Source organism: Xiphophorus hellerii, chromosome 21, assembly GCF_003331165.1.
Source record: "Xiphophorus hellerii strain 12219 chromosome 21, Xiphophorus_hellerii-4.1, whole genome shotgun sequence".
Lineage (NCBI taxonomy): Eukaryota > Metazoa > Chordata > Actinopteri > Cyprinodontiformes > Poeciliidae > Xiphophorus > Xiphophorus hellerii.
Window position 1 is genome coordinate 17,219,340 of NC_045692.1, and position 119,837 is coordinate 17,339,176.

A 119,837-nucleotide genomic window follows, 5' to 3' on the forward strand; every position below is an offset into this window, starting at 1 on the left:
TGACCAGGTCACTCCAAAATGTTCATATACATTAAGGTCTTGTTCTGCTCTTCAACCTAAGGTTCCCTCTCCTGGGAAGGTTTACCTCAGTACAGTGTTTTCTCCATTTGTGGATAATGACTCACTTTGGTTCACAGCAGTCTTAAAGTAAGTATTCGATTTCTAAAACTTTGCTTCGAACCTGTTTTTTTAGATTGCGCCATGATGTGTTGCCTTTGAGAACTTTTAGCCTACCTCAAGTTGTCAGACGGGTTCTACTGAAAGAATTTCTTGATTTTGGTTTTGCAGTGATAAGGTCCATGTGGGGCTGCAGGGTGGTGCAGTTGGTAACACTGCTGTCTTGCAACAAGAAGTTCCAGGATTCAAACAAAAGTTCTTTTGAATTGTTCACTCGAAGACCGCTTTTTGTATTTACTCAGACTATTGTCTGATATATAAATGTTATTGATAATCCAAAACATGTAAGTTTAATATGAAAAAGGGGGGAAAAAAAGAGAAAATTTGTATCAGGTTATCCAAATTTCTGAAAAAACTAAGCCTTTTAGGGGAAAGAAACTATTTAATACATATTAGTAATTAACTAAAAGCCATTTTGACTACTAGTTTGAAACAGTGAGTAGTTTTAAAATAAAATAGAAAATAGATCAACTAAGATATCGCTGCTCCTTTTATAGTAAAAGTAGAATTAGATGAAAAATGAGACAGGCCTTTTATAGAAACCTGTGTTGAGTTTTAATTATAAAACTCCTCATTTGAAATGTAACAACATACTAAAGCTGCTGCCTTAAACATCAAGAGCTAGTGGTAATAAATGTATACCTTGGGAAATGTCTTCAGGTTTGCACGCTCCACTGCAGATTACACATTCCCTCTGAAGACGACTGATGAAACTACTAAGTGTGCTGCCCTTTCATGGCTATTTTAGCCAGACAAATAAAAGTATTTCTAGTAAACACAAGCATGTAGGACTGGCGTTTTTTATGACAGTAGCAGACGGGAAGAATAAGCACCTCTTAGGAAATAATTATCTCCACAATCCCCTCCTGCAGCCTCCTGTGGGAGATTTTGGCCCTGACGACGGCTGGTCTGCTATGCGGCTGTTTCTGTACCACAGGATTTGTTTTTCATCCTGTGAGCAAAGTTATTGACAAAGCTTCGTACTATTTGGAACATTATTTTCCTGGAACCCTTTAAACATAACATCTTTTGGAAAGTTTGAAAAGAATTGCCTCTGATGATGTGGAATATTCTCCTGGGGCAAAGTATTTTATCCATTCTAAAATCAGAATACTCATATATTGTTGGGTTTTTTTCCATCTCCTATTATTTTCTAATACTTCAGGGCACTATAATAGATCAGGGCTTCATAGCTTTTACTAAACATTGACTTGGCTGATTGTGTTGAAGTATCGTGTTGGCAGCTTCAGGCTGTGGGGGTATTTTTCTATCAGAGGAACATGCTCACTTCACAAAATTGATGGCCTCCCACAGGAAGAACTTCATGGGGAAATATTAAAGGAGCAGCATTATGTAAAACTGACTTTTTTTGTGCTTTACAAAATATTATAATGTTATTCACCCTTCAGAAACATACCTAGAGTTCCTTCCATCTTGGCTTAAGGACAATAAAAAATGTATAAAGTGTATCTCCAAATATTCTGCAATTTAGGAAATTTTACTTGGTAATCATAACAGACCTGAGACAGGAAACTTTTATCATAATTTCATTTCAGACAGTAAGAAAAAATACATTTACTTAAAGGTATTGCAAACTTCTGTTTTCAACTGTTTTTTAGAAAAAGAAAATGTTTGTATTTTCTGAAGTTTTAGCACAAAAAACCTCTCAGGCTAGTGTTAAAGTCAACATCAGCATGTTAGCAATCTAATTTCTGTGTATTAATCTCAATATTCACAGTAATACTAGCTATCCAAAGGGCAGCCAGAACACAATGAAAGAAAAGGACTACTGTGGATCTGGTAAAAGACACTGGGTTGCTGATTTTTCGCGGCTCCATCAGGGGAGCAGGGAAGCTGTGTGGTGAGGTCTTTGTGCTGGTGCTTCATCTTTAGTTTGACAGGAACCCCAGCTTTCACTGGCGCCTGCGAGAGAGATGATGACCTCATTCTTTGGTGCATTGTGATCTTTTAGAAACCGATGACGTAATCTCAGATGCTGGCCATCGTGTAAGAGCAAAAAAACAACTAAAAGGAAGATAAAGTAAAAGAAGAATTATTCTGAAGTTATGGCATCATGAAGACTAATAGATTATTTTTATAAACAGCTGACAAAAATAGCCAAAGAACAAAAACCTTTGTAGATGAAGTTCTGACAGAGCTTGAGAGTCTGACAGATAATAAAGCACGTAAACAAAAAAAAAAAATGGTATTGAAAAGCAAGTGATACCAACATGAGTCATGGAGGTGACTTTGAATGAATGTAATAATACATTCTGAATAGAATGAGAATATTAATTAAAAAAAATCAAGGCTCCTTTATGTGATTGCTTTTTGCTTTGAAGGGAAACAATCAGAAAAAAATTCCTTGGAGACCTGACTGAGGTTTTCAAGCACCTCTCCTCCACAACTTCTCAAAACACATTTTATTCAGACTTTTGACTGATGTCACTGAAGTCAAGTGAAATAAAAATGAATATTCGTGCAAAAATTGCACATTTTAAACAGGTTATCGTTAGTTAAATAATCAGATTACAATAGTTTCATCTGAGCTGCAGACTGATATGAATGTTTAAAAACATGAGACATCACCTACAGTCATTTACAGGTTCTGCTCATGTAAATTGAGATCCTTTGCCAGTATAAATGTAGAAACAACTTCAGTGGCATTACCATTACGTTTTTGTGATGCTTGTCACTTAGATATGCTAACCACAGAGCAAAAATAGCTGATCACTTCAAAAGATTACAACATAGTTTGGCTGCACAGCAGTAATGTAAAAGGCTCATGGTGGATATGGTGCAAAAGAGTGAGAAATTGGTTCAGAACCAAGTATGATCTTGCTTGTCGTCTTTCATATGCACAATATGTGTCTGTTTATGAGTCTATGTGTTGAAGATGGACAGCATGATGACAGTAACATGTAGGTGATTTTGCTGGAGTCACATTCTAGCTTCATTAGCTTTGATGTGTGGTGTGCTGTAGAGACAATAACTCATCCTCATCTTCCTCAGAGAGCAGAAGATGAGGCCATGCTCTTCCACCACATTTATTAGAAAGACTCCACCCAATGGGCAAAGGACCAGTTAAACATGTGAAAGCATTTTGTTTTTAGCTGAAACTGACAGTACAAGCGAATTGTGGACAAATTGTGGATGATGCTTTAGAAGCAGACCGTCTCTTGCAGCACAAGCCTCTGTTTCAGAAACGTTTTTCTCAACCGCATTTAGAAATTCAGCTTAAAACAGCATAGAAAGAGTAAAAATAGCAATACTTTGATCTTCCCTAAGACACATGCTGTGCCAAGGAGTACTCAAAAGGCTAAAAACCTGGAGAGTTGGGAGTCTGATTGCTGTGTGGGAAGTAGTTGGGTTCAAAACAGCTGCAGAGAAATGCTTTCATCTCTCAAACAACATCATCACTACCTTAAGATTCATCCAGACCAAAAAAGATAAATCAAAGGTCCCACATGCATGCAGATTATAGATCAAAAAGTGATGCAGGAGCAGCAAAATCTTTATTAAAAACAAAGTTAAAAGAAAAAAAAACAGCCGACAGGTGTTGAACTTCGGTCATTTGCTCAGTTACTAGTAAGGCTGGATGCAGTAAGACAGTCACTTTTCACAGGATATCTGCAGTCATGTTTCTGCAGGGTTGTCCGCAGTGTCTTCTGTGGCCACGGCTTTAGAGGTATCTGCAGGTTCCAGGTTGAAGTAGCTGATGTGCTGAAATTTCAGCACCTCGTTTCCCCAGCTGGTCCACCCGGGCTGAAGACTCCGTGCAAACAGCTCCAAACACTTGGCTTCAGCTCCAACATACAACTTCAGAACCTCTGTGAAAAATTAAGACAAAGAAACAATGATACCGTGATTGTTACACACAATGTGCGGCCAAGCACACAACAGCTCATCTTTCTTGCATTTCAATAACGTAGGATAATGCACTGCCTTGTGTTAGCTCCAGGAACACCTTCTACTGTATAGTGTAGAGTACAGTTGTGCTGAGAATAATAGTAGTGTATTAAAAGAAAAGCATCCGTAAAATAGGATTTTTATGCAAAACACACTGGGAATGCTGCACAGAATAATTCAATCTAGGTTTCCCATTGCTCCCCTGCATGGATCTTTTGTATAAAAGCTCTTCACTTGTTACTTTGTAATAGGCTGAAGACAGAAGAGGCAGCTGCAGAACTCCTTCACACATCTGAACAGTTTTTTCCTCCCTGTGAGGAGTCTGCCAGTGACCTTGGCTTTATAAGTGCTCGTATTCCAGGAGAGGAACACCTGACAGATACGTTTCACTTCCCCTGCTTTCTGCTACTCTGACACTGCCTCAGCCGACACTCAGGGAGTTAATGAGCTCAAAAGTCTGCTCCCAAAACCCATCTAACCTATATGTGCTGAATAACCTTACTTCTTTTCCCCTCTCTGTGTCCGTCAGGGAGACAAAGCCCCTGTGTGGAAAGGCCAAACATGCAGCTCAGTGACTAACTCGTCCTTAACTCATGACTCAGCTTTCAAATTGAAAAGAGAGAAAAAGTTTCACTATGATAAATCTTGAAATGGGACGGCACATCTGCACAAGTGAAAAGAAAAAAGAAAGAGGTCTTTTCTTTCTGAACAAGTTACAAAGTCTTAGTTAATCCAGTTTGTGGAGATTTTTTTCTCTCTCTTTTCAAGATTAAGTAAGTAAAATGTACTTATTTTTAAAGTTGTGGACCATGATTAAAATCTAAATATCTCTGAATAAATTATAAGAATTAACATTTCAGTGCACTCATCCAGAACAACATTGCTCTCCTCCTGTCCTGTTGTTTTCTTATATCTGAATTGAACTTTTTAACTTATAGGAATCATTCTTCTGTCATAACACTAAAAGATCTGAGACAGACCCACAACCAGCAGAGCCTTCTTGCAACAAAATGCATAAAAAATCGCCCCCCCTCCAAAAAAAACTGCTTTCAGTTTCCAGTGCTGCTTAATCACTCGATATCATCCAGTGAAGCTTAATGAAGGTGCATTTTTTCTTCATTGCCTAACGAAAAGCTTCCAGGTCAACAACAGCGGATCAACTGGAACAAACAAACCAGTTGTGAATGAAACCTGCTGAGACCCACTGACACAAACAAAGACTCACACATGGAAACCGAGCGCAATCTTTTTCCTAATCTGTTGAATCTCTATGCTGTCCCAGCTCCATGGAGGCATCATTATGATTTAAATCAATGTATTTTAATAATCTCAATCTAGCTCTACGGGAGGGGAGCTTTTCTGTGCTGCTGAAAGGGTACCAGCAAACAGCAGCCATGTTTCACCCTCCATACTGCACCATAAATTGCATTCCCCTGAGAGGGAATGAGCTGACGTCAAGCCTTCCTTATTCTAAGTTCCTGCATATGCTTTGCCAAGCTCTTACACTTGCATACTGGAGGTGGAGCAATCGAGACAAATCTAACGTGTGTGATGTAAAAGTTTACTTTTTGACAAGTCAGATCTGTCACGGTTTCCATTATATGTAAATATGGAAAATATAGACAACTAGTATATTGTCTTCTCTAGTCTACAACAATAACATTCAAAAAGAAGCTCATGTTTTGACTATGTTTAGTCAATATATGGTTCTATTTTGTGAGTTTTGTTTCCATAAAGAGGTGCTTCCCTGGTTCATAATTTCTCATGTAGGTACTGTCCTTATTAATAAAACACAAACAGCACCAGAATTGGAGCCAGTGGTGTGAAGGGAAGTCGTCCTGCATTTAGATTTTATCAATGCTGCAGCGTTGCCCTCTAGTGGTGCAGAAAAAACACCACACTTTAAGAACTTGCCTGACAGTGATGGCTTCTGGGAGTGCAAGGCCGAGGGGACGCTCACAATCAAACGTTTATCTTCAACTGGAGCGTTTGCGGTTTGTAAAGGGCTGAAACAAAAAAACATAAGTACGGTAAGTATCACCTGGATTTACCTCATCTAAAACTCTTAATTTGAAAACACAAAAGATGACTTGCAAAAGCCCAGCATTTATAGCCTCTTGAATCTCTGAATGCACAATTCTCATAGTGGCTTGTGTTAGCTACAAACATAACACCATAAACATGTGTTACGTTAACAGGTGTTATGCTTATCTGTGGAATAACTTTTTCTGCTTGCCGTGCCAAAGGTCAACTGCCAAAGCTGGTTTCTGCAGCAGCAAGACATAAAGATAAAGAAACGTCGGTTCTCATGGCAACTTGCCTGTCTGTCTTGTAAATATTTTGCACTTCTCTTGTTCTTGAATATCTGAAGACTTGTACTGACTTTGTGTGTCTCTAACACGCTGGCTTTGTTCTCATCTTGTATAAGCTTCACTAATGTACCTGTTTTTCACCTTAGCAACGCTTGGATAATTTTATTTTTCCACCATATCTTTGAGCAGGACAACAATTTTAAACACACAGCCATGCCTATGATGAAATGGTTGAAATTAAAGCATTTTCATATGTAAAAATCATTTAGTCAAAGTCCAGATGTAAATCTAATTGAGAATTTGTGGCAAGACTTGAAAATTGATGTTCTCAAATGTCTTTTGTTCAGTCTGAATGAGCTTTAAATGTTTCGCAAAGCTGGTGGAGATGCACCTAAAAACACATGCGCACTTGAATTACAATGAAAAGTGGTTCTAAAACCCAAGAGGGTGGAATATACGTAAATGCTGGACACACTTTTCAGATTTAGATTTGTGCCCAAAATGCAGGCTACTGTATGAAGGTCCGTCACACCTCGTGTGGTCGTTGGCAGGACGATACCGACCCAGCACCAGCACTTCATATGGCTTCTTGTGTGGTGAATCTAGAGGAAACACAAACTCCCCCGATGTGGTGACCTGAAGGACGAAAAGTTAGTTAGGATAACCTCCATCTGTGAAACTTACCATAAATCATTTAGCTCTAGATGTCCACTACCTTGACCCAGAACCATTCAGCAACAACTTCTACACCCCAGTGTGGGTACAGCTCGTCACGGACAAATCGGAGGTGGCTGGGCCTGTTCGTTACCCAGGTGACCACCAAGCATCCTGGAGATCCCAGGAGGGGGACTGGAAGGCGTTTCAGCTGGGATGAAGGCAAAGAGCTGTATCTTCATGGAAAAAATTTATGAGCTCAAACTCAATCAACATGATATATATATATATATATATATATATTGCAAATATATCTCTATATATCCCTGTACGCAGGATCAATATTGCAAATAACTGCTTAGACTGCAATCAAAATTAATTATATGCTTTATGCAAGTATTTGCTTGGTGAACATCTGAATGTGTATGTAAATGGATACTGCTTGTTTACAGACAGGGACAGTCAGGAGTAAGCATAAATATTTTTGCGCTGCCTCCTACTCCTCACTTTTGAACTTCTTCTCACTTGTCTAAGCATTTCTAATTGTCCACCACAATGCCTTGATGAAACATGTGGAAGCCAAATAACCTGCGACTTCTTTTCACAGACTTGTTTTCCCAAGGTGGATCAATGACGATGACATCAAATCTCCTCCCACCTATTTGGGAGAGAAGTGGCACAGAAACGTAATGAATTTATGATAGAATTAAACATTACGCTGGAAAAAATATATAGCTTTCCTAAAACCATTTAAGTGACCAACAGGTTTTCCAGATGGCTTTAATAAAATTGATAATTTTCCAGATTTCACTTTTTTTTCATTGCACTCACATTGTACCAGTGGTTGTATTCTTGTGAAATCAGAGAGGAGGAATGCAGTGTTAGGAGGTATTATATACTCCTCTCCTATCAGTGGAACCACTGCTGCCCAGGCCTGGCTGTTCTCCGTCACCTGGGAGAACAGGTCGACATGTGAAGCACCGCCTTCCTCCGTCAGAAGTGACTGTGTCCACTCCTGCTCTTCATCGGCCACCAGAGGAAGCTCTTTAGCTATCTCGCAGAGTGCTGCTAGTCTGCAGTCCTGTGAGGGAAGAGGATCTTGGGATGTTTCTGTCTCTCCACTCAGGTATCCAAGTGACTGGGCAGAGTCCACTAAGGCCTTGGTTCCTTCCAGAATAATGCTCCTGATCTGTTACCACAGATATATAGACATATCATGTTTTCTGAATAACACACTTTTTTATTGACTATTGACTCTATTAGCTGCTACATCCTATTAGATTCTTATAAAGGACTCTAAATCCAAAAACAATAATTATGTATAGAAACAATAATTACTGAAGAAACTCAGTGAAGAAACTTAATCACTAATGTCGTTAAAAACACAGAACCTTGCAAATAAACTTATCCTTCATGTTTTTTGTTATTTTAGTAGTAGTGCATAATATTTTAACAGTATGTAAAGGATAAATGATACATAAAAAATACCATCCTGTAAACCAAGGAAGGCATCAACAAGTTGAGAAGAAGCTTCGAGAAGTTTTGCAAAGCCCTGGACTTGATATTCAGTCAAAATTTATTCACCTTTTCATGGAAAGCCTTTGCATCAATTTCTCCTTGGTTGAGCTCACCATGTTTTCGTTTCCGCTTCTGAAATCCAAAACATTTTATTAAATACTGATAACAGAACTACTTATCATTTTTAAAACGTGCATATTAAATGGCATCAACCCAAGAACAAGCCTCAACACTTTTTGTTTACACTCAAAGAGGTCTAGCCTGCAGCTTAAACAGTCTACCTTTGCGGATTTCTCTGTTTTCTGCGCCATAACAGTGTGTCCTCCATCAACTCTCCCACTCATGTTGTAATGACTCTTTAATATGTGAAAGCATTGTCTTTTAAAATTGCACTTGACATGTGTTTTCTGATGCCCTGTCCATGTGATGCACCTCGTGTAGCCTCGGTCAATGAGCGACTGGGAGTCCAGAACCCAGCCTGAGTTGCTCTGAAGAACCACCGACATCACGAAGGTTCAAGGCTCGCCCCGGGGCGGATCGTTAAAGAACTGGTTATTTGCTTGTTTAGTCTTGTGGAGCCGCGCCTTGTCAATATCAGGGACGTGTGTGGAAAATTAGATTTCTCTGTAAACGATACTGAAAGGAAAGCGTAAGAACGTAATCCGCTCCTAGCAGGAAGTGAATCGTGTTGACGACATGTGTGTTGGTGGTAACCGAATCGACTCAACGTGCCGGCTCTTTTAAATGAACGAAGAAAGGTAACGCCAATTCCAATGAAAATGGGAGTTTGTGTAAAACATAAATAAAAACAGATTTTGACGATTTGCAAATACTTTTCAACCCATGTGCTCAATCGGATACATAACAAAGATGAGATATCCAATGTTCAAACGGTTTCTCAACGTGCAGTGGCAAGGAATAGTACCTTCCACAGTCCATAATATCATCAAAAGATTCAGAAAATCTGGAGAAATCTTTGCAGGGGCTAAAATCAACATTGAATACCCATGACCTTTGATCCCTCTGGTGGCACTGCATTAAAAACAGGAGATATTCTGTAACAGCTTCTACTGATTTGGACAAAATGCATGGTATTACATAAATACTACTGCATAAGGACCTGAATGACCAACACATTTCATACTGTATATGGAGGATCAAGGTCATTGAATGGTTTGTACACACATAGTTTTTTAATGTGATTCTCCTTTTAACAGTTCACCAATGGAGAGTTTGGAGAACAAGAGTCATATTTTTGTGATTTGTTTCTCAGTAGTTGTGAGACAAATATCATGCATTTTGTGCAGCTTATTGCCTTCTCCGTTTAGTGCAAAAAATATTTCCCACCAAAATCATCTATATTCATTTAAAATGTCTGCATTTAACAGGAAAACAGGAAAATGGGACCAAAGTCAAGTTGTATGAATTGACCAATAAAGTTGATTCTGATTCTAATGGCATTCTTAAGAAAGATTTTGAAAGACAAATAAAAAAAAAGCTGCTAAAATCGTTCAACTTACTTGTGAAGAGTCATTCTATGAGAAGAAACTTTAAACTTTTTCATATTCTTTAAATGAAAAAAAAGGTTCATTTGACTTGTTAGGAGGGCACAATTAGAAGCCGAAAGAGCCCAATCTTTTCCTGTGAGCGAAACTAAACGAACAGGATCCGGAAAAACAGCCGGAAGACCCACCGGGAGCTCGAGCACAGCAACGCTTTTTCTCTCCGTATACCCTCGTAGCAACACCACGCACGAGAAAAATTGATGCTTTTTATACTCTCTGGAAAAGAATATCCGAAGCAACTTAACATTACAAAGACAGGACACAGAAGACGGTTTATTTAACGTAGGAACATGTCGCAAGGTGCTTCGAAACGTTTTCTGCAGCAAAGTGGTCGATAATCTCGGAGAAAGTTTGACGGGGTGCACCGTTCCTCTGGGCTGCTGCAGGAAGCACTGAGCAATATGATTAATGTGTACAACTACCTACCCAAATACCAGCAGGGTTTGAAGAAAACTCTGAAACTCGGTTTGGACCTTGACGACTTTCTTCGACTTGTACACAGGGTAAGTTGTGATTCTCTGCTCTGTTTTGGGGTTGCATGAAGGGCCACTGACGCCTCCAAATATAAGGCAGTTTTGTTCTTGGTATCTATTTTTAAGATACGTTTTTATGTTTCTGTAGGTTTAAAGGAATGGCTACTTACCACCCTATAAGGTAGAATTGACTTAAAATAAAGTATAAAGGAAAATATTTAGTAAAAAATAAATAAAGAAGTGGTATTTGGAAAACTTCAAATACCTTTGACAAACTTAAAAGGAAAAGTGACGCAAATTACCCACCTTGTATGATATTTCGGACAATAATTAATTGGACTATCTGGTTTTGAAACATTTCTTAAATGTTTATTTCCATCTTGTTGCTGTTTGCTTATGAGTAAAAGAGCAGTTGTGGAATTTGGTCATGTGACAGTGATGGTGATGTATGGTTTTGAACCCCTCTCCAACATGGGAACTTTTCCTCCTGGTAGTGGTCAGAGGTGGAGACCTGGAAAGTAGAACTATAAACAAAAGCGGTTTTCAGGCACCTCATTGCAACAGTTAAAAACTGAAAATATATTTGCAAAGGATGTTGCCATAAAAGGGATCTTGCTTCTTGTTACCGGAAGCGTTTGGAGAAGTTTGGCGACTCTGGCACTGTGAGAGGAGCGTCACTCTTCTTCACGGCAACAGGTTTATAGGCAAACGAAATGTCCGTTTGCTCCAGGGCAGCTGTGGCTACAATGTTGGTTGCCACTATCAGCGTGTGAATGACTGAAAGTAGTGGAAAGTGCTTTGGAGTCCTGTGACTTGATAAAGTGCTATGCAAATGCTATTTTATATTGCAATAGAGTTATGTTTATTGGACTGATTTTGTCATTTGGTTAACAATTAAAAAAATATATATTTAAACATATTTTATTAAAATTGGGCTGCACAGTGGTAACTGTTGCCTTGCAGCGTGAAGGTCATGGGCCGGGGGTCTTGTTCTCCCTGTGCATGTGTAGGTTCTATCTCCTCCCACAGTCCAAAAACATGACTTTTAGTTCTGTCTCTGTATTGCCCCACCTCTTGCCCATTGACTTCTGGAGCTAGGCACCAGTCTCCCTCGTAAACCTGCAGAATGAGCGTGTTAGATAAGGATTTAGGAAAAGGAAACTTGGCCATATTATTGTCTCTGTAGATACAAAAAAGGAAATAAAAATCTCTGGTTAATCAAAATATAGTCAATAGATTAGCCCTGCACTGTGTTGATCTTATGTCAAGCAGAAAGGACTGAGCTTTTCATATGTTGATGTTAGAAGTATTTTTTTTTAGCTACAAATGATAAAGCATACACTAGAGGAATGCTATTTTGTTGAATTTTAGGCAATAAAAGGTTCCTTTTTGATTTTTTTTTGACAAATTATTTGCATCTTTTAATGTGTAGCATTGTATAAAAAAGCTTAAGTAGTTAAATGAAAAATCTGCTGAATGTGCAATATTTTAAATCTGATTAATCATCAGTATAACTGATTACTAAAATGATAGATAGTTGCAGCCCAAAATGGGATTATTGTGTATTTATTAAGTCTTTCCTTGTTTATAACCCACTTATTTTGCTTGTAAAATGTGATGAACAGATGTTTGTTCGTTGGAAATCACTGCATGTTTCATCTTAAATAAAGCTGAAATATATATTTTTTTTCTGCCCACAGGAATTTGGTCTTCCTCCATGGCAAAACTTTTGTTTGGTAACAACAGACAGAACAGTTGTTGACCATGTCAAATTTAGTGAGTAAATCCTTGCTGAAAAGTGAAGAGACTCATGAACATGATGCAAAAAAAAAATACTGATTGTAAAAACATAATTTGGATCTTTGTCTCCTTATAGAGGAGCTTCAGGATAACAGCACCCTCTACTTGTTGCAAAGCGAGGACCAAGACCTTCCAGTGGCAGCTGAGGAGGTCATCAACTTTGTTCCTCATTACAACACGCTAATCGAGAGCGGAACATTTGAATACTTTGCCGAGGGCCAGAAATCACTGCGTGAGTTTCTATGTTGTAAATGGGTAGCCAGAAATTAAGATAGCGTGATCATAACCTTCCTCATTTCTGTGTTTCTTGGCATTTTTTATATTGATGTCTTCTATTCCTCCAGCCTGCTCTCTTGCTGAGCTGGTGGACAACTCTCTTTCGGCTACAGCTAAGAACACAGGAGTCAGGACGATAGAGATCCGGCTGGTTGGTTCTTAATATGCAGACTTGATTTAACCTTGACTTTTGTGTTCAGTTTTGTTATAATGTTAGGACTGGAGTGAATTAATGTGTGTGTTTTTGCCAGCTTTTTGACAAAACATTTGGGAAGCCTGCTGTCGTGGTGTTGGACAATGGATGCGGGATGACCTCCAAGCAGCTCAATAACTGGGCTGTTTACAGACTCTCTAAGTTCACAAGGGAAAACAGCGCATTTGAAAGGTTCGTTGTAGACTTCCCAGTGAGTGTGTGCACTTTAATAGCTTTTTGTACAAAAACATAATTCTGTCATGTTACCTGTCTTGTTTCTTGGAAATCCTTTTGGGGATCTAGTGAAAGAGAAGATTACACTCGTCCCAATCCTGTACCTCGCAGTCTCAACAGTGATATATCCTACTTTGGAGTTGGGGGCAAACAAGCAGCGTTCCACATTGGAAACTCAGTCAGAGTGAGTGTGTTTATGAAAACCATTTAAAATGAGTTGTTTTTATTTAGATTACTGTGATGACTTTGCAGGACATGAATAAACATTATTCTTACACCTTTAAAAACAGTGTCAGACAGAATGGGAGAACAAAATTAAGCAGAAAGGTGCTCTGTGGGTGAAAATTACACACCATGATTCAATACCTCTTATCCCACTTTTAGCAGAAGTTTTCTGTGTAACTTCATCAGTCTCTCACGTCTCTGTGAAGGAATTCTGGCCAACTCGATGTTTACAGCATTGCTTTGTTGGTCGTGCATTCAGATGGTTAAATACATGATTTAATGTTCCTAAAGAATTGTAGCCTTAAAACAAGCTCAAGTCATTATACCTCCACCTCCATGCTCAACAGTTAGTAGAAGCTGTGTGTTTTGATAGGTTATTTAGTTTTACCAAACATGGCGTTATGAATTGTAGTCAAATATCTAATGGATTATTTTTCCAGAAGTACCAACTTTACCGCGATGCCTCTTAGCTAAGTCTTCCAGTAAAAGAGATTTCATAAAATAACATTTTAAAACCCTGGCAATGAATAATTACACAAGTTTCCACAAGTGGAGGTAAAAAGCAACAGACATTGCTTCTCATAGATATGCGCCCATTCAAACACACATCATACTTATAAAATTGTCTGTACATGAGATTTTACAGATCAGTATGAAAAAGGTAACAAAATCCCTTTTCGCATGTCTGGTCTGGTCACAGGTGGCCCGGACCTTTTGTAGTGTGCAGCCTCAATAGCAGGCAGGTATTGCTATACCAAAAACAAATTCCCCAGAGATCTGGCGGAACACTTCTTTTGATCCTCAATGTCCCGTCCAGTTCTTAATGTACCCGCTCGTTGGCAAGGAAGCTGAGAGGAAAAACGACTTAAGCTTCACCTTTAACTAAATGAATAAAAAAACAACATTCTAATCTGAGTATGATCTCAGACTTGGTTTTGCTTCTGGTGCTGCCAAACCACTACTGTGGGATTTCCTCCTGCTGATGCAAAGTGGGATGAGGAAACCCCTTGTCCAGAGAGCAGTGGACAAGGGATGATTTCAATTGGAGAAAATTGGAGAAATGTTCCCAGATTAGAAAAATGTGTCTGATCTGACACCTTTGATCCAGTCTCCATTGGGGCAGCAGAGTACTGGTTGAGCATATAAATCAATAGCAAAACTATGAGGCTTTTGATTAAGCACAAGCGGTTGAATATAATTTAAGTTCAATCACTTAATTTTATTGTTAATATGTAGTTATTGGAGACAACATAGTTTTTAGTATCTATTAAAGAGGGACAAGGTTGAAACCACCGCTGACCAAAAATAACACAATTCCCCCCCAAAATTTTTTGAACAAATATTTTTTTGAAATGTAAAAAAAAAAAAATCAAAAACAAAATCTATGTATCTGTATAATTAACCATAGCATTTTGTAACTATCAGATGATCAGCAAACCAAGAAACTCTCCAGATGTTCATGAGCTGGTTCTATCAAAGGACGAATTTGAGAAAAAAGAGAAGAACAAAGAGGATGTTTACCAAGGGACCATCTTAAACAGGAAGGTGAGAGATTTTAAAGAAAGTGTTTGATTAATTCACTGATAAAGGCAAGCTGCACATCTCATTTTACTCTCTTGCGGCAGCCTGGTGACTTCTCGCACATAACACACGAGGAGTGCTTCCTTCAGGACATCATCAAGGAGGAAACCAGGAAGGAAAGCTTCACTGCTGTTGTTATAACAGGAGTCTGTCACGATCACATCAACTATCTAAAAGATGATTTTCACGAGTGGACCAGACAGCTAGCGTGAGCTTGCTCACTCATATTAAATAGAGTATGAAACCCATGCATGTCAGAAGCATAGGACATAATATTGTTTTTTTTGTTTTGTTTTTGGTTTTTTCAGGCACATTTATCATTATTACATTCATGGAGTCAACGGAAACCACAAAATGGACCAGTCTCAAAAATCAGACGTCAGTCCAAATATTAATATTGTGGTGAGTTTGGTTGACTATTACTGTAATTGTTTTCTTTTTCTTGTATTGTGCATCCAAAGACTGTTTTTTTTTTTTTTACCACTGATCACATTTTTCACATTTCATTATTTCATAGTGCATCAAATTAAATCACAGGCTTTGTTCAATATTTTTTAATAAGCGGAGAGCTACAGGGCTCCATTTTGGTCCTCTTCTTTTCTTCTAACCTCAGGTTATCCTTGGAAAATCTGTCTTTTAAGTATTATTGTTTCATTCCTCCCTGCAGATCCTGTCAACCTCAGTAAGGTTGGATAAACAGCCATTTGTTTAATTGGATTTATGTTTATTTATGTTTATTTTTTGTGTGAAGACAGAGCTATGTATAATAGAAAGCTGTATGAAAAAAAAAAAAAAAACAGTGCTAGAGAGTTTTGGACTGGGATGAGAGAGATCACAGGACTGAAGAGGAAAGCTAACGACCCTGCTGGGATCTCAAATGAGCTAATGAGTTGAACCAGTTTTTTAACCGGTTTGACAGAAGTGTTACAGGTGGATGCAGCCCAAGATCCTCTCCACTTTGCATACCAGCCCCACTTAAGAGTGGATGATGCAATTAAATACCTGCTGCAGAGGGCCTATTCCTCCCTCGACAGACCTGACACCATTGTCCGCATCCTTTTCTTTGACTTTTCATCAGCCTGAAACACCATCCAGTCAGGATTACAACACGAGAAGTTAGCTAAAATGGATGTAGATGCATCACTCATCACCTGGATCATCGACTATCTGACAGCCAGACCTCAGTATGAGAGATTACAGAGCTGCAAATCAGACCGTCTAATATGTAACATTGGAGCTCCCCAGGGAACTGTGCTGTCTCCGTTTCTATTCACCACCTACACTGCAGACTTTAATCACTGCTCCAAACTGTGCCATCTGCAAAAGTACTCAGATGACACGGCTATCGCGGGGTGTGTGAAAGGGGGACAGAAGGTGGAGTAGAGGACATTGATGGATAATTTTGTGACTTGGTGCAGAGAGAACCAACTCCTGCTTAATGTAAACAAGTCCAAGGAAATGGTTCAGTTTCTGCAACAAGAAAACACATTTGCTCCCAGTCTCCATTTCAGAGGCAGATGTGGTTTTACATTATACTGGATGCTACAGTGGACTACAGACACTGATGTGCTCTACAAAAAGGCCATGAGCAGATTCTATTTCTTATGAAAGCTCAGGTCTTTTAACATCTCCAATAGGATGCTCTTCATGTTCTATCAGTCATCAGTGGCTAGTTCCATCTTCAATGCAGTGGTGTGCTGGGGGTAGTAAATGAAGGTGAAAGACTTAAACAGACTTAACAAATTAAGTCTGTTGATAATTGATAAGAAAGGCTGAGTCAGTTCAAGATGGCTCCACTGGAAGAGGTGACGAGAGACAAAATGCTAGAGAAGATCAAACTCTCCCCCCCTTTAGGGGATCAATAAAGTACTATTATTATTGTTATTAAACTCTGGCTGAGTCTCTCAAGGTTTAGATACCAAACAAAGTATAAATATTACGAACATTTTGTGAAATACATGTCTCACTCATGGTAAGGTGATCATTCCATCCAGAATTATAGATTTAAATTAGTCAAGATGAAAAAAAACAAACAGTTCAGTAGCCATTTACATTGCTTTATGAAAAAAATAAAAACACCTTCACTTTATCTCAGCTTGTGTCTTTATTTCAGATGCTTTTTTAAAAATTGTTTTTGGCAGGTAACCTTGCGGGAGAAACCGCCTAAAGGTTTGCGTCAGAAGAATCTCAAAGAAGTGCAGGATGACTTGCAGACCCTGTACATAAACTCAGCTGTAGACACATTTGAGTTCAAGGCCTCCACTCCCGACGGTGGCATCTTGGACGGAATCCTGAGATATCATCCATTTCTTTACGACAAGGAGACCTACCCCAAAGATCTGAATGCTCTTCAAGGTATTCAGATCTCATGCAGTTTATGAAAATATTTCTCAGAGCTTGATCTATTTTAAGGTTGTAGACCTGACAGAAATGTATAACATTAAATAATAAACAATACAATAAATGCTTCTGTTTTTTAGCACCTGTTGAGGAAGATGATGATGAGAATCAGTCTGGAACCATGAATCGGGCCAGAGGGAAGAGGGATATCTTTGAGTGTTTCTGGAATGGACGACTCATCCCTTACACCACAGTTTCTGAGTAAATACATTCGTATGAATGGGTTGAACATTTATTTTTTGTTTTGGTATACTTCAAATGTTTTTCAAAATTAACTGGGACGTATGCAGCTGTTTTTCTTGTGTATTTTATTATATTGTCTTATTCTGAATTTCTGTTTTTCTCTTTCTCATCCTTTCATTGGTAATCATTCTATCAGTTAGCATAGCTTATTTAACCTTTCTTTAGACACCAGAATCTCTTTTATTCACCTGCATACAAATGTTTATAACTCACATTAATTTGATAAATCAGTATCAAATTAATACAAAGGTGGGCATTTATTGTATTGTTTATCATTTAATGTTATACATTTCTGTCAGGTCTACAACCTTAAAATAGACAAAAGAAGAAGAAAGACAAATGAATCGGATTTTACTCGCGAGGAGAGCAGAGAGGAGGGTCTGATTTTCACAGTCTCTAAACTCGCTCTGAGAATCCTGTCCTGCTTCTCCTTTATTTGCATCATGATACCTAATTTACATTGGCCAGCAGCTGATAAAAGAGGTGAAAAAATAAAACCAGCTGCTAACACACAGTCAGAAATCTTTCTATACAATGAAATCTCCTGTCTTAGTACATGTGACAACTTCAAAACAGTTGCCGTGACTCTGGGTCACAATCTTTGATCCTTTAGCCTTTGGGTGTTTTACTAAGAACAGTTCTTAGTTTTGTTTCTAGAGTGGCTGGTATCTGCTTCCAATCTGGCACGCTGCCTGCAGTTTCCTGCAGACATCTCTCACAATAACATACAAAGGAGAATAATACAAACAATCTCACAGTCCTTAAAGTTAATTTTAACTATATATGGGATAAAAAATATTTACAGTTCTAACAATTTCTTAGTGTGATAAGAATTCAGATTTATCGTTGTCATAGTAAATTCCAATTAATGATGTTTGAAACTCCACAAAAATGTCTATATTGTTGAGATTATTTCTGCTATTTTCGCCACTGTTTGTTCAATGAAAGTATCAATAAATATTAATACTTTTAAAATGTGATTAAATGCAGTTACTGTGCACTGTTTAGTGATACAAATGACACTTTACGTGACACGTGTCCTAAAGAAGAGTTTTGACGAATGTTTTTCAAGAGCAACATTTGTATTTGTGGGGCTATGATTGCTGTGTAATGCAGCAGTATAGAAAAACAAAAATGATAAATAGTTTTTACCTTATAATAATAATATCACAAAATTTTGATAAAACTTGAAGTCTGTATCGCTCACCTCCTTGGGCGGAAATCCTGGGGGGGCCAGTGGAGATCCAGACCCCTCCAATCTTGGAAAAGTCTAGAATTCCCCCCCCCCCAAAAAATCATAAAAGAAACCTTTGTATTTAAACAAATAACAATATGAAAAGGCGGAAGAGAACAAAATAAATCCACCATTTTCAAAAATAAAAATAAGTTTTTAGGTCCACATTGTTAGAATGTTTAGTCCAACTTGTTACAGACGGCAAAGACTCAGTCAGAGCCGCTCAAGTGTGGAGCTAGCTGTGGCTCTGCAGCACAAACAGAAAACCCTCCAGTAAGTAAATACTTACAGCAAAAGACGCTGTAAGTTTTATTTACGTTCACTGCTCAATAGGAAGAAACATGTTAACAATAAAAATCAGACTGTAGTTAATTATTTTATTACTTTGGCTGAATCATGATAAACTGCCACAATATGCCTTAGATCAAAACTAGCAAAACTGGCTGCATTGCTTTGATAGACTTAAGCTTGTAGAAGGTAGCAAATATCTGAATGATATTTAGTTCTTTAACTCTTAGGTTAATGAGAAGAGTTTGAAATGGGAGGGGCTGATCGCTGCAACTAGCCAACAGCTCAGTATGTGGGAGCCGAGAGCAGAGATAGAGCAGATAGAAAAACAGAAATGTATGCCTTTATTTCTTCCCATCTTCAACATAGAGCTTCTAAAACCACACGCACATAAAAAAACCTGACTATTTTTCTATTAAAACCCTTGTGCTTGGAGCATTATGTTTAAGTTATGATACTTCCCAGATATTCATTTCTACCTACTCATAGAGTCTTAGCCATCCAGGACATGGCAAAACCAAAAAAGGTTTAAAAATAAAGCAAATTAGCAGTTATAATTTAAATAACACATAACTTCCATTAGTGTATTTTTCTTCTACCTTTCTTACTGCCGTCCCTCCATTTCTCTCTTGTGAACTTTTGGATTCTTATATTTTAAAATAAGCATGAAGAACGGTATATACAATAGAATGTGGAGCATTGAACTGGATTGAAAAACCTAAAAGCCCACTTGTTTTGTGATCCAGTCTTTGCCCATGGCAGCACATGTATAGTTTTAGCCTGAAGCACAGAGGTTTGCTTAGCAATCAAACAAAACAGCTTACACTGAAATGAGTAGCTCTATTTGTATTAGCCCAGAACACTTGCAAGTTATTGACTAGAACCACTTTAGACTATTGGTTAATGTTGCTTCTGCTAAAAACAATAAAATAAAAAAAATAAAATTCTGTCTGTGTTCCAGGTTCGATTGGTGCCGTCGGCCCAATAAAAGTACATTGCCCCTGGAGTGTTTCAGCCGCTTCTCTGGGGTGCTTTTCACCAACGACAAATTCCGGGTCAATGCCAGCAAACAGAAGTTTATGGACTTGGAGCTGAAACTGAGGCACAAGGATAATCTTTTTACCCCTGTTTTTAACATTCAGGTGATGATTCAGTGTTTTAAGTCAAGTTTGCATGTATAACACATTTTAGCAACAAGGAATTTCAAAGTGCTTTACATAATGAAAAACAATAAACATTGCACTAGTGTGGTAAAAAAAGAAAAAATAATAAAAACTTCCAATCTACACAAGAATTAATCTATGTTCACCTGCTACTAATCAAAGGTGACTAAACAAATGGATTTAAAACTTTGATTTAAAGTATTTGAACAGTTTTGCAGTTTTCTGGATGTTTACTTCAGATTATTGGAACACAAAAATTTTATTCTACTTGTTTGGTTCTGATTCTGAAGATCCAGAGTAGACGACAACTTTAATTTTTGTTCAGTATTTAAAAGTATTTTAAAGTAGGTTCTCTGAGCTACAGGAAAAAAACTACATTATCTACAGTATATGTAGTGTTTGTAGTGGAATAATATAGTGCATCTAATGCTTTTTTTTCTGGTTTTTACTGTGAATTTTACAGAAATCCTCAAAAAATCGAAACATCCAGAAAGAGTTCATCCAGTGGCTTGAAAAATGTCACAGTCAGTTTGATAAGCAGGTAAAGTTCCTTGGCTATGTGAAGACTGTGAAACGACCTGATGTGTCCATTAAGAAGTCGCAGTATCCCTGGGCGGTGTTCTCCACTATTGAATTAGATGGCAAAATATACAAAGCAGGGGATCTTGTAAGTGTTCCAATATTAATATTTAATTGTACATATTTCAGTGAAGATATTCAGATAGATATACACAATATACAAACATTTTTCTCACTGTCTGATGCTATATCAAATACTTGTTCTACTATAAGTGAGTTAGGATTGCCAAAATTGTTTTTTTTCCCCTAAATGCCAGAAATGGAAGAGATACAGTTTTACTTTCTCCAATTATTGAAATGTACATACACTAAGATCGAACACACTGCTTCTGTGCTACATCATAAGTAATCAAAAGCAAGTCTGCAGGTCTGGTTCCTCTATGGGTACAATTTCCAGATGCTTGAAGGTGCCTCTTTCATCATTTCAAAGAAATATATGGAAGTTTACACTCCACTGGAATTTCAAGCCATCATATTGTCAATTCTTTGTTCTAAAATCAGTAGAACAAAATGTGTATGTCAGCCCTAGAAATAAACAAACAAAAAAAAGCTTGTAAATATTCTGGTAAGAGTGACAGAGGAGATATCTGTCACTCTTACCAGCAACAGATAAGCCCTGTGAAAGAAGCTCTGTACAGACATGGTCTGAAATGCTCTAACACCCCATTATAATTTGATTAGAATTTGCAACGTCACACAAAACAAAGACCTTTTCTTCTACAAACATGGCTTGTGTTTGTACACAGGTGGCAACATCGTGTTGTGGGTGTGTTTTAGTAAAGGAAGGACTGGTGCACTTCATAAAATAAATAGCCGAATGGGGAGAGAACAAAATGTGATGCTACTGAATTAATGTTTTATGACTTGAGTCAGGAAGTTAAAGCTCAGACACACATACGTCTTCCAAATGCACAGTGACTCTAGCATACCATCAATATAGTTTCAACGTTAAGGACAGTAGGCTCAACGTCTTTAAGCGGCCATCAGAAATACTTGCTCTCAGTAGAGAAGTTTGTAGGCAGAGTACTGCAGCCTACAGGCTTATACACCAGTTTTGTCAGGACGAATTGGACAAAATTGCAAACTATTGTGAGAGAAAGATATCTTAACCCTGAATCATGTCATATATTTTAAAAAGTTGCTGTAAAAAATTTTAAATATAAGGAAAATTGAAAATAAAATCTTGAAATTATTCATCAATATATTTTCATTTAGCAGAGCAAGATAATTTTGATAACTTTAACTGACCTACAAAATGAAGTTTTGTCAGATTTATTGTCAGACAGTGAGAATAATTCTTTCTTAAATCTATATAAATTCCTGTTTTCCACTGTAGGCTTCTTCCTTTAATATTTTTATGTTTGAACACAGGTGAAATCTCAGAAAACTCAGCCGATTTATTACGGCAAAGTGAATAAATTTTTCCTGTATGGAGATCATGACGGAGATGTGTTTGCCACCGGTGGAGAAGTGGAAATCACTCGTGTAAGTAAAAGATTTATGCAGTTTGAAAAAGCTATCAACTATCTGTCAAACAAAAACAAAAAAAACATTTTGTTCAAGTGAAATATTTTCTTCTTAATTAAGTTGCACTTTTGCAGTCTGGATCTTTTATTGTCAAGATGTTCTTTATGATATTTTTATGCTGTTTTATTTTATTACCTTCCAAATTAGAACATTTTTAAATTACAATAAATGCTTTGTGCAGAAAAGTTTATGTATTCTTTAACCCCTCATATTTATTCACATAAATGAATAAATATTTATTTATTCACATAAATATGAGGTTTTATGTTTTAAATAAATTTTAAATAAATTTGAGTAAACTGGGCTATTAGTCAATACTGAGCTTTTTTGTGTGCTAAATATTTTATATTTTTAGCTTTCTTCAGTGTTGTGATTTTTCATGTTTCATGTTATATTGGGCTAAAATAAATAAATGTATATGGTAAAGGAAACCGATAGCTTTACATTATAATTAAATAAAATCGTTCTAACATGATCAGATTTATGTCACATTTGTTTAGGTGCCAGAGGCGCTTTATGACAATTACACCAGGATTATACCCATCTCCAAGATTGACCGGTCTGCTACAATCGAAAGCATTAAGAAATACATCGAGACCGACATTGACAAGTAAGTTAATTCTTGTGGAAAGTGTAAATGTTTTACAATTTCTCCTGATTAGTGTAAAAAAAAGTATGCAATAAATTAAGTATTATAATTATATAATATTAAGTATATAATAAATTAATGTTTGCAGAGAAACATGAAATATACAAATTCAACTTTTCATTTTAATTTTTTCTTGAATCTTGCATTGTACTCTTTTTTTCTAAATAAGTAGTCTTATTATGATCTTGACTGGGATCATCGCGTTGTTTCCAGGTTGCCAGCAAAGCTGGGCGTCACATGGCCTGAAGGGAATCCTTTGCCACAAAATGCTATTATTCCTGCTGGGACTCCTTTAGGTAATGTGTTGTTGCTTTCACTTTTTCCTATTTTACTGTAAATTCCTGTTGTGCCAACTCCTATCAAAATCTTGAACTCAAATATTGTTTTCTTTAAGAAATCAAGCTAACAATCATTCTGTGTTGCATCGTTTCAGGGCCCTTAGCTGTGGAAATTCTTAACAGAAATGAGAAATCGATCTCATCCAGGATTAATACAGGGGGTCAAGGCGGAGGGATAAGACTGAATGTTGGACTCAGAATATTCTTTCATGGTAAGATCAGATGTATCATAGTCATATGACTGGTGTTATATAAGATGTTATTTCAAGCTTATCATTACCTTACTGTAATTCATTTGCATTGCTTGTTTAAGTTCTTTATTGTTCTGTCTCTTAGTGTAGATTTCTCTTATTTTATACATAGGTCCCAAAGAAGTCAAACAACCCAAAGAGATTTGTTATTTCAGTGCCCAATATGTACCTACCCATGGACACTGGTTCAAAAAAAATGGTTTGTTTCACATCCTACCCTTCTGAATTTTTCACAACCCAAAAGAATAACAACAAAAAAATTTTTTCCTTCAATGCAGAATCCCTGGTCAATCTGGGGAAGTACACTCTGACTCTAAAAGCTGAGTTAAGTGACAACAACTCCAAGACGTCCTATGGCGGCAAAGAGCTTCCGAGCTACGAGCACAAGTTCACAGTCAAAGGTAAAGTGACTTTATGTGACCAATATGGAAGTGGTTTCATTTTCTTCCACACTCTATCAGGCAGACACATTTGGTGTTTTTGTCCTTTTAGAGGGAAATGCAGAGAACTTTACTATTGGTCAACTGAACCCCACTCTGCGCATTGGAGTGCCATTCAGTATTCCCATGCAGATGACCGATTCTTATGGCCACCCAACAAAACCTCCTCCAAATCTCAAGCCTGTTCTTGAATGCAGGTGAGTCACTCTTAAATGTATTCATATTTACATGATTTCATAATGTATATTTAGTCTTTGATTTTTTTTTTCTTGTTTTATTTGTGCTTGTTCAGTGATCTGGAAGTGAGTTTTGAGACAACGGGCACCAGTGGGAACAGCTTTACCATCAAAGGTGTCAAAATCATAGGGAAAGTCCAGAATTACCAACAGTCCAGGGTAACATAGAAATAATCTCCATTCTGGTTTGATATAAGAGCTAGTGGATATTTAAAATAAAGTAATACTCAAAAACTTTCTTTTTTTTAAAATTTTTTTTGCAGAACTTTGATCTGAAAGTGACACTTCCAGGGTTGAAAAAACAAACACAGACTATCAAGATCAATCCCTTTCCTGGTAAGACTGCTTTTATTTATGAATTTAAAGCTGTAGCATGTAACTTACAAAATATATTTGTTTACATATTTATTAAAAGTGTCGCCATATCATAACAGCATTATATGAGACAGATAACCTGTGAAAAACCGTACATTTAACTATGTACAGTATAGTAAAATGTATATTATCTACATAATACATAATAATAGATAATACATTTGACAATAAAAATGTCAATGTTTTATTGTCAATAAAACATTGACAATAAAGTCAATGTTTTATTGACTTTATTGAAAGTCAATTATTGACTTTATTGAAAGTCAATAAAACATAGTAATAAGCCACATCTGGAAACTGGCATCATGTAAATTCATTGAAAACTTCCAATTCTCCCTCTCTTTTTATTTTTGTTTCAGGCAATCCGCATTCCCTTCTTGTGAAACCGGAAGTAAAACCAGTGAAAGTGGAGAATGGAAACCCAGTTAGTTTTACTGTCGAAGTTCACGATGAGGCTGGAAACATCACAGCCAACTCTAAACAGATAGTTCGCTGCCAGGTACAAGACTTTGGTGTAAAAATAACAACAATTTGAGAATTACACTACACAAAAAAAGTTTTGGATACTTGATCTATTGATTAAATTGCATTTTAAATGCACTAATTAACTTAAACAGCTGATCCTAGGCACATTTAAGGTAGGTAACATCCAAGTGTTCCCATCATTATAAATTACTTTCATCAGCATAATTTGTGTGCTACATAACCTAAATAAAGGGACATAACCACAGTGGCCATGATCTCAAAAATGGCAGAGGCTGTTTGTGGGCTAGTTCGCCTCAATGCTGATCTCTGGCTGCCATTGCTGCTGGAGATATCAACGCTATGCATCGTCCCAGAGGAACTAGGGTTAAAGTTGGACAGAGATATCAAGTCAAAACACTGCTAACCTACACCTTTTTATACTAAGCCATACTACTTCAAAAATGTCATCATCCAGTGGCAACTTAGAGGCCCAAGTTTCTGTCAACATTTCACCATATAGTTGAATATCCTGAATGTTTTGTGACTAGTGAACATATATCTCTGCATAATTGTGCTGTTAGGTGTTTTTTATTTGGTTTTGTTTTGAGAAATAAACAATTACTACTGTGTCTTAATGAACTTTTCTTTTTAGATTTCAGAGCTTAAGTTGGCAGTGACAGACTGCAGCAACACAGGAACCGGCCAGATTGTGACAGAGCCTATAAACCTGAAAATTGTCAATGGAGAGCCACAAATGCTGCAAGCTAAATTTGACATGCCTGTAAGTTAAGAACAAATGGTCCACCATTAAACTCTTGGATTACAGTCTTTCAGTTTTCTGTGTTTCTTTTTATTTTGGTTTCTAGAGTCAGAAACATGTTGTAGCCATCACAACAGAGCTGAAGGTAATGCCAAGCTGTCGAGTGTCCCGGATGGAGCTTTTCTGTGAGGGAGAGGAAAGGCTGGAGCTGAAGTACAAGGAAAAGATACAGTGGCAAGCTGGAGGGATGCTGGAAAACCTCCTTTTTAAGCTCTATGATGAGTCTGGCCAGGAGGTGAAGGTCACACCTGAAATAGCCTTCAACATCAAGGTGTGTTTGGGACTCACTATGTTGTACATATTGTTGCATTTACTGTGTTACATTTTAGTACGTTTTTGCTAAAATGACTTATTTTCTGGTGCCTCTGAAGTTGATTTGATGCATCCTGGCTGTGTTTAAGGTTAACTGGACAGGAGACATTGATCAGAAGGCTTTGATGATGGGAAGGCTGCCAGACATTCAGGTTCCCACAAAAGTCCAGGAAGAGCGATTCCACCAGGTCTCCTACCGGGACCACAGTGTGTCTTTCAGCTTTACCATTGTGTAAGTCGCAAGGGGTTGGTAAACACATGAGGATATAGGAAATCATTCAAATAAATTTAGTTGATATCAGAATTTAAAGTTTCTTGTAAAAGTATTCACTGCCTTTGTAATTCTTTACATTTTGTCATTAAAAATGCAAACTTCATTGTATTTTATTTTAATCTGAGGCTATAAACTGTAAAAAAAAACATTGTCAATAATTGCAAAGTAAATATAAATTGACATGGTTTTCTGCATTTTTTGGTCAAAAAAGGAGATTGGTTTGCATTTCTGTTCATGCGTTGTTCAAAGGCCTTGTCCAGATGAACCAGCGCGACTGAAGGCAACTGTTCCTGAGAACCCGGTGAAACTCGGTGAAACTGTCACTGAACCCATAAGTGAGCTTGCCCCTGATCACTCAAAAGAATTTTAATATTTAGAGTTTTATGAAATGTGGTTCTTAATGTCTTTGACCATTCAGAGTTGCAGCTTGTGGACCGGTACGACAATGTCACCAATAGCCTGACCTCTGACTGTGTGAGGTCAATGGCTGTGGAAGCTGAGGGTCTCGATAAATCGAACATTGCATTCATATGGGAGGTAGGGACACAAATGCACAAATGAATAAGGTGATTGTGAATTTAAATACTGCTATCGAACCTATTTAAGTCCATGTTTTATTTGATTATTAAATTTTTTGTGGTGCAGGAGCTCCAAATAACTTGAAAAATAAATCCAACTGTTCCTACATCGGATGTCAACATTTTTCTTCCTAATTTTCTAGTTTACGCAAACGTATAAATGTTGAATGTTTTATGCCCAAAATATCAGTTTTCCAGTATTTATGTGACTATTAAGTTAGTTTGTTTCTGTAAATTTCTCAAAGGAGTAAGTGTGTGCGCATGGGTGTCTGTTCTGAGTGTCTCCACGTTGTCTTATTATGAACTATTTACCTGTGCTGCCCCTCCCCCAATGAACACTGGAGATAATTGTGGTGGCAAACAATTGCTAAGTAACCCGACTCATGTCAGCAAAACGTTTATGAGCAATGTTTAATCCTGTACACAGGGAGGACATATATACACATACAGAGGAGCAGGTAAGGTCTGGTTCTGCTAGCTTCTCACCCAAATATACTCATACAGTATCGTGAAGCAGCAGGAGATTGGTTATTTGGTCTTAGGCACTCCTCTCTCCTTGCTGTTTTTCACCCAGAGCTTATCAGAATCTAAACTGTCCTCCTAGACTCTATAACAAAGTGTCAGGTCTAAATACCTATTAAAGACAATTTAAACAAACACAGGAAAGACAAGAGAGTTAGATTCTTTGTTCTCGCGAGGAGAGCAGACAGAGACGTGCTTACAGTTACAAATCTCCAACCGCTCTGAAACACATTTGTCCCCTCCTCGCTTTTTATTGCTTTTAGAAACCCTCTTACATCGGGCGCTGCAACTTCTCAAAGGGAGGGGGAAAACAATTCATCACATAGTTGCAGCGCTAATGACATTCACTATTTAGACACATGTTATCTACACTCTAAATCCTTCTGCTCCAGTCGAGTACCAGACACAGCGTCGAGTAGGACATGTTGCATATAACACAGGAGAGCAGAGTTTATTGCTGGGCAATAAATTTTAAAACCAATTGCTGGGCAATAAACTCTGCTAGAAGAGTTGTCTCCGCTATCTCCCAGGAAGGCTTCACTGCTCTCTTTCCCAAGGAGGTCACAGGAAGGAATCAAAGTTATTTAACACACAGAAACATTACTTAAAATAGAAGAAAAAGAGAAAAAGCATATAATTATACATTATCTAAATGTAACTACAAGGCTACATGATACAACGAATATTTGATAATTACTAAAAATACAATTTATCCAACACAAAGGTTCCTTTCTAAACTCAGGGTCAAAACGCCAGGCCATCTGTGCTGAACTTCAAAAAATTCTTGATGTATAGCAGACCATACTTAAACTTTGTGTCTCTGTCTTAGAAAAAACTGTGAGTGTTAAAAAAGGCACCCAAGAATTCAAAAGTCAAGCTACCTAAATAACAGTTTTTAATTTTGGAAGCACATATTTTATTTGTAAATATGTTGCCTTATTGTATGCCTGAAAAAATCCCCAACCAGTGTTTCACCCTTTTTACAGATTAATCATGAGCAACAAATGTATGTATTTTTGACAAGAAAAATACTCCAAAGTAAGAGGAACATGTCTTAGTATGAGAGAGAGGCAAAAAAGTAGAAGCTTTTTCCAGGAGAACTGAAAAAAGGCTAAAATAAACAGAGATGCCTACTTTCTACAAGCATTAAAAAAGTAATAAAAATGACTGCAGTATATTTGAATGTGAAAAATATTTCAAATACAATTACAAAACCTCAAAAGAACACTAAAACAACAAAAACTGTCTACCCTTTCAAAATAACAGACACCGTAGGATCATTTCAGTTTTAAACAAATATATATTAATAAAATGTACAAAATTCTTTGTTACAACAGAACATTCTTCTGAACCTCTCTGTATGTGTTTAATTTTAAGGAGAGCATCAGTTCTGTTGCAGTCTCTGGAATTCGTTTCAACTCGGGGCCTCTGGGGACCAGAGAAGTTTGCTTCAGCTACGGCGACTACACAGAACATATCAACTTTAAAGTGACGGCCGGAATCCCCGCCAAGCTTAAACTCCTCAGTGGGCCTGAGATGGTAAATATAAAACTAACTTATCACACAATTGTTGGTTTGCAACTTAAATAAAAGCCTGCATCTTTTTCTCTTTTATTTGTCGGCAGCCTTTGCAGTTTTTGAATGGTACAGGTATTTCCACGCCATTCGTTGTGCAGTTGTGTGATGAGTGGGGAAACCCTTCCCCAGACCAGAGAGTGGTGGTGGAGACAAGAGCTTCACCCTCAACAGTAAAGGTGAGCTGGAAAGACAGTAAAAGACATCAATCTGTATCTGTCACATTTTAAAAAGAGAGATGCAAAGAATGATGCTGTTGAATATTGTGTTGACAGGTGACAACATCTGTCACTTCCCAACCTGTGGATGCAGAAGGAAAAGCAGCTTTTACAGTTATTAATGTGAAAGGGTTAAAGTAAGTCTTGACATACTAAAAAAATAAACGTTGCATTGTGTATTATGAAAACTACAAACTGAGATTTTATTTTGGAAAATGGCTTGAAGTGAGTGTGATCCAATGTCTACTTCACTTTCTGCTCTCTTCTTCCACTAGGGGATACTATCAACTCGAATTTGTAGGGTGCTTTAACAGGAAACCCATCCCTGGTCCACATGTGAACTTCAATATCAACCCTGATCCCAACAAACCCGTCACACTTTCTGTAAACTACGACACTAGTGCCAGGTTTCTAGCTGGAGACACATTCCCTGGTTTGTATTTTTCCATATCCTTTAATTAAAGGATATGGATTATTTAGTGAGAAATAATCCCACACAAATCCAGTGAAGTGGAGTCTCAGCTGTGTGTGTGTTTGTGTTTTAGTTTTTTCTGTGGCCGTGGTGTCTGATGCAGGGAGTGCGATGACAGCTTTTAAATCTGCCGATTTGTCCATGTGGTATTGGAGGGGAGAGTCATTGCCACGTCCAGAATCAGTGAGTTGACTATAAATAAGAGAGGCAATGTAACAAATTGCTTAAAAATCCTATGTTGTTCTCAGAATTTTTACAAATAAAAAAATCAAAAATCGTTGCGTAAGCATTTGATCAGCCCCCATTATTCTGATATCTTAAATAAAGTGCAGACAGTTGCTTAAGAAATGGGCCAATGAGACAATGAAGTACACTTGATTAAATTACTTGTGAGTAATTTAATCTTAGTATATATGAAGATGTTCTGCGAGGTTTTAGAAGCTTCCCATACTACAAAATTGCCAAAATAGAATCATAGAGACCAAGAGCACATGGTTGGTAGGTTTGATTGGATGCTCAAGTGGGAACGTCTGGGAAAGTTTGGGATGGCAGCACCATGCTGTGGGGATGTGCTTCTTTAGTGGAGACGGAGATGGTTGTCAGAATTCACCTTTACGTTGCAGAACATTCATCCTAACCATGCTACCGGGTCTACAAAAGCATTATTATCTATAGAATGACCCAGTCAAAGTCCAGACCAAGCATGTTTTAAGACTTTTATTTATAAAATAAAATTATTAACCATTCCTCTGCTTTTTACATTAAGGTTGGTTTGTGTTGGTGGGTCATAAAAATACCGTATTTTTTGGACTATAAGGCGCACCGGATTATAAGACGCAGTATCAGTGAACGGATCTATTTTCATATATAAGACGCACCGGATTACAAGGCGCATAAAGCGAAACAAAATACGGTAGTCGGATAGGTCAGACTTTATTCAAACCATTAACAATAACTGTCAATATTACACAAAAAAGTACACTCACTTTTTCAGTCATTCATCTTCTATGAATCCATCAAACTCCTCGTCTTCGGTGTCGGAATTTAAGAGTTGGGCGATAGCGGCATCAAGCAAGCCCGGATCCCTCTCGTCATCATCCGATTCAGTCTCATTGCTGTTGCTTGGCTGTTCATTGATGATTCCGGCCTTCGTGAAAGCTCGGACGACGGTTGAGAAGTGGTTCGCCACCCCAAAGCATAGAAAGCATAAAAAGCTGACTCCACGAGGTTTCTGACCAACATCGATTCAATCAAGGGGCGTGGCTTCGTTGCTTACCAAAGTCGTAATAAAACATACGGTACACTGTTCATAATAAGGCGCACCAGAATATAAGGCGCATTGCCGATTTTTTTGCAAATATAGGGATTTTATGTGCGCCTTATAGTCCGAAAAATACGGTAACTAATAAAATTCATCAGTGTTTGTTGTTTTAATGTGACAATCTGTATAATTTCACAAGGCATCCAACTGTTCCTCATCTGCAGGCCACTATGCTGAAGTGCAGTAAACCGATGGAGAATGAGAACAAATGCTGTTATTACTTTAGGTAACTTGTCTGTAATGTTTGTCTTGTTGAGTAAATTTAAGCAAAGCAATGATTTTTTTTCTGTTTGCTAAAAGCATTGCTGACATGTGTGTATGATAGTTGTTGAATAATGAGCCACAGTTCTTTAAATAATCTGGTGCTTTTACAATTTCTTGCATGTTTTTTTGTTTCAAAAACTACCATTTTATTCCAACAAGACAGTTGATCCTTCAAATCATGTAAAAAATGTGTCATTATGATTTGTTTCACTGCAGAGATAAAAAAATCCCACAAAGTGTTGGGACATACACCATACAATTCTCCCTGCGGATTGAAAAAACAGAAGTCTTGTTCAGTAATCAGGTTGGTTTGCATGCGTTTGTAATGCATTATGATGCACATGCTTTGGGTTTTCTTTTTTTTGTTAACACAATTCAGCTGGCAAACACAGCCACATTCAAATAAGGCTGTGCTTGGTAGAAAAAAATAAATCCTCTTAAGCTAGGTGATTTATTTTGGCAGCTGTGACTCAACATTGGCTCAACTTTTCAGAATCTTTAAAAATGCTCCTTATATTCCCAACATGATATTGTTTATTAAGATTATTTTCCATCTCATAGATCAACGTAAATGTAGTGGCCAATCAACCCTTCAAGCTAGGACCTGAATGTCAGCCACAAACCCCAGTTGTTTCCTACAGCAGAGACATCGCCAACCGAACTTTAGTTGAGAACATGACTCTGAAGATTATGGTGAGCTTCAGTCCTTCAAACTACATTTTTAAAGCGGAAGTTGTTGAAAGATATAACACTGATTTCCTTTAATTAATTCAGGATCAGTATGGTAATCCAACCGGGCAGAACCTGAAAGGCAAGGTGTTGGTCTCCATAAAGTGTCCTGATGGGGAGCAAAGCAGAAACCTCCCTCTGCTTGAAGAGGTCAGCACTTTTCAAATAAACCTAAAAGATGGAAGCATCCACATCAAAGTGAGTAACATTCCTAATCAGTGATGTTATCATGAAGTCATTATGAAGAACGTTATGTCATATTAACCGTAACAACTCTTGCCAGAGGCTGGCGATCAGGGAGAACAGTCCTGGAGAGAACGGACGAAGATACATTCTCATTTTCAAACCAGAAGTGACGATGCCTCCAACATCTCTGAGTCCTTTTGAACTTCCCTTCCATTTTTACAACGGTACATTGTATAAATGGTTGTTAATAACAGAGCTGTCCTACTAATATGCAAAAGATTTATGGATCTGTTGGAGCTGTTTAGTCAATTTCATGGAATATGAATGCATTGGAAACAAACCAAACGATTCCTCATGTTGACAGAAGTTCAATCATTTCCTACTAAATTCTCCTATGAACATAAACAAGGGAGACATTCATCATTGCTCAAATGCTGCAAATCAATTTGAAAGTTAGATCTTCCATTAGTATAGAATAAGTTACAAATAACTTATTTTTCCTCAGTTGGGAAACTTTGCTTGCAACAAAGTAAAAGGCAAGTCAAAGCAAGTAGATTTACACAAAAATAAATTACAAAAACAGAAGTAATAATGAACAGATTATTTACAAGAAGTGAAAAAACCAGACAGTTAGGTTGGGATCAGAAATTTGTCCTGACATCTGATCAGGCAAAAACAAAACCAGCTTTAAAAATGGGTAGTATTGCTCTTGTTAATGTTCATCTTCCTTTTTCACATTTTAGACTCTGAAAACCAACGAAAAGTATCTGAACTGACGAAGAAGAAGGATGAGCTGACCGTTAATTATGAGAAAGTCAACCAAAAATGTTCCTCGCTTGCCAGACTTCGTGAATTGCTTACTAGTAAGATTTCTTTTTTTGACCTCTACCTGTGATTTTCTTTCAGACATTCTAACATTATGCATTTAAAAGGGATTTAATGTTAAAACCTGAGAAGTTCCCAACTTAATGCATAAAACCACTTTCCCAGCTTTTTGTTGCTGCAAAATATTAAAACATTTTCCTCCCATAAGAAAACGTCCTGGATGCCAACAAAAAAGAGGAAACCCTCAAAAAAGTGCTGGAAGAAAGCAAAATAAAAGTTTTGCAACTTTCATCTGTAAGTTTTCCAGATTTTGTTTTTTAAATCGTAATCTTGTGGATTTTTCTGAGTCTAGCATTTCTACTCTTAACTCTTTGTAGATCCAAAATATTGACAGCTTACTCCGAGAAAAGACAGCTGAAAAGGAAACGATAGAGAGTACTCGCAGGAGAGTGTTTCCTCTGTCTAACCGCAGTGGACCAGATATCCTTGGGAAGGTGATGGAATCTTTTAAAATAATTTTATTTTTTATTCAGGCGCCAGATGTCTAAATCATTTGATGTTTTGGATGCAGGTGGGCCACCTTGCACATATTAGCGATGAGGACGCTTCCTGGATCATTTCTTGGCACCTGTCTTCAGAAATGGACTGCGTCATCACCAAGACGACAGCAGAAGCTCAGAGGATCTTCCGTAACGAACATGGCAGGCAGCAGGTCATGGCCCTCGACAGCATTTATGTGCAACCAGGAAGCAGGTAAAGCAACAGTTCGACAGTAGTTTCAATGTTATCACTACCAGGTTATGTTAGGGAAAGGTTAAACTGAATCTCAGTTAAGTTTAACTGAGTTGAAATAATTTCATTATTCCTGAATATTCGTTTTTTTTCAATTTGGAAAAGTATGGGATTCAATTTCCTGCAGTTCTGCATCAGTATAGGAAAAATTGTATAAATTAAAGAGAATATTTGTAGTTTCAAGCCATAACGTCAGTTTTTGACCATCCGTTAATTTATCCATCCATATTTCCAATTTCATCCATATTATCCATTCATCCAGTTGTCTAGCAATCATTTTGCTTATCAATGTATCCATTTATCCCGTTTTGTCCACTGTCCATTTGTATGTTCAACCATCAGTCTGTCATTATTTAATTCATCTTGGCTATTTGTCCATCATTCATTTTTTATCTATCCCACATTTTCTCTGTCCACATCCTTTCTTCATTTTTCTACCTATCCCTGTTTATCCACCATTTTTTGTCCATCAATCCCTCCATCTGTTTAACATCCTCCTGTTTATTCATCCCTTCCCTTGTGTGCTCAGTCCATCCATCAATCCATCCTGGTTTGTTGACCAGTTCAAGCATCTGTTTATCAATTTTTCCATCTGCTACTCCTGTGTATTGTGAAAATGTCATGAATTCAAAGTGTTTTTCTGCATTTACACTTTAAAAAGGGACCTAAAGAGAATTGAGAACTCTAGAATATTCTGTGTGCAGAAGGTAAGAGGTTTTTAATGGGTCCATTGGAGTTTTCCAGTTATTCCTGTCCTTTTCAGAATCTTATTTAACTCAAAAGCAGATAAAAACATATCTGCTTTTGAGCAGAAACTTTCAGTTTCATTAAAACTGAAAGTACCCAGTAGAAATTCTGTACAAGTGGAGAAATTTGCTTTAATTATGTTATTTGGCCTATTTCTTGTAGACCTCTACCGCACATAAAACAAGGCCGTGAACTGTTCAGTCCAGTTGGGAACCCGCTCTACGCGAGGAACTTGCTGATTTATACCACTGAAGAGGAGAGCTGTGAGCTTGGTGAGCTGGAATATGCTGATTTCTCTTCTTTTTTATAATTGTTTTGCCCCCGGGGGTTTTTACCAGGAGTTTGTAGCTTCTGTAGATTTTTAAATGTTGTCCAGGTCCGATCGTCTGCTGTTAAAGTAAGTTTTTGTGTAAATAATTCCCCCTGGAATCCAAACTTGCACAGAAGAGTCCTCCTCAGGAGCATCTGTCACTAGCTGTGTTTCCATTACAAATGTGTGCAAATCTTTGTCTAGATTCTTGTAATGTTGTTTTGGGAAAATTGTCAACAATTTTACAGAAAAGCAATGCATTCAACACATTCGAATGATACACGACTTTTTATAAAATGTGTGATTTATTGAGAGCTTTGGTGGAATCAGCTGCACATTGTCCTCTTACATCTGATTAAAACCATTTGAGGATTTTTTTTATTGTTTAATTTTAATCTAAAAAGCAGTTGGGTGTTTACCTCATATGTGAAGGTTTTCCTCATATTTCCTTTCCAGTGTTTAAAAATATCCTCGGTAACACTATTCTCATGGATGACATAGAGTCTGCCACCAATTACAGGAAGGCGGTGAGTGAATCTCTCTGACAGATGATGGTACCATGCTAACCTCCGCAGGGCTTCTTTATCCCGTAAATGACTTTCTGTTCACAGGTTATTCAGAACAAGAACTATTGTCCCACCATATTGACCCGGGACGGGAACAGGCTCCACTCCAGTGGCAAGTTCGGGGGCGCACAGAATAAAGCACCACCAAGGGACATAGTGAAGAAGTTTGGAGCCCCTCTACCTCAAAGCTATTACACACTGCAGAAGGAGATAGGTGATAGATCTTACACTTCCTTAATGAACTTTTTTGTGACTGCTCAGTCAGATTATGCGTATTATATTGTTAATTTTGTTGTTGAATAGAGTTGCTCATTCAATATCGTTCAACTTTGGAGAAGAAAAAAGACGAGGAAGATAAGCGTAATATTACGATACAGAAGCTTTGTGAAATTCAACAAGAAATGGAGAAAACTAAGAAGGAGCTTGAGGAGATTGAAAGGCAGCTTGGTAAGATTGTTTTTACCGAAGCACTCCATAAAATGGATCATGCTTTCCACAAGCGTTGTATTTCCTGTTTTCATACTTAGTAGAACTTTTCCACAGCTTACCAGATATCGTATTTTACCTGAAGCCTTTCTGGAACTTACCAGATTACTATCGTTTTTTTGTTTTTTTTCTTTACTAAACCTAAGCATTTTCTTTAATAGTACTACCCGCACACTTTCTTAAACATGTACTTTCCGAGACCAGGCTCTTTTTTGATACTTAACAGGTTATCTACTTAAATCTAAATCTACTTCCCTGGAACACAAAAGACACTTTCTCAAAACTCTCAATGGCCTTACCTATTGCTAATCTGAACTTTCATAGAATTTAACAGGTACTTTCTGAAACTTTTATTGAACCTACAAGGTATTTTATGGGGCTCCATTGAAACCTGCCAGGTGCCTCACAGCTACTTTCCTGCGACTTTAATGGAGCTTATTTTAATGCAGGTCTTATTCCTTTGATTTATTGGATACGTTCAGGAACATGTGTTATGATGTGATTTTTAACTAGATACTTTTCTGGAATTTAGCAGGACATTTCTTGGTACTTAAAAGGTACTTTTGGAACTTGTGTTGTAGATAAGTAAGTAAGAAAGTTGGTCCAGAGAAAAAGTTTCAGAAATTTAAGCTTTAAGTCAACTTTAGTGTTATCATTTTACCCCTTGTTTGATATAGATTTTTTTTCACTGATTGTTCAGACATTGTTTTTTCTTTCTCCTGCAGCATCAGTGAGATCAGGGAAACGAGGACCTAAAGACATTTCAGAGCCTTCTGGCCTCATGATAAAACGCCCAAGACAAAGATCCATGGATACGCCAGAGAGGTTTTAGCTCAACTTGTGATTTTGTTGTTTTTGTGTATTTCTTTTTAATCCATCTTGAATGTTTTAAGTTTACAACTTCTAAAGTGAATTTACTTGGAAGACAGGCTCATTTCAGTGAAGTCACTGTTTCTAAAAAATAAACTGTTTTTTCTGAATTGTGTTTTTATGTGTGTACCATTTTTTCATGTTGGCATTCATTTTTTAGAAGTGCAAAACCTAAATGAGCACATATGCACATGTTGTTTCTTATGTTAAAATGAAATAGTCACTAATGGTGTTTTTATACATCCCAAAATATCTGGATAATTTTTTTTCTTTTTGTGTAAAAGAGAGAGGTCTGTGAAAGTGAAAAATAGCTGTCAGTGTTGATTTCTCAAAAACTGAACAGCAGAGGATCCTGGATGACGAGTCGGGTTTAGACGTGTGCGCTGAAGAAACAAAACATTTAAGACAAGTTTTCAAACTGCTGGTAGTTGCTCCTAATTATTATTTGAGGAAACTGCTGATATAAAAACCAACACAAAATTAAATACAGTAGAAATATTGACATGTGAGCACTTCCCAAATAAATGGGATTTTGAGTGGGTGAACTAGATTTTCGTGAACTGATTGCATGTACAGCATTTGTTTCAGATTTTTAAAATTTTCACATTTAAATAGTTTTTTTTCCATCACTGGTTGGATTACCTTTTATTTAATCTAAAGTCTTGGCATTTGAAAAAAAAATCTGAACAAGAGGAGAAAAAGAAATCAAGTTTAACTTAAAAGATGACAAAATATTCCAAACTTTTGCTTTGTTTTAACAGATCCCACAACGTCTGGAGATTACCAATGCCAAAATATCCCTTAAGAAAGTGCCATTTAAAGTTATTTCTTGCTTGGGCAGCAGGTACAAATCCATTAGTAGTATCCATTATTAGTATCAGATCAGAAATTGATTTTTATGGCACAGAATACAGTTATATTTCAGGAAAAAAAAACCACAAGACAACTTACAAATATTCTTATTCCAACCAACATCATTTTCAATGTTTAATGTACACAGCATTGTTTTTAATATATTTCTAGGTACCAAACTATGACAAGTTGTGAATACACTTTGATGACTAAAGCACAAGGCAAGAAACAATCCCAAGGTGTTTTTAGCCCAGCAGCCTCGGTGTACAGTCTAAATGCATTCACACTGTAGTAAAAATGACATTGCCTTTGTAGTAATCAATGCACATTAAAGTTAGCAAGAAGTCAGTTAGTGAGGAAACATTTTAGTGTTGAAGTTTAAAGAAGCGGTTACATGTTTCACAGTCATCTGAAATCATCTCGGTGGTTTCCAGGCAGCCAACAATTGGCTCTAATAAGCTAAAGTACCTCACTTATGGAAGTTGGTCCACATGGGAGGGCGAGCTCACAAAGATGTAGTGTTTTTATTTTTACCGCAAAAATGTACAAATGGCAGGAGAGAATGGGCCCCATTTCAACTGCCAAGAGATGAAATGTCCACTGATACTCCAAGATGGGATAAAAAATGATAAATCGGTGTAATGCTAACCTTACGTTACACTCAAAAAACAGCCCAATGCCACATCAGTTACTTTAAGACCACATTCAGGTGACGATCATTTATGAAGAAAAGAAATTAAATACTTTCATCCTCTTCTGTCCCCTGCTAATAAAGATTAGAATAATTTTTTAAAATGAAACAGCTATGAAAATTCAACTTGTATAAAATCTGAAGCTTGGCCAAAAAGGTGATCAAACGTCCCATGTTTCTTTAACGCGACATGATAGGAGCAGACACTTCAGCCATGCGGGGCATGCTGCCAATCACGATTCCACACCCTTGATAGCAGATACTCCACCCCTGACGTAAAATCCGAGCCAAAGATTTATAGCAAGTAAAAAAAAAGTGCTTGAATGTGTAAAGAAAGATCAGAAATGAAAGATAAATCTGAAACAAACAGAAAAGTTGTTAAAATATAAAGATACAAGAAAAACCATAGATTTGGGCCATTGCTGTATTATTAACAAAAGGGAAAAGCTTGCAACCAAGTAAGATGCAAAATGGGAAGTGATCAATTTTGTCAGACAAGTAAGAATTTTTCTTGTTTTCAAGTTTGTCATTTCCTTGTACTAAACATGCTTCCCACTGATATCTAACCAGCTGTGATCTCCTTCCTCTATCTTGTATGAGCCAAAGTCATTGCAGTCAGCTAAAGCTCCATGTTATTACGAAGCACAGAAAAGACTTGAAACCTACAGACAGCAGAAAGAAGAGCTCTCTGCACATCCCAGGTGGGTGTCTCTCAATTACAGTAGGTGTTTCTATGTTTAGTGGGTGGATTCTAACAGCAGGACTTTATTAACAACAATCTCTGAATCAGGAAATGGGCATTTCTTAATGGAGATACTACATGCTCGAAGCCAGATAGAAAATAGTTTAATCTCCACCGGGATTTGATCAATAATATGCTTTGGAACAGAGTAGAGAATAAATAAGTTTTTATGTTTTCTTCAACTTTGCATTAAGGCCAATCTCTAAACATCACACAGTTTTACCGCTCTTGCAGTCTCAATGCAGTAAGGAAGACAAGATGATCCAAGTGAACGACTGCCGCTGTGAAAAGATCATCAAGAAAACTTTGAAAACCAGCTGTTTGGACTTCAAAGGCTTTTTTCAAGTTGTTCAAAAGGTAATAATAGTAATAATTATTTTGGGAGGAGCCATTTGCTAAAATATGAATGCAATTGAAAATCTCTTGAGGGGAATTGAAAGACTGACTTGGCACTTCTACTTACACTAGAATCATTTTGGTGTGAAATTACTATTTAACAGTTAAAGGAGCTTTTAATTCATTGTTTTAAGATCTGAACTCAGTATTTTTACGTTTTTTTTTTTTTTTAAGAGAAATCGTTGATGCATGCAGATACTTGCCTTGGCGCCATTCTAGTAATTCAGGTCATGACAAGCTTGAACTGTGGCGTTTTTAGACAAACTCACAGTAAAGACATATAAAGTTTAAGTGTCACACTGTGTTTTCACCTTTTTCACCTTTTTAGAATATGGGTTTAAAAAAAGCTCTAACACTTTTAAACTTATATTTTATAAGTACTGTTGTCAACTTTAAAAGAGTGATATTTGTTTTAATGCTAAATGTCAGCACTAAAATATTATAAGTATACACTTAGGGTAGCATTTTATAATAAATGCACATCAACAGTGAGAAAAGGAACAGAAAAAAGTCCATAAATTCATTATTTATGATTTTTAGAATAATGAATTAGCATTTTAGAATCCTAATTATCTCACTGTCAAGGTGTACCTACAATGAAAATTACAGACCTCTCCATTCTTTATAAAATTGAAAACTTAAAATTTGCTGTGTATTTATATGCTCCACATATAACTCATAAGTTAATATAAAAATTGCATGAATTACACAAAGTATTCTCCATGCATTTAAATAATAAAAGCAGGACTTTCTATCATGTTCCTGTTCCCTGAGTGAGCACCACTGACCTCAACCCAAATAAATGGCCAGGAGTTTTCATCCCACATCAGCGTCTGTTCTCCAAAATTCTTTAACTGGATCTTATATCTTTTTTTTTTTTTGTCCCAACAGGAATTTTCTGTCCCTTCAAATGATTCATTTGTGTTGACCACAACTGACAGAATAATAGTGGATGCTGATAAATTTGGTAAGTAAACCTGTTCAAGTTTATGAAATGGAGGAAGACACTAATTAGAACATGGAATATTATTCTTTCACTCATTTCAGAAAAACTGAAAGATGGCACAACCCTCTATCTGCTGCGAAAAATGGACCAAGTCCTGCCAGCTTCAATCGAGGAAGAGATCAATTTTGTTCCTCACTACAACACACTGATTGAAAGTGGGACAAATGAGTACTTTATTGAGGGCCAGAAATCACTGCGTGGGTATTGATGTAGTCAAAGAGGTGCTCATAATTTGGGAACAGAAAATTCAGCTTATAACCTTAACCATTTAGTGGCTGTGTCTTTTTTTTTTCAGCCTGCGCTCTTGCTGAGCTGGTGGACAATGCTCTTTCAGCCACAGCAAAAAACACTGAAGTCAAGAGTATAGAGATAAGGCTGGTTGGTTCTGCTTTTGACTTTTAGAATTTTACTATTATTTTAGGGTGCTAGATTAAAGCAGCGTCATGATTTTAAGCATTTATTTGCAAAAATCTGGAATATTATGTATCAATTTTCCTTCCACCGCACAATTATGAATTACTTTGTAGCCCCATCTAAAATCCCAACATGACACCCAGTAGTGTGTGGTTATATTGAGACAAAATGTGTACATGTTTTGTATGAATGAAAACTTGCTAGGCACAATAAGTTGTGTATTAACCAAAGTAGAAACCCCTGAATTCTGTTTTAATAATTCTGCATAACTTGTAGGGTTTTTTCCTTTCCTTTCTGGACAGATTTTCAACAAAACATTTGGGAAACCTGCTGTCATTGTCTTGGATAATGGGTGTGGGATGACCTTCAAGCAGCTCAATAACTGGGCCATTTACAGACTCTCTAAGTTCACAAGGGAAAACGGCACATTTGAAAGGTTGTATTTTTTGTTGTTGTTTTGAAAAACCTTCTTAAAAAATAAGCTTTTCATTAATCTGTTTAAGAACCCTGATATATTACTCATGTTTTACTTCATCTCATTTATGGTGGAATTTAGTGAAGGAGAGGGATATGTTCATCCTGATCATGTACCTCGCAGTCTCAACAGTGACATTTCCTTTTTTGGAGTTGGAGGAAAACGAGCGGTTTTCCACATGGGGAATGCTGTCAGAGTAAGTCCATTAGCATTTTAAAGTCATTTCAGGTGAGGAGTTGGGGAAATCCCTTCCATTTTTATATATTGAAACATACAAATGCATGTGAGGAAATACACCTTCCAAATAAATTACAAGCTAGAAAGATTGTTGTATTAAATTTCCATTAAAAGAATTACAGATGTGGAAGTAACAATTATTTTGTTGTAGATTTTTATATAAAATGAATTGGAGTGAAAAGTTCAGGTTTTTTTATTCAGAAAAATACACATGTCTAAGAAAAGAAGTATACATGTTTTACAATTAACAGATGATCAGCAGACCTACAGGCTCTCCAGATGTTCATGAGCTGGTTCTATCAAAGGACGAATTCCAGAAAAAGGAGCAGAACAACGAGGACGTTTACAGAAGCAAAATTCTACACAGGATGGTGAGAGCTTTTACTTTTTCAAATTAAAAAAAATTTACTCTGGAAATGTTGAGGTGAACAGGACAACTTCTCCTTCTGTGGCAGCCTGGTGACTTCTCACACATAACTGATGATGAGCAATTTCTTCATACCATCATCGCTGAAGAAACTGGGAAAAAGAGCTTCACTGTGGTTGTGATCACAGGAATCTTTCAGGAGCACATCGATTACCTGAAAAATAACTTTAAGGAGTGGACCAGAGAGCTAGCGTGAGTTTACTCATCCACCTGATGAAAAGGTGGGTGAGTAATAGTCATAATCTTTCTTTTTTTATGGGTTTCAGTCACATTTATCATTACTACATTCATGGGGTCAATGGAAACTGCAAAACAGACATCTCTCAAAAATCAGACAACCTCCCAAGAATTGACATTCTTGTAAGTTTGATCACAGTAATTCTTACCTGGTTTGACAACTTCTGTATGTCTTTAAAACATTTTAATGTTCCATTTTCTTTAAATTCATCAGGTGACTTTGTGTGCTTCCAAAAACCCACAAAAGATTAATCTCAGACAAGTGAAAGACGACATGCAGACTCTATTCATAAATGCAGCCAAAGACACATTTGAGTTCAGGGCCACCACTCCAGACAACGGTATTGTGGAGGGTGTCCTTCGATATCATCCGTTCCTCTATGACAGGGAGACCTACCCTGAAGATCCATATGTCAATCAAGGTATCCACATGTAACATGGTCGATAATTCACTTGAGGAAAACACATCTCAAGAGGATATTGTTTTTTGTTTTAGCGCCTGGTGAGGATGATGATAATAATGAAAGGGAGTCTGGAGACACAGGTCAGGCAAGAGGAAGGAGGGACATTTTTGAGTGTTTCTGGAATGGACGGCTCATCCCTTACACCACCATTCCTGGGTGAGTTTTTATTTGTTATGGGAATGATTTTCATTTTTCATACTATGTTTCTAAATAATTTCCACACTGGGGTATATACAGCAGTTTATTGACTTGTGGCTAAAAGGGTTTTGATATTTGATTAACGTCATGACAACAGCTTCAGCAGAACAAAATGGATCACTTTACTTTGGTTCGGAATAAAAAATAAAATAAAATCATTCATAAAAACTAAACATGATCTTTAAAAAATTAGGAACAAATCATAAATGGACACCACAATAAGGACTTAGCATAATTAAATGACCATAATCTAATTCGGATTCAGGAAAGTTTAGGGTTTGCAAATGTTACAGGTTAAAGTTTTGCAGAAAATGAATTTGCAGTTTTCTTGGTTGTATTAAATAATCCTTTTATATAAATAATTAGTAAAAATGTTAAATTTATGTTTATCAGTCTATAGCAAATACATGTTATCGGGATACAATACCATTACATTTTAAATATTTCTCACTGAGATATATATCTATTTGAGATATAAATCAATCCACATTAGAGAACATATTATCTAAACACTGAAGAAAAATCCCAATGATCAAGAATGAAAATGTTAATTGAGCTTGATAGGTAAAATTATTCCATGGTAACACTGCAAGAATATATGCATTTTTTAATGACATATTTAATGAATTAATAGTCTACTTAACAGATTGTTTACACTTTTTATTCAGTATTTATTTATTTCATGGTACATTTATTTAATAATCTAGTGATTTATTTATTCATTTAATTTTGTCACTTCTAACCCTCCATATTTGGGGATAAATGTATCAAGTTATTATTCTGTTTTGTTTTTTTATAATTGTGTTTTGATTTTATTTTTGTGTTCCAGATTTGGCTGGTGCCAAAAGAAAGGCTCAAGATTACCAGCGGAGTGCTATAGCCGCTTTTCTGGGGTGCTTTTCACTGATGGCAAATTTCGCGTCAGTGCAACCAAGCTGAAATTCATGGAACTGGAGAAGCAGTTGGAGAAACCGGACACACATTTCACCCCCGCTTGTCCTATTCAGGCAACCATCTGCATTATTGTCATACTATTTCATAGCAGAAACATATTTTTACCATTCATTCAAGTGAACGATTGTTTCTGAATGTTTCACAGAAATCCCCAAGAAGAGGGGACATTCAGAAACAGTTTACACAGTGGCTTCAAAACTGTCACGAGACGCTCGACAAACAGGTGAAGTTTATTGACTACAAAGAAACTGTGACACGACCAGAAGTGGAGACCAAGAAAAAGCAACATCCCTGGGCAGTTTTCTCCTCTATCGAGCAACATGGCAGAAGATACAATGCAGGGGACATTGTAAGTGCTTCCTAAATTTCATAGAATAGTAATGTAAAGAATAGACTCATTTATGTTCTTCATTGTAACATTTTTTTTCCATGCAGGTAAAGTTTCAGAAGGCACCACAAAATATTTATGGTACAGTGTTAAAATTCTTTCTGTATGGAGAGCATAAAGGAGACGTGTTTGCCACAGGCGGAGAAGTGGAAATCAAACGTGTAAGGAAATAATCAACTCTTTTTATGAGACTTACTGACTGAAGTACACAGATGCACCCATCATGGATAGATATTTCGATTCAATATGTTTATTTATGGGGTTTAAATAAGCAAATGTCACGCTGAGCACATTGCAAGACAAACAGATAACATTATGTAAAGAAACATATTTTTTTATCAATCCAGTCAGTCAAACAGATAAAATGCAGTCAAATTCATTTTACTGAAACTTTCCTTTCTAAGAAAACCATGCTGATAGAGGGGGCATTCATTTACTTTATTGCAATCCATCCTCCTGACAGCAGTTGGCATACTTCCTATCAACAAGAAAAACCTCCAACATGATCTTGTTCAGTATGAGTGGCCATTTGTTAAGACCAGGGGAAAACAGAGCAGATAAAAACAAAGAAGCAGTAGTCCACAAGTACTGAAATGTAACTTCTATTGAGAGAAAAACCAAAGAGAGCAGAAGAAGTAACATAATAATAACATAATGCGAGTGAGCGTGTGAGAGAGAATTGTCTTTTCACCTTATATTTTGTGGCATCCTTCATATCCTAATAGTTTGCCAAAATATTTTCCATTCCTTCTTCCACAGCTGGTTTAACTAAGTCAGTTGATTCAACGTATTTTTCTGAAAGGATCTAAATTCAGGGGTTTGGAGTACATTCTACAGATAAATTTGGTCTGATTAGTAAAATTATTTTCAATTTAATTTATGTGTATATGGAATAGTCCTCAACATGAACCTCAGCACAAAGAGAAATAATTCAGACAGTTTTGCAAATCGGTTTTGTAACTTGCTTGAACTTATTTTCAAGATGTTAACGTTTTAAAAATCTAATTTATAGGAGCCTGAAGGACTTTATGAAGAGATCACCAAGGTCATACCCATTGCTAAGATCGACAGGACTGCCACAGATGAAAGCATCAAAAAACACATTGAGAATGAAAGGAAGAAGTAAGGCAAAAACTAGAGCAAATTTTACTTTTCCAAAGTGGATTCTTTTTTGTATGGAATTTATTTTATTGAAACAAAAATGTATTTATGTTATTTCTTTATACTTTTTCTTGTCTTAATAGGGTGCAGCCTTCCCAAGTTCACAAAATTCTTCCTTAAAAAATCATTTCTTTTTTCCAGGCTCCCAGATTGCCTAAAAGTTGAATGGCCAGAGGACAATGACTTGCTTGAAAATGCTGTCTTGCCTGCTGGCACGCCAATAGGTAAAATGTTGTGGTATCCGCATGCATGTTTTTTTTTTCCCGCAACATATTAAACAGAAAACATAATTTTTAATTTGTCCTAAAAAGTCATGTATATTCATCTTCATTTGTGAAACTTCTTCTCAGGACCTATTAAAGTTGAAATTCTAAACAGTGATGGAGATTCCATTTCATCAAGGATTCAGACAGGGACCCACGTGATACAGCTGAATGTTTCACTCAAGGTGGTGTTTAATGGTAGGACTATGTGAATTTATAATAGAAAATAATATTCCATTTCACTACATTTGACGCTAAATCAGTTCCTTTATTAAAACAAAGTTTTCTATGCTGTAGAGTTTTAAAGACAAAAAGCAATGACACTGCTGAGCCTTTAACTTTCCCTTAGCTCAGCTTGAATATCTTCAGTTTGTAAGTTCGGTTTTATACTTCTCTCTATGAAAGTGGGAACCCAAGTAATTTGAGTTAAGCCCTACCGGAGTGAGGGAGTAAGAGAAGGAGAGATGAGAGGAAAGGGAGAGAGGGATGGAGAAAAGTTTTGTGGGAAAAAAAATTGTGAGAAGTGTGGTTATGTTAAGCATTTTCTCTGTATCTTATTCAGAGAATAAACCATTGTTTGTTTTTATGCACAGGTGCTACAGAAGACGAGGTTCTTTTTCTTACTGCCCCCTATATCACTAAGAAAGGACATTTTTTCACAACAATTGGTTTGTTTGGTTTTTCAGTTTTATATTATTGATAACACAAGACACCAATTTTTATTAATTTTTTTTTACTCAAAGATTACTAATGACTCCTATGCTCTGCAGGAAACTTGCGCAGTTTGGGGAAGTACACACTGACTCTAAATGCTGTGTTAAATGACATTACCACAGTCTACGGTGGCAGAGAGCTTCCAAGATACAAGCAAGAGTTTAGAGTCAAAGGTAAAATTAATTTGTACTGCTAATTTATAAGAGACTAACTTTTGGTTTCCTTCAGATTTACATCTAAGTCATTTTTGTCCCTTTAGAGGGAATCGCAGAGAGCTTTTCTATTGGAGAGTTTAGTTCCTCTTTACGTGTGGGAGTGCCATTTGACATTCCTCTGCACATGAAAGACTGTTATGACCATCCAACAATACCTCCCAATTACAAACCTACTCTTCAAAGCAGGTGGGTCATTAATCAGTATTTTGTTTATTAGTGCATTCAGTATTTATTTTTTTATTCTGTCACTTTGTCATCACTTCATCCTTTAGCGGTCTGGAACTGAGTTATGAGACGACAACTTACAGTGCGGTCTTGTTAACCATCCGAGGTGTCAAAGTCAAGGGAAAAGTCCCAAACTCTGCCTCAGTCAAGGTAATTAGCTTGTTGGGTGGACCTCACTGCAATAAATTATCACACCCCAACACAGTGACGGTTCAAAAGGTTACAGAGAAAGAAAGGAATGTAATATCAGATGAGAAACAAGGAAAGTTACAAATGTGACTTTTTTTGAACTGACATCACTCCTGCAGTATTTACAATATTATCGCCATTGCATGTTTGTCTAATGTTGTGCATCCCAAGAAGACATAATCTGATGTGTTTAAAACAATTGTCTCAGTTGTGTATTTTTTGGTAAAGTAATAATATTATATATTTTCTTCAGATTTATGACCTGAAAGTGACATTGCCTGGGCTTAAACATGATACGCAGACTGTGAAAATCCCTCTTCATCCTGGTAAGACTGCTTTTGCTAATAATTCATAGTCTCCCTGCATTACTTCACCTTCTTTAGTCTTGCTACACTGTTTGTGTCCTTAGATAAAAAGATCTTGCTCCATAAATAAAGGAAACAGTAATTCTCAGAAACACATAATTCCCACAGAGATTTCTGTTTGCACTCCCTCTACAGTGCTTTATCTTTTCTGTCAAAGAATGAATCAATGGTTCAATTGAATATTAAAATTTTAGGAAATCCCCATTCACTTTTTGTGAAGTCAAAAACAAACCCAGTGGAAGTGGAGAATGGAAACCCGGTGAGTTTTAAGATTGAAGTCCATGATGAGGCTGGGAACATCACTTGCATCCCCAGACTGAAAGTTCAGTGCCAGGTATGGACATATTCTGACAACCATAAAGGTTACAGAAATTCTTCAGCTTTAGATTTATGTTTGCTGTTTGTCTTGCTTTTCAGATTCCTGGGTTCCCTTTGGTGTTGAAAGACTGCAGCGCAGGAAAAGCTGAGCTTGTGACAAAGCCTGTAAAGCAAAAAATTATCAATGGAGAGCAGCAAAAACTTAAAGCTAGATTTGAAATACCTGTAAGTTAAGGAGACAAATATTCCAGCAGTACACTCTCAGTTTCAGAGTATTTTCATCTTTTTCTCTGCTTCCTGTTAGAGTCAGAAGCAGGTTGCACCAGAGACTAGAGAGCTGATTGTTATGCCCAGCAAGCAGATCTCGCGGATGGAGCTTTTCTCCCAGGGCGAGGAAGAGCTGGTGTTGAAGAACAATGAAATGATAACGTGGAGAGCCGGAGCAGTGCTGAAAAAGTTGTTTTATAAGCTGTATGATGAGGCTGGAAGAGAGTTCCCAATCACTCCTGAAATTGCCTCCAATATTCAGGTGTGTTAATAGATTGCTTATATTGTTATTCTTAAGGCCACTTCTTTTTTGTGTCTTTCTGTGCTCTATTGTTGAATCTATGCTTTCTGTCTGTTTAAGGTCACATGGGGAACAGATTTTAATCAGAAAGATCTGATAAATGGCAGGCTACCAGATCTACAGATTCCCACCCATGTGGATGAAGAACACTTCTACCAGGTCTCCTACCAGGAAAAGAAAAATGTGTCTTTCTGCTTCAAAATTGTGTAAGCTCAACTCTATGGTTGTGATGTTGTTTCTGAAAGAACTTCCAGGCTTTTACGAACTATATTGAGGAGAATGTAAGTTGATATTGTTCCTGCTAAGTGTATGTATATTTTAGAGAGTATTTTGGGGATGTTAAAGGAGGCGTATTATGCAAAATTCATATTTTGCACATTTTTGTACCTCCATTTGGGTCTCTACTGCTTCTACAAACAGTTCCAGTGCTTTAAAACCTCACCCAGCTTGTTTTTGGCAATAAGTTCATGGTTTTTGGTGTCTGGAAAAGGAGCCATTTCAAAAACCTCTTAATCAGAAAGCAAAGCCCCTCACATAACAACTCCAGCCAAGCACCACCTTGCTCTACAATGGATGCTGGAAAAAACAAGTGCTTTGTTGTTGACTTACCATCCAGAAACCATTTTCTGTAATGTTGTTGGTTGTGCTGGAGGCTCTTCTCCTGCTAATTGTGCATCTGTTTGCAGCCATTTTCACGTCCAAATGTAAATTTTGAGTTTGGGGCCTTGGCCAGCAGCAGCTCATTTTAATTTAAAATGACAAAAGTCCCTAAAACTCCTCATTCTGAAAGAGCTCAAAATATGTAGAACTGACCAGACTAAATTTCATTATTTAAGAATGACTTTGTGCAAAAAATATAACTAACATGTTTTGTATAGTCTATGGACCTATCCTAATGTTCTCAAAGATTGTGTTTCCAACTTAGTTTTATTGAGCCTAAATTTATTTTTTATGATCAAGTTGTGAAGACCTGCTGAGGCATGTGTACATTCCTATTAAATCAGAATCACAATTCCATTGCCAATTGGTGCATTCTCTTAATACTGAGAGTGTAATTAGCAGAGTATTCTTATAGTAGGTATTTGTTGCATTTATCAATTGGATGTGAGTACTTTGTACTTTTAAAATAGTCCAGCTTTTCCCCTAAATTTATGTTAGATTTTTTTCAAATCTACATACTTATTTTGTTTTATAGACCTTGTCCTGATGAACCAGCAGAGCTAAAGGCAACTCTGCCTCAAAGCATTCTGAAACTTGGTGAAACCTTATCTGGAGACATCAGTAAGCTTAAACCTAATCATTTAAAAAAATTAGATTTACAAAAATCTTCACTTTTTGTGACTTTATTTCTTTCTCCTTTCACACAGAGTTGGAACTTGTGGACCAGTATTTTAATGTAACCAAGAAGTTGACCTCCACCTGTGGGAAATCCTTTTCTGCAGAAGCCGAAGGTCTTGACAAATCAAGTATTGACTTCAAATGGAAAGTAAGAACACAGATACTTGAATTAAAATTCAAACCAGGGTTTTACAAAATTAAAGTAAACATACGGCCTTAATGGTACAATCAGAATCAGAACGAATTTTTTAAATACTTGAGATCATTTTTGTGGTGGAGAACCAAACTGAGCCCCACAACATGACCCTACCACTATCATGCTTGGCATAGTGTTCTTAGTGTTATATGTTTCTTAGATTGCTCTCTCTCTCTTTATTTAATTTGTCCCTTAGTTATGTGTTTTTGTTCTGTATGGCTGCATGGATGTCCTTATGGTTTAGCTACAATAAAATAGAAGGAAGCAGTTCACAAAGAGAACCAGATCAGATCAAAACACCAAGCCAGGTGGTTATAAAAATCACATAGACTAGTCCTGGGTGTTAACAGGACTATTTTTGATAAAGGATTTCCTCTCAATTATTCAATCAACTGTTATAATGATGAATTTAAACAGATAAAGTATGTAATTTTTTTCTGAAATAACTGTCCTCAATTAATGTGTTAATATTTTCTGTAAATGTGACGTTAATAAAGCCCCTCACTGTTTTTAGGAGAGCTGCAGTTGTGTTGTGGCGATAGGAGTCCGTTTCGACTCAGGGTCTCCTGGACCCAGAGTGATTTGCTTCCGCTACAAAGATTATAAGAAAAATGTTGTCCTTGAAGTGACAGCAGGAGTTCCTTCCCAAATTAAACTGGTCAGCAGACTGGAGAAGGTAAAGAATTAGAAAATAATGGTTAATAGTTTTTTTGTTTGCTTTGAAAAAAATCTTCTCTTTTGATGTTGACTGAACATGAGTGTAGTGAATTTCTGTCTGTTGCAGAAAACATTGAGATGTGCTTTGGTGTGTGAAACTCCTTACTCTCCATCCAACTTTAACTAACCACCTAGATTTTATGTTATAGCAGAACATCATCACATTTCTTTGTGTTGGTCCTACAATAAACTAGTGTCTGTCCAGGGTATGCCAAGACTTTCACCTGTTTACGGCTTAGATAAACAGCCTCCACCACAAGATTTTAAACAGAAAATGAGCAGCTACCACAAACGTATAACTATTTTGTTGTTTTTGTGTCACTTAGCCCTTGCAGGTTTTGAATGGTCATGATATTCCCACACCATTCCTTCTCCAGCTGTGTGATGAGTGGGGGAATCCTTCTCCAGACAAGAACATGCATGTTGAGATAAAACCTTCTCCTGTGACACTAAAAGTTAGTTTGAAAAGATGTTCTTAAAGACATTAAGCTACCTGCAGTAGCATAAACTGAAAATCCATAAATAGAGCGCTCTGCTGTTTTTAATCAATGTAATAAAATCTGTTTGTATCAGTTGACAACAGAGGTTTTACCTCCCGTGGACACAGAAGAGAAGACCTGTATCAAAGTTAATTGTGTAGAAGGATCAATGTAAGTCTTATAAACACATCTTATACCACATTTGTTAACTTGTTTCAAATGCAGAAAAATCTAAACTTGTAGTATTTTCAAATCCTACTGGACTTTATAAATAGCAGATATGTTATATTAAGCTTGTCTCAGTACAAATATGGTATTCTAAATGATAAAGCTCTAACATTTAAACTAAACATTCAGTAACTGCTGAATAAACTGAAATAAAAACTAGACTTTAATTTGAAATTCTGGCCTTTTTAAGTCAAGAAAATGATTCTGCTACTTTTATGTCGCTACTGGTTTCTTGTCATAATGTGTACATGCTTGCTTCCTCCTAGTGAGTTTTTGAATGATTTAGAAATGTATTGTATGTCTCTCCTTGCAGACAAAACCTGATCTTACTATTACTGCAAGTGTTAACGTTTGAAATTATTCACAAAACAGTTTCTGTGCTGCTGTCATTTCCAGAACCCCTGTCGTAAACTCTCAATGGGTTTTTTATAGTTTGAGGTGAAGGTGGAATTAAATGGAAACTTAGACAATTGGATTTGATGTATTAAATCCAGTTTCCACTTGCAAACCCAGCTTTGATTACAAGCTGTGTCCATAATGAGCTCCTTGTCTTTAATAAAGACTGGTCATAACTTAATGTCTTCAATCTAAATATGTCAGATTATTTCATTAAAGTTTTCCCACACCTTTGAATTTGAATAGAATCACTGTTCATCACAAGTCCAACTGTTTTTACTTTTTTTTTGTCCACTAGAGGGTGTTATGCGCTGGAGTTTAAAGGTTACATAAATGGTAAATCCATTGCTGGTCCATCAGTGAACCTCACTCTCCTCCCTGATCCCAACAAACCTGTTAGACTCTCAGTGGACTTTGACAAAAATGCCAAGTTTTTTGCTGGAGGCAAATTTCCAGGTTTGTATTTCTAAGTCCTTGGCAATCTCTTTTTTTATTTGTTATTTTAACAGTGCAGGAAATTTAGGTGAGCTGTGTATATGTTTCAGTTTTCTCAGTGACAGTGATTTCTGAAGAAGGGAGTCCGATGACAGCTTTTAAACGTGCAGATCTGTCCATGTTGCTATGGGAGGGACCACCATCAATGCGTCCTACAATGGTAAACGACTAGATATCATCAAAAGAGACTGTTCTCAGTGTGTCTAATATTAATTTAATATTGCTCTTCTTTCGCCCTCATGCAGGTCACTGATCTAAAATACAAAACACCTGTTGAAAATGAGAGGAAGGACTGTTATGAATTCAGGTGATGTACTTTACACATAATTTGTTTTTGACCTATGTTTTAATTGGTTTTCTTTCTTAATTGCCAAATTTGACAGTTGATACCTCTTATGTATTTACAATAAATTTGAAACTAGGACATGATTTCAAAACAGGCAGTTTTCAGTATCAAGTAAGCTAAATAGTGAACCTAAAGTGTAAAAGAAATATCACAAAACTGTTCTATAAAGTGAGAAAATTGCATTTGTATTTTTCTACAGAGAAGAAGAAATCCCAACGTGTGTTGGGGAGTACACTGTAGAGTTTTCTCTACAAACCAACAAAACAGATGATCATCTTAGCTGTCAGGTTGGTTTGAACTTAATCAACAGTTTAAAGTCAAAAAGCATAAATAGTTTGTCATCACATGCCTTAATCATTTTTATTGTGTTTGTTCGTGTATTTAAAGGGTTAGTTCAGGCTTTTTGTGGTTTTATGACATTATCTGTAATAATAAGCCTTTTGAAAATTTAAAGCATCCAGCAGTGCTAAAGATAGCCTGTTCTTAAGCTTTACAAATCTGACATTTGTTATAGAATCTCAATTGGGTGATCTGACAAATCAGTTAATGAGGCAGAGACACAGGAAATGTTTGATTCAAGGAAACACCTAATGTAACCATTCTGCTGAAATCATTAATATCACTAGTCCCACTAATATGACCATTTTCAGTTCGAATTGATTTAAATTGTAAAAGTCAATCAAAGCCCATTATGTACATCTTACTTAGTGTTAGCTTCCATAACCCCAATTAATTTCGGTTTTAGCAATTTCACAAGGAAATGACATTGATCTAATACAGATGAAGGAACACCAGAAATCTGAACTAACCCTTTAATACGTTCAAGGCATGATCTGATCGCTCAAGGTTCACTTTAATAAATTTATTTTCAATTACATGTTTTAAAACTTCAGTTCAAATCCTTGGCTGACCTCTGGATTGTTTTCTGTCTCATAGATCAGTGTAACAGTTGTGGCCAACGAACCCATCAAACTAGAACCCGACTATCAACAACAAACTCCAGTTGTTTTCTACTGTACAGACATTGCCAATCGAATCTTGGTTGAAAACATGACTTTGAAGATAACAGTGAGCTCAAGTACTCTTATGGCTTCAGATTTACTTGTTGCACTTCACAACTTTGAATTTCTAACTCTCTTTAAAGCTGTATTTGTAATTTGCAACTGACAAATTGACAGCTGTGAGTTTGTTTGATTTTTTTATTTTATTTTTTTCTCCAGGATCAGTTTGGAAATTCAGCCGGGCAGAACCTGAATGGAACTGTGTTCATCTCAATAAAGTGTCCTGAAGAAGAAAGAAACAGAAGCCTCCCTCTGTTTGATGGAAAAACTAACACCATTTCAATTAAGCTAAAAGAAGGAAGTGCCCTCATCAATGTGAGTAATATATGCTGGACAAATCATTTTTATAAGGTTGTTGTCATTATAAAAAGCTGCATATCATCTCATCCTTAGAGTTTAGCGATCATGGAGAACAGTCCTGGTGACAATGGAAGCAGATATATTCTCCACTTCAAGCCAGAAGTGACAAATCCTCCCACATCTCTGAGTCCCTTTGAACTGCCCTTCCACTTTTACAACGGTACATTGTACAAACTGGCTTGTCTAAAACTGGTACATTCCTAACAATTTCTCATAATGTTATATAATAGTTATATGTAGTAGATTATTAGCTTGCAAATAGTAATAAAGCTTGCTCTTATTTGTATAAAGAAACTAGATGCAAATAATTTCCACTTATCCAATCAAGGAAAAATTATTGGATAGGTTTAATAAATGTATTTTTTAAATAAAAAGGCTGGTCAAATTAAAAGTTCAACACATTTAAGGTTATGACTAATCATTTCAAAAGCTTTTTTAATTCTTTCTAAAACAGTCAAATAAGATCATTTATATTGGAAGGGCTTTGACATTCACATATATGTTTTGACAAGTGTCTTTTGAAAAAGCACTTGTTAAGATCACAAAAATGTTTATAATATCCAGCCACCAAAATTATGCCCCTGATCCACGTTGATGATGAAACGGTTTCCACTATGAACTTTATCAGGTAATCACAGTTATAGTTTCTTGAGATGAGAAATTCAAAACAAATACTCAGCTGGATTTAAAATGAAACCTGCTTTACTGCTCTAGACGTATAATGAAGTATTTCAATGCTCTTTTTTTTTTTTTTTTTTTTTTACAAAAAACTACTTTTGGTGTGTATATTCTTTGTCCTGAAGAAATTTGCCTTTCTGTTGATCTTTCAGATGCTGAGAACCAACAAAAAAAAATTCAACTGATGAAGAAGAAGGATGAACTGACTGAGGCTATTAAAAAATGCAATAAAAACTTTGATACAATTAGTAAAAAAAAGGATTTTCTTAAAAGTAAGTGATATTTGTAGTTTACTGTTTCACTATGTGGGCTACATGCTGAGCGTTGTTGCTTTGCCAGAAGGAGGTTCTGGTTTCAGATCTCGGCTTGGGATTGATTCTTAATTTTCTGAACTAAATTGTTGTCAGCATTCCTCCCAGCCCCATTTATCACTTTTGTTTCCAGCTTCTGTGTAGTTTACAGCTTAAGATACTCTTCTCACTCTAGAAAATGTCGAAGTCTCAACAAGGAAAGAAGTTTCTCTCAGAAATGAGCTGAATGAAAGAGGCATAAAAACAGAACACCGATTATCAGTACGTTTTGGAGAACTTTTACTTTTATTTTTCTCTTTAGGTTGCAGTCATTTATTATTTTTGAGGTGGCATTCATGTATTTTTTAACTTTTTCAGATTGAAGATAGTAAAAAATGCCTAGAGCAGAAGAAATCTGAAGTGCAAAGAATAGAGAAAACGCCAAGAAGAACCTTTTCCGTTCATAGAGAATTCAGCAGGCCTGACGTTCTTGGAATGGTGACGAGAACTTTCAAAGCAGTATTCTTTTATAGGTCCCTTTTTTCAGGCTTTGTCTTGCTGATTGCAGGTTGGTGAACTGGCCTTTGTTGCTGATGAAAATGTTGCAAGGGTCATCTCCTGGCTCCTGCAGGGAGACATGGACTGTGTCATCACCACAACGACAGCAGCAGCTCAGAAACTCTATGAAGACACACAGGGCAATCAGCAGGTCATGGCCCTTGATAGTATTCTTGTGCAACAGCAAGACAGGTAGAACAATATTATGCAAAAAAATAAATAAATAAATAAATAAAATTTAATTTCTTGGAATAAACATTTTTGATTCATTGTAAGAGTTACATTTTGAGTCTTTTTAAAAGTTTTAGTAATATTTTACTATAATTATTTTTCCTGTGTGTTTACTGAATCATGTATATTCCTGTGAAGACAAACAGGGTATACATTAGCATCGCTTTTGCTCTATTGCCACAAGGGGGAGACAAAGTCTGGAAAAAATACCAGTCTCTGCAGACTGACATGCAACATTGTTGACAACTTTTATTAGTGGAACCAACAATGAAGCTGTTTTGATTAATAAAACACTGTATACATATTGTGACGAGCATCTGCTGCCTATTGTGGACAAAGTTGTTTTCTGATCTGCAATTATATTTGATCAAATAATATTGACAACAGAGCTTCAAATCAGTTACAGCAAAAATAATTTTTAGTTGATTTCTGGGAAAATCATGACCTGACCTGAAATGACTGGTTAAATCAAATCTAGAAATGTTTCTAAAATTGTTAAAGAGTCATCTTCTTGTGCCTTTGTTTTGCAAAGTTGGCAATGAGGACCCATTATGCAATATTGCAAATTTATAATTTCTTCTTTTGGATTTCATTTTTATGATCTACCATGTCTTATAGACCCCTGCCACACATACAAAACCGTCAAGAACTTTTTAAACCTTCTGGAAACCCAACCTTTGCCAGGAAACACCTGATTTATCGTGACAAACAGCTGAGTTGTGATCGCAATAATCTGATAACAGGTGATTACTTTCTTCCTGATTCAAGTTTCTAGTGTTTATGACCTCTGATGTTTTTTTTCAGTTTTTTCAACTTTGAGATTTTGCCCAGGTATCTCTGTTTGTTGTTTGTGTATTTTCCACATTACTCTCTCACTCCAGTAGGGTTTTGGGTAAACTGTCACATATCTGAAAGCTTTCCTCTTGTTTTCTTTGTCAGTGTTTAAGAACCTCCTTGGTGACACGATTGTGATGGATGACTTATTTTCCGCCACCAACTACAGAAAGGCAGTGAGTGATTTCAGCTGACAGGATTCTGCCATGTTAACCAGCAGGAGGTTGTTTAGCAGATAAATGCATTGTCTTTTGCAGCTTGTGGACAAGCGTATACAGTGTCCCACCATATTGACCCGAACAGGGGAAAGAGTCAGTAACAAGGGCAAATTTGGAGGTGCACAGAATAGAGCGCCATCGATTGACAAGCTGAAAGTCTTTGGAGCTCCTCTACCAGACAGTTACGAAGAACTGAAGAAACAAATAGGTGACTCTTTCAGTCTCATGTTACAGCATTTTTATTCATCCTGTTGTCAAAATATTGTTTGGTTAAATGTAATATTTATTATTGTCATTAATTAATCAGTAAGGAACCTATTTGTCAATAGGTTCATCTTGTTTCTTCCATAGGACTTAGGAATAGCAGCTGCCAGGTGTTAATGCAGTCATTAATCCGACAATAGACTTCTCTGCATAAAATCTGGAGTTAAGCAGGACGTCACAGCTGAAATTGGCCCAAAACTGTGTCATAGATAGGAAATAGATAGATTTCTAGTAGCAAATCTAGAATAAAATGGCAGACAATGATGAGAATCAGGATTCTGCACTGGTTATATTAAGATACAGATCTTCAAATGTATTTGTGCATAGAACACTTGTTTATTCATTTTTTTCTTCATGGTAGATGTGCTTCATCGGTACTGTGCAGCAGTGGAAGAAATAGAAAAAGCAGAAAAGGATCTTAATCACCATTGCCCAAAATGGGTGGATGAAATGCTCCAGGCAAAAATACAGATGAATGCGATGGATGAGGAACTAGAAAAGATTAACAAACAACTTGGTATGTCTTCCATTTGCTTTATTTATCTTGTTTTGGAATTAATTTAAAATAGCAGGTTTCTGTTTTCTCTAAAGCATCAGTGCCAGTGAGAGGAGGAAAACGTGCTTCTGGAAACTCTGAGGAGTCACCTAGCATCGCTTCAAAACGTCAAAGAAAGAGATCCATGGATGAGCCAGGATCATTTTCTGAAATGAACTAAAGTTTAACTTTGAATTTTAGTAAAAAGCATTTTTTTTCCATCATACTGATGAGTTCTTAACTCCCTCCTTTTTCATGTTGTGATTTTAAAAAAAGTCAAAAATGATCACTGAATCAGCTTAAAGAGGTATCTGCTTATACTAGTGTTTGGACTTGTTTTGATGTAGGAGACACTGATACATATTTATTTTTCTGTGCCACCTGTTAAAAGTCCTTGATAGCTCATCTCTGTTCCTTTTTTATCTCTGAAATGTCAAGATTGGCAGCCAATTTTTCTTTTGTTTTATTGTCTTATGTATGTTAATGGGGCAATATTATGTAACATCTACTTTTTTATATGTTTTTTATATGTTATTTCCTCATCAAAGAAATTGTAAATTACAAAGTCAAATTTATTTTAAGTCATATTTGATATATGTATCAGTTTTATAACAACTTATGTCAACATGTTGAATGTGCTGTGGACAATGTATGCCTGGAAAATACAAAATCGTGCCTCTTTAAATTTTAAATAATATATTTTTTTAGTTCTTTAATAATTTAAAATACAATTTCAATACATCGGACACGACACGTTTCATGTGTTGATTTGAAAGATAATATTTAACTTAATCTCTGCCATGCCTACTTCTTGAAGGTCATTAATTATAATTCCTAAGCCTAAATTTAATTTTTCTTGTGAAATTGAGTAAGACTCATTTTATAAACAGACTAATTGCAGATGTTTTACAGCTAATAAAGTCTAAACAATTCTTACCTAGTGGAAAAGGGGGCGCATCTGTTCGGCTCTGAGGGGGGCGGGGGTGGGGGTCCTGAAACGTCACATCCAAGATGCTGGAAGGCAGGAGCGCGTTCGGATGTGTGCAAAGCAGAGAAGAAGAAACAATCCACAGATCTCTGACTGATTTCCAATCTGCTCGGTCACTGCTGATTATAATCTGAGGTCTTCCTGCAGGGTGTTTTGTGTTGATATTCTTAACCATGAAGCGGGAAGTGCATCTCTTAAACTTTCTAATAACTTTCCCTCTTATCAGTGGAACACCGTTTTATTACAACATGTTTCAGGGAAACGCGTATTCTTCCCCCGAAACGCGACAGAGAAACAAGTGAGTAAGCTGCACGTCTTTTTTTTGTTATTAAGTTCATTACGTTAGTGCAAAGGACAGAACAGAACATTTTAAGCCATTCTTTTCAGAAACTGGTGCGCCTACGTTGTGCACAAGAATGTGAGCTGCGCTGTGGTTGGAGGCACGGAGAGCTTTGCGCAACCGGAGTTTTTACCTTGTCCACCGGAGCAGCCAAACTGTGTGCAACAAGTGATGTAAGTTCCCAGAAGTCACGATTATTGCGGAGAGAACTTGTTTTATTTAGCAAGTAGTTTGTTAATAGCAGAAATACGACAAATTGGTAGATAGAACTGTCCAGAAAACACCATCTGATCTACAGTAGCACACGTCACTTCATAACAGATCCAAGCAGACATTCTTATGATTTTTTTAAATTATTTTTTCATTTGTCCAAGCTTTCTCTCGGTGTATATATATATATATATATACAATGTTTTTAATTGATTTTGGTTGCATTTTTCTCTCATTTTAACTCAGTTAATCAGAAGAATGATTTTCTGAAACTGACAAGTCTACTAAATTATGCCATACCTGTAACACAACTCTGAGAAATGAAACATTGTTGTATGGTCAAGTGTACATTTTTAATGCAAAAGATTTAGCGACCAGTTTTTGATATTTAGCTTACCTTTCATATTAAGCTAAATAGCAAAAACTGGTCGCTAAATCTTTTACAACAATGTTTCACTGGCAACATTTGCTGTCATGGTTAGGGGAAAGGAATGAGCAAAAAATAAACTTAGAAAATCTCAAGAGCATTATTACAAGATTGTGTAGCTGGTTGGAAACACAGCAAAAAGAAATTGGAGATAGTTTATTGTATGCTTCTTCTAAGAGCATCCCTTAGATGAACCATAATATACATGCTTTTGCTCTTAAGTTTTTTAGGACTTAATTTAATTGTAGTCAAACACAGTTAAGGATGCAATGCCTTTTTTTTAAAAAAAAAAAAAGGTTAATACATTTATATGACGGCCTAACAAAAAGTAGTTCATAATTGTGAGGCATACATTTGTATCCATCCATTAATCAGTATTTTTCTGCATTATCTTTTGCTGAAATTGCAACAAAAGATGAAATTCCTCCCTACACGAGGAATTTATTGCAGAGGTGTGTCCAATAAAAGTGGGTGTGCACTTTGATTAGACCGTTGTAAAACATGAACATTCCAATGAATCTGAATGTTTAGGATTGTTGCTTTGCAACAATCTCTCTGTATTTAGAGAGAATCCTGGCATTTAACTTATTATCTTATCATTTTATTATTTGTTTGTAGATATCAAACACATTTTAGGCCCACATACAAGATCGGCTACAAGATTGTGACAGAACTGCAGTGGAAGTGTTGCCCGGGGTATCAGGGTTACGACTGCAAGGAGGTGAAAGACATGAAACTTCTCCAAGCAGACCGTTTGCCCCATACCTCTTCAAACTCTGGCTATTTTCCACATCCACAAGGTCAGAAGCTAAGAATATATTTAAAATATTTGAAATGCTTAAAAACATTGAAATGACAGGATCCTAATTGTTTGAATGTTATGTAGCTCCTAATCAGAGGACAGAGCAACAGAGAAACCATCCATCAACATGGGAGGGGCAGATCAGAGGTCAAACAGTTGCCACGGCACCACAGAGTCAAGGAAGACCTCAGAGTGCGCAACACCTGGAGGAGGAGGTGCAGCAGTTGTCCCAGATGGTCCTGGACATGCAGGCCAGAATGACAGACATGGCCTCCAACCTGAGGCTGGATTTCCAGGAGGATGCAAGTAAGATGTTGGCTACCCTGCTGAGCAACCTGAAACAGCCTGCCAGTGCTCAGAGGGGGGAGACGGAGAGCTTCCAGGTGCAGGATTTCTCTTTTGGTCAAGAGACCACGTCAATGGATGAGGTCATGCACAAGATAAACCAAATCGCAGATAATCTGGAGTCAAAGAGCAATATCTTGAATGACTTAGTGGGTCGAGTTGACCTTCACAACGGACAAATTCGTCTGTTACTGGAGACTGGTCAGAATCCTCTATCCACAGCCCAACCTGCCCCTGCGGGCACTGATGCTGACCTGCGAGCCTACCTGGACGGCAAGATCAGCGCTCTGCGAGAAGAGTTGATGGAGGGCATGGACGTCAAAATGGCCGACTTGAAGAACTCTTGTGATTATAAAATCCTCTCAGTTCAGGAACAGTGTGAAGGACAGGAGTCCAGCTACCTCAGCCTGACCGAGCTCATGGAGTCAAAGGAAGAAGACCTCCGTAAAGAGATCCAGGATCTTAAAACAAAAGTATCTGATCTACAGAAGGCACAACCAGGGGATTCTTACTCTGTTCTGCTTCGCCTGCAAAACCTTGAAAACCATCTGAACTCAACTCAAAGGAGTTTGGTGGCGCAGTGTGTCTCTGTAGGGGAAAACCTTCGGAATGAGCAGGAAGAGGTCGTCAAAGACTTGAAGAAGACATTGGACAACAAGCTGGCATCCATTCAGGACCAAATCATGAACCAACTGGCAGGAACAAACACAAGCTTCACATTTAGGAGTCCAGATGCTCTGCTGAAAGACATTAACTCTCTAAAGGATTCAGTTAATAATCTGGAGCTTAAAGTCAACAATCTGGACCGTCCATGCTCAGGAGAGTGCAAAGCTAATTTAACTGCCTTAGAAAACCTTCAAAAAGACTTTCAGGGCTATAAATCTGCTGTAGATGACATCAAGACACATCTGAATGTACAAATGAGGGACTTTGAATTCATGAAGGATCAGCTCGTCAGCATCAACAACAGCATTGACAACAGTGACTTAAGTGACCGTCTGGACAGAGTAGAAGATTCAGGATTAGGTGAAGTGAAGCAGCAGAATCTGAGCTCCTCCTGGAGTCTAGCAAAAGACAGGGCCATGCAGGAGGCTGATGATCTTTTGGAGCTTCACAGGGTGCAACACCAGGAGCTGAGACAGCGTTTGGATGAGCTGGGCAGGGAGGTGAAAGCTGACAATGACAGATGCAGAGAAACGACTCATGACATGGGGGAGGAACTCGCCAGCATGGACAGCCGGATTGTTAATGTTGAGGCTCTGTGCAGCAAGCTAGACCCCATCTCCATCAGCCTTCTGAGGATCAAAGAAGGCCTGCACAGGCACATCACTGGGCTGTGGAGCTGCGTGGACCAGCTGAACGGCACGGTCCGAACTCATGCTCAGGATATCGAAGGACTGAGGGGAAAGTGCCAGACGCTTCAAAATCAAATCCTGAACATAGCTAAAGACATTCCCACCATAACGTATGGCTCTCCTGGGAAGGAAGGTAAGCTGTCTGTCCTGCAAATCAGACATGAAGTGACAGATTTGTACAGACAAGATGGGGAGTAATGTCTCAGTAAAGCTTTCACATGATGTACGAGTAACATATATACTAATAGTCTTATCAGTCTCATTAAACAAAATGTATAATTTCTCTCAGTTTCAGATCTATTAAACTTTAAAAAGGAAAGTTTAAAAGACTTCTTGAGAGGTCTGCAGGTTTGGTGCCAGAAAACAACCTGATAATAGGACAGGAAGGAGTTACACCTGGATGGTTCAGAAACTGTAACTTTTTCAGAACCAGCTTCTTTTCTAGCAGAACTTTGTGGAATTAAAGATAATTGAGTTCAGTTTAATTTTGCCTGAAGACATTTATTTACAGTCAGAACAGAGACGTGTCTACATCTTTGGATGAATAAGTATCTTCAAGGTTCTTTTTGGTTCACTTCTGATTCTGAATGCCTTACATTTTATTGCTTTTAAGCATGAACAATTTACATAGCTACCACATTAAAATGAAGAAAAATATGCAGAAATAAACAAAACATATATGTGTATTTTTTGATATTTCTTTAGGGTTCATTATATTTGATGTGTGAGATGAACCAGATCCAGCAAATAAACATTTCGATTTAACTGAAATTATTTTGATCTCTGCTAAAATATTCAAGGTTTTTAATGTTTTAGCAAACGTAAATGTTTTAAAAATGCATTGAATGACTAATGTTTTTGTAAACCTTTTAGCTGAGCTGCTAACTCCTTTATGACGTGCTGACTGTGCTGCCCACTATAGTCTCCACTATTGGCCTGTTTTTCAGCGTGTGAGCGAAGGGGGGAAGTTGAATATTCTTTAAGCTATGTTCTCATTTAAGGCAGGCAAGCTTGATTGAAGACACATGCCTGGTTTAACAGACCCCATGTTGTGTTGAGCAACGCTTTGGCTTCAGGAATTACTGCTAACCAGACTCAGTTTTGCATCCAGGAGTGCATTTTATGGGTGTGCATTTGTCCATGTAACATTGCATTTTTATGGCTGCAATGTTTTGAAGATCATTGTGGGGAAAAAAAAAGATTATAGCAATTAACTGAGAAAAAATTAACATTGTTTTTTTAACATTAGCACTGAGACAAAGCTTTGATTGATTTTTCTAATATGTTAATTAGCCATGTGCTCACTTCTATTGTTGCATTTTCATTCCAAACCCCAGTGAAGCTATTTTTAAAGGTGATAGTCTTCTGGCTAAATGACAACACTGATGCTTTTTACTGCTTTTGGAAGTTGCAGCACAGAGCTATAAAATGTCACCATTTAATTTAGCTCGTTCTAGGAGCAAGTCACTAAATCTTTGGACTTTGCCCATTTTTGATGTGCTAAGCTAAACGCTGCAAGCAAGACAAGTAGTTGAAAAGTATCAATTTACATTCCAAGTTCAAACACTGAGGTTTACATATGAAGCTTTTGTAAGTGACGCAAACTATCATAAGCGTATATAAGTTGTGTATTCCTCCAGCTTTGACTATGTTTTACATTTGAGGCAGTCAGATACACCGTTTGCAGTCCCTTGAAGGACGTTCTGTTGGATTTTTCTGACTTGACACTGCACTTGAAACACAAGTGTAGCTTCTACTAAATAAACTGTAAATAATCATAAGAAATAGGGAAGCCATTACCTGAAAAGCTAAAGTCTCTGAACTTCATTGGCATAATCAAAAACAATCCATCATAAAAGCAGCTCTGTCATAACTTATGCAAAATGAGTACACCTCCTTCAGTATTTGATCAGTAAACTAAATTTTTCAACATATATTAGGAACACCTGAAAGACATACTACGAAACTATGCAAAAAATTTGAAATTGGCCATATTTGCTTTAAATTTCCCCCCATAGAGCCAGAATTTGTTTGACACTTTCAAAGTGGTCATGGTCAACTAATTTTCTTTTAAACCTCTTACATGCTGCAAAAAAACTGTGAAATGGTTTCAAAGTATATTTCTGTGTTAGAATGGCCCAGTCAAAGTCTAGACCTAAATCCAGTTGACAGTTTTTATGAGAACTTAAAAAGTCCTGTTCACAAATACATAGGAACAGACTTTTCTGATGGCAGATGTGGGACTAATGCTTGTGTACGGCATTGCATGTGTTAACTAGATGTCTCTGTAGCACTGTTAAACTTTTACCTTACACGTTTTTTTAGTCCATCGCAGAGTTTGACTCATGACAGGATAATTTGCCAATTTAGCTGTTGCTGTCCCACCCAAATGACGTACTCTGCAGCACGGTCGACAAGCCTTAGCATCCATGTTTCTTTCATTCATCATTCATTTCAATCTTTAGTAATGCTTGGCTTTTCTTACTGGGAGCATGTTTTTGCACCAACAGATTTTCACACTTTAGCATGTTTCTGATGTGAATCCACACATTGATGACACCTATGAGAACTAGCTGGACTCCTACCGTTGTGAGTGCAAACTTGGAGCTTCTCCACATAGTTATGGTGCCAGAGCTCTTCCTTTTTGAGCAGCTCCATTCCCATCCTGTTTTATTGGTCCTGATATTTTAGCATGCAGTCCAGTTTGGAATAACTTGAGAAGATGGTCTTTGTTTAGTTGAATGTGACGGTTTCTACAAGATTTCCATGAATATTACACCTTGAGATGTAATTTTTCACATTTTTGCCAGAAAAATGATTGTACAGTGACACAGAAATATTGTTACTCCACCCTGTGGCTTTTTGCAATTATGTCATTTAACAGTTTTTTCTGTTCGAAACATATTTTAGTTTGAGATCTGCTCTCTTGTTTCCTATTAACAGCTACTCTGTGTGCTCTCTGTTGTCTTCTCGTTTATCTCACATTGAGCTTATCTGTAGAGGCTGGAAAAGGTTACTCTGTCACAGTCTTCTTCACACACCTCAACATGGATTCTCACTAATCGACAACTTTTCATTTCAAAGCCAATAGTTTTAGTGTGTTCAAGTGCTAATGGATGAACATTTACATTGGCATCTTTTCTACTGATAAGATTAGGTTTCCTTCATTCACTTTAGTCAAATCCTGTAAAGTTTTTAAACCTCTGTGGTGAGTTCACTGTCTGTCTGAGAAAAAGAAAAGGTGAAATGTGTTCCCAGAGGCCGCCCATGACTATGTTTACTAATGATGTCACACAGTGGTTAATCTTTATCAAGAGGACTGAAAGCAGTTGTGATTTTCTTGCATTCAGCACTGTAACTGGGTCATTCTTGGAAATATTTATGATTGCTTGAAAAGTCATGAAAAGAACACAGTTAATTTGGGAAATATTTAGACCCTGGTATATTTTGTTGTACTGGCTGCTTGTGAAAACATAATCCAGTTTGTTTGAGAAGGGCAGCAGCATTTTTGGGTCAGATTTACCTGGTAAATATAGGGTTACTGACTGTTCTGTATTAGCTGTAATTGTTTGTTTTTAATACTTTGCTCAGAATCATTTGCAGAAGATGAGCTTTTCTCTTTAGTCGTGCTTTGACTTTTCCACAGCTGTCTTCAGTTTTTGCTTGTCAAAAAGCTTTCTGCCTTTAGGCTTTGCTTTATATGTAAAATCCAGCCCAATCGGGTGGAAATCACAGAAATCTTCAATCTTCTTACTTCGGAAACTAGAATCCTGGCCTGAGAGTGGGCTAACTTCATCTGTGTTTTTGTTTTTTCAGTTTTAGGTTGGAATAATCCGTCTTCTCAGTTATAGTTTGAGTAAGAGGTGTACATGCCCTCATCAGGGGGATGAATTTCAGCATAAATCTGACATTTTAATGTTGCATTTTGAATTGTCCGTGCAATGCACAAGCTTCTGCCATGATCATGGCTGGATATTTTATTACACATCTTATCAGAAGAGTAGTAAAATGCATAAAATCTTAATTGTAGTGTTTATTTGAAGATGTTAGTTTCATTTCGTTTGGTTGTCTACCTTCACCAGCACTACTACCAGGAAAACAGACCCATGTCATGCTGCTGCTTGGCAGTTGATACAATATTTTTACATTTGAAAGCCTTAACCCGGTTTCTTTAAATGGACGTCTTGTGATTTCAAGTGAAACAGCTCAATCTTCGTCTCATCTCGTCATGGAGTGCTTCTCCAGATGGTATTTGGTTTGTCCATATGAGGCAGTTAAAGTTTTCTGTTGTTAAACTGGCTTAGCAGGTTCTGGTTCATGGTAAGTCTGGTACTTAATGACTCCTTTGTTGTTCCTGAACATCTTGAGCAATTTCCTCTGGTTCGGGCAGCTAAACAGTAGGCACATTTTGTCCAACAGGATCCATTTAAGAATGGATGAAGCGCGGTAACATTAGGTTGCTGGTTGTGACTCCAATCTTATTGATAATTGGTGGATTCCTCCTCAATTACAAAAGCTTGTGGTTTCTCTGGTCTTGGTAGGGTTGCAGTTCTTTTTCTCTTTCCATTTTTGTATGATGGATTGAACAGTGCTCTCTGTGAGATGTTCAAAGTGTAGGATACTTTTTTATAGTCAATCCCTGCTTTACACTGTTGTGTTCCTGAATCTTCATGAGACTTTTTGGTCACTAAAATTCTCCATCAAACCTCTGAGGTCCTCAGAGCACCTGTATCGTGCACCATTATACACTAATTGAGCTATGACATCCTAAAAATATATTCTGGTATGTGATTGCAATAGAAATGTGGTAACACAAAAGGGCAAAGAGGGTGGAATGTCCTTTGCAGGACATTGCACTTATAACAATCTGATTTTGAGGTTAGAGTTGGTGAGAAACTTTCCCAACTGGAATTCAGACTTCATGGGGAGTCCCAGTTAATTTTCCGACTTGAAATCTGGAATTTATGACGTTTTTGAATTAACTGTGATAATTCATTGCCAGTCAGAAAAGCTCCGGGCTTGCTTTCACAACATGCTTTGCTTCATTCTCCATGTGCACTTCAGTTACTCCCTACAAGCCCATGCCATCACCCAGCACCCATTGACTTTACAGATACAGATGGTCTTGCATAAAAATGTACTGTAAGCAACTTCCCAGTTTGCTTTGTTTTTGAAAGTTAGATGAAAGTCTCCTTCCTCCTTCAGTTGTAATAAAGCAGTCCTTCTGTTTGTGTTTTTGGAGCAGGCCTATAATGGCAGTGATGTAGAGCTCTTTACGGAAACTTTTACAGATAAGGGAGTAATGCTCTTTTGCTTATGACGTATTTAGACTCTTAAGCCTGTGACTTGTGTGAGATAAGATGACAAATCTTCCCCACAAGTCAAACGTAACGACTTCGCAAACATATACGACGGTTTCTGGCCGAGGGCATCCAGGAACAGTAAAGTCTTCAGCTTTTGTTTTCTGTTACTCTCCATTTAGATCCTGATGGTTTTTTTCAGACTGTTTGTGACAGGGCTGATAAATATATTGCCATTCTCTCTCCTCTTTTCTCCAGAGATTTGCTTTGGCCACTAAACACAGAGGTTGCATCTATGGGTTCCTAAATCAAAGCTTTAAGGCCCCAGTGTGTTTTGGTGACTCATAAAGTCAATATGCAGCCTCGCACTCATTATTAAAAAGTGATTTATAAAGTAGAATGTGTCTGTTTTTGCGACACAGGAGACTGCTGTAATCATAAACTGCTGGCTGGTAAATCACTAACAACACAGAGAGGATTTCCCTTCCCTGAACTGGTTAGAGAAACACACGTTTAGATCCAGCTGTATTTGTTTACAGCTCACCTCTTTTATCCAGAAGTACACTCTACCATGCAGATACACATCCTGTCCTTGGCTCTTTTATCTCTGTGGCAGCAGCTCGGAAATCACTTTTGAATTGCTGAGATCAAAGGGGACGACATACCTTGCTTTATATGAGGAGCAACATGGTCAGCGCACTTGGAGGCTTACCTCCTGTGCTGTTTTACTGTGAGACGTTAGTCTGCCAGCATTTGTTGCGTCAAACAGGCAGACTTTTCTGAAGTGACCTTTTCCCCTCATAGCAAGGGGGCCATATGCAGTATATCTTTTGTTTTCTTTTTGTAATAACTTATACCAACAAATACATAAATTTCCTGAGAAAAACATACTACATTAGACTCACTGTTTCAAATCTGTCACACACAGCTGTGATTATCCAAGACCAGCAACGGGCCCCATTAACACCTTTACATCAAATGATTATTTAGGCCTGTTATTATGAACTTGAAGAGAGAAAATAACAGTCATCTAGCTTTGAACTCATCAGCTATAAAATACTGCGTTCCGGGATATTCTGGGAGGAGTCCTTGAATTTACCAACTAAACATTCCCTCTGTTACTGGAACTACCTGGTCTAGAATGCAGCATTTTTAAAGAGTATTGTCCTGCAAACAACAGAGAGAAACTTATGCATAAGCAAGGAATAGGTCTATTACACATGCATATGTCATGTAAGTTAAAATAACTGACAAGGGGGGAAAAAGGATGTTTATCTAAGCAGAAAAATACGAATCAATCCTACTGCAAAAAGGTATAATACAAAACATAGAGTGAAATATATATTATTATAGTAATGAACCCAGTAACATTATATTTAAGGAACTCTTTAGTAATATGCATAAATGCATAAAAGTACTTCATGGCTTCTGTCTCTTCAATGCGTCTTTACTCTGTTTTCTCAAATCCCCAGTCGGTTATGACAGAAGGACATCGGGTTCTGGTTCTGCTGGAGGTTTCTTCTTGTTAAAGAGGAGTTTTCCTTTATGGTGAAACTGCAGTGACTCTTATAGAAAACACTTAAACCAATTTGAACCATCAACAGGACTTGGCTGCATTGTTCTAAAGCTAGGATCAATAAGAATGTTTTGACTTGCAATAATTAAGGTAATTGGATTGACTTCATCTTTATTTTTGTTAAGTGCCTCGAGATAACATCTGTTGTGAATTAACACTATGTTAACAAACTGGATTGAATTAAATTGAACTCAAATTTGAATTTTTGCCCAGTCTTCATTGTTGAATCATGAATTCTGACCTTAACTGAGGCAAGACCTCCACTGTCTTTCTATAAAAGTTTAACAAAACTTAAAACCCGCTGGACTGTTAATCTTCTCATCTATTATACAAGATTCAAGATCACATAAATCAAAGTCTTGATGACTGCAAAACCCCTGTCATGCTATTACGTATAAACCTTTTGCTTTAATGGCAGTGGGAAACATGATGCCATCCAATAATAGCCACCTTCCTGCTCATTCAACACTGCAGCATAAACAATTTGAGCACCAGATAAACCAGGCTGTTACAGACTTTTCAGACACACATGCAGCACTACTAGAAAAATGGAACTGAGACTGAAATGTTGCATCCATCACGCAAATCTATGCAGACAGACTTCTTATAAAGTCATACTTGGCTACTCTGATGTGTGTAGAGCTGAGTAGAAAGCACTGCTTTGTTATGTAAATTAATCAGCCTTATTGGCATTCCATGTTTGGATGGTAATGCATAAAATGGACATTTATTTCTAGAGTCTTTTCTAAAAGAAACTTGGGTTAGATTTGAAATACGCTTGGACAGACACACTTTGTGTTAAACTGTAAAATCTATCTCTGAACAATAATCTAAATTATTGTTACCAGCTCATATGACATGTAATGGCTATAAGGTTTTACCACAGCTAATCCAGACACTCAGTAATTTTGAGGGTTAGGATTAAGGCAATGAGAGCTCTCATTCTTAGAATGAATAAACAATTTTCAAGGCTGAAAAAGTCCAGCTGCCTCCTTTCTCAACACTCAGGATTGATTATAGATTTTATTTGACGATTATTTGCTTTTGGAGACAGCCAAGATAGGCTAGGTTGAGTAATGCTTCAGGGAGTTTGCAGCATTATGCCATTACAATAAAATGTGCTCTTGGAAAGACTAACATTAGCAACAATTATGGCCTCGTGGCTTTGATCACTTGGACAGGTGTTGGTAAGTCTTTAGATAAACCATGTGTGTGCAGTATAGTAATGTTCCCTAGGTCTGTTTCATGTTGAGCATCACATTGAATCCAAAAGTCACGTTTTGAAATGTGTTGGCAGATAAAGATTGGATAAAGCTACTTTTTGGCGGAAACTTTAATGAAATGTATTTATTTTTTGGAAACCGTACAATCTGCCGGTTGGTTTTCTTTAAAGAGTCAAATGCAACACAAAGTGGCTTCCAAATGTTACAATATCATTGTAAAAATTACTAATAGTAAATAAAATGATGTAAAATAATGTGCATATTTTATCTTTAACAATGGTTTTTATTCCATAAACAAAGATGAAACTCAAATTTGCATTTCATTTATGATCAAGTCTAAAATTGTCAACTGCATTAAAATCAATTTAGTTTTGAAAGTAGAACAATGGACAAACTTACTTACAACTTTGATAAAGAGCCCAAATAACCTGAATATTCAATTATATAGAAAAAATCTCAAGGTAATCTAAAAGCCAGTCTGGAAAGATATGTTTTGGCTGTTTTTTTAAATCTTTTTGTTTGTCTCTTTACTGTTACAAAAATAGTTTTATCCTAAGAGAAGAGTTTTTGGAGGTTTACATGTTTGGAAAAAGCTTTTTTCCTCTACATAAATCATCTTCAGAAAATTGACTAAAAATTATTTTGACATGAGAAAAAACAATGTACTAAGGCAAGAATGTTTTGCATGTCAGATGTGTTCCACATGTCAAAGTTTAAGCTGTGAAAAAAAGAGAAAAATGCAGAAAAATGTCATAATTGTTAGATATTTGCAAAAAAGAACAATGCCTACAGCCACCTGCAGTTAATTACAGTCTTTTTAACACTTCAAAGAAACTCTAAAAAGAATTAGACTTATACAATCCGTGTAGTGGAAAGTATATTTAGCTAGAACATTTTTACAGCCTTATACAGTTGAATCTATCTGGTGTGTAACCTCTAACCTGCAGTCTTAAAACATGTCTCTCTCTGTTCTGTTCAGGTGCCAGTGTTGGACCGGTGGATGGAGGATCTCCCCAGGTTTCAGCTGAGAGTTTTAGAGTGTCATCTGTCTCTCCAGAGCCTTCCCTTCAGCATCTACCTGTGATGGAGACAGGAGAGGCAGGCCCACCAGGAGGAATGACCAAAGTGACGGACCTCAACATGATGTCTGTTCAGGGGTTTGCTGGAGCTCCAGGTGATGCACATTCAAATAAAATTGCTCTGCGTGTTTTTTCTTCTATATTATTTAATTTCTTTCATTGTTTTTTACCCAAAGCTACCTCAAAAGACACCTTAAAATCCAGAATACCTCTAATCTCAGGTATATTTTACTTTAACTGTTTCATGTTGCATCAGAATTGAGTTTCTATGGTGCAAATAATCGATTCCAATGCTATTTTATGAACAGATGTGACTATGCCTCCAAGATCTCCAAAGCAGGAAACTAACACAGCTTCAGGTTAGAGTTATTAATCATTTAGGAGCCTGAATCTGTTAGGATTATGGTTACTCATGTCATATATTTCCTGTCCTGGTCTCCAGGTGAGAAGGTGTCCTTCTCGGCTGGTTTGACTTTCTCACCATTCCATGAAGAAGCTGGAATAATCCGATTCAACAGCGTGCTGATCAACGATGGAGGACATTATGACCCTCAGACAGGTAGCTTAACACGAACTCTTGAAAAGTCATTTGGAGGGGGAAAGAGCGCAGTCCTGCAGAAAGGACATAAATTAGATTCTGTTTGCTGCTTGTGCCTCCACCTCCTTTTCTAAAGTCACACTGAGCAATTTCCTCTCTGACCCATATCAAAAACCGATACTGACTGAACCCATCAGGCTTTGGGGGATCCACCATACTTATTCACAGCAGCATCACTGTAGACAGTATGGCTCTGATGTACAGTACATGTGTAGACTCAACTAAAGAACTAAAGAAAATTTGGAAAGTTTGTATTCTCACCACCTCTGTTAACTCCGTCCTCCTTTACGGATCTCAGACCCAAAGAACTGCAAACCTACATGAGCAGCTGCATCCTAGAGATTCTCTACGTTCACTTGCCAGATCAAATTAGCAGCACTGACCTTTGACGACATACAAACCATCTGCCTGTAGGAGAGCATTTTCTCATAGGACACTGGCAATAGATCAGCTGTACACTAATGACATCACCAGGAGACCTCTGACCTGGACCTCTCAAGGAAAGAGGAAGAGAGGACGGCCTCGAAACATCTGGCGAAGACATTTAGAAGCAGACATGAAGAGGTCAGGTTCCACTTGGAACCAATTCGAGGAGAGGGTGCAGTTTAGTTATTATATATTATCGATGACCTTTGCCCCCGTATGGATGGATGGTTGTAAGTATTTACAATGTGATTATGACGACGTTGCTGTCTTTTTTTATTAGGGTAAAAGTGCAGAAAGTTACTTATTTTTCTTGTATCCATCTTGTTTTTTGTCCTGGCTGTCAGTTACGTAAATTGGTGACTTCGATGATGATGTGGAGAATTTTATGACTTCCTTTTTATGAGTCGAGTCATTTCTGCTTCTTCCTCCAGTGACAGTTCTTTACTATTCAAAGGCTAGAAGCAAGCGAGCCAGGGTGTGTCCTGTGAAACGGAATAAAAATCTTTTGATAAACGCAGTTCATTTGTTAAAAAGGTGCTTTTGTGATTTTCAAATAGAGCCAGGTTGGTTTGGGTAGTTTTTTATGCCTTTTAGAGGAAACCATCAATTTTTACAACTTTTTACAATTTTTACTACATCTGCCAATAAATGAGAAACAGAAGCCCTCGTATGTGGGATTAACAGAGGGGTGTGGCTGAGGAGAGAAAGAGAGGAAAGGAAAGTGGGTGACGCAGGACTTCCAGTAAGAGGTCTGACTAAGCCACTGGAACCCATCTAACCATGTCTAGAGACAACATGGTGGCAATAATCTTTCTTTTCCCTTAGCAGAACAGAAAGATAACTGAAAGGGGGCAGCTGGAATAATGAATATTGTAGATGTCCTCTGCAAAAATGTCTGCAAATAGGTGGCTTTATTTTGCATATAATTTGAGTTACTGTGCAAAGAAAAATCTGTGAAGAGATGGATCCATGAATACTGAACCATGAGTAGACAGGGATTCACTGTACTCCAGTTATCTTATTCTGATTTTAAACTTTGTTTGATAGTAGACATTTAAATGAGACAAAAAAAAAACAGCAGAAAACCTGTAGAAATTTGGAAGCCAGCAAATTTGCTTTATGCTTGAACCACTGAGGAGCAAGACTGCCTCTATTCTGGACATGTTTCCTTGGTTGAGCAACACTAATACACGTTCTCTCTTTTGGCTTTTAAAAATCCCAGAGGTTCGTGACATCTTTGATAACAATCAGTGTCCACAGATCATCTCTCTCTGTATTCCAGGCATCTTCACCGCTCCCACAGATGGTCGCTACCTGGTGACGGCCGTGCTTGTCCCCCAGAGAGGCGAGAAGGTCGAAGCCGTGCTGTCAGTGTCCAACAGAATTATCCAGACGCTGGATTCGGCAGGCTTCTCCTCTGAGGTCACTGCGGAGCTCTCGCCAGAGCAATGCAGCTGCAGCGGCTCGACCTCACTGAGTTTGGTTGTTTCGATGAAGCAAGGAGACCGAATGGGACTCATGTTGACCGCTGGGAAACTCGCCATCTCTGCCCCCCCGGAGATGCTGTCATCTTTTAGTGCTGTGCTTCTGTACGGCAGCCCGATAAAACGGTAGCTGCTCTGACTCTTTGTTGCGCAAACAACTGAGACGGAGCATTTTCACCTGGTTGGGTTAAATTATCAAAAGATGGCAACACTCTATTTAAGACAAGCGAATGAGACGGTCTGCATTATGAGGACTAATATGTAGTTTCTATGTTTTGTTTTGCTTTCATGGCTCAAAAGAATCGAAACGCACACATCTTGTCAGAGGCTAAATATAAACAAGCTTTGTAGTTTTAAATGCAGTCTTTTTAATATTTTTTTTCAATTTAAGACATGTTTTTACAATTTAATAAAACAACAGCACAGGGATGTGATGTGATGTGTACTACTTGTTCATAAATTTGAACAAATGTGTAATTTAATGGGTAATTTTTTTTGTGTGCCTTTCTAGCAAAAAATAATAGATGCCCACAAGTTGGTCTGAGCAATCTATAGAAATGATCTGCAATAACTAAAGTTCTTAATTGGTCAGCAAAAGTAAAGTTTCATAAAACTAATATAAGTTAAAAGTGTGGTCTCTTCACACAAAGCTTGTCACTTTCACAGAAAGAATGCTGTAAATTGTGGACATTTGTTACTAAGAACACAAACTTCTGGAAAAAAAAAAATTCAACATTCATTAAAAATGGACAGTGAACCTGAGTCTAACTATGGATTTACAGAAATACTTATCAAGCAGCAGCAGGATCTACATTCATTTACTGAATCGAGACACAGTACTGCAATTTGAAGCAGCAAATCACAACATGTTGTTTCTTCTCAGCATTTCAGTTCAAAGTAAATAACATGTAAGGCCTTAAAGGGACAGCGACTCTATTAAGTCCCTACAGAAGTGCTTGGGTTACAACTCACAGAAACTGCAACAAAAAATGTTTATGTGCACAAAAATATTTTGTTCTTGCATGAGAAAAAAAATTGTTGATCAACTGTAGAAAAAGTATTTTTTGTTTTTTAGCAGTTTGTGATCCTAATTACAGAAAAAAAACAGGAATCTGTGTATAGCCTTTTAGGTTCAAGAGCCAATTATAGCACCAACCAATCAGTAGAGATTGTTAGGAGAACAAAAGGCAATTTTTCATTGCCTTTGGTTGGAAAGAGAAAATGTGATTCTTAAGATAATAAGCTGATCATATGAACATTTTGAATCCAAAAAGCTTTGTATGAAAATGGGTAAATGCTGTGGGACTGTTAACTAGAATCCAGTCGTTCATCCATTAAAGTGCATAAAACGTCGCATATGTTGGACAGTAAAACATCGAGAAGAACTGTTATTTCCTGAAGACTCTAAATGTAACAAAATAAGCAGTCTTCTGATTGGTCAGTTTAGACACTGTTCAACCAGTTGAACCTTTAAAGACTGTGTCAAAATATGCACTTGGCAAGCTTCAGTTTTACATGCAGATGAATATTTCAGTCTTCTACAACTGCACAAACATTTCACTGAGTGACATTTTACTTCAAGATAAAAGCTTGATTTTTAAGTACAAAATATTGCCTTCTAAATTGCAATCTAAAAGTGCAAATATGCTCTGTGCAGTTTACGCACTGCTTCATTTAAAAATAAAGGAGTACATAAATATATCCCTGACATTGACCCTACATCAGAAAATATTTAAGATGCTACTTTAGCAGCCATTAAGTTTTGGATTTAAATCAGAGCATCTCTGAAGTCACAGCAGCTCCTCGAAGCACACCTCTGCAATCGGCTGCCTCCAGTAACAGAAGGAGCTGAAGTCCGGACAGCTGAAGGTGGCGCAGTGCTGAGTGCTTCGCAGTGGGAAAACGTGCTCCACCAGCTCGCTCAGCCGGCTGTAGCTGCCAAGTTACAAACAAGCATCACAAGAGAAAATATTAAAACATTTGTATGGGAGGAACAGCTGACAGAAAGTGATTTGTCGCTACTTACGATGTTTTATTGCCTTTGGATTGCTCAAGGATCAGCTCCCCCTTAGGATTCACTGTGAATATCCGACACGCAGGCACACCCACTTGTTTGTAGGCAAACACATCCTAATGAGGAAGGAACACAAAAGCAAACAGATTTTATACAGATTAAAATAAAAACTTTAATAGTGCAGGAGTCAAACTATTTCTGCTCACATTCTCCCTGTTTCCAAAGGCAGCATAGAAAGGTTGAGTGTTTGGGTGGAACAGGTTCTTGATGTCTGTGAGGCATTCGATCTTGAACTTTTCAGGCTTTTTCTCAATGACCTCTCTTAAAGGAAAAAAGTATCAGAAATGAATCCTCTAACACACCGTAGCTGATTCTGGAAGCACATAATGCATCTCAAAAACAGGATTAAATGCACAGATCTGCATTTTCAAGCTCCAGTTGTAATTTCACTGTAATTTTCATCGTGTGATTTTCTCCAGCAGATGCAGATCTCATGTCGGTAAACATCAGCATCTCTGCTGATCAAATAAAAGTCAGAGGATTTCCCACCTGTGGAAGGCAGAGAAGAGGCTGCTTGGTGAAAGCATGAGAGGTCCCTGAGGAAGAAGCGTGCCGCTGTCGTTCACCCAGTGCAGATACCCGCGAGTCATGTCAGCCATGCCGATGGCTCGGGCCGAGCAGTACAGGAACCTGTAGCCGTTCCTGCAAAAGTCAGATGTTCGCTGGCTAAGTTGTTTTAGTTTAACGTTTCCTGATGTGATAATGGATGCAGACGATTGGTCTTACTCATGCACCGAGTTGTAAAGCTTTGCGATTCCCCGATGAGTCCAGTCTTTGCCAAGCTGAGGCAGAATCTGGCCAAAAACATCTGATCTGTAAAAAAATGTGTGAGGACAAAGTTTTCTTGTTTGTTTTCTTTTTCTTTCTTCATCAGAAATGGAAACAATTACCAGGTCAAACTATTTTGGAAAGCAGATTGAGTTTTCTTGTCAATGTAATAAGAATTTTAGGTGGAGTTGCACCGATTGCTCAGCAGATGACCGGAACCGGCCTATTCTCAGGTATACTGTAAGTGGATCCAGAGATCTAATTGATTCTGAGTGGTGAAGAAGGCTAGAAATTAAAAATGTCTGCTGATAATCAGAACATGAGAATTTAAATTTGATTGACTGGTTGTTTTACAATCAGTGAACTCACCGAATCTAAGCAACACCAATCTGATATGCATTATTATTAGTTGTTACATGAACAAGTTGTTAAAGGAGGTGTTTGGGTGTGGGCACCCAAAACTAACAAAGATTTAAATGCTGGATCTCTGGTTGAGCTCAATCACTCCAAAAGTATATATAATAATAAACTTTGCAAATATGAATTTGATCAGCTGATGGCTTCATGTTCAGTAGCGTGTTCTACATTTATATTTTCAGAGAAAAGTGTGTTTATTTTCCATACTTGGTGATGGTGCCATCGATGTCCGAGATGATGACCTTGTCATCCCAGTTCCACAGGTAGATGGTTCCTTCGCAGCGACAGGTTCCCTGGTACTGAGTGGTTATGCTGAACGTGGCGTCGTTTGGGCCGTCTCTCAGCTTCAGGCTGGCCTGCAAAAGGTAAACAGTTCAGAAGCTGAAATACACCAAATAAATTAGAATATTACTGAGTGAAACACATGATATAGATTAATTTCACATAGAGTGATGCTATCAATAATGCATATTCTAATTTTATTTACTGAACATATGAAAATCCAATAAAACTGAATGCTTCCTCTACACGCTTTCCAGTTTACTTTGAAGGTAGGGCGAGAGTGAAGCGCAGACTCTTAAAAAGCACCAAGCAATAATGGTTCAATAAATATTCTGGTGACCTGGTTGCTGTGTGTTGATTTTCACTTGTAAGAAAAACATTTTTAACCTCCTGGAGGCATCCAGAATGTACTTGCTACCTGATTTTTCTTTCATTTCAAAATGCTAAATTGTTGTTTTTCCACAAAACACAGATTCTGATGAAGAATGGCAGGATTTTATTATTGTTAGGCACACAAGTTAAACCTTTTTTTCCCCTGTTTCTTTCTAAACCACGCAGCTCACACTGGTGAACTTACGATCTGATCAGACGACAGACGGAGGGATTTCCTGTAAGAATGACATGTAGCCGCTCCTTCACTCTGCACGCGCTCAGTGGGTTTCATGGATGGTGCTGCAACGTTCAGCTCTTTGGTCTCTTCATCACTGGACCACTCTGAAGCTTTCTGCCTGCAGTACAGAGACAAACAGGTCTGGTGACAAGTTGACACACACACAAACACACACATCATCATGGGTATGAAAGTCGTGTCAAATTAAAAGATTTAAAAATTTATCTGAACTTTTCTTTTTCAGAGTGAATTTATTATCAAATAACTTAAGAATTGGCAAGAAGCAATTACAGACACCAGGGGGCAGCATATCTACTCATCTACATTTACCACACTTCATATCCTCTACTTAACACTGCAGATATGTATGCTGATTACCTTTCAAATTTACAAATTGAAAAACGTTTTCTGATAATTATGAAGCACGTGAGTTTAATCCTCTATTCTTCACATATTTTCTGTGTCTCTGCTCCTTAATGAGTTTATTGGTCATCGGTTTGTAAGTCACAAGACTTCAGCACTGACTAATATGCTAATCCGTCCTGTGTGGAATTTGTTTACCCAACACAACTCGTGTTGACATGTTTTGTATTGTTGTTAGGACTCTGAATGCGGCCCGGCTGCTGACTCACGGGGTATCTGGGGCCTGGTGGAGGGCAGGGCTCTCTCTGCTCGCAGACTCCTGTCTCTCCAACTTGCTCTCAGTTGACAACTAAGAACACGAAGAAGAGGAAGATGATGTAAATATTTTAAAAGGGAGAGCTTATTTAACAAGAAAATGCCTTTATATAATGATGCAAATCTAAGATGATGAGATTGCTGAGGCTTTTGGGCAATGTGTTCCTCATTTGCAATGCAAACTGGAACTCCAGTGTCCTCCACATTTGTGAGTCATAAGGTTGCGCAACCAATTTTAGTTTTCACCTGCTTTGTGCTGCTCTTCCTCCAGAACCACCACCGTCCGGACTTTTTGGGCATTTTCTCCTTCACCCAGGCCTCTTCTGTCGTCTGAAATTCAAATAACTCAATTATGAGAAAGAATTATTCAAGCAGCACGAGAAAAACGCGCTAGACCAGACGATACCTTCGGAAGATTTTTCTGGAAAGCTTGCATGCAAAGAATCAAAGGTGCTGCCAGAGTCCAGTTGTAATATCTAGAAAAGAAATATATTTTGATTTCTAATCTTAAGATGTTTGAGCGAAAATGTGGAATGGGATATATGCTGGGCTGATGAGACCCACCGGTTTCCAATTCTGACCACCAAGTTTGGATTGTCGATGATTGCTGGATTCTCAGCAAAGTCATTGTAGGAGATCATGTGTTCCATGAATTTCTCTAAACAAAAACGGACAGAGGTTCAGCCAACAGATCATTTTCGAAATGAAATTTCGGATTATTTTGATTTGTTTCACATTTTAAAATAATTTCTTCTTCTGCCTACTAAACGGACAAAACATGCTCCCTCAAACTAAAAGACATGCTAACTGGCACCTCCGCAGTAATGATATGTAAAACATGTTGAGGTAGTTGTATAAATCCTATTTTTGTCTATGATTCTTAAATTTATTACCACTTTATAGACTTGTTCTTACGTTTTTAGTTTGGCTGTTTTATGTAAGCTTTTATTATACCAGATTTTTTTTTATTGTTTATTGTCTTTTATGTTTTATTGGCTCTAATGTGTTTAATTACTGCTATAAACACAAATTTCCCTTTCGAGAGACAACAATTTGTTCTGAATCGGAATTTGTGAATAATAGGCAAATAATGAATACCAGAAATGGCTAAAAACACGAGTTTATGACTCAAAGCTTTATTTTTCTATAAAAAAACATTTCAAAATTAGGATTGCATACAAAAATATGGTTTAAAAAACCATTAAAATAAGGGTAAATGTCTACAACAGTGCAAGCAGTAATAATAAGGCATGTTTCTATCAAGCTTCGCTGAACCTTCATCTTACAGCCTTTGTGCTGTTTCACATTTAAAACTCCTTCCAATCAAAAACGTTTGTACAAAAGACATTTATTTTGTGTTTGTTATAAAACACATTTTATTATTCTTTAAATGCATTTTGAATTGCAACATAAGATGTTTACAATATATTTACTCGACGCATCAGATTTTAAAGGAAAATGCAAACTTTGCTTAAGAGATCGGATTAACAAAATTTATATATTTAATAATAGTCAGTACTCTCGTGTGGAGATGCAGTGTGAAGAGAGGGGGAGTAAATAACGGGTCTAGAAAAACTAAACTAGTTCCTCACAATGAACACTGTAAAGCAGCGATAGCTATAGTTCATAATAAAGACAACCTGTCACCTTTTGAGATTTCTGAGTTTTCGGCCACACCTCCACACAGCGACAGCGTAACATCAGGCAGGTCGCTCGCTGAGTCGGACAGACACTCTGTTCCGCTGTCTGCCGCTGCGCTCCCCACTGACTGGGGGGACTGGGACCCGGAGCGCTGACCCGTCTCCACCCAATGCTTAGGTACCGGCTCAGTCTCACTGGAATATGGACAGTTCAAATTCAGATATTAAAATCATAGGAGTGTACAGTCCATGTCATGTCTGCTGGGATTTTGTTTGTTTACATTGAAGGCTGGTTATAAATGCATTGAAATCTCTGAGAATTTCCCGTTTTGCACCTTTTTGGGAAGTACCGAGCGGCAACGTCCGGCTCAAGGGCGACCAGGTCCTCCAGGTAAATATCCTCAGGCCCCTGGTGTTGGCTCCTCTTCCTCACAACTTTTCAAAAAAGAGAAAACAAAAACTCTGAATGTCTTCATAGCAATGACAGACTTCACTTTGTTTCACTTCCTTTTCTTTTTTTTTTGACTTCTGCATGTGAACAAAGAGGAGTCCCAGACGAGAGTCTGAACTAAGGGCCCAAACAGAAACCACATCCTTCCTGTTAGCATCCACATACATTCAAACTGGGTGTAGTTGTTGTCTCATACAGAAATCTGGAGGAAGTCAGCTAAGACATTATCAACTTTCTGTCTTCAGTGTTTCTTTTGAGGCAATACATGTTTTGAGCTGGATTAAAATAACCTTTTCATTATGTCTCTTTTTAGACTTACATTCTGAAAAGTACAAAAAGCATTGAGATTTATGTCTCTTTATGTCCTCCTCCTTATGAGGAGGACATAAAGACCGTTACCTTTCCTTTTGCCGGGTGAGTCTGTGGTCTTAGATGCAGCTTTTGCATCAGGACATCCTGTCAGAGGCTCTCCAGCTTCACTGCTTCCTGTACTGGGAGCAGAACCGCTGTTCCTGTGACTAGGAGGCGAAGACGTCCACTTTGGCTTCCGTACGTTATTTGAGTTGGAATTTGAGATTGCAGGACTTGATTGAGAGGAAAAGCTGCTCGACTTTCTATCTGAAAAGTCTTGCTTATTGTTTGCACCATGTGATTCAGGGAGCTGTGGGCTGTAGCTGCATTGACGAGGCTTAACGGTCCGAGGTTCTGGCTTCACGATGTTACAAACGGACTCTGATGAGCTCTGCTGGACAATCGGCTCGTCCTCCATGGCCACTGAGCTCAGAATTACTCTGAAATGTGTGCTCTCTGACGGGGTGATGCTCAGTGTCTTTGTCTCAGACTTTTTGTTGACCTGGACGCAGACAAAGGCAGTTAAAATATAGAAACACATCATTAAAACTTGTTTTGAGTAAGTCTTTGTGTGGAAAGTGAGAGCATCGTTGTAACTTTATGGTCTGTACCTTTGTTGATTCAGGAAGCTCCCCCCAGCTCCACTGCATGTGCGACTCAGACCTAAACATGTTCTCTGTCGGCTTCACCATCAGCTCAGAGTCACTTTTGGGCGAGGCTGGTTCGGACAGATTCCTGATACAAGCAAAAAACAAGTTTCCACTGAGTCAGCTCCCAGGACCTCAAAGGAGAGTTTTGTTTTCTTTTATTTGCCTGACTTATTATAATTACAGCTACTTTAAAAAATATTCACAACTATTGAACATTATTACTTTATGTAGTAGAGCAAAACAAAGTAGTGAGTAATAGTGACGTGAAAGAAAATCTGTTGAGAATTAAATCTAAAATGTTTTAGAAATGTCACGAACACTTTCCAAACAACATATTTTCAATTCAACCAGGGTATCTGCAGGTTTCAACAAGTCAAATGTAAGACTTTTTTAATATCAGCTTGAATTGGGGATAATTGGGGGATCCTGCTGCCTTTTATGGGCTGAAACGGACATTGTCTAGCCAACCGGTGATACATTTGCACTCACCCATGACAGGTGACAGAATTACAATGAAGATGTCTGCATGTGACTCAAAATGTAGCCAGAAGAGTCCAGCAAGAAAAACATAAAAAATAATCATGCCAGAACAAAATGTAAGACATGTGATTAGCATTTTAAAGGACAGCTTACATTTTTAAATATAAATTTAAGACTTTTTAAGGATGCATGAACACCCTGGATCCAAGTATTTTGGGATATAAATCTAACATCTTAACACAATTTTCAAACCTTCCCGCTGATTCTCTGTTGGATTTAGGTTTGGATTTTTATTAGGCCATGAGAAGGAAAGGGATGAAAGGGATTTGTCTAAAAGTTACTGGATAGTTGCTCTGGAGGAATGGAATTGGTCTCTTTCATTAATGCTCCCTGGCTTATTGTGTTCTTTGGCGTTCATGATGCGTTTTCACTAATGTTCTTTAACAGACCTATGAGGCCTTTAAGACTAAGATTAAATAACCCAAAAGTAGACCGTGTTCACCATTTTCCTTCAACTTCACAATTATGAATCACTTGGTGTTCAGCTCTGTACATTTTAGTGAAATTGATTAGTGGTTGTAATATGCCAAAATGTGAAAGTTCAGGAGGTGTAAGAACGTTTGTGCATGGAATGAGAAGTTCATACATGGGGCAGGGAGACCAGTCCCCATCAGAGAAAGGGTAGCTGTCCCATTCCAGGGCAGTGGGAGGCGAGTTCTGCCTCTGCTCCACATTGTCCTTCACTATTGACAGCGATGATGCCCTGACGATAGAGAATAATATTAGTAACACAGTTTCTGAACAGCAGATCAGAGTTCAGTTTATGCTCACCTTCCGCTGTTTGCATGCTGCTCCTCATCCGAGCTGCACTCACACAGCTCCTGCTCTCCTCCTGCACACGTCGGCTCCTCCTTGCGTGGCTCGGCTTTGTGCTTCCTCCTGCGTCGCTTCTTCTTTCTGCCGGATGAGCTTGAGCAAAGCTGGGGATTTGCCGAGTCCGGCTCTGGGACAACAGGGAGCTGGCAGCTCTCTGTGGACCCCACACATCTGGCTTCCCTGCTCCGGATCAGAACCTCCTCAGTGGGGATGGGCGACGTCACCAAGTGGGCAGGAATTATCTCCTATTTCAGAGAGTATATTTACAAAATTACCAAAAAAGACAGTGCCTTGGAAAGGTTTTCAAACCGTTTGATTGTTTTTACATTTTGTCACATTACAACTACAAGCTTTTCACAGGAATTGCATGTAACAGACCAACACAAAGTAACGCATCGCTGAGAAGTGAAGGGAAAATTATCCATGGTAAATGTATCTGAAACCCTTCTCACTTTGATGAAGCCCAGTGCAACTGTTCTTTTATTTGTAAATGTAAGGGGTATTGCACAACAGCAAGTCTGTGGACATGGCATTTAATAGTCCTGCACTCTGTAAATGTGGCAAAAGGCGCTCAAGTTTTGCAAAAACATTTTATTTTCTCTGTGTGCAACACTGGTGGTGGAAAGAAACACTTGCAGATGTTTTTGGAAAACGTTTTTAAAACCATGTCATTTCACTTCCATTTCACAATTACTCACTATTTTGTTCTGTACTGTCACATAACACCTTAATAAAACACAGATGTTTCTGAAAAAGATGAAAGAGCTCAGGGGGATGAATATTTTTGCAAGTTATTGTAAAGGTAAAATTAACTCATTGTAATTAAAAAGTGCAAAACTCACATTGCTCCGCTCTGCCTCCTGCACAAAAAAGGCCTCTCCATTGTCTCCGAGCTTCATGTGCAGCTCCACAGGTTCTCCATTGATCTCTATGTCAATCTGCAGAACCATAGTTTCACAACAACACAGCACCTTACAGTGAGGCATACTCAGATTGCTTCAGATTGAAACAAACAACAATGAGGCTTAACAGAAAACCACAATCTTAGCATAGCTCTGTGCCCCAGATTTACCTGAAGCTTTGAGCTGAGCCACAGAAAACGGACGGACGATTTTTACCTGCACGTTAAGTAAAAATGCATGCGTATAGCATGCAGCTGAAATAGTTTTTTCACATCTAAAGCATGAGAAATGTTACATGAAGAAATTATCTTCAACCCAATCAAATTGCAAGATGCAGAAATTTCACAGTAAAGAAATACAAGGCAAGTGTGTTTTCTCCCATGTGCCCTCTCTACATAAATAAATACTTTAAACCACTAGTGAAACCCGCAGACTACTTCCTGCACAGTGTAACCCTCGTGTAACTCTACAGCAGATAATATTACTTTTTTGAATGGGACAAACTGAGATTTGAGTTTTAGCTTCTTCTTCCCTTCAAAGTACTCAGTAGGCTGCTGCAGAGGGAGAGAGGGAAAATGTTTGTTGTGGGCTTCAAAACAAATAGCTGCTTTGCACTCTATGAATTGTTGGCTATAGTTTTCTTTATGACAAACATTACATTAGACTTGGTCCAACTGGCAAGAGTGTCCAAAAGTTGTACTAAGTAAATGCAGCACTACTTGAATATATTTTTAGTCCAGTTAAAGTACAAAGTTATCATCCAACAATTTACTCAAGACTAAAACAGCATTTGTTAAAACTGACTGCAATTAGTGAGTAACAGTGAACACAGTGTCTGGCTGTAGCAAAATCTTCCCAAAAGACTCTAAAGAGATCCCAAAAAGCTGCAACCATTTAATTTAAACCAATATTAGGAACCCACCACTTTCTCCCTGGAGCGTAGGACTCCTAGTTTTCCAAAGCGGACGTGGAAAGGAGAGCAGTGGAATGTCCCATCAGGCTGTCGGACCACAATCACATCAATGCAGCCTGACAGGGTGGCCTGATTGATTCCTTTGTACAACTCCTTCACCGTCACCAGAACCTGGCCTGCCAGGTGCCCCACATAGTTCATGGTGTTCACCTGTAAGAAAAATAAAACAAATCAAATTATTTTTTGTTCCATTTGACTAAACTCTGACTATAAGACATTTTTATTTTGGCCTATCAGGTCACTGTCCCTGTAAGAAGGCTGCTGTTGCTCAGAATAGCCTGCCCCTAAACACACTGGTTCTGTTCCATTTCCCTTTCAAACGGTCCAGAAATGATCAGGATTTAATCAGGGGCTCTGCTACAGCAACCAAGGATGTAGAGGTGAGAGATCCAAAATAATCCAAAAATCAACTCAACTTGGATCAAATATTAAAGCGATTGTTCAGAAGTTTGAAGTTGCTGTGCACGACTCTCTTAGCATCTTAACTTATTATAAATTCAGCTTAGTTGGTGATGAAGTTTAAATAACTGAAATTATTTAAAATTTTGCTTGCCCAGCATTTACAGGGAAGCCAGATTATTTTCACGGTAAATTGGGGTAAGAGGCAGTGCACCACTGCCTCTGACAAGGTTAACTGTCTCACAGACAATTAGATCCAAACAAGTAGAGCTAAAACAGACTTCGCAGTGACATACATTGAGTGTCTGATCTTGACAGAAAATTAGATTAATTTTGTAGAGTAAAGCATTTTTTTTTTTGCATTTCAAATCAAACAGCAACATTAATCTGCGATTTAAATACATTGAGGCCAATTTCTCCTTAAATGTTAGCTTGAGATTGGCAACAGGTCAAAAGGCTTTTACATAGTTTTTTTCTTTTCAGTGGTAATAAATGGGTCTCCTTGCAAAATTTGGCTTATAAGACAATTTAAATGGTTTTAAATTATACTAAGCATATGAAATCTAATAAAAAAAACTTATTTTGGAACAGAAAGGAGCACTTTGTAATATTCATGACCCATTTTTTAAATTAAATCTTATTGAAAAGAAGCTTCAAGCGTCTTGGCTGCAAGTCTGTTTGATTAATTAACTCGTCTTTTGCCAATGGTTTCATAAAGATCCAGAACCAAAGAGCTACGCTGGTCCAAACTGGGTCACAAGATATTTTTAGTACTTCGGGTTCAGTTTTCAACTGGGCCTGTCAATAAAAACCGCTGCTCTCCTCTCTTTATGTCTTTTAACAGTTTAGTTTGAAAGTAAAGGAACTACATACTAACAGCAAGCGGAAATACAACAATTCACACCCAAAACTTAATATGACACCATTGGTATCAAGTCTTGTACATATTCAACATACTTTCAGTTCTAAAGTGAACACTTCCTCTTATTCTGCATCGAAACCAAACAATCTACGGTATACAGAGAAGAGGCAGGAAATAATGACTTCCATGTCAGGTTTATATGTTTTAGGTGCTTCAGGGAGTGTGTCTGCAAATATCTGTGTATGTCATTTCTGGTTTGAAACTGTCTAAATGCAGCCAGATATAACAGAAAGCATTACAGAAAGTGTGATAAAAGGAAAGACTATCCTAACATCACAACAAATAAGGGTCATGTTTTGAAGCCTGTGTCATCGCTGCTCCCAACACACCTTCCTTTCTCTGGTTCCTGTTGTTTATCCCTAAAATACAGCGCTGACAAAAGTATATTTTCCCACCTTGTTCAGAAGTTCTGATTGCAAGCAGGTTTCTTGTAAACTGTTCAATACATTGTAATGCAACTCACAAATAAACTCACAAGCAAGTACACCTTGTTCACAAATTGCTCCTCTTAAAAATCATTAAAGAAATGAACAATAAAAGGTTTAGGGAATTAAAGTCTAAACCGTTTCAGACATGTTTAATCTTCCTCCCAAGGTTTAATCAATTCAATTTGGTCATTATTTTTTGTTTCCTTATTCTGACAACCATACAACATTTGTTTCTACAATGACAGAGTTTCACAGAGGAAGAAAAGAGGATGTCTCCTAGTCAACAGCAAAGCCATGATTTGAACTAACCAGAGTCCACGGGGTGTTAAGGTGCAGCTGCTGGTTCTTCTGCTGCTCTGCTGGCGTCCTTCCTGAGACCTCCATGTTACATCAGCATCATTAAGGTAAACTACAAACTTTTCCACTACAGCATTTTCCTCTGCTAGCCTCCTCTTCTCAGTGCCACAGCTTCTTAGACCCTTCTGCATGAACTTTGAGGGAAAATTACCCCCAACCTGAACTCTAAAATGCTTACATAACTTGGCACCAGGCCCCAGTCACCACCATCCTGTGCACCAGAAATCTCTTTAAACATTGCAAAACAGCTTGAAGGCACAATTTACTCTTTTTGATTGAGTAATAGTTTAATCGCTTGAAAGAGTTGGATGTTCATACCATTGTGGACTAAAAGAACTTGTTCAGTTTTCTGATGACTTGACATGTAAACTAATTTCTTACACAGTGATGTTAGGACAACAACCTTGGCTGCCTAGTAATTAAAAATAGAGTTACATCAAGAGCCAGGGTCTTCTATACTGATGACATTACATTGTGAGCATTGTGCTTCTGTGGCTACCCCTGCACATTACAGTAGACCTGATCAATAATAATTTAATAGACAAAGCAGATATGTCTGTTGTTGCACACTAAGCCACCCCAGACAACTCTGCATTATATTTATTTGGAATTTGAGTACCTGGTGTGGTGCCATCCTATAATAATGTGATGTTCAGGAAATAAAACCTTTTTACTTCCTAAACAGTAACAAATGCTATTTTTTGCATTTGAACAGTCCCTCAGCTAGAAACACTTTTTGCCAGAGGATTATGGGGAAAGTCTTGGACTCAACAAAAAGAACAACAACAAAAAAGAGTCAATAGACAAACCATGGAAGCTGTTTGTGAGCATAAAGTTAACCAGCTAAGAAACTGCTTTCTTCAAAGCAGTTTTTATTTCTTACTTGTTCACCATCAGCACAAAACATCTGATGAGGCATTAACTGTTCTTCCTGTTTTTTTTCGGTGACAAGTAAATGAGAAAATGTTCAACTGTAGATAATGTCAGTATTTTACTTTCCCTTAATTAACCCTGTGCCCTCAAGGTCCAGTCCTCAGCACACCTGGCTCCAACATTAGTTCTTTAGTAGAGCTCTGTAGAACTTGACTGCATGCCAGTGAGGTAGGTTAGTCTTTTAATTCAAGCATGTGTGACAAGGAACACATCTAATAGTTGCATGACTCTGGTGCTCAAGGAATGCAGTTGAAGACCACTGCATTAGCCACATCATAGCATTTGCTTTAGGTGACTTTTCTGACCACAACAACATATAGTGTTGTGGGAAAACTACCTGCAGATCAACAGCTGATCTGCAGTTCTAGCAGCATGACAGACAATGTTCTAGTAATATTATATTGCCCCATGTGTTTTACTGCACTGTTATTAAACCCATTAAAATGCTTATATTAGTAGTTCTCCAAAAAAATGACGTTGTTGAAGTTTTCAAACTTCAACATCAGTTAATTCACGGCATCACTGAACTTTAGCTTTCACTGGGAAACACTGGATCTAAACTAACACCACAGCATGGTGAAAGTAAGAAGATCCAGTAGAAAACCATACCACTGAAATAAATGTCAACCTACATCCACTGTTATAAACATGTTTTTTATTTGAAAACATACATTTGAAACATTTATACTCTTCATTGCTAAGTGACATTAAGCCACACTTACTCTTTCAAAAAGAGCTGTCTGTTATATCAGCCTTAATGCATTCTAATTACAGAGTTTATTTTTGGGTCCTAGGAGGGTTACAGCACAAAGTGCCCTATACTTTATCAAAGAAATTCAGCACACCAAGGTCCCATCTACTCCCTCACTCTCTCTCTCTCTCTCTCTCCCTGTGAGGTGACATTACTAACTCTTGAGAAGTGTTAATCCCGTTAACAAGATTAGGCCAAATCTAGCTTTCCCCGCCACTGCACGTTTCTCCCACTGACTGGACAGCTTCCCCATGTGACTGTAGGACAGCCATGGCTGCTTTTGCCCTCCTGAGTTTGTGACTGTTATTTCCAACAAATGGCTCATGGCTAATTTAATGTAGTTATTCACTGGATAAGTCAGTTGTTGCTTAAACGAAAAAAAAGACAATTACAGCATGTATATATATATATATATATATATATATATATATATATATATATATATATATATATATATATATATATATATATATATATATATATATATATATATATATATATATATGAGTTGATTGTATACACACACACGCACGCACACGCACCCATATGTATACAGTGGGGTTTTTCCGGAGGTAGTTGGGTAATTTGAAAGTAACAATTTAATCAACTCATTCAGCAGGGGTGTGCTTTCCTGTGTCATCTGGTTTCTGGGAAATAGCCTGCATCAGCCAGCATAGCATGGGAGAAAATGTTATTTATGTTTATCATCATCTCATTTACGTTTAAAGAATACAATCTACCAGTAATGTGAGTGGACGCTAGGATGCTTATCTCCAGCGAGGTTTTTCGTAATCAAACAGGAGTTTTATGAGAGGACAATACAAAGTAATAACGTTTCTTTTACATAAAGCATAAGTTAACCTGTCAACTAGAATCGGTTTATGTCGGTTTAGTTAAAATTCAGGGCTCGAAACTTTAAATGCTGCTTAAATAACAAGTCGGAAACCCTTCAGTGACGTCAAAGACGGGAATCAGAGTTTTCTTTTATTTTCTGAACCTGTTAAGGGAGCGTACACTGAAGACGCAGCGCGTAAATCTTCCTACCTGCAGGGAATGGAGGTTCTCCGGTAGCAGGCAGACACACGGTCCGTTTATCTGTTCCTCCGACCGGCACTTGTCAGTTTCCTCCGCTCCTCGCCCTCCTGCTGCCGCTTCTGTTGATGATCACGTGACCGGCACGCGCAGATGAGACAGCGTCGCGCAAGGACAGGTGATGAAGCTGATAAAAGAGCGCTCTTCTCCACAATTACTTAAGTTATAATAGCCACCATATTATACTGAACTGCGACAGCTTGTTATATAATTGCAACATATTGAACGCAGTCATTTATTTTCAGATTCCTTAGTATGGAAATTAGGTTTACAGTATTAAAATATCCTGGGATAGTGACGTCTAAAGCTTCTGTCTCCTGTGCAAAAACGCTAAAAGTAGCCGAGGGCCAAGTAACAAACCAACAAAAAAAATATTATGATTTTTATGAGTGAAGTTGTACTTATGGTCAGGATAAGCAGATGTAAACAACATTGATGGATGAACAAAATATGAGTGCGCAATATTTTATTCAAATAAAGGTGTGAGATTTTCTGTGGGGCAATGGGTGTGTAAATTATTGACAATGGTTAAACTTAACAAGGGATTCTGCACATTTGGCTTATTAAAATATAGTAGCTTGCAAATTCTTTAGGGCTCGACTGAAAAAAATGTCTATTAAATGAAAGAGATTTTAAACAGTGTTTTTTTAAAAAAAAAAAAAAAAAGACAAGTACCTCATGTTAACAGTGTCAATTGTAAGAAAAAAAAAGTTTCATAAATGTATTTCTTTCATGAAGCTTGGCTTTTAATCACACTTGAGAGTTTTTGGATTGATTACATTTATGAATATAAATGTTATTAACAGAAATACTCTCTTGTTATATTCAAATTTATTTACATGCTGTGATCAAAAACAGGATTACAAACAGGAACAAATAGAGCATGATGCATTCAAACCTGTTAAACCTTTACACGATATTTGTGAATTTATTTATGCTTTCTGATCCAAGAACAGAAGTCACACTCAGCCGCAGAACAGGAGACCTGCAGGTGGTGGATTTTCAAGGCTTTATTCCAAAATATATCAACTGCACAGACACGTTGCAAAATTAAAAAAAGGTTGATGTGGATGAAAAAGAAGCTTTGTGCAGGCCTTTTGTAGGAAGACGGAAACACAATGTCCTATTCACACGTTCTACGGAGGGAAGGGAAGTAGCTGTTTTCATTTCCCCAAAAAAGTCAAAGTAAACCTCGTGAACAATCCAGGTTTGTCTGTGTTGTTGTGTTAGCTGAAATTCCGAAGTATATCAACTCCAGATGTGTGATAACAACATTTTTTCCATTTAATTATTACAATTGTCACCGTTTTGTTGTAAGTGAATAAAAATTAAACAAAAACACTGTGAAACTAACTTGTTTCCTCAAGAAGTTAACCTAATTGTGCTGTTTCACCACAAGAATGTGTCATATGTGTTTTCTCTCTTCATCTGTTTTAGGCCTCTTTCCTATGTTTTCTGACAGATAAGATCTTGCCCATTGCAAAAAAAAAAAAAAGAGAAAAATTCAACATAAAGATGTGTGAATTCCAAAAATCCTGCTTGGTTAAAATTTTTGTCTTAAAAAGGAGATTATCATTAACATTTAACAATCAATTTCTATGTCAAAAAGTTCTTCTGTGGTGTTTTAGGCTGTTTTGGCTTCTGTCTCAGCAGAGGATGACTTCTCCAACAGAATTTCTTTAGCATCCACTGGTCGGTCTGACTTTGAAGATTTTGTCTCTGTTGGGGCATCATCCGTCATCTTTTCTGTTTCCAGCGCCCTGCTGCTGCTGCCCTCCTTTTTGTCTTCCATCCTTTTAGCAGGATCTCTAGCTACAGACCCTGCAAGAGGATATTTCTTAGCGAAACAAACCATCCTGTAGCGTACAGATGACTCTTGCTTGTATAAGTCTGCTCACCTTTTTGCTTTGGGTTTTTCATTCCTGTGACTGAGGTTTTCATTTTTTCTTCTGGAGTATTTGGGTTGAAAACCACATTTCCTTCAGCATCAGTCCAGTAGGAGGTCACGCCCAAGTCAGGCGTCCCCTCTGTGATCTCGAGCTGGACGAAGAACAAATGAGGTAAGACATCTTCATGTAATGAAGCTCTGCAGACAGAATGAATCATCATAAAGTCATTAAAAATTTATCATCAGACTTACCCATTCACTGAGGTCTGACCTGTCAGTGATGACCAAGATGCTAAATATATTAATGTGAATGCATCCTTTGCCAATAAATGGTGCTTTCGGAGCGCTTTATATTTCCTATAAGCAAATCTGCAGCAATTATGTTTTTATATTGTCTTGTCTTGAAATGCTTGCTGAAGTTTGTTGATGAGGAAATCGGTCTGACTTGGTCTTCGTCACACACTGATTTAATGTATTTTATTCCAGATTGTCCATATATACATGGTTTTTACATATGGCCCCGATGTTTTTGCTGCAGCCATTCAGATTACAAGTAAGAATCATTGTAGGAGAAGCTGAATTAAAAGGAATATAGAATATATTCAGAAGGACTTTGATCAAGTGTCCATTGCCTTATGTGTTGTCAACATAGACTTTCATGTTTGAGAGTAGAGCTCTGACGGGTTGAAAATATGGCTCCAATTTGCAACAAAATAGCAAAACAAATGAAAATATTGACATAAACTGCACTACCAGTTTATGTCTGGTAGTGCAGTTTGTCTAGTAAACAAACTAGACATTTGTTTACATTGGATAAAATAAGCGTATAACCTTGTTTTTCTCATTTTCTGACATTTAGACAGACAAAACTTTCTGTTTTAGGTCAGGATTAGGATCTCCATTTGATAGATCATAAAATAATAAGAGATTCCTTTAGTATTTGGTAGGACTGCCTTTGAAAGTACATGAGTTGCAACCTGGGTTTTCTCTCCACAAGAGAAAACAATAATACAATAATTTCCTGGAATTTTGGCCAATCCCTCCTCACAGATGTGAGTCACATTTGTAAGCTACCTATCTCACACACTTTCCAGCTCTGCCCACTCATGTTTTATGGGATTTGAGGGCGTGTGGCCACTTTGAAGCAGTGACTTTGTTGTCCTTAAGCCACATTAACAATCATTTGTAGTTCACTGTCCATTTGGAACCCATTTGTGCAGGCTTTTCACCTAATTGTTGCTGTTCAGAGAGGCTGCTTTTGTTTCTCCGTGCAATGTTCTATCCTCATTATACTGTTTGTTTGGGAAAATGCAGTCCCTGCTGCAGCAAAACACTCAAATGTAACTATGGTCTTTATGACCAAACACATTGTGTCATGAGAAAGCCGGAAGTGTCTCCAGAAATTTAAGTCGTTTTTCTTAGTGTATTTGCAAACTGTAATCTTCCATGTTTTGGTGTAACGATGTCTTCTTCTCTGAATGGCTTTTCAGCACATGTTGATACAGGACCTATTTTACTCTGAACAGCGATGATATTTTACCAGCATTAGCCAGCATGTTTTAAACATCTTTTTCTTCTTTCTTTTTGCATATTTAACTCTAAAACATATTTTTAATTAACTTAATTTTGTGAATCAGCATACTCTTACATAAAAACTATTTAAAAAGCATCTCAAAGATTCTCTCTCATTATTCTAAGATTTAACAAAAAGTAAAAAGGTTAAAGTTCATTCTGATAAAATGTCAGACAGTAGAAAAAAGCAGTCGTGTCATTTTTTTTTTATACAGTTTATGTAAATAGTTGATTTCAGCAGTGTGTATTAAGGTAAATGTGATCAGAAAAGTTGAGATAGGGGTTTTAAATAAACAGAAAGTTTTTACATTTTTAGAAACTTTCAAATATTGGTGCAGATTTAATGATCCTGTTCATCTTTATTCAAAAGTAAAAAAAATTCTGAACACTTTTGGTCCACTAAGCATGAATTAGTATGAAGGCATTATTATACTTTTATGGTGATAAAATTCCATGAATCATGAATTAAAGCTTCTGACAATAACATTGCTTACTTATATATATATATATATATATATATATATATATATATATATACTGTATATATACTGTATATATACTGTATATATATATTATTTTATTTATTTTATTTTTTTGTTTCTTTTTTTGCTTATCTCCTGGTTTTGCTTCATTTTCTCTGGTTCTCTTATAACAAATGAAGTTTTATTGCAGGGTTGAGGCGACAAGTCTCCATGCAGGTGGTAGATCTTCAGTTTCTCCAGCTCTACAGAAACTGTGCCTACAGCAACAAAGGAGTGAGCTGAAAGGAGAGCGTGAGGTGAGAAAGGTGAATGCTGTAATCAAAGTGAGGCGACTCATAAAGGAGAGGGAGGACGAAGTGGGGATACATGCCAATATTTATTAGTTTAATCAGGAAACAGGGCAACAGGAAGTGGAGCGATAATTACTGTCATCAGTAATAACAGTGACTGTGATGGGTTTGTCATGACAACAGTGAAAAACATCAAAAGTAATGTGCAGACAGTGGAACAAAGTGATGTCAGGGTGTCACATTTAAAGTGGCAGAAACATACAATCTAATGAAATTACTCATGTTTTAACACATTTGCTACTGATTTTATTTGCACCAAAAACACACCAATAATATTAACTTCATGTTCAACTGGGGCCTGAACTCTGGAACTCATATTTAAGCTGAATATTTCTTAATGAGAAGATCTGGGTTTTTTGCTTTTATTGTTTTATGTTACTGGGAAATGATCTCGAAATTATACTAATGTTAACTTTATCAGTTGTCTTATAATTTGTGAAGAGATTCAAGAAAAGAGAACATTCTATTTTTGTTATTTGATTGTTTTTAACTTGGTGAGTAGCACAGATTGCAAAAATCTGTAGCAAATGTAAAAACATTCATGTTTTAATAGACGTTCCATGTAAACTAACATTTTTGAGATCAAAGCATTTGATTCAAACAGTTTAGCAGTTATTTTTCTTTTGTTAAGTGAAGAAGTTTGATTTATTCTTCTAAAGCTAATACTTTATTCTGCATGCTACAACTTTACACAAACAGAAATTGCAGCAGTAATATTTGGATTCGGAAGAAATGGCCATATTTATTCAAATTAGTTAGTGTTGGACGAAACGTGGAGATCAATTCTTAGCTTGACTTTTTTTTATTTTTCTCACAGAAACTGCTTTAAGTTTCAAGTTCAGATGCAGCACCTTTCAAGTTTCATTTAGACACTGAACGTCAAACACATCCTCTGGCTCTTTTATTTTTCCTTCCAGTGAACTCCATTTACAGGTATTTACGATAAGACTTGGACCACTTTTACTATTTCTTGCCTGACTCCGGGATGAACACACTTACAGTGAAGTCGCCGCTCTCTGTGCCGAACTTGTTCTTCACCAGAATGCTGTACTTGCCGGAGTCCGACGTGTTCACGCCGGTGATGGTGAAGCTGGCGAACTTGCCCGACTCGAACTTCAGGATGCAATGCTCATCGGAGGTGATCTCCCTGTCGTTCTTCAGCCAGGTGACCTCTGGCACGGGGTTGCCCGAAATGTTGCAGGTGAGATTGAGAGCCTGAGGTAGAGAAATGTACAAATATACCAAAAAAAGCACCTCTTTTAGTCCTGCATAGAAAAGATGGCGACAAGGCCACTGTAAAGTCAACACTGTTTCTTTACCTTGCCCTCCTGTATAGTCACCACGTCTGGTAGGCCTCCTGCCACTCGAGCACGATCTTAGCATAAGGAACAGTTTAATTTAATTTAAGATGCCTGTATTTTACCTCATAAAGTGTCTCATTTATTTCATTGTCTAAAAATGAGTGAAGTAAATGTGGCTTGTGCCATTATCTCACAATGAAGACATGTCTCCATGCAGGTGCTCATTTTACAAAAAGTTGTAAGAAAGATTTTATTCTCTTCAAGCAGTTAGGGCTTCGACTATGACTTTAATAAGAAGTTAATACTTACTTCTCTCTGCAATAGCTGCAGCTCTGAGGATACAAAGAAGAAAGCAACAAATTAAAACAAGAATCAAAGCCATAATTTGGATCAAACTCACTGAGGTTTTGTGTAAAGCTTTATATTTGCTCACCACACTATTTACTAAGAACACTGAGCATGTAGTATGTTAGAAATATTTAATGTGGCTGCTAAAATTAATATTAATAAGTGCTTTCTAACAAGAAAATGAGAGAAGACGGAGACATCCATCTGAGCTGAAGACAATGTGTTTCTTTTGTTGTTTTTTTTAGATTTTTAGCTGCTGGATCGGATATGGTCTGTTAAAGATGCAATAATAAAATGTTCCTAGTGGTATTTTTTTCTTTCTCCAAACTTACATGAATGGCTCCATACTCTATGGGTGTCAAAATGTGTACCTAATAACATGGCCACTTTGAAGTTACAGAAAGGTTAGCACAAACTTACTTGAGTCTCTGAAATTCTGCAAAAGCATCATCAAATGCTAAAAGAAAAAAAACAACACTTCATTAATCTGCTCTGTACACGTCTGCTAAGAGACATTCACAAATCAAAACTGAGTACAGCTCAGGTCTCGTCAAAGTCCTTGAGAATCACCTTGACCAGAGAGTTCCACTGTTCTCCTGAGACCGCCCTTTCCATCGTAAAACTCTATGGCATATTTCCCCATGTCTTTCTCTGTGGGCTCTGTGATCTGAAGCCACAGCTGTTCTCCAACCACCCCGCTCTTTATACGGTCAGAGAAGGAGATCGCCGAGTCCCTGTTAGAAAAACGAAAGGCAAAACGCGTGCAAACACAGACCGCTTTGAAAAATAGAAACAAGCAAGAAGATGCACACAAAGCTTTCTCTGTGTGTGTTAATTATATGTATCTGCTGGATAATAAAAAGAAGAGAAGCATGTTCCCTTAAACTGACTTGTAGTGCCATGTGACTTGGAGCAAGTCGTTGTAGATGCTGACAAATGTGTAGAGTCGAATTCCCTCATCTGTGCTTGTGATCTTCAGTGGAGTGGAGGAATTAGCTAAAAGAAGAGACGACAAAACGGTTATTTTTAACAGTTAGGCCTATGTTTTGAGAAATGATAATTAGGATGCAGAAAACATGTTTCTCCTCACCAATAAAGCTGAAAACTTCATTCATCAAGTCTTTGAAACCTGAAAAAGAGTAAAAAAGGTGATGCAAAGTGCATCACAAGCTGTTTTTACAGACTGACTCTGGAAATGTTACCTTGATCTGTCAGATTCAGTGTGGATGTGTCCTTTCCTCTCTCATCCTTTAGAACAACCTCATACACACCAGAATCCTTTCTGGAAATCTGACAAAACAGGAAAGTAAAATTAATGCAAGTGCATCTCTAATGGAATCCAGGACCTTGAATTTGTAACAATCGGAAAACATGCTAGTGGTTCATGTTTAATTTCAATTTTCAAAAGCACTAAAATCTCTTCAGGTATAACAGAAAATGGAGCATTTGGATAGTCTGCTGCTTCTACAGCTGAGTTATTATCAACCATAATAGTGAAGGATTAATTATTTGACATTTGAAAGATATAAGCTAAACTTAAAGACAGAGAACTCTATATAACATGTCATTTGTTTTAAATCATTATGGTATACTGCTAGAAATAAAACTAAGCATCAAATGAATTATTGTTTTGCTTTAAAAGTTGCCAAAGCATCATCTTGTTTGTTACATATGTCAACATATCTAAGATGCATTTCACACAGTTATTCAAATGAAAAAAAAAACAACATAAAATTATTTAAGATGTTCTCCTGTTTGACGCACAGTGGATCATCACTTATGTGTGGTTCAGTATTCGCAAAGCAGTCAATCGAGGAACTACATTTATTTTCCTTATTGAGGAAATAAGCTTGTGTGGCAGTGCTAAGACAGTGTCTACTGTACATATTAATTCATATAGAAGTATTTAAACTATTAAAATATGCAGTCATGAGCATTTTTAGATTTTTCTTGTAGTGAGTTTTTTCTCACCTGGGCAATTTCCAGTTTGAGAACTCCCTCTGTGAAGCCGAGTTGTTCATCGGCTTTGATCTGGTGTCCGTCTTTGTGCCACAGAGCCGAGGTATCCTTCTTTATGTTGCCAACCTGGGATGTAGCCAAGTATTTTTAGACTTGAAGTATTCAAAAAAGTGTGCGTGGAGGGGAATGTGCTTCTCTAAGTCTAAGACTCACCTTGCACTTGAGTATCACGCAGCAATCTGGCGTTACCTCCCAACTCAAGCCTTCAATAAAATGAGGACCTGAGACATGTAAACAAATGTCATTACTGACTGTCAGTTACAACAACAGAAGTTTTGATTTATTCTGAATCTAAGCCGATTTTCTGACTTCTTTGACAAAGAAAGTGGAGATCACTCAAATCGAAAAGTAGTTATTCTTGTTGCGTATGTTTACATTACCTTGCTTTCTGGACCATTCCTTTCTCTGGAACTCTGATTCTTTCTGCAGCTGCTTGAACACTTAAAGCGAAAAGAGTAAACAGTGGTCAGAGTCTTTGGCTCAAAATATAGAGGAATAGTTTTATTCCAATAACATAATCCAGTAAACATGTTGAGGGTTAGGGGTTGTAGGGGGAGGGGGCTTAATTAACATGAATAAGAAATGACAATATGAGTTTTGAATTACATTTTAACTGTTTTAGAGGCTAAACTCCCTTTGGCAAACCTCATCTATGTGTGAGGCTCTGTGTGTGTTCAGTTCCTCAATAATTTGACAGATCTTTTTCTGCCCTCTAGTGGTGAAACGCTCCCAAAGCATGCTCCACACTTACATTGACATTAATCTGTAAATGTAGAAGATGCTACATAAAAAAAGTATTTTACACCAGTTACAGACAAGTGTATTAGCAGCACTTTGTACAACCCTCTTTTTCAAGAGTTATTTTTCTCTATAACATTTCATGCAGTTGCTGCAAACAAAGAAAGGGGTCTTTCTGCTTGTAACTCAATCAAATGTAAGAAATGTTTTCCATTTGTTTGTTCAACTTAACGTACCATCACCTATCAGCACCAAGCTGGACTGATTTGTTGCTTTTCCGTCGTTCAGCTGGAAAGTGTAAGTCCCTTCATCTTGAGGAGTCAGAGACTCCATGAACATCTCAATAACACCGGTGTTCTTGTCAAAGTTCATTTTGTATTTCTGTAGAAAAATTTGTTTTTAAAAAGCAATGTTTTTTCCCCTCCCTATTACAAATGGTAACTTTTCATGAAAAAAAGAGTTGAACATCTCACTGACATCTCCCTGGGAGAGAACGTTATCGTTGAAAACGTAATCCACTTTGCCGTTTGCTGACATTTGCGCCGCCTGCAGCCAGAAGCGCACTCTGCCCTTCTCCTGTAACTCGACTGCCAGATCGGACTTCAGTGGAATAACTGGTGTGAAGAGAAAATGCAGAGTCATCTCATAAGAAATGGACAGAAACAAAGAAAAAGTCCCATCTCAGAGAAATTTTGAAGCACTTACTCGGAAATTTGTGGTCGTGACTGACCTCCAGCAGCCTCTTTAGTTCTGAGGAACAACAAAAGATTATGATTGAAACTGGGACTTGACCTGTTCTTTTGTTGCTTTGTTAACAGAAGAAGTTTCCACCTTCTTCAGAGAGAGTGTAGCTGGATGAAGCACCATCAGTATGGGTGACAAGACATGAGTAAACACCAATGTCCTCCTCCCCAGGACTGTTGAAAACGGTTTTGGATCTGAACACAAAGTGAACACAAAGCTTGTGTTAGGATTTATGAAATCTGAAGTTGAATGTACAATGACAGCAACATGTGAACGTCATCGAAACAAACGAGGATAATACTGATGCAAACGGATATAAAATATTGAAAGCATTTTTTCTTTATCAACTCGTTGGCTAAAAGTGGCACACTCTATATTTGGTGACACCCTGCTAAAGCCTTTAAAGAAATTAAACTTTTATGGTCACAACCACATCTGATGCTAAAAATAAATTAAAAACATGGAAAATGTAGTTTTTATTTTCTGTCCCTAAAGATAACAGACATAACAACACATTAGGTCCAGATAAACCAAACTCCTAAGTAACACACATCCTCAGGCGGCGAGAGTCCTCAACTCCCATAAAGTTTTATTTCCTGCTCTGTTATCAAGCTAGGTCTACATCATTTATTTGCTGTTAAATCTGATATCAGCACTTAGTTACACCAAAACAAATTATAGGAGAAGTTTATCAAATTAGCAACAAGGACTTAAAATATGGAAATTTCTCTCAGCTACTCGTCAACCTGGAAAGGACAAGATGAAATATCATCCTAGTATCGCAGAAATGTTAGGAAACATGAATGAACTTGACCATATCTACAGCCAGAGCAATAAATACAAAGTTGAACAAAGTTGAAGCGGGGACACACACTGGGACATCAACCACACACAGTGAGCAGGAAGGGAGGGAAAATCTCTCCATAGCTTTCCATTAGAGAGAACTGCAGCAACAAAAGAGGTCGCCAAGTCTCCATGACAACCACTGGACTAAATCCACAAGCCAACAAAGTGATGCCGTTTAAACAGTTTTTCTGTACTACCATCACAAATGTAAACATAAGGAACTTATAAAACTACTGAAATATTTGTTTTATTTCAGATAAGATAAAGACTGAGCTACTCAGCAACAAACACTCCAGTTGAGCAACGAATGTTCACTGTCAGTATGGTGGGAGATTTATAATGCTGCGGGCCTGTTTCTAATTTCAAATACCTGGCGACCTTGTTTGACTGCATGGTATTATGAACTCTTTGAAATATTAGGATGCTTCATATAAATAAAATGGTTCTCTCTGCCAGAAAACTGAAAATAGATACACAATGATCCAAATCATATGGCCGAAACAAAACCCCTTGAGTCACCAGACACAAGAGGTACCAATAAATAAGGAGGGTTCCATATCCTTTCTAGTCTGAATGTAATAAGACAGACTGAGTCATCTCACTTGTTTCCCTTGGTCTCTGTGGTCAGGCGACTGGAGTCTGTGATTTCTTCATAATCCTTGGACCACACAAATTTGGAGTCGGGCGTCAAGTTAGAGCATTCAAAATTCAGGGAGATGACACCATCATCATCGACTTCCACGACTATCTCCTTAGTGCCTGAAAGCCAAATAGATGATGACCAGTACAGGACATTCACATTCCCAGCATACCCTCATGATATCTGCTCCTTTATCACCGTTTACCTACCAGGTTTGGTCAGAGCTAGGACTGGCTCTGTAGCATCTGAGGTTTTGCCCACACCGGCTTTATTCTGAGCACGCACTCTCAGCACATACGTTTGTCCTTCCTTAAGATCCTTAACCTGCAAAGTTTAGAGACAGTGGCCAGATTAGACAGCTTGTACAGACCTGTTTTAGGAGAAAATGCTCCAAAAGGACTACAAGTTATGACCTTGAGGTACGTTTTCTCTGCAGCCTTGGTGTTGACGCCCCTCCAGGCTTCCCCTGGTGCATCTCCTTCCTTGATGTCTACGTAGAAACCGTTGACCGGATCGCGGCCCTGGTACACGGGAGGTTTCCAAAGCAACACCAGGGAGTCGCTACGCACCTCTAAAACCTGCAGATCATGAGGAGGTCCTGTAGGAAAATATATACAAGTCTTAGAAAATTAGAAGCTTGGCTTCAGTTGTAAACTGATTTAGTCTAGAAAGGATTATTCATGATTTGTTGGTACAAGTAGCAAAAATAATTTGCAATCTTGTTTTTCTGGGCTGTATAATTCTACATTATATATGACAACAGATTTGTTGGTTAAATTAATCATATTGTGATAAAGTCTCTTCTCAGATGTTTACATTTGATGTCCTTAATTTTTATACATCTCTGACCTTTTTGAAAATTAGAATAAGTAGCAAACCATCCAAATACTGAGTAACATTACACATTTTTAATAACTGTTAAGTCAACCAATCATTGCCTTTATTTTGCAGCTACATACAGTGTCTTTCAGTAAATATAAACTTTTTGTCCATATTTCATGTTGAAATTTAACCTTTACAACTTTTCTACCACATTTTTACAGCAGTAGACATCTTTCAACCTTTAATTTTATACCACATTTTTTAATTTTTTAGACATAGTGAAAATGTGGAAAATCACACCATGTCCTTGATTATTATGTATGGTGGAGAATCCATAATGCTGTGGGTCGGCTTCTCTCCTAAATATTTTTTAAGAGTGAGTAACTGATCAATACCAGGATGTTTTCCACTGGGGAGAAATGTTTAAAGTAAAATATGACCAGTAGTCTGGATTCTACAAAACCAAAGCATAATCGCTACTGATTAATTGTAGGCATCAATCATCAATCTTAATTGATTCAAATGAATTGAATCAATTAAGATTGAGATAGGGTTTTCAGGATCTTGATAGTTCCAGCTTGAGCAACCAACCTGGTACAGCAATGGTCCACTCCTCGCACAGGAAGGTGTTACTGGGCATCGATGGGATCCCGACACCCGCCATGTTGGCAGCTCGCACCTGGAACTGATACTTTCTGTTTTCCCGCAGCTCCGACACCTGGCAGGCACAGACACAACCAGATAAACTACCTGCTGTTGTGCGCACAACTGCAAAACATCTGAACGTAGAAAGGGCTCCCCTGCGCTCACCCTGTAGGCCCTCTCGCTCACAGCCTTCACGTTGGCCTCGTGCCATTTCCCCGGCACGCCATCAACGACCTCACGGTAATCTACAAAATAGCCGGTGATGTCAGCTCCTCCAATGAAGGTCGGCTGCTTCCAAGAGAGCACCATGGCATCGCGCACACACTCCAGAACTGTGATGCCATAGGGTGGAGCAGGAGAAGCTGGGACAGAGAACTTCAAGTTAACACCATCGCCTCAACAGAGACTGTGCTCATGGGAAAGTGAAATAACAGGAAACTGACCACATCTGGTCTAATGCACTCATCGTCTTTATTAAATCAAACTGTTTCAATATTCCTTTACATATGTTACTAAGGAATTAAATACTGAACATGTTCACAACAAATATAGAATATTCAGTTAAATATCATATAATGTTTATGAGCACTACAGAAACACAACTAAGAGTGTAACTGTGAACTTGGTGTACTTTTTGGCTGGAATTGGGCTCATAGTGTCCCAAGAGTTGGATTTCTGAAGTGTTTCATTTCCAGAAAGGTCAAGTGTCCTGCTCTTGGTTGTCCATTTCTGGGGCCGACTCAGACTGAGAGACTCCAGACATGAAAAGTTTCTGCATGTTTGAAAGTTAAAGTGCTCAGGGGCAATCATCAGGAGAGAGGAAGCTGGTGCTGAGGTGACAGAAGACAGACGAACGAGTCGGGAAGTGACTTAGGGCTAAGTACTGATAACGAACTATGTTCTATGTTAACAAATAAGTTTTTAGTTAAAGAAGGGACTGGTGAAGACTTACCTTTAATACAGAAGAATGCAGGTGGAGTTTTCCATTTGTCATATTTATATTAATTTTAGTACAGAGTTTTATAAAAAAAATAAATAGATCTTGAACCTTTCTCACATAGTCACAAACTTTATATTAATGGGATTTTATGCGTCAGATCACTAGAAAGTAATGCATCTTTGTGAAGAAAGGGGTGGTTTTTATCTATTTGTGGCATTCAGCCTCCTTTACACAGTAACTGATATAAAATCCATTGAATTTTAAGAGGCATGCATGCGTTTGTAATCCTTCAGAAGTCATATGATAAAGAACTATAATTTAAATTAATCTGCACTGTCAGGGTCTCAAAGGTTTGTTAGAGACCATGTTTATATATAAGGTTGTGGAGAAGTTTAAAGTAGGGCACAACATCACATGTCACAGAGAGTTGTTCAATCCATCATTGGAAAAATGGAGCCATGCAGTCAATAGTTCCTAAACAGGTTACCAGCGACACCTCAAAATTGTTTAAAACTTTTGAGAATTAAGGTCTATAGATGCACTTCATCTAATTCGGCTGAGCTTGAGCTTTTCTCAAAGAAGAAAAAATAAGTTCAGTCTTCAGATGTATGCAAGGCTGGTAGAGACATTCCACAAAGACTTGCAACTGTAATTGCAGCAAAACGTGGTTCTACAATGTACTGACTCAAAAGGCCTAATGACACACTTTTAAAATGTTTATTTGTTAAAAATCTGAAAGCTGTGTAACAGGTTTCTTCCTCTTTATTATCATGCACTTTCTTCCATTGGTCTGTCTCATAAAATCCCAATAATAGACTGAAGTTTGTGGTGGCAAAATTATGTGAAATAGCTCATGGGGCATGAACTTGTGTACTTTGCAAGGTGCAGTAAACTTGGGTGACAGAAAATAAATATATATATATAAATATATTATGCTTCTTTCTGTTAATTTATTGCAGCATCCACTAAAGGGTTTCAGGTTCTCTCCTGGTCTTTGCACTCTGCTATTTACCAGGACCCTCTACAGTGAACTTACGTGCACCACCGGGTTTTTTGTCCACCACAGCAGTTTGATCCTGAATCTGAATGACTGTCTCAAAGTGTACAGCTGAAATTTTATCAGTAAGAAATTCAGAAACTGAGCCTGACTCTGAGAGGGGGTTCTGGTCTACAGACCATGAACCAGCAACCCTGACCCCCCTTCAGCCTGAGGTTTATTGTGCCTTTCAACAGTGAAAGGGGAAGGCTGGACAGTTTCATGCTTGTCCGTCCAGCGTGGTTCGTGCTCGGTTAGTGGGCACGCGTTACCCCCCGGCCCCATCTTCGAAAACACACCATGTGGAATGCCGCCCCCTATGGGTGTTAGCAAAGAAAAGCAAAAACAATGACTTAAACCAGGCAACCACAATATGTTGCAACTAAATCACAAAACAATAATGGAGCACAACAACAGAAAAAAAACATGAACACATAAACACAATATTCAGCACATCAGCCTGTAAAATACAAAGCAATGTCTTCATCTGACTGGGAGGGAAAATGAAGACAAGATGACCAACAGGTGACATCCATGTGAGAAGGATTTAGGAATATGAGAACATGCACCAACAACTTATGATGTTCAAAAACAATGCCAACCGTTCCACAAGGCACTCATTGTTCTGCTATGGTCGTATTTTTATGAATAACATTTTTTCCTACATGACTTTATATTAATGGGAAGATATTTTTAGTTATTTGTTCTTGTTTGGGTGTCTTCTAGGATTTTTTTTTTCTTTTATTAAAATTAATAATCAATTTTAACACATGTTGGACAAATAGGAAGCAAAACACATTTACCAAACATCTGCCTGCAAGATAAATACATTGGCATTGCTTCTGAGTGTGTTTCATAAGTACAAAAAGACTCTCAGCTTTAAATCAGCCAGTGAATGACAGACATCTAAAGGCTTTGTTAGTTAGGACGCTGGAGAAAGATTTTGTTAGTAACAGAGAGGTGCTTATTGATGATTAGAATACTTTTGCACATGCTGCGCTGCCATTAGAATGTATTTGTCCCCTAATAGACTTCCTCTCATTTTGCTTTTTTGTCACACTTTAATGTTATTACACTAGACACACACCTAGGCCTGATAACTGCCATATCTGTAGAATTAAAAAATCCTGCACATAGAACTCATCTGAGACCATGTAGTAGGCTAAAAGATTTCAGAAGAGACGAGATGAGCAACAAATTCAATGACCTAAATCAGTCTGGATGTTACAAAGCCTGGAAATCAGTTGTGGCCTTCAGCTTGAATACACTTGGGTTGTGCAGAAAAAACAATGACCCATTACCCAGGAAGTCTACATCTGAAAGTTTCTAAACAAACCAAATTAAAGTTTTGAAATGGCTTACTCGAAGTCCAGACTTAAATTATGAGCCTTTTGTATTTATTGTTTTTTTCCAATATTAACATTTGTTGGATGATCTCAAACATTTAAGTGTGACAAAATAAAGAAAACAGAAGAAATTTCTTAAAACTTTGCATTGACAAATATAGCATGTTAAAACAATCAGAACAATTCTTTGCTAAGTTAGCTTCAAAAGCAAATTCTAGAACAAGAAAACATGGAGTAGTCTAAAAGATCTGTCAGGGTGTGGAGGGTCCATCTTTTGGTACCTTCAGCACCATGCGTAGACCAACACAATCTCGACCCAGGAAAGGTGAGTGTGGGTGAGGGGGATTGTGGGAAACGGTGTACCACATTGATCCGGTTTGTAACGACCGCTGAATTGGATCAAGTTGATCCAAAATAGAGGAAGTATACAACTCCTGACCCCAACCTGCTTCAGGCAAAGCAGGAAGTGAGGAGTCTGTAGGGTGGATGCAGCTGAACAGGGTGGTGTAGAACAAAATTTTGGAGTGACAGAGTGGGAGAGTGTGGGAGTGCAGATGAAGATCTGAAAACACTTTTGACAAAATAACAGTTTCACTATTATTGTTGTTCTTCCATCACTTTTCCCCAGCAAACTAAATACGTTTCTGAATTTGGGATCAATAACTAAAGAGATGTCAAAAGTCACACTATTGAGTGCATTCAGGAGACATTTTGTAAACAAGTGATCTATTTTCACCCAGTTAGTTAACTCTTAATTTATTTACTGGTATTCCATATTAAATACTTAAAATATATAGTTCAAATGACAATTTTACACAAAGGGTTGAATAATCTAATATTTCCAGTATTTCTGACTATTAACATAACAGTTTATCCCGTGACTGATGTTTTTTCACTTACCAATCGCAGCTTTTACTTCCACTGGTTCTGATATTGGGGAGAACTGGCTGAGCCCTGCGGCATTCACAGCCCTCACCCTGAACACGTACTGCTCTCCAGTAATCAACCCATGGCAGATGAACCTGCAAGACAGTGAATTGAATTTATGATCCATAACAGATGCTGATTTGTATCTGATTAATATCAGAAGAGTATAAAAGAAGTAGTTTTACCTTGTTGCCCTAACAGGCTTGTTGTTGCATGGCTCCCACACATCGCTCCCAACAATACTACACTCAATGTAGTACCCCACCAAATCTTTGACATCCTTAGACGCCTCCCAGCTCACCACGACGGATGTGTCCGTGTTTCTGGTGGGGACGACTTTCCCCGGAGCCGATGGGATATCTGCGGATGAGATCGTTTCATATCTTTAGGCTACTATATTTATTTACATAATGATGTTCATTACTCTTAAACACCAATAAGTTAGAAGTACTATTAATGGTTTCAAGATGAGCAGAACTGATTAAGGATTTAGAGTTAATATAAGAGTTGACAGGCAGTGTGTTTAAGGTGTTTTTTTGGCTCCATAATGTCAAAGTTAGACTTGGTTATTTATAAATATATTTAGATTTTTAGAGGGAAAGATGAATTTTTATACATAAAAAACATCTGGGTTATGTCTTTATCCAGAATATTGGGTTTATGCTGTTCTGCTGGTAGTTTTAGAGAAACATTGGGTGAAATATGTGACCTACTTTGGCAAATCAAATAATACACATGATTACTGTAATGATAATAAAGGCTTTCCATTGGATAATAAAAAGGGTGTAAATATTTTCCAAGTAAGAAAAACAAAAACAGAGATTTGTTATTATTATTATTTCATTGTATCCACATCTCCACTATTAATGCATGCATAATTTGCATTCAGAAACAAGTTTATTGGTTGAATTGAAATTTAAATCTGCTAAAGGTATGAGAATTTTTAAGTCAACTGTATGTTGATCAAAACCTACAGTTTTAATCTACCTAGATCTAGTTGAACCAGATCGAGGATAGCAAAGTGTCCCAAATTATTTTGTTTATAACTGAACTTTTAGTCAGGAAAGTGTTTGACTCCGGGAGAAAGATGCCACAAAGACATTGTTAAACAAATTAAAGGCATCTGTGATACTATGTGCCAGAAAAAATATATGTCCTGCAAGTTACTGTGTCTTCTGACCAAGCTTGTCGCCCACAGTGATGGCTTCAGTTGGCTCAGACGGTTCGCCGACACCAGCAGAGTTGCAGCAGCGGACACGGAACAGGTAGGACTTTCCCTCAGCGAGATCAAACAGAGCGAAGCGAGGAGACTTGACTGGGATCTCTGTGTTCACCCTCTGCCAGGTATCTGTGCCCGAGACACACTGACAAACAAAACCGATAGCGACAAACAGATTTTAAAATGTAAAAATTGCAACAAAAAATACGTTTGCCAATATTCACCTTCTCCACATAGTACATGACCCCTTCAAGGCCCTTCTCTCCAGGAGGCTTCCAGCTCAGGACCACATAGTTTTTGGTTGCCTCAGTCACTTGCAACTCACGAGGTCTGCCAGGAACAATGCCCTCTAGACATAAAAGGATGAGTTGGATGGGCCCCAATCCTCAGGTAAGCAACATGACATCCAGTACTATGACTTTCTTACCTGCAGGCTCCTCCTCTGTGACAATGATTTGGCCGGTCCAGGGTGCAGAAGTGCCTGACAGAAATGTCATTGATTATATTTTGATGTTTACCATTTCCTGATTTTTATTCATCTTCCATTTTCAATATTTTCTACTTGCTTACCTTCAAACTGAGAAGGGCTTAGCTGTAGTTTTCCTTTTTCTCAGCATGTTTTACTTTTATAAGGTCATGAATCTCAATGAATTTAGCTCTTTTACCAAAGTTTTTTTTACCACTGACATAGTAAAGCTGGATCCCCTGGGTATAGTACCTCTCATGCGGGCTCGATCGGCTGGATCCATTGCTGCCACCGGTTCAGAGACCCGAGACGGGTGGCTGATCCCGGTCTTGTTGACAGCTCGGACTCGGAAGATATAGGATCGACCCTCCACCAAACCAGTGACGGGGAAACGGGCAAACTTGACCGGAGTGTCATTGCACTGAACCCAGTGAGTTGTTCCAACCTCACATCTGTTCATAACAACACAACCGCAGAATATTAAACTGAATTGACAATATAGTTTTACTTGCAGCTTTACTTTTGATAACCATAAAATGACAAGAATTGTTTTATGTCATAGCCTTGAATAAAACATTTTGTGGTTAAGGTCTGTCATCTTACTGAGGTAACAATTTTTTTAATTTCCTCCTCTTTTAGAGGTTCTAACATGTTTGAGGCAAACATACTTTATCTGCTACTGCATTACACAGAAGTACAAATGCAACTTCTGTGATATTGTGTCTTAGTTGTTATTCTTTTTTGATTTTTTTTTTTACCAGTAACATGGGAAATCTGTGGCCTGTAATTTTGCACTGTTTTGCTTACGTTTCAATAATTACTCACTCAAGGTTAGTATGAACCACATCCTTTTTATTTTGAAACCTTTTCCTTTTGGTAGTATTTTTATTCTTAAAGAAAAATATTATCTATAGACTATCAGCAACGTGAGCATGTGACATAGTGCATTGTAAGATTAGCTAAGCTAACAAACCAGAGCAAAATTACAAACCTGTCAACAAAGTAGCCCAAGATGGCGTTTCCTCCCTCAACAGCTGGTTGCTTCCAGGTAACAATAATGTAATCCTTGTTGGCATCCAGACAGCGTACGTCCAGTGGGGCTCCAGGAGCACCTTCCACCTCTGCATCTGCATCTAAGCATACAATATCACCATGATAAGTATGTTTATAATGTATTTCTTCATGTTCCAGGCACTAGAATCGCCAAGCAAAGGGAATAATTAAGCTTTTGGGTATTAATGTATCATTTCATTTGACTATTCTACAAGTTATATTCGTGAATACTTGTTCAGTCAATGTGCTTTTTTGAAGCAAGTGGGAGTTATGGCTATCGCATTGACTTTTAGTGCTGCTTTCTAAGTGCTTAATTATCAACGATATTTTTCAGAAAGATTTTGTTTTTTATATCTGGCGTATCATGAAATAACTACTTTGGCCAATATTCCAGACCCCTGTTAACATGTCAAAGTCAGCATAAGTTAATTTCAAGGCTAAAGCTCATTCACGTTCATGACAGTAAACAACAGTTTGACATTATCTGTTACTGCAAATTCTGAAACAATGAGTATTTAGAGGGGTCAAATGTTCAGAGGGAACAGTTGCTCGTAAAAAGGGTTTAAAATATTCAACATTTGTATTATGAATTAGCAAAAATATACTTTGCATACTTTGTGAGGCAGATAACATCAAATATCCAAGTTAGCACATTGAGTAATTTGAGCAGCGTGTCCTTTCTTTCTGAAAGCCTTTATTAATCTCACAGCTCTTACAGCCAGACTCATTCCATTAATAAACCCTCTTAGAATATTATAACTGCAGCCAAGACCAGAGTGTTTTTGTCATGGAGATCATACCTTGCCTCTCCTTTTTCTGGGCAACCATGAGCTTGCCACAAGGGAGAAATAAGGGTCTATTTTCATAACCTCTTCATGCTCAGCATGACTGGTGTGCAGATGCTGAAACCATGTTTGACAGGATGTCTCTGAAGGCAACAAAGATAAGCTCAACTGACCTGTTTTTTCCATGGCATTCAAACACATGCCAGAGACTTGACGCTCAGCAGTGCCTCCATTAGAGATATCCTATTTAAAACCACTCAATGACATTCAGACACTGATAAATAAACAGCGTCATTATCAGGTGCCGGTGAGTGTGGTGTTGTGACTGTGACCTTGATCTCCTGAGACACAATCCATTGAGTTAAGCTTGGGTTGACGTGGATTACAACTATTTAAGTTATGTAAACAAATAACATGTGTTGGATTTGTTGCATTGTTTTGAACATATGTGGATCAAATTTAGCCAAAACACACAATTAAAACTTCACCTCTAACGTTTTCTGATAAAATATCCTTAAAAGAGGTTTACCTTTGACAAACGCATAGGCAGAGTAGGTCTCGTATCCAGACTTAGTGGCGACGCGCAAAGTGTACAGGCCCTCGTCCTCCTTGTTAAGGTGAGTGAGTGTCAACGTGGCTCGGTCTCCACTCCAGTGCATGTGGGTCCATTTAGATGGAGACAACAGCACATCTGAAAGACACAGCACGGAAGGTGGTAATTGCATTTATAGTAACGTAAACTGAAGATACCAGGTTGGACGAGGGTTTAAAAGTGAGCCAGTGTAGTAATCCGTCTCTACCCACCATCTCTGTACCACTGCACCTCCGGCTGGTAGCGGTGGAGAGCTGGGTAGATGATTACTGTGCAGCCCAAACTCATGGTCTCCCCCTCTCTTCCAAACGACACTCCAAACGTATCAACGATGTGAATCTGGAACGTGATGCCATACTCGGAAACTGGGCCGACTGGAGGCAAAGAAGACAACTAGTTATTGGAAACTATATGTTGTGCATGACATCTAGATATCTTTTCATGCTGCTTACTATATTTAATTTGACAGTAGAGTAAAAGGAATAAAGTAACAACGAGATTAGACTTGTTGGGAAGTGTCCTGTCTCCAACAATGGGACAGAAATTTTAAAACCGATGCAGGAAATAAACACTTACGTCTGGGCACTGGCAGTGTTTCATCAATTTCACCTTTGAACCCTATGGAAAAGAGCAGGAGCTGCTATAAATACTTACAGTACCAGCACACAGTGTTGTATGTCAGTCAGGATGAACTGTATGTACAGTATTTTAAGAAAATATTACAAGAGCATATATCTAGTTTTGACTTTTAAATATGCCTTTAAATAATTTTATATGTGATTATGGGGGTTGTGATAGTGCTGAGCTTCGGTGAAACCTACTTTTGACAACGACAGAGGCAAATGCAGACTGCTCTCCTTGCGAATTCATGGCAGAAACACGATACTGGGCAGTGTCATCAAAATCACATCTGCAAGATGAAACCATTAATCAGTGTGCATAATATGCACATAATATCAATGAGGGATTCACAGGTTTGGCGCCCTTTCTCTGTAACTCCAGCGGCAAGCCTCTTAACCATGTATACATAATACCAACGATGTGGGCCTCAAGCCATAAAGCACCCCAAAACTCTGAGCCAGGAATACGCTGGCAATAACTAGACACCACTGGTGATGTCATTTCCATCCAACGCAATGGGGCCGCTGTACTTGAAGGTACGTGTCGGGTGAAGTACCAGAAACTGAATCTGATGTTGGCACATACAAAATATGCAGGAAATTCAGCCCACCTTGTGAGTTTGGTTGTTTACGTAAGAAGCAAAATGTGACCTATGGATGGGTCCAGAGTTCCAACCAGGCTGTACCCAGAGGTATTTAATGAAAATGCATATAGACAGTTTAGAATAATGCTTTACATGATCTTTCCTTCTTTCCATGCTAACTAGTTAATTAGCTAGCAAGATTTAGAGAGGAAGTCATCTAGTCATCTAGTTAGATAAATAGTGTGTTCAGCTTGTACTCTAAAGATGGGATGTGTGCATTTTAAGTCACAAACACCAAAACAAGTTCCTCACAAACCATGAAATCACTTTCTAACATGGGCACTGTGTCAACAAAAAGTGGCGATAATTTCATATGCAGATTTTTTCTGAAATGCTTCAGTGTATTTCTCTAAACAAAATTTAAATTCTCACTCTATCTCAGTCCCATTTGCTACATGAATTTGGCTGAGTTCCTACAAACAAGTGTTTAACTCCAATAGACAGACATGTTATTGTTGTAATCTAGTTTGCATATGGGTCGTATGAACATAGTCTGATAGTGAACAACATTTCTTCATTATGAAATCTTCATAGTGAGGAGATGTACAAACATTCAATTGGGTAAATTAATATTTTATTTTAAAACAAATATTCACATATTAATACTAACTAACAATATTGTCCTCATGAACAACTGATGTATTATGCCTTTGTGTGATTTCAGGCATTTAAGTGAGGATAACTGAGGGTGCCCTAATTTATTCCTCCCCAGAAATTGCTTTTTCAAACTACATTTTACAGAAAACCCACTAAATATGTCATGGGATGTCCTAAAATTCTTGCTATGCCTGTTTACGTTATATCAACCATGTAGTAATGTTTTTATTTTGTTGATTCAAGAACATTCATTTTGTTAAGAGGTGGTTAGCATTGTTCTTCTTGTAAGTATTATCCTGTGGAAAGTAACTTACATCCCTGTAAGTCTGTATATAAAGAACTATATAATTGGTTTTAAGTTTGACAGGGGAAGCTACACTTACTTGTTAATCTCCAGCGAGTGCACATTGTATCTGCTCTCCAGTTTAAACTTGCCAGGATTGGCAAGTGGGTCAATTGCCACATTATTTTTGTACCTTAGATTAGGAGGTAGGAAACATGACAGAAGACAGATAAAAAGAGAAGACTTAAAAGAGCCAGGAAAGAGAATTTTGAGAATGTTCAGAAGGAATTAGAAAGAGGTCAGGAAATCCAGGAATGACTAGAGGTTATGTTCTAGGTGATTTATGTCTGTGGCCTACCAGATGACCCTGGGGTCAGGCCAGCCGCTGACAGTGCAGTGCAGTCGCACACACTGCTTCTCCCACACAGTGTGGGAGCGAGGTTTAATCACAAACTCCGGGGTGTGCATCAGGCTGTCTTCGTTCATCCTCTTGAAGTGTTCCTCGTGTTCATGGATCTAAACATAGCAGAGGAAAAACATTCAGGATAATTTCACCTTTCCCACCAGTGAACATCTAACCCTAACAAAACAAGGCTCCATAAATGCAGCAGGAATTCACATTGCATACCCAAACAGTGCAAATTCTGCACGTCTTTTAATTTCAGATGCACATGCAAGTCTTGAAGCAGCAGCATGTGTTTTAAGAGTGAGTGCAGTGCATGATTTTGAATATATTCTAATTTTAGCTGGATGTGTGTGGCTACATGCCATCCAGCACAAGACCACAGGGACTCTGCTTCCATGTACCTCAAGAAAAGCAATCTCCTTAAGAATTTGTCACCCACTAGTGAGCTTGCCTGGCAGAGTAGAGACAGATAAAGGCTCTAAGGGTGGTAACTCGTGTTTCTAATGCTTGTTAAATGGCCCAGCTACTACTTCACATAATCACTCAGATATATAAATAACTTTCTTGTGCAAAATGATGTAAGAAAATCTCCTTTACCAAATGCATTCAACATTATTTTGCTTTTACCGTCTCATTAATTATATTAAGAAGTTTAATGATTCTACAATCATTTACTGTTACAGGATGAGTTGAATCTTCATCAGCACAGACTAAACATCTGCATGAATTTAAATAGTACTTGCATTGATTCTGTAACAGTATGTACAGATATTATTGCTAGTGTGCATTCAGCTAAAACTGGATGCTTACCTACAGTATGTAAAAAGTGACTGTCATTATCTGACTTTCAGCCATACTAAATGTTTTGTGTTTCAGGTCAGTGAGGATTAACAATATGTTTTGTGTTTGGCAAATCCCAGAATAATAAAAAGATCGAACGTTTTATTAGTTTCTTTAAACTCCAAAGTTTAAATACATTTCCTTAGTATTTGGTGGAATTGGAATGGGATCAGTGCTTTGTTATTCCCTAGTCTAGGCATTAATATTGCTACTTGTAACTAATTTAGCACTATGCTTGCTTAGTGTTATTTTCCATTGGAGCTTTAACTTCTTGGTTGATGTCTTAAAATATTGCTTCAATACCTCCACATGATGTTCTTCACGCATGACTCTAAAGCAAGGTCTGTCCTTGAGTGGACATTCAAACTGTAATCCAGATTGTTATGTTTCTTTTTGAATAACGGAATGGGATCAGTGCTTTGTTATTCCCTCGTCTAGGCAATGTGAATGCCTAGACGAGGGAATAACAAAGCACTGATCCCACTCAAAAAGGAGTGTAAGATCACTCCTTTTTGATTGGTCTTACAGCCCATGTTGGTACTGGATTTGTTTCACTGTGGATAATGACGCTTTCTTACTAGCTTCAGCCTGCCTCTTTACAAAGTCTTCAGCATCTGTTCTTGAGTTGATACACAAAACACATTTATCTCCCTCCTAAACGGTATGATGGCTGGGCATTCCTATGGTACTTATACTTGTGTGAAAGTGTTTGAAGAGATTAACCTTGAGGCATCTGGAAATTCTGCTCAAGGATGAAACAGACTTTTGGAGGGCCACAGTTTGTGATATTTTGCCTATGACATCCACAAGTAGTGTGGACAGAGTCTCCCTGAGGTGCTGCCCTAAAATACACCTACATGTGTTTCTCCATTCAGCTCAGGTGTGGTGATTTAACTGATCAGAAGTTCACAAAGACATGAAATGATCACCCTGGAAAACCTCACATTGTTGAAATGCATAGTAATCATAGTGATCTTAGTGAAAGGAAACTTCTGAATTTGAAGATAGTAATAAAAACAACATCTATAAAGTATCACTCTATTATTCTGGCATTTAGATTATTCTCATTATTCTAACTGACCTAAAACAGGAAAAGCTTAGCCTGATTTTATTGACTATGGCAAAAATTGGTTATCTGAATACCAACATGACATGGCACTGACCCGTTTATTCAGAGAGATGCGTTCAGCCGACTCACGCATGGCCTCCTTCCTGGAAATCACCTCTGACCTCTCCATCTCCAGACCACTCGTAAACAAGTCCCTGCGGGCCATGTATGCAGCCGTGTCTCTCACTCTGGCCTCCTCTGTGTCTGACAATCCCGTAGCAAACTCTTGACTATTGGTGTCAGCGGAGCAGAACCAGAGGAGTAAGAATTAACATAACTGAAATAGCTCAAGATAGTGCGGAACTTTCTATGTGGTGAACGTTTTGTTACCTGCCCCTGAAGATGGGCACTACATAGCCGATGATTTGGTTCTCTTTGTCAAGAGCCAAGTAAGATGGCTTGGATCGCTTGGGTAAGGGGCTTAATCTGTTCTCCTCCAGTCCCGAGTGAGAAGACACCTTAAGTCTGAGACAAACACAATAGCATCAGTCTGGCACAAGCCAGACAGTGCAACATTTTATAAAACAATGTAAAGGTAAAGGTAAAGCGAGGAATTGATTAGCAGTAGGTTAACATGAAATGATGGAGAAAGTTTAGTCTTTATTGCAGCATATTTATACCTACCAAAAACAGTTTGATTGAATTAGCTCCAATCTACCATAATGAAAAATAAAATTAAGGCCTGACTAACTCACTAAAAACTTCCAAATCCTGAGATTGAAACAGCTAATCCGCTTGACATTGCAAGAAAATCAAGAGGAATGAATCCGGCCAAGAAGTATTGCCTTAGTTCACTTTTTAGCTTCTCTGTTTACAATGTTTCCATTCAAAACAATACATTTCTGTCCACTATAATCCTGGTTAAACTCTGCTCTGTTTAGTTTTATTGGGGACTGTGATTGTGTGGAAGTGGGGTTTGGTATTTGAAGTATGCGATAAAGCAATCTCCACAAAGTAGGGCAATCAGTTATGAGCAGCTCTCTTTTTCCATGTCTGTCTTGGTCAATACCCTTTAAATAACTTGTGCATTCATTTGACTTTCCAAGATAAAACTTGTAAAAAGATCCCAAAGGACAACTTTATTCACAAAAAATGTAGTCATTTGCCATTGTTTAAAGATATTGGTACAAATGGAGCTATCAAAAGTGCTGGGTAAAATAAGCATTGTGTTGGTAGGTAAATCGGGGCAATAATTGGTCAACTTCATAACCCTCCTCATTTTATCCTTAGTCACCACAGCACCATTTTTTCTTTGTGCCAATGAACCAATCTTCTAAAATTTTGGCTATGAAATGATGTTTAAAGACCCTGATCTTGTTCACACTCAGCAGGTTGGCTTGTCACTAAGCTGTAAGCTTTGATGCACTAGGGAAAGGAAACGCATAGCGTACTCCTCCCAAATGTTTGTGAGTCTGAATAAGCTCAAAATCATCTACAACATTTCTCTCATTATTTCAATTAATTCTTATGTAGTCTTTAATATTTTTGGGAACATATCGCACATTAACACAATGAAACACATACAAAAACTATTTTGTCTTTAGAAACACCTTCAGAAACACTGCCAAAACAATCAATACTAATGTGATCTGGTGGTGAAATTTTTGTTACTTTGGGATGAATGTGTTAAATGTTAGTCTCATTTTGTATGAAAACACTCGCTGCATCTCCGGAATAGCATGCAAAGGCCAGCATGCAGGACACCAACCAGTTTTGAGTTGATACTGACAGGAATAATCTTCAGTTTTGAATGAAGGCTCATCAAAGTGAAATTAGGAATAATTAAGAGGGATAAAAAGTGGTTACTTGGTGTAAAGGAAAGATGATCCCAAAGCTCTGACTGGGAAGAGTTCCAGTAGGGTTGATGGAGGTGAACCAGCTCAGCTGGGGTGGGGAAGGCAGAGGTGTTAGAAAGGTAGTAGGGTTTTCCTTGGATATTGTAGTTAACTACCCCAATCTTCTTCATCCTCCTTCTTACCCCCTGCTGCTGGAGGACAGGCTGGTTCCAGCAGAGTACCTGCTGCTGGACTGGTAGTGCCTCATTTTAGACTCTGCCTCCGTGCTACGGTAGCTACGGTCGTAGTGGCGATGGTGCTTCTGGTAGAAGGGTATTGATCCAGACATGATGCGGCCCAGAGATTCTTCTTGTCTTTCTGTTTGTCACGTTAGTTCAGTTAGACAGCAGGTTCATCATCTTTTATTCTCTGCTGTTGCACATAAATTTAGCTTTCATGATAACAAAAAAACATAACTGTAGCTTAAACACTTCTAGATGATTTGATTTAAAAAGAGAGGCTCAAGCATCAAGAAACTTGCAGCATCTGCTTCAAAGACATCCGTTTCAGACAGTCAGGCACTTCATTGACATGCTTAATCAGACATATGCACCAATTACAACCTGGCAAGCTGCATTCTCATCCCCACAGGAGTCCACTTACCCTGTACAAAATCCCTCAAACTCCAACCTTTTCAGAAAAATAAAAGATCCAAATCCACTCTTTACAGCTTGATAGCCCAGCAAACCCACAGGTAGGTGCTTACAGTGCTGCGGTCTACACAACCAAAATAATGTTGGCTCAGGCCAGAGTGTCCAAGCTGCAGTCGCGGCCTTTTAAGGAGAGGGTGGAGATAAATATAGCTGGGAGCCGAGTCGACTCTGATAGTGGAACACATTTATGGGTGCAGGTCTTCATGCCAGTAACTATGGTGTGAAGGTAAACACAAATCTGCTTTTAAAGTTAGTCCAATGACTGATTGAATATTCCCCAATGATTCTCTAAGCTGATGCACTTTTACATTTTCCTAATTTACCATCTGCACTGTGGCCAACTGTCTGTCAGAGTTAGTTAACCTTCAGCAGCTTTTGTCCTGCTTTTTACTCCAGCAGCCTCAGCTGTGACTGAGGCTAACTTTAGCTATGCTATTGTTACTCCTTCACATTCAACAAATACCAGTCACTATGTCACTCTCTTTTTCAGCCTCTCTCATTGCTAGAAGAGCATGAATGTCGCTTCTTGTCCCCAGCAGTCAGCAAAAAAAGACTAGATATCAAAGTGATCAATATTCATCAGTGTATTGTATTGGGATTTTGTGTCACAGATCATCACAAAGTTGCACATATTTGTGAACTGGATCAAAAAAAAATAGATATATATATTTTTTTATAGAAACTAAAAAGTGTGTTATGAATTTGTGTTCCATATTTGAATCAAAACTTTGTGTAAGATGAAGATGGTCATGTTTACTTAAGCTCAGTTAGACTGGTTGTCTCTGTACTGCGTTTCTCAGTCTTGCCATTCAAAATGTTGACTTTGTACTTAGAATTGATCCCATGTTTAAAATAAATATTTTGTTCTTACTTTACAAAGAAGTACTATTTGCATTGGTCTGTCACAAAGCAAAATCCAGCAAAACCTGGAGAAAATGGAAAAGAATTAAGGGGTATAACTTCTTTCAGAAAGCACTGTGTTTGATGTTGGAATAAACAGATTGACATATCTTTCCCTTTGATTAAAGCATCCAACAGCAGGTGAACAGATTTAGTTTAGGTGCCGGAGATATTTCAGCGTCATCCTGGAAATTAACTCAAGTGTCCGGTAATTTTCCATCCGACAACATTTCCGATGCTTTTGTTTAGGGACCTTCCATCTTTTCTGGCCTTTATCCATCACATTCCCACATAATACAAGGGTCAGCATGACAGCATAGCTAAAATGTTGTGGCGTTTGGTATTTGAAATGTGAAATGTGAGCCCATTAAAAGAAATCAACCAGCCATTAAATGTGGGAGGTCACCCGAGACACAAAAAGGACAACATAGCTGGAACATTTTTTTATCAACACAATAGGTTGAAAGTGTATTTACTTGTTTTGTTTTGATTTGATATAATTAGTTGTGCACTCTACAAATCTAACTTTTGTGGGAGAGTCGGAAAAACCATCAAAAACACTGCTAGTAGTTTGCCACAAGCTAGGTAAGGGACACAGCAGGCATGTGTAGTAAGGTCTGTGTGTTGTGATAGAAAGTTAGCACTGCACATCGCCTTTAACGCACCATTCCCATGGTGACACATGGTGGTGGCAGCATCTTGTTCTTCTTTTACTGCAGGGAAAGGGAAGTTGCACCAGGTAAATAAACTGAACACAATGTGTTTCACAGTTTTTAAACGCTTATTTAGAAAACATTTAACACCACATCAACACCTTTTTATGTTGGTTTATCACATAAAATAATAAGAAAGTACATTAAAATGTATTTCGACAAAAGGATTTTTTTACACTTTTGCACAAAATTGCAATAGGTCTAAACATTTGATTTATGTGTGGGTCAAGAACAAATTAATTATCTGTTTTGGATTAAAGCAGCAGTGTTACTGTAGAAATGATAATTTCTACAGTAACACTGTAGAAACTTACAGTGCTGAACTGTAAGTGAAAAACAGGCAGAATAATTATTTCATAACATCACCAAGGACAGTGAGTTTTCCTGCTACAACGGCGCACCCTAATGGTTAAATTTGAGACAAAAATTACAACGATAGAAATTCAAAGCTTTAAAGTCTTACACACAGTAAGGAAACATGTTTCTATAGACAATGGATTTTTTACTTCTCTGCCAACACTAAATGCCATATAAAATACATTAATAATAAGGTGTAATAAGGCACAAAAATATAATCAACAAATAGAAATATGAATT

At 37.6% G+C, this 119,837-nt stretch overlaps 6 protein-coding genes and 2 long non-coding RNA genes across 11 annotated transcripts; 5 read left to right on the plus strand and 3 right to left on the minus strand.

The window, feature by feature from the left end:
* Positions 1–2,588: 2,588 nt before the first annotated feature.
* mettl4 (methyltransferase 4, N6-adenosine) lies at positions 2,589–9,263 on the minus strand. Its single transcript, XM_032551474.1, has 8 exons — positions 8,852–9,263; positions 8,637–8,702; positions 7,884–8,241; positions 7,641–7,710; positions 7,114–7,288; positions 6,931–7,034; positions 6,001–6,092; positions 2,589–4,007 (listed from the first exon to the last, which is right to left on the minus strand). Exons 1-8 carry the CDS (start codon positions 9,074–9,076, stop codon positions 3,814–3,816), a joined length of 1,284 nt encoding a protein of 427 aa, XP_032407365.1. The 5' UTR covers positions 9,077–9,263; the 3' UTR covers positions 2,589–3,813.
* Positions 9,264–10,246: 983 nt separating this feature from the next.
* smchd1 (structural maintenance of chromosomes flexible hinge domain containing 1) lies at positions 10,247–37,082 on the plus strand. The gene is made up of 47 exons (XM_032551466.1): positions 10,247–10,638; positions 12,309–12,384; positions 12,485–12,640; positions 12,753–12,835; positions 12,936–13,069; positions 13,181–13,295; positions 14,762–14,881; positions 14,962–15,125; positions 15,226–15,319; positions 17,059–17,272; positions 17,398–17,518; positions 20,044–20,224; positions 20,709–20,912; positions 22,196–22,309; positions 22,852–22,961; positions 23,214–23,296; positions 23,434–23,550; positions 23,702–23,788; positions 23,868–23,990; positions 24,082–24,226; positions 24,322–24,424; positions 24,529–24,601; positions 25,000–25,139; positions 25,758–25,886; positions 25,972–26,196; positions 26,327–26,469; positions 26,761–26,846; positions 26,930–27,048; positions 28,989–29,150; positions 29,237–29,365; positions 29,462–29,541; positions 29,680–29,837; positions 29,950–30,059; positions 31,362–31,423; positions 31,678–31,765; positions 32,023–32,154; positions 32,236–32,388; positions 32,474–32,600; positions 33,120–33,239; positions 33,410–33,495; positions 33,579–33,695; positions 33,773–33,954; positions 34,903–35,012; positions 35,507–35,577; positions 35,662–35,830; positions 35,920–36,063; positions 36,828–37,082. Exons 1-47 carry the CDS (start codon positions 10,537–10,539, stop codon positions 36,932–36,934), a joined length of 5,868 nt encoding a protein of 1,955 aa, XP_032407357.1. The 5' UTR covers positions 10,247–10,536; the 3' UTR covers positions 36,935–37,082.
* Positions 27,056–28,754, plus strand: LOC116711885 (uncharacterized). The gene is made up of 2 exons (XR_004337356.1): positions 27,056–27,706; positions 28,336–28,754. It is a non-coding gene; the product is annotated as an uncharacterized LOC116711885 (long non-coding RNA).
* Positions 27,797–28,225, plus strand: LOC116711884 (uncharacterized). Its single transcript, XR_004337355.1, has 2 exons — positions 27,797–28,060; positions 28,117–28,225. It is a non-coding gene; the product is annotated as an uncharacterized LOC116711884 (long non-coding RNA).
* A 2,209-nt stretch (positions 37,083–39,291) lies between the features above and the next one.
* On the plus strand, positions 39,292–58,487 carry LOC116711878 (structural maintenance of chromosomes flexible hinge domain-containing protein 1-like). The gene is made up of 47 exons (XM_032551465.1): positions 39,292–39,614; positions 40,545–40,620; positions 40,701–40,856; positions 40,955–41,037; positions 41,376–41,509; positions 41,630–41,744; positions 42,037–42,156; positions 42,241–42,404; positions 42,479–42,572; positions 42,664–42,871; positions 42,946–43,069; positions 43,941–44,118; positions 44,211–44,414; positions 44,501–44,614; positions 45,466–45,575; positions 45,756–45,838; positions 45,965–46,075; positions 46,471–46,545; positions 46,648–46,764; positions 46,851–46,992; positions 47,079–47,181; positions 47,474–47,546; positions 47,780–47,919; positions 48,003–48,128; positions 48,208–48,432; positions 48,532–48,677; positions 49,667–49,752; positions 49,839–49,957; positions 50,520–50,681; positions 51,049–51,177; positions 51,296–51,372; positions 52,124–52,281; positions 52,371–52,480; positions 52,566–52,627; positions 52,866–52,953; positions 53,603–53,734; positions 53,887–54,042; positions 54,121–54,247; positions 54,918–55,037; positions 55,252–55,337; positions 55,434–55,553; positions 55,624–55,805; positions 56,463–56,587; positions 56,784–56,854; positions 56,936–57,104; positions 57,522–57,677; positions 57,752–58,487. The coding sequence occupies exons 1-47, from the start codon at positions 39,516–39,518 to the stop codon at positions 57,874–57,876; spliced, it is 5,880 nt and encodes a 1,959-aa protein (XP_032407356.1). The 5' UTR covers positions 39,292–39,515; the 3' UTR covers positions 57,877–58,487.
* Positions 58,488–58,692: 205 nt separating this feature from the next.
* Positions 58,693–74,277, plus strand: emilin2b (elastin microfibril interfacer 2b). The gene is made up of 9 exons (XM_032551472.1): positions 58,693–58,981; positions 59,071–59,196; positions 60,279–60,460; positions 60,547–62,295; positions 71,241–71,435; positions 71,517–71,561; positions 71,649–71,699; positions 71,783–71,899; positions 73,647–74,277. The coding sequence occupies exons 1-9, from the start codon at positions 58,857–58,859 to the stop codon at positions 73,976–73,978; spliced, it is 2,922 nt and encodes a 973-aa protein (XP_032407363.1). The 5' UTR covers positions 58,693–58,856; the 3' UTR covers positions 73,979–74,277.
* Positions 74,278–74,650: 373 nt separating this feature from the next.
* On the minus strand, positions 74,651–90,466 carry LOC116711882 (phosphatidate phosphatase LPIN2). Its single transcript, XM_032551473.1, has 20 exons — positions 89,835–90,466; positions 84,950–85,150; positions 83,968–84,063; positions 83,081–83,370; positions 82,896–83,012; positions 81,731–81,854; positions 81,168–81,621; positions 80,653–80,752; positions 80,325–80,512; positions 79,242–79,335; positions 79,084–79,153; positions 78,924–79,007; positions 78,632–78,711; positions 77,967–78,117; positions 77,315–77,463; positions 76,649–76,735; positions 76,412–76,564; positions 76,069–76,183; positions 75,875–75,978; positions 74,651–75,783 (listed from the first exon to the last, which is right to left on the minus strand). The coding sequence occupies exons 2-20, from the start codon at positions 85,139–85,141 to the stop codon at positions 75,639–75,641; spliced, it is 2,793 nt and encodes a 930-aa protein (XP_032407364.1). The 5' UTR covers positions 85,142–85,150; positions 89,835–90,466; the 3' UTR covers positions 74,651–75,638.
* Positions 90,467–90,606: 140 nt separating this feature from the next.
* On the minus strand, positions 90,607–117,710 carry myom1b (myomesin 1b). 4 transcript variants are annotated; one of them, XM_032551467.1, is made up of 40 exons: positions 117,578–117,710; positions 117,118–117,292; positions 115,470–115,604; positions 115,195–115,369; positions 113,144–113,301; positions 112,886–112,978; positions 111,463–111,551; positions 111,218–111,259; positions 110,854–111,015; positions 110,579–110,740; positions 109,203–109,344; positions 108,464–108,663; positions 108,173–108,226; positions 107,970–108,094; positions 107,707–107,890; positions 106,712–106,886; positions 106,500–106,621; positions 104,553–104,570; positions 102,443–102,639; positions 102,224–102,350; positions 101,224–101,408; positions 101,020–101,134; positions 100,773–100,929; positions 99,412–99,518; positions 99,286–99,330; positions 99,058–99,194; positions 98,817–98,961; positions 98,223–98,282; positions 97,996–98,063; positions 97,795–97,908; positions 97,026–97,113; positions 96,914–96,952; positions 96,714–96,819; positions 96,394–96,557; positions 96,244–96,280; positions 95,785–95,807; positions 95,494–95,549; positions 95,174–95,389; positions 91,781–91,922; positions 90,607–91,703 (listed from the first exon to the last, which is right to left on the minus strand). In XM_032551467.1, exons 2-40 carry the CDS (start codon positions 117,261–117,263, stop codon positions 91,507–91,509), a joined length of 4,707 nt encoding a protein of 1,568 aa, XP_032407358.1. In that variant the 5' UTR covers positions 117,264–117,292; positions 117,578–117,710; the 3' UTR covers positions 90,607–91,506. The 4 variants fall into 4 exon arrangements, with proteins under 4 accessions (XP_032407358.1, XP_032407359.1, XP_032407362.1 ...); XM_032551468.1 differs by lacking the exon at positions 104,553–104,570; XM_032551471.1 differs by lacking the exons at positions 115,195–115,369; positions 115,470–115,604; positions 117,118–117,292 and having other exon boundaries at positions 117,578–117,708.
* Positions 117,711–119,837: the final 2,127 nt, after the last annotated feature.

Coding starts and splice junctions, on each gene's coding strand:
- mettl4 (XM_032551474.1), bottom strand. CDS start 9,076: ATGTCGGTGGTTCTTCAGAGCAACTCAGGCTGGGTTCTGGACTCCCAG. Junction 8,242..8,636: donor CAAAGGCTTTCCATGAAAAG/GTGAATAAATTT, acceptor CTGTGGTAACAG/ATCAGGAGCATTATTCTGGA. Junction 7,289..7,640: donor TCTGTGAAAAGAAGTCGCAG/GTTATTTGGCTT, acceptor TTTTCCATGAAG/ATACAGCTCTTTGCCTTCAT.
- smchd1 (XM_032551466.1), top strand. CDS start 10,537: ATGATTAATGTGTACAACTACCTACCCAAATACCAGCAGGGTTTGAAG. Junction 29,366..29,461: donor CTTCACCCTCAACAGTAAAG/GTGAGCTGGAAA, acceptor TTGTGTTGACAG/GTGACAACATCTGTCACTTC. Junction 35,578..35,661: donor CCACCAATTACAGGAAGGCG/GTGAGTGAATCT, acceptor TTCTGTTCACAG/GTTATTCAGAACAAGAACTA.
- LOC116711878 (XM_032551465.1), top strand. CDS start 39,516: ATGATCCAAGTGAACGACTGCCGCTGTGAAAAGATCATCAAGAAAACT. Junction 46,546..46,647: donor ACATTTTTTCACAACAATTG/GTTTGTTTGGTT, acceptor TATGCTCTGCAG/GAAACTTGCGCAGTTTGGGG. Junction 53,735..53,886: donor ACATGACTTTGAAGATAACA/GTGAGCTCAAGT, acceptor TTTTTTCTCCAG/GATCAGTTTGGAAATTCAGC.
- emilin2b (XM_032551472.1), top strand. CDS start 58,857: ATGAAGCGGGAAGTGCATCTCTTAAACTTTCTAATAACTTTCCCTCTT. Junction 58,982..59,070: donor GAAACGCGACAGAGAAACAA/GTGAGTAAGCTG, acceptor CATTCTTTTCAG/AAACTGGTGCGCCTACGTTG. Junction 71,562..71,648: donor CAGAATACCTCTAATCTCAG/GTATATTTTACT, acceptor TTTTATGAACAG/ATGTGACTATGCCTCCAAGA.
- LOC116711882 (XM_032551473.1), bottom strand. CDS start 85,141: ATGAACTATGTGGGGCACCTGGCAGGCCAGGTTCTGGTGACGGTGAAG. Junction 76,184..76,411: donor CTCTTCTCTGCCTTCCACAG/GTGGGAAATCCT, acceptor TTTTCCTTTAAG/AGAGGTCATTGAGAAAAAGC. Junction 75,784..75,874: donor TCCAAAGGCAATAAAACATC/GTAAGTAGCGAC, acceptor GTAACTTGGCAG/CTACAGCCGGCTGAGCGAGC.
- myom1b (XM_032551467.1), bottom strand. CDS start 117,263: ATGTCTGGATCAATACCCTTCTACCAGAAGCACCATCGCCACTACGAC. Junction 109,345..110,578: donor TGCCTATGCGTTTGTCAAAG/GTAAACCTCTTT, acceptor TTGTATGCTTAG/ATGCAGATGCAGAGGTGGAA. Junction 100,930..101,019: donor CCTAGCTCTGACCAAACCTG/GTAGGTAAACGG, acceptor TTTGGCTTTCAG/GCACTAAGGAGATAGTCGTG.